General features: G+C 34.3%; 21 protein-coding genes across 31 annotated transcripts; 10 read left to right on the top strand and 11 right to left on the bottom strand.

Moving 5' to 3' along the window:
* The first annotated feature begins 97 nt into the window (after positions 1-97).
* On the top strand, positions 98-3,040 carry LOC133680282 (cysteine proteinase mucunain-like). The gene is made up of 5 exons (XM_062103127.1): positions 98-749; positions 1,345-1,580; positions 1,699-1,839; positions 2,088-2,552; positions 2,646-3,040. The coding sequence occupies exons 1-5, from the start codon at positions 272-274 to the stop codon at positions 2,757-2,759; spliced, it is 1,434 nt and encodes a 477-aa protein (XP_061959111.1). The 5' UTR covers positions 98-271; the 3' UTR covers positions 2,760-3,040.
* Positions 3,041-4,861: 1,821 nt separating this feature from the next.
* Positions 4,862-10,410, top strand: LOC133680306 (phosphatidylinositol 3,4,5-trisphosphate 3-phosphatase and protein-tyrosine-phosphatase PTEN2A-like). Of its 3 annotated transcripts, none has more exons than XM_062103166.1 (13): positions 4,862-4,970; positions 5,617-6,117; positions 6,571-6,672; positions 6,759-6,815; positions 7,502-7,567; positions 7,701-7,877; positions 7,994-8,080; positions 8,188-8,252; positions 8,323-8,399; positions 8,895-8,941; positions 9,115-9,245; positions 9,339-9,408; positions 9,604-10,410. In XM_062103166.1, the coding sequence occupies exons 2-13, from the start codon at positions 5,695-5,697 to the stop codon at positions 10,141-10,143; spliced, it is 1,842 nt and encodes a 613-aa protein (XP_061959150.1). In that variant the 5' UTR covers positions 4,862-4,970; positions 5,617-5,694; the 3' UTR covers positions 10,144-10,410. The 3 variants fall into 3 exon arrangements, with proteins under 3 accessions (XP_061959150.1, XP_061959149.1, XP_061959151.1); XM_062103165.1 differs by having other exon boundaries at positions 4,887-4,970; positions 5,678-6,117; XM_062103167.1 differs by having other exon boundaries at positions 4,966-4,983; positions 5,678-6,117.
* A 2,443-nt stretch (positions 10,411-12,853) lies between these two features.
* Positions 12,854-18,007, top strand: LOC133679554 (uncharacterized). 4 transcript variants are annotated; one of them, XM_062102179.1, is made up of 8 exons: positions 12,854-13,132; positions 13,251-13,355; positions 13,457-13,583; positions 13,701-13,772; positions 14,799-14,844; positions 14,946-15,324; positions 17,443-17,458; positions 17,587-18,007. In XM_062102179.1, the coding sequence occupies exons 1-8, from the start codon at positions 13,090-13,092 to the stop codon at positions 17,639-17,641; spliced, it is 843 nt and encodes a 280-aa protein (XP_061958163.1). In that variant the 5' UTR covers positions 12,854-13,089; the 3' UTR covers positions 17,642-18,007. The 4 variants fall into 4 exon arrangements, with proteins under 4 accessions (XP_061958163.1, XP_061958162.1, XP_061958165.1 ...); XM_062102178.1 differs by lacking the exon at positions 17,443-17,458 and having other exon boundaries at positions 12,855-13,132; XM_062102181.1 differs by lacking the exons at positions 17,443-17,458; positions 17,587-18,007 and adding an exon at positions 17,259-17,427 and having other exon boundaries at positions 12,857-13,132.
* Positions 18,008-23,103: 5,096 nt separating this feature from the next.
* LOC133679420 (cyclin-D3-1-like) lies at positions 23,104-25,064 on the top strand. 2 transcript variants are annotated; one of them, XM_062102016.1, is made up of 4 exons: positions 23,104-23,858; positions 23,956-24,157; positions 24,317-24,447; positions 24,553-24,716. In XM_062102016.1, exons 1-4 carry the CDS (start codon positions 23,331-23,333, stop codon positions 24,580-24,582), a joined length of 891 nt encoding a protein of 296 aa, XP_061958000.1. In that variant the 5' UTR covers positions 23,104-23,330; the 3' UTR covers positions 24,583-24,716. The 2 variants fall into 2 exon arrangements, with proteins under 2 accessions (XP_061958000.1, XP_061957999.1); XM_062102015.1 differs by having other exon boundaries at positions 23,107-23,858; positions 24,573-25,064.
* A 10,468-nt stretch (positions 25,065-35,532) lies between these two features.
* Positions 35,533-38,874, bottom strand: LOC133679218 (DNA-directed RNA polymerases II, IV and V subunit 3-like). Of its 2 annotated transcripts, XM_062101747.1 has the most exons (4): positions 38,339-38,874; positions 37,532-37,769; positions 35,753-36,033; positions 35,533-35,633 (listed from the first exon to the last, which is right to left on the bottom strand). In XM_062101747.1, the coding sequence occupies exons 1-3, from the start codon at positions 38,797-38,799 to the stop codon at positions 35,761-35,763; spliced, it is 972 nt and encodes a 323-aa protein (XP_061957731.1). In that variant the 5' UTR covers positions 38,800-38,874; the 3' UTR covers positions 35,533-35,633; positions 35,753-35,760. The 2 variants fall into 2 exon arrangements, with proteins under 2 accessions (XP_061957731.1, XP_061957730.1); XM_062101746.1 differs by having other exon boundaries at positions 35,533-36,033.
* Positions 38,875-42,101: 3,227 nt separating this feature from the next.
* Positions 42,102-45,034, bottom strand: LOC133680541 (extensin-like). Its single transcript, XM_062103550.1, has 2 exons — positions 43,283-45,034; positions 42,102-43,110 (listed from the first exon to the last, which is right to left on the bottom strand). Exons 1-2 carry the CDS (start codon positions 45,018-45,020, stop codon positions 42,323-42,325), a joined length of 2,526 nt encoding a protein of 841 aa, XP_061959534.1. The 5' UTR covers positions 45,021-45,034; the 3' UTR covers positions 42,102-42,322.
* A 2,211-nt stretch (positions 45,035-47,245) lies between these two features.
* Positions 47,246-49,676, bottom strand: LOC133679652 (cyclase-like protein 2). The gene is made up of 6 exons (XM_062102310.1): positions 49,041-49,676; positions 48,739-48,783; positions 48,381-48,453; positions 47,975-48,072; positions 47,782-47,852; positions 47,246-47,607 (listed from the first exon to the last, which is right to left on the bottom strand). The coding sequence occupies exons 1-6, from the start codon at positions 49,390-49,392 to the stop codon at positions 47,482-47,484; spliced, it is 765 nt and encodes a 254-aa protein (XP_061958294.1). The 5' UTR covers positions 49,393-49,676; the 3' UTR covers positions 47,246-47,481.
* A 2,941-nt stretch (positions 49,677-52,617) lies between these two features.
* LOC133679540 (cyclase-like protein 2) lies at positions 52,618-56,621 on the bottom strand. The gene is made up of 7 exons (XM_062102159.1): positions 56,145-56,621; positions 54,745-54,789; positions 54,501-54,573; positions 53,624-53,721; positions 53,452-53,522; positions 53,113-53,250; positions 52,618-52,858 (listed from the first exon to the last, which is right to left on the bottom strand). The coding sequence occupies exons 1-6, from the start codon at positions 56,557-56,559 to the stop codon at positions 53,125-53,127; spliced, it is 828 nt and encodes a 275-aa protein (XP_061958143.1). The 5' UTR covers positions 56,560-56,621; the 3' UTR covers positions 52,618-52,858; positions 53,113-53,124.
* Positions 56,622-61,568: 4,947 nt separating this feature from the next.
* On the top strand, positions 61,569-63,216 carry LOC133679475 (probable LRR receptor-like serine/threonine-protein kinase IRK). Its single transcript, XM_062102081.1, has one exon. The coding sequence runs from the start codon at positions 61,822-61,824 to the stop codon at positions 62,977-62,979; it is 1,158 nt and encodes a 385-aa protein (XP_061958065.1). The 5' UTR covers positions 61,569-61,821; the 3' UTR covers positions 62,980-63,216.
* Positions 63,217-67,977: 4,761 nt separating this feature from the next.
* On the top strand, positions 67,978-69,790 carry LOC133680557 (uncharacterized). Its single transcript, XM_062103569.1, has 5 exons — positions 67,978-68,204; positions 68,297-68,355; positions 68,460-68,509; positions 69,117-69,262; positions 69,370-69,790. Exons 1-5 carry the CDS (start codon positions 68,191-68,193, stop codon positions 69,572-69,574), a joined length of 474 nt encoding a protein of 157 aa, XP_061959553.1. The 5' UTR covers positions 67,978-68,190; the 3' UTR covers positions 69,575-69,790.
* A 95-nt stretch (positions 69,791-69,885) lies between these two features.
* LOC133680178 (ADP-ribosylation factor 2-like) lies at positions 69,886-74,517 on the bottom strand. The gene is made up of 9 exons (XM_062102993.1): positions 74,306-74,517; positions 74,117-74,221; positions 73,256-73,434; positions 72,570-72,671; positions 71,657-71,822; positions 71,093-71,163; positions 70,874-70,993; positions 70,507-70,625; positions 69,886-70,375 (listed from the first exon to the last, which is right to left on the bottom strand). Exons 1-9 carry the CDS (start codon positions 74,352-74,354, stop codon positions 70,285-70,287), a joined length of 1,002 nt encoding a protein of 333 aa, XP_061958977.1. The 5' UTR covers positions 74,355-74,517; the 3' UTR covers positions 69,886-70,284.
* A 1,475-nt stretch (positions 74,518-75,992) lies between these two features.
* Positions 75,993-81,332, top strand: LOC133680646 (sodium/proton antiporter 1). 2 transcript variants are annotated; one of them, XM_062103680.1, is made up of 10 exons: positions 75,993-76,455; positions 77,042-77,218; positions 77,349-77,477; positions 77,629-77,805; positions 78,156-78,262; positions 79,231-79,351; positions 79,818-79,879; positions 79,991-80,293; positions 80,584-80,878; positions 80,957-81,332. In XM_062103680.1, exons 1-10 carry the CDS (start codon positions 76,180-76,182, stop codon positions 81,074-81,076), a joined length of 1,767 nt encoding a protein of 588 aa, XP_061959664.1. In that variant the 5' UTR covers positions 75,993-76,179; the 3' UTR covers positions 81,077-81,332. The 2 variants fall into 2 exon arrangements, with proteins under 2 accessions (XP_061959664.1, XP_061959665.1); XM_062103681.1 differs by having other exon boundaries at positions 76,318-76,455; positions 77,031-77,218.
* A 439-nt stretch (positions 81,333-81,771) lies between these two features.
* LOC133680377 (D-3-phosphoglycerate dehydrogenase 1, chloroplastic-like) lies at positions 81,772-84,859 on the bottom strand. The gene is made up of 4 exons (XM_062103292.1): positions 84,255-84,859; positions 82,982-83,469; positions 82,802-82,897; positions 81,772-82,685 (listed from the first exon to the last, which is right to left on the bottom strand). Exons 1-4 carry the CDS (start codon positions 84,790-84,792, stop codon positions 82,014-82,016), a joined length of 1,794 nt encoding a protein of 597 aa, XP_061959276.1. The 5' UTR covers positions 84,793-84,859; the 3' UTR covers positions 81,772-82,013.
* Positions 84,860-89,346: 4,487 nt separating this feature from the next.
* Positions 89,347-89,965, bottom strand: LOC133680177 (probable carbohydrate esterase At4g34215). The gene is made up of 2 exons (XM_062102992.1): positions 89,831-89,965; positions 89,347-89,616 (listed from the first exon to the last, which is right to left on the bottom strand). Exons 1-2 carry the CDS (start codon positions 89,963-89,965, stop codon positions 89,347-89,349), a joined length of 405 nt encoding a protein of 134 aa, XP_061958976.1.
* A 2,000-nt stretch (positions 89,966-91,965) lies between these two features.
* LOC133679669 (probable carbohydrate esterase At4g34215) lies at positions 91,966-93,204 on the bottom strand. Its single transcript, XM_062102337.1, has 2 exons — positions 92,466-93,204; positions 91,966-92,350 (listed from the first exon to the last, which is right to left on the bottom strand). Exons 1-2 carry the CDS (start codon positions 93,006-93,008, stop codon positions 92,144-92,146), a joined length of 750 nt encoding a protein of 249 aa, XP_061958321.1. The 5' UTR covers positions 93,009-93,204; the 3' UTR covers positions 91,966-92,143.
* A 2,641-nt stretch (positions 93,205-95,845) lies between these two features.
* On the top strand, positions 95,846-99,354 carry LOC133680053 (protein TIC 21, chloroplastic-like). Its single transcript, XM_062102852.1, has 4 exons — positions 95,846-96,240; positions 96,804-97,061; positions 98,472-98,675; positions 99,036-99,354. The coding sequence occupies exons 1-4, from the start codon at positions 95,935-95,937 to the stop codon at positions 99,147-99,149; spliced, it is 882 nt and encodes a 293-aa protein (XP_061958836.1). The 5' UTR covers positions 95,846-95,934; the 3' UTR covers positions 99,150-99,354.
* Positions 99,355-99,896: 542 nt separating this feature from the next.
* Positions 99,897-102,971, bottom strand: LOC133680054 (reticulon-like protein B11). Its single transcript, XM_062102853.1, has 6 exons — positions 102,811-102,971; positions 102,521-102,701; positions 102,053-102,194; positions 101,874-101,943; positions 101,616-101,785; positions 99,897-100,283 (listed from the first exon to the last, which is right to left on the bottom strand). The coding sequence occupies exons 1-5, from the start codon at positions 102,869-102,871 to the stop codon at positions 101,616-101,618; spliced, it is 624 nt and encodes a 207-aa protein (XP_061958837.1). The 5' UTR covers positions 102,872-102,971; the 3' UTR covers positions 99,897-100,283.
* Positions 102,972-103,488: 517 nt separating this feature from the next.
* Positions 103,489-106,164, bottom strand: LOC133679934 (uncharacterized). Its single transcript, XM_062102674.1, is given in 3 exon segments — positions 103,489-104,071; positions 105,705-105,871; positions 105,874-106,164. Coding segments are annotated over 3 exon segments (504 nt in total). The 5' UTR covers positions 105,959-106,164; the 3' UTR covers positions 103,489-103,819.
* An 11,617-nt stretch (positions 106,165-117,781) lies between these two features.
* On the top strand, positions 117,782-119,079 carry LOC133679665 (transcription factor MYB73-like). The gene has a single exon (XM_062102327.1). It carries the CDS (start codon positions 117,913-117,915, stop codon positions 118,645-118,647), a length of 735 nt encoding a protein of 244 aa, XP_061958311.1. The 5' UTR covers positions 117,782-117,912; the 3' UTR covers positions 118,648-119,079.
* Positions 119,080-122,089: 3,010 nt separating this feature from the next.
* Positions 122,090-127,312, top strand: LOC133679401 (uncharacterized). Of its 3 annotated transcripts, XM_062101986.1 has the most exons (10): positions 122,099-122,644; positions 123,089-123,156; positions 123,467-123,492; positions 123,870-123,960; positions 124,341-124,436; positions 125,067-125,135; positions 125,343-125,401; positions 125,493-125,615; positions 126,634-126,705; positions 126,790-127,312. In XM_062101986.1, exons 1-10 carry the CDS (start codon positions 122,549-122,551, stop codon positions 126,852-126,854), a joined length of 765 nt encoding a protein of 254 aa, XP_061957970.1. In that variant the 5' UTR covers positions 122,099-122,548; the 3' UTR covers positions 126,855-127,312. The 3 variants fall into 3 exon arrangements, with proteins under 3 accessions (XP_061957972.1, XP_061957971.1, XP_061957970.1); XM_062101988.1 differs by lacking the exons at positions 126,634-126,705; positions 126,790-127,312 and adding an exon at positions 126,281-126,627 and having other exon boundaries at positions 122,090-122,644; XM_062101987.1 differs by lacking the exons at positions 126,634-126,705; positions 126,790-127,312 and adding an exon at positions 126,254-126,627 and having other exon boundaries at positions 122,090-122,644.
* A 1,719-nt stretch (positions 127,313-129,031) lies between these two features.
* LOC133680090 (probable cinnamyl alcohol dehydrogenase) lies at positions 129,032-131,324 on the bottom strand. The gene is made up of 5 exons (XM_062102911.1): positions 131,162-131,324; positions 130,919-131,032; positions 130,525-130,752; positions 129,634-130,073; positions 129,032-129,494 (listed from the first exon to the last, which is right to left on the bottom strand). Exons 1-5 carry the CDS (start codon positions 131,248-131,250, stop codon positions 129,292-129,294), a joined length of 1,074 nt encoding a protein of 357 aa, XP_061958895.1. The 5' UTR covers positions 131,251-131,324; the 3' UTR covers positions 129,032-129,291.
* Positions 131,325-137,424: the final 6,100 nt, after the last annotated feature.

Genomic DNA, 137,424 nt, shown 5'->3' with positions numbered 1-137,424 from the left:
AAATAATCCTAATTATAGTAAACAAAAATAAAAGGAGCAGTGGACACCACACACACTCCAAATATAAGGAGGACCCACCTAAGACCCACGAACTTGCGGGATAAGATACATACCCTCCTACTACAACGCAGCTTCCTTCAATCCGTCTCCTGTACCACCACCACTTTCCCGTCCCCTTCAATTTCCTTCCCTACCCTATAAATACCCCCCGTCCCTTGAGACTCACCACAAAACACAGATACAAACACAAACGCCAAGAACCCACAAAACAATGGCTTCTCTTTATCGATCGTTTGCCTTCTTGGCTATGTTTTATTTCCTTTCTGTTTGTCTAGCCATAGACATGTCCATAATTGATTACAACTTAAAGCATGGCCAAGTCCCAGAAAGAACAGAGGCGGAGACATTAAGACTCTACGAGATGTGGCTAGTCAAATACGGGAAAGCATATAATGCTTTGGGTGAAAAAGAAAGAAGATTTGAAATTTTCAAGGATAATCTTAAATTCGTTGACCAGCATAACTCGGTTGGGAACCCAAGTTATAAACTTGGGTTAAACAAGTTTGCGGATTTGAGTAATGAGGAGTACCGGGCGGCTTATTTGGGCACGAGGATGGATGGAAAGAGAAGGTTGTTGGGTGGACCAAAGAGTGCGAGGTATTTGTTTAAGGACGGTGATGATTTGCCGGAGAGTGTTGATTGGAGAGAAAAAGGAGCTGTTGCCCCTGTTAAAGATCAAGGCCAGTGTGGTATGTTTTTGTTTCTTCTTTACCTTTTTTTTTTTTATCAGTTGTTGGACAGCAAATCGAGATTAACCCCCCTTTTTCTTCCTGGGAAATAATTCCCTCCCAGATTCTCCTTGGATTTTAACCTTAATTTTTTTTTATGTTTGTTTTATTTCGGGGGCTTAGATTTGATAGCGAGCGTGGGACCAGGGGCATGTTTTTCTCTAAGGATGTTCTTAGTTGGGATTTTCCTCGTTTGACCGTGATAACTACCGCTATCATTTGATATTGTTATGTGTCTGTTTGTTATTTCTTAGAATAGATGTTTTGTGGGGTATTTTTTCTCTCTGTCAGATTAAAAGGGATTTGGTTAATATGATTAGAAGTTTTTGATGTGATTCTTAGGTTTTAAAATAAGATCAGACAAGAATTGCATAATCCAATTCTGGTCTTTGGTAGCTAAATTTCGTTTATACGGGATTTTTGATGTCCTATACAGGTTAAACTGTTTGGTATATTGTTTTTGTAGCTACAAAGGTTGTGAAGGCATTACAGTGGCTCTAGCTATTTTTTAATGTTAAGTTTTTTTTTTTTTTATATATATATATATATATTAAAGGGAGTTGCTGGGCATTCTCAACTGTTGGTGCTGTGGAGGGGATAAACCAGATTGTGACTGGTAACCTGACATCTCTGTCAGAACAGGAGTTGGTGGATTGCGATAAAGCATATAACCAAGGATGCAATGGAGGTCTCATGGACTATGCCTTTGAATTTATTATGAAGAATGGTGGTATTGATACCGAAGAAGATTACCCCTACAAGGCTGTTGATAGTATTTGTGATCCAAACAGGGTATGTGATGGATCGATTTCCCTCTCAAGTTTCCTATTTTAGAAAATTAATGTTTGTTCTCTGGTCAGATTGGTATATTTCACATCCTTAATGCATTTGATCATTATGTATGCTGTAGAAAAATGCTAGAGTTGTTACAATTGATGGATACGAAGACGTTCCCCAAAATGACGAGAAGTCACTGAGAAAGGCTGTGGCAAATCAACCTGTCAGTGTTGCCATTGAAGCTGGTGGAAGGGCTTTCCAACTCTACCAGTCTGTAAGCATCCTATCTTACTACCTAATTTTACGCTCAGCGTCAAGGTTTCACCATCAGAATTGTGTGTATGGCAATTTGTTTCTAATGCATGATAGGCCGAAAACTTGAACTCATTAACCTTTATAGCCTAGTTACTAAAGTGACACTTGAATTTCTGAATGGTACCACCTCACACAAAATGAATTTTAAGTAGTCTTTGTGCAAATTGATTGATTACACGGTTTCATGTTTCTTTTTTCTTTGTTCAGGGTGTTTTTACTGGTTCATGTGGAACACAGCTAGACCATGGTGTGGTTGCTGTTGGGTATGGTACAGAAAATGGCGCAGATTACTGGATCGTCAGGAACTCATGGGGTCCTGCATGGGGAGAGAATGGGTACATCAGGATGGAGCGTAATGTTGCCAGCACGGAAACTGGCAAGTGTGGAATAGCAATGGAAGCTTCGTATCCCACCAAGAAGGGTGCAAAGCCCCCAAATCCTGGTCCTTCCCCTCCATCTCCAGTGAACCCTTCTCCTCCACCTTCCTCAGAGTGTGATGATTACTACTCATGCCCTGCTGGAAGCACATGCTGCTGCATATATCCGTATGGTGACTATTGCTTTGGATGGGGTTGCTGCCCTCTGGAGTCCGCAACCTGCTGCGATGACCATAACAGCTGCTGTCCTCACGAGTATCCTGTCTGTGACCTTGAAGCTGGAACCTGCCGAATGGTAAGTATTGTCATCTGCTCTTTGAAGTGCAATTTTAGTAAGTTTGTGAAGGCAGCTTCTGAAATTTTAACCTTGTTTGCTGACATGCGACAGAGCAAGAACAATCCATTTGGTGTTAAGGCATTGACTCGAGCGCCTGCTAGAATTGCTCAGTCTCACCAGCTTGGTGGTAAGAGGCCAGCTGGTAGGAGACTTGGCATTGTTTGAGATATTTCGATGTTGTCAAGGGTCTACAGGAGTGGAGATTTCTGTCTTCAAGGAGGAAATGCTTCTCTTTGCCCGAACTCACAAGTGCATGTTTGGCCCTCTTTAGTCCACAAAGAAACTTGTCATCTAGTTTTTCTTCATTTGTAAATACCTTCAATGCCTGCTGCTGAAGCAGGCTAAAAGCTTATGATTCCTCCATTTGTAATTATCATCATCAGCTATTCATTCCCTAAAATTCTGATTTTCGTTTATAATGGATATCTGTGTGCTTGCATTGTTTAGATTTTAGAATACCAGTTCACTTTTCCCATTTCAATTATTTGACGAGATCTTAGGTGCACGATGGGATCCTTTATCTCCTTTTGTTTCCTTAGCGTGATAGTGATGGTGGGCCTATTGAATTTATTTAACATATCAACTCATTAATCATTAGATTCATTTTATGAAAATAACTTTTTTTTTTCCTCACAAGGGCAGGGCAGTGGCATATAAGTAGCCTCTCTTCGGATTTTTTTTGAAAAATAGAATAGTTTGGTAAAAGTTTTGGTATAATAATGTTATAGGTTGAAAATGTATTTAATATATAAATGTGAACATTGTTTTTGTATACAATCTCTATTTAAAATAGTAGTTGTAAGAATGTTTCAAAATATATATATATTTTTTAAAATTATTTAACTTAAACAAAAGTCAACTTGTTTTTTAAGAAAATTCAACAGCTAAAAAATTAGATTCAAAATCTAATAACTAAAAAAATTAATAGGTGATATGATAGGAGAGAAAAATAAAAAAAATAAAATAAAGAATGAATAATTACAGACACTTTTTATTTTTTATATTATTAGAAAGATCTTGACGAGATAATTTTAACTATGTTTTAAAAAAAGTTATAACAATGTATAGTGATTTTTTAAGATATTATTAGAATTATATTATTAATATTTTTTAAACAGTACTTAATGTGTAAAAAATAGAATTTTATTATGTCTCCAATAACTTATTTTTTTATTGGCTATTGAATTTTAAATCTCATTTCTAGACCATTAGATCTTCATGAAATTTTTAATTGATTTTTATGAACATGATTTTAGAACAACTGTTATCCTCAATAACAATTATTTTTAATTGCTATTTTCAATACCTATTATACCTGTTCAAATTATTCTACTTTTTAAAAAATATTTGTTACTTTTCAAAAAAAAATAATGAAACTGTTTTAGAACTCTAAAATACTCTCTTTTCTGTGTTTCTTTTATTGAAATTCCATGTATATATATTTTTTCTTTTTTGATACCGGCTCCAACTGTAGCCAATTTCTTTCTTTTGAAAGAGGTGTTCTTGCCATTGAGTTAAAATTACAAGACTTTGGTGACCGACCAATAAATAGTCGAGGGACCTTGCGATGGTATAAAATTCTTATGAATTTTTACTCTAAATGGACGAGCTATATTCCGTGAGACTTGAGTTCCTCAGAATATATTTCAGAGAAAAATCATACGATACATGCTAAGAAAAAACAAGCATTTGTTGCTAATTTTTCTAAAAATGTACCGACTAATGAAGAATGCAAACTTTTTTCTTAGAAATATGTGTTTTTCCTATTATTTAAAAAACAGAAAAACATCCAGAATTTTTTTCAAACTTTCCACATATAAAACAAAAGAAGACCTTATTTGATTCACCTAATTTTTTATATTTATTTATCTATTGCTTATTACTTTAAACAGAAGCTAAACAATGGGATTTTTATATTCATGCAAGTTGCAAAATTATTTTCTTAAGGTAAACACCCCTTTTTTTCCATTTTAATTTTGCGTTGTAATAGGATTCGTACTTAATTTATTCAAGATCCTAAACATTCTTATCACTAATGAGAAAAAGAAAAAGAAAAAGAAAAAGAAAAGACATTCTTATCGCTAATATTTCGAACGGTACCGTTTTCCCTAGTGCTTGGTCTTCTCATCCATCTCTACCGTTGGATCACAATACAAGACAATCAGCAATCATCATCACGCTTGTTATTTTTGCTAATCCGTTGACCAAACCACTGACGTGAAGTAACGCAGTCAGCAACATGCATCTTCCTTCCCTTCATTAACTAATAATCTCAATCTCCATAAATCCATCCATCCCTCTCTCCCCTCCCCCTCCCCCTCCCCCTCCCCCTCCCCCAAACCCTAATTTATCTTTCACTGATCGAGTCTCAATCAGGTAACAATAACTGGTTAGATCTCAAATCATTGAATTCAATTCCTCTATTGTTATTTTTAATTCAATTGGCCTCTCCTTTACTGTGTAATCACTGCGATTTTCTTTGGAATCTAATTTTTTGTAATCCACTCTTGCGTGGATTAGTTGATTCTTGTTCGTTTGATTATCAAGCAGTTTCAGTGTGTTTCAAGCCTGAATTTAATTCAAATGACTCTCTTTACTCTAAATTGGAGTGGAAGCAGCTAAAATCCATCTGCCATTAATGATTTCTAGTTTCTAATACCGATGATGCAGTGCTCTCTCATATTTTAAATTTTTGTGAAGTATGCTTGCTTGTACAGATAGCATTAGACATTCCGCACCTCCACCGGAAAATGTTGTTTTAGGGCTTTGAGTATTGAGTTGCTGCTATGAGCGTGTCTGCGCGGGAATTAACGTTTCTTTAGTGGAATAGTTGTTCTTTTATTTATGATTCTTATTGTTTGTGATTGGAAAAAAATAACGGGAATACTTTGTTGAGGCGTAGTTATTTGGGCTTTGGTGCTATTTTACGTTGGAATTATTTTTATGGTATATATTTATGATGGCTGTTTTTGTAAGTGGAGTAATTGCTTATGATGTTTGTATGTTAATTTTTGACCTGCAGTAGCTCACTATAGTAACTACCTATGCTGGTTTCTTGAGTATTGCTGTTCAATAATTATCAGGACATTTGGGAACAAGAATGGATTCAGAAACTGCCGATTCATCACTGCCACCTGTTAAATCTCCTGATACACAACCACCTCCTCATGATCCTGTGCCCGGGAATTCTGCAAGTGATTCGACATCAAAACTATCTGCAGCTGGCATAACATCATGGGCCAAAAGTTTGAAAATCCCCCAGCCATTGACTTCCTCGCCAGATGACTCACCTACTGGAAATGCTGGAAAATCAACCTTTGCACGTTTTACTAGTGGGTTTGGACTGCGCATGTCTCCTAAATCCCCTGCAGCAGATGATAGTCCTGAAGGAACTTCATCAACTTCACAACCTGGTATATTTGGAACAATTACTAAGGGGTTAGTTGATACTTCTAAGAATGCAGTGAAGGCAGTACAGGTCAAAGCTCGGCATGCTGTCTCTCAAAACAAGCGAAGATATCAGGTAGGATGATGGCTTCTGTAATTTTGTTTTAGTTTTGTATAACCGGATCATATATTGCTTTCCTTTTGGGTTCATTCTTGTTCTTCCTGTATGTTGGTTAATATTGCTTCCATGATTTCTTCATGGTGGTTCTTCTTTAAACAATTCCACTGCGAAGAGATATTATGTTCTGGAATGACATAAATTGTGCATACTTTTTATTTTTCTGTTGGCTATCTATATTGTTATTTGCATAGCGCATCTTTTTTTCGAGGAAGTCTCTGATTGCACTTTTTTGTACTCAAGATAGTAGTTCCTTATACATGCTCCTCGCATACTTGGATATTTATGATTACAGTAAAGTCATGAGGATAATTCATGTTTATTTTAAATAGTTTATGTTCAATTTAGGATTTTTTTTTATTTCCAACTTCACTTCTAATTATATAACCTTGGCTGTATCTTTCTCTTCAGGAAGGAGGTTTTGATTTGGATATGACATATATCACTGAGAATATAATTGCTATGGGATTTCCTGCTGGTAACATGAGCTCTGGGTTTTTTGGTTATGTGGAGGTAAGCAGATCAATCTGCACCATAAAGTTGCCATGTTGTCTTAACTAAATACTTCAATGTTAAATGCATCTAGCTATCTGATGCAGGGGTTCTATAGAAACCACATGGAAGAAGTTATCAAGTTTTTTGAGACCCATCACAAGGTAGCAACACATTCAGTGATATTGTCTTTCTCTATTTATTTTTTGACTTTCACATGACTTCTATTCCTTTTTTTCTGTATCAAATATTGTAACATGGTGGCTCCATTTGATATTTAGCTTGTTCATTATTGTTAGATTATAGGTCAATCTCAAGTGTATAGTTACATTTAGTCTGTATTTGCTGCTTCGAAGGGAGTGGCTCTTGTCATGGTGGATGCAATGTGCTGTACCTTTCTGCTCCATTTGGAACATGACATTGAATCTTACGCATCACCTAAATTCATGCATGTGCGATTTGGATGGAGCAGCTCTGTGCATGATGTTTGCATTTAGCACTCTATGCATGCAACATGCCTTCTGAGTTTTAGCTACGGTTGCATTCATTGATATTTGTCTTCTTGATAAGAATGCTGAGTTCTGCCTAGTGTGATCTTAATTTGTTGTCTTCCCATTTTTCTCAAAGTTGGCTCCATCTAATGGGTAGTTACAATTTACATCTTTGTGCCTAATGTTGCAAACAGAATTTTTTTGGGGGGCCATGTCTCAGCTCAATATAATAAATAAAAAAGAGACTTCCTGGTTCTGAAGTTAGCTTCTCCATTTGTGAAGCAGTTGAATTTTAATCTTTGTTTTATTGCTGGTATTGGAAGATTCCGTTTTACCTTTGGTTTACTTTCTATGTGCAGGACAAGTATAAAGTGTACAATCTTTGTTCTGAAAGGCTGTATGATGCATCACTGTTTGAAGGAAAGGTGAATATAACATTATCTATGTCGTCATTTCATGTTTAATTTCAATCTTGCTGAGGCTGTTACTGGTATGGACTACGTGGAGGAACACCATATGGTTGATTCTCATATCTGCTATGTCAAACTCTTGCATCAGGTGGCTAGTTTTCCATTTGATGACCACAATTGCCCCCCAACACAGCTGATAATATCATTTTGTCAAAGTGCTTATTTGTGGTTAAAGGAGGATATTGAGAATGTTGTGGTTGTGCACTGTAAGGCTGGAATGGCAAGGACGGGGCTGATGATTTCTAGCCTTCTTCTGTACTTAAAGGTTAGAAATATTAAATGTTCCTAAATGAAGATGAGTTGGAAGGAACATAGAGTGTGACACACTAATGTTTACTGCTGAGATTTTTCACCTTAGACTAATTTTTCATCTTTCTTCAGTTCTTCCCTACTGCGGAGGAGTCTATTGACTATTACAACCAGAAGAGATGTTTTGATGCAAAAGGGCTTGTTCTGCCCAGCCAAATTGTGAGTTACTTATTGCATGTTTATTAAAAAATGCACATTGAGGATACTTCCTCTATTAGCTGAGGTTCTATATATCTTGTCTAAGATTTTTTTTTTCTTTTTTGAAGAGATATGTAAAATATTTTGAGCGTATCTTAACATACTTCAATGGAGAAAACCAGCCAGGGCGTAGGTATACTTCTGGCTCAATGTTTCTTTCAAGCATCTGTGTTTTGTAGCTACTGACATCACCATTTATGCAGGAGCATGCTCAGGGGATTTCGGCTTCACAGGTGCCCATATTGGATCAGGCCATCTATTACCATCTCTGATCATAATGGTGCGTTGTGTTATGCTTGCTGTGCATTTTTTATTTAGCTTGGCGGTCTATTTGACCACAAGAAGGTCAATTTCTGCTTGTTTCATTCCTGTTTTTCTCCCTACCTACTTTATTATTGGTCGTTATCTGGGTCTGCTGTATTTGATGGTTTTATCTGTGTATATATAGCCTATTAATTGATCTGATCGGGTTTTCAGATCGGGTTTTCTTTTTTGTTCACTCTGTAACCTGTCTTTATAATGTTTAGTATGTAGGACTGCATTGCATAGGCTTGTAACAAGCTCAATTTGTTTCTCTATTCATTTATTTCTAAATAATGATCATTGATGCATTGAAAGACAGCTATATTGACTTGACCCTTGCCCAATGAATACACGTGTGTGCCTGCCACTCAAGCATCTAGGTGTATGTGTATGTGTACAAGAGGAGTGCCAGACCGCATTGAGATTGAAAATAAAAATTTTGGATTTTCTCTAATGCTTTCCTCATTCACAGGTGTTCTCTTCTCCTCAAAAAAGCATCCCAGAACCAAGGATTTGCCGGTAGGTCTCATTGGGTGCAAGGCAGCGATTGGTATCATGCCAATACTCTGTTAAAAGTTTTCTTCTGGACCTCTGGTGTCCATCCCAAGATTTTTTTTAATTCTACGTTGAACTCTGCTGGATTCTTTTACCCCTTTTAGTTTTCACAAATGTTTCTTTCTTTGTGCATGCAGCCCGAAGATTATTGGTTTAGTGCTCCCAAGAAAGGAGTTATGGTCTTTACCTTGCCAGGAGAGCCTGGTCTGACAGAGGTGTCTGGAGACTTCAAAGTTCATTTTCATGACCGCCAAGGGGATTTTTACTTGTCTGCTCTCTAGTCTCCTCTCTCATGAATGGATCCCTTTTTAGATTTTAAGAATAGAATAAGTTCCTTACTAATGCTCCTTTGCAATTTCAGTTGGTTGAACACGACATTTATGGAGAATAGACAAATTTTGAACACCAGCGATATTGACGGGTTCATTAAGGTACAGGACCTTGAATATTTTTTTGTTAATTTTTTTTGAATGATTGCCTACCCATGGAGCAGTAATAATCAACTAATCCTGAATAGCTAGATCTTTTATTTATTTATTTATTAACTAGAGTGAGAATGACTGCCTTTGGCAATATCAATTTCAGCCTTCTCTATCTGCATAATAATCTGCCCAGATTTTGTGCAGAGGAAACTGCCTTCCCCAGGATTTCAGGTTGAGGTTGTGCTGGTAGATAATGATGGCTCTGTTTCAAGTGGGTCAAATGCTGAAACTGATGTGAAGAAGTCGGATGAAGGTTCAAGCACTGCTCCTGCATCAGTTGAAGCAGCTACAGCTACAGCTGAACCAAACCAAAAAATAGATCCAGGAAGTAATGATAAAGATGATGTGTTCTCAGATGGTGAGGCAGATGAATCAGTATTTTCCAAACGAAAGCAGGCTCAAGCATCCTCTGCAGGGGGACAAAGTGCTGCCACACCAGCACCTAGTCCTGGAACTGATAGTAAATCAGATGAAGTTGCAAGTTTAACCCAGGCAACTGAACAGTTTTCTCTGGGAAACAGGGGCTCCCAACAATCACAAGCCACTAGTCAGCCGAAAAGTGAAGTTGTAGGTGGAACAGTCTCAAGCCTTGAGGCGAACAACTCCCATAGTGAATTCAAGGCAATGGCTGCTGATGCATCCGTCTTTACCTTTGGAGATGATGAAGACTACGAAAGTGACTGAGCAAGGAGGAGCGTTGATGTCTTCCTGCAAGGATCTGTACATAAATCAGTTTGCTAGGCATACGTGTACCTGTTGGTGATCAATCCATATGTTTTGTCAAGTTCTTTATCTGGCTTATTGTTTTTGTAAGTCGAAAAGCAGGCTGGAGGCGACAATAATTGTGCATCAATTAGTGGAATTGTTTCATTGTTTTTATTGGGAAAAAAAAAGGAAGTACTACTCTGTACATTAATAAATTTAAATTATCTGGAAAGAGTTGTAAGCTCATTTGCTTTTGGTTCCTGCTTTCTTCTTCTTCTCCATTGTTCTTAACAACAATGAAGGTGGGTTCTCCTAGTTGTATTTCAGATTGTAAGTGTACATATCCTGGATCCACTGACGCTGTTTCTTAATTTTAAGAAGACAGAAGCATGCTGGTTTCAACTGTTTCCTTGTTTTTTCGGAAAAAAATATTTTAATATGTAAAAATTTAAAAAATTTGTGCACCTCACAACTCTTGAACACTTCCCGATATTGTTCCACGCGCTAGCCAACTCAACCAAGGTAATGAATTGTACTAACCGATTAAATAATATATTAAAGTTTTTCACTATTCATAATAATATTCAGTTCTTTTAATATATTGGATTGTATCCCTAAATTAGCTGCAAAACCAAACAAGCACCTTCCAAAACTGCCCCTGATCCTTAGAATCACTAATGATAATTAAAACCACAAAAGAGGTCCTCTTAAAGTTAACAAGTTTTGGATTCCTAAATCAGTAAATCTCCATTCTATTTCTTCCCCGCCTTGCAAACATATGACTATTGAAACTCAAACCTCACATCCGACAATGAGAAATAAGAAATGTGTTAGCCAGCTACTAGTTTACATTGGCTCGAGTTAAAAAAATAAATTAAATGTTAAAAAAATATCTAAATCATACAAAAATTATTTGATATTATTATTAAATTTGGTTAAATTTTAAAACTTCTTAACCTAATTCTTTTTTAGCATGGATTTCAAATTAAATTATATGATAATTATTCTAACATGATAGGTCAAAGACATCTTGACCATGGTTGAACTTTAAGAAAATCAATATGATATTTTTTTAATATTGAGATGTTAACATATTAAAATGACCCAGACTTCGCAACTTAACCCGTTAATTTTTTGATCCGGGTGATGGATTCTATTGGGCTCAATAACTTTATTTTTCTTAACTATTTTTTACTTAATTAAACAATAATAAAAATAAACACTTGAAAATTAAATACAAATCAAATATCTTGAATTTTTTGAGATTGTGATGTTTTTATAGAAAATAAACTGAAATAATTTATAAAGATAAATTCAAAATTAAATAAATATTGAATGATAAAATTAATAAAAAAATAAATAATACAAAAAAACCTTCTTCATTCTTTTAAAAAAATGAAAGTACAAAAATTAAAATTAGAATTTAAAATTAAACACGCTTGCAAACGATAATGTTAACGACTAATTAAGAAACTAGAAAGTTTTATCTGTATCATGTGTGGCACGATATTTTATATTGGATGTATCTTCCTGTATGAGAAAAAAAAAATCAATGCTTTTATTTTCTTTTTAAGAAAAGTCATCGCTTCCTTTTCTTTTTTTCTTTTTCTTTGACTTAAAGAAAACATCTCCCTTTGTTAAAACAGATTTTACATCAAAAAATATTCTTAACGAACAATACTCATAATTTTTTTCTAAATTAAAAGATAAAAAGAGACATAAATCAAATTATAAAAATCATATCAATTATAGCATTATACTCACATAAAAAATAAAATCTTTTTATTTTTATTTTGAGCTATTTATTTATTGCGCTACACTGTAGGAAATAACACTCTTTTTCTTAAAAAGTATGCTGGCATTAATGTTTTTTTTACCACCAAGAAATTTTAATTGCAATCTAAAATTTTAATACATCCATTCATTAAAATAAATCAATTATATATTTCAATAAATAATAATAAATTTATTAAAACATATTTTTTACAAACAATACTTATAACTTTTCTCTACATTAAAAGATAAAAGCAACATAGATCAAATTATAAACATTATATCAATTATAACATTTTACTCACACAAGAAGTTATATTTTTTTTGAGCTAGTTTATTTATTAATCCCGATCAAAGATTAAATCACAAAATTAAGATAAAAATATTATTTATTAGATTTGAAATTAGATTACTAAAATTTTTACTAAGTTAAATTAATAAAATTGATTTTTACTTTGTCAAATCAAACATCAACTGAATATCAAAACCTATTTTTAATATTAAAAAAATCTATATAAAATCAACTAAAACATAATATCAAACATAATAACAAGTCAACTTAATAAGAAATTATTAATTTGGAAATAAAAAAAGTTAAGTAACAAATATTTTTTCAAAAAGAAAATAAGAAAAATTAATAAATAATAAGCAAAGAGCAAAAATATCTAATTAAAAAGGATATGAATGAAAAAAAAGTTTGAGGTTGTTGATTATCCATTTAAATAGTGTTTCAATCTCAATTTTTTTATTTTTTTTTGCATGTTTTTCCAACTCTGAATTCATTCTTAAAAAAAAAAAAAAACTGACTTTTAAAAGGCAGGAATTTCGTGGCAAATTACAAGGAGCGTGTTATTTACGAAGGCGCGTAAACCACCGGTTAACGACCCGGAAAGTACCCACAAAATCACCGTAGTTTCTTCTTCAACTCCAAGGACATGGACATCCTTTTTTTTAAAGAAAAAACCCACCAACCATTACCATATAAATACAGCTTTATCGTTTCCAGAAAAAAAGAGAGTAGCGTTTCATTTATCAGCCTCAGGACTTGGTTTTTCCTTTTCGTGATCCGACAAAAACACTATAAAGAAAAGTCTAGACATTTATTAGGTTTCTATTACCAAATCGATAAATATACTGTATCCGTCTTGTACAATGTCAGTTTCTGGTATTCAAGGCCAGCTTCTTGAAGTCACTGGTATTTTTTTTTGTTGTTGCTTAATTCTGTTTTATTTCACGTGATTAAACAAACCCTTTATTTTCTTTTTTGTTTTCTTATGGAATTGATTGTCATCTGAGATTTTTCTTTGATGCAGTTGTTGGGTGTACTAAACTGAAAGACACTGAATGGATATCAAGACAAGATCCTTACGTTTGTGTTGAATATGGTAGCCATAACTGTCGCACAAGAACCTGCACAGGTACATAATCTTCTAGGAGTATTAGTCGATTTTTAGATCGCAATTTGGCTTTGATTTCATGTTTTGTTAAAAACTGATATTCATGTTTTCTTCTTTTTTAGATGGAGGCAAAAACCCTACATTCCAAGAGAAGTTTATGTTTACACTAATTGAAGGGTTAAGAGAGATAAGTGTTGGTGTTTGGAACAGCAATACCTTATCTTTTGATGATTTTATCGGCAACGGAAAGTAATTAGTCTTTAACCTTTTGATCTAGTTATGATTTTTAAAGCTGACTCTTTTGGCTTTTGGCTTTAAATTGAGATTGAAATTTGTTTTTCTTTTTTGCTATGTTACTGTGTATAGGATTCAATTGCACAAAGTTCTTTCGCAGGGCTTTGACGATACAACTTGGCCACTTCAAACTAAAACCGGAAGGTAATTATAACTGCAATTTCCTCCTTTTTTTTGTTTTTTTTTATCGGCGAAGGAGAATTGGTCTAGCTTTTTTTGTTTAGTTCCTTGCATTTAGTAATAATGTCCTGAAATGGTGGTTTCTATTTGAGTAGAATGGAGCCATAAGCTACCATTGAAAATATGTGTTTTGATTTTGATGGTATTTAGAATTAATGATGGACTGGTAAAGTTGGGGCTTGAACACGAGACTTTATGTCTCTCGTTTGCTATACTAATGAGCTAAAAGCCCTTTGGTATATTGTAGTATGGAATTCTTAACAATGAAGGGGCCCGAGGATTTTGGATGTTGAATTGGATGTCGGTTAAGAGAGCATGTACACAGATAAATGTGAAATATTGAACGTGCTGTTTTATGCTTTTATTTTGTGGTAATGTTGTACCATATCAGAAATTAATTGCAAATCATTTTGGTGCTTTCTGCAATTTATACTTCGGTTTATCAACTTTTATATGGTAAACTTCTTCTCACTGGCCCCTACATGGCGTGCAATTAAGTGAGGTTTCTTCATCTGAATGCTTTGAACTTTGTGAGGCAAGGATGGAGAAAAAATTACCACTCAGTTTCAAACATGGGACAAGGATTCTGCCTTCCCTCATTGGGAGAGGACATTGTGTTTCCATTTTGAGGCTGAAAGAATACAATTCTCTGCTTCTCTATAGAGTGATTATTTTGGAGCAGAGATGAATTGGTTCATAGAATAGTTTCTTCCTTAAGAAATGCTCACAATCCCTCCATTCTTCTACCAAATTAGCAAGGTTTATTTCATGCCAACATAAAGGTGCATTGGTGCTCCTGTATTAGATATCAAATATACCAAATATGCTGTGGCGTGGCTTTGATAATATATACACACAGACATATTGTTTTTGTTCCAGAGCATGGTGTGTGATTTATTCACTGGTTACATATGTTTTTACCTGTTTGGTAATAGTCTAACAGTACATCTCTTCTAAAGTGTGCCTTTCGTGTTTTTTCTCCGATCACAGGTATGCTGGAGAAGTAAAATTGATAATGCACTATGCAAATGCCAACGTAAGCTATCTTGTGATTACATATACTTAAAATACCCCTTATGTTTTACCTACGAAGATATTTTGACTGCTGGAAGCTGAATAAACTGTCATTTCTTGCAGAAAGCAGCAACAGGCTATGCTCCTTCAGCACCACCATGTGTATACCCTGGTCCTGGAGTGTCACAATGCTATTTACCGCCACCTGCGCATGGAACTCCTCATGCACAACCACCGAAAACCTACCCAGCTCCATCTCCTTATCCCTCATACCCGCCAGCTCCATCTCCTTATCCCTCATACCCACCTAGTTCAGCGTTTCCACAATTAGCGTATCCCCCACCACAACCTACTCCTTGCCCTCCTGCACCGTACCCAGCATGTTCAGCATATCCCCCACCACAGCCTACTCCTTATCCTCCTGCACCGTACCCAGCATGTTCAGCATATCCTCCACCACCATATCCGCCTCCACCTCAAGCTTCACCCTACTATCCTCCAGGTAACTAAATGGTACATTTTCATATTCTTTCCTATAGATACTGATATTCATCCTGGTAACAATGTTAAAACAATCATTTCACCCTTTTTAGGTCCTTTTTTTGGAACCTATCCTCCTCCACCATACTAAAATGATGCTTCAGAATGTCAAGTGCGAAGAAGCAACACGTAGAATGTGCTGAAAGTAAACTGGATTTCTTTTTTTTATTTAAAATAGAAGAATCAGTTTATCGGTTGATAATCAGTCGACTAGTTGAATTAAATGAGATAGTCGACCAATTCAGAAATAGTAAACTGGTTAAAATGACATAATACGTTTTCTATTCAGATTATGATTTTCTTTAAGTAGTTTAATTTCTTGTTTATCTAGGATTTAAGGTTTATAAATAGACTTGTAATCAGAAGCATGATTAATCTGTAAAGAGGAATACACAAGAGAAAATACTTAATAAGATTGCCTTCTTTTCAAATCTTCTTTTTATTCTTTAGTTTTGTATCTTTGTTTTGTTGATTATAAACTATTACCACACTAGTTTTTTCTTCTAGCAAGTGGTATTAGAGCTTGTTTTTTATTGTTTGACATAACCAATATAAACTTCTCACTTCAATGTCCTCGTTTGACAAAGAACAATTATAAAATTTGGTGTATTCGTGTGAAAGCCTGGCTAGGTTTCTAAGATGTGTGAAAAACAGTTGAAAAGGGCTTTGAAAAGCCTATAAAAGGAGCAAAGTGACTTCAACCTAAAGAGAGGATGTTCAAAAGACTCGAATGAATGATCAACAAGCACTTACAATCATTTACCAATGTCTGGATGATGTCACTTTTAAGATAATGGTTAATGCAACCACTTCTAGGCAAGCATGAGAAGTTTTGAAACAATTAAATCAAGGAGTTGACAATGAAGATGAGACTTGGCTTTGACATGTGAAATTTGAGCACATAAATTTTGATAGCTTAAAGATAATGGCACAAAAGAAGATGTTAAAGGGTTTATTATCAATTATATATCTAAATTAGTTGTGTGAAAGATGTTTAGTGGGTAAACAAATCTGCAATAGCTTTTCAAAGGAGTCTATATCTAGAGCAAGTCAACTTCTACAATAGATACATGCAAACGTATGTGGTTCTATTCAACAATGCTCATTTGATAAAATTCAATATATTTTTTTATTGATGATTATAGTAGAACATGGATATGTTTTTTAAAGAAAAAGTCTAATGTATTTAATTGCTTAAAGAAGTTTAAAGCATTAGTTGAAAAAAAAAATGGTTATTCTATAAAATCACTAAGGACAGATAAGGGGTGAGTTTTGTTCTAATAAGTTTTGTGAAAATCATGGTATAAGAAGACTCCTAATAATGCTTAGATATTGATATTCTTCCCGGTAACGATGTTAAAACAATAATTTCTGGAGTTTTTGGAAATATGGTAGCGGTTGCGGTTCAAAGTGTTTTTTTTCTAAGAATTATATTAAAATAATATTTTTTAATTATTTTTTAAAAATTATGTTTTGACACCAGCACATCAAAACGATATAAAAATATAAAAAAATTAATTTTTTTTTTAAAAAATTAAAATTTTGAGAAACAAGGTTTCAACCGCGTTTTCAAAGACTACTTTTTTTTTTAAATCTATCCTCTACTACCATACTAAAATGATGCTTCAAAATGTCAAGTGTGAAGAAGCAACATGTAAAATGTATTGAAAGTATACTGAATTTTAATTTTTTAAAACAATAAAAAAATCAATTTATCAATTAAATTAAATTAATCAGTTGATCGGTTTAAAAAGGGTTGAACAGTTAAGACAATAAAATATTTTTCCTATTCAGATTACATACGAATGCCTTCCTTTCAAATATTATTCTTATTTCTTTTGCATCTTTGTTTTGCTATCCATAAATTCCTATAACACTAGTTTTTTCTTCTAACAGAAGGAACCGCCCTGTAAAGAACACTAGAATTTAGCGATGCTAGTTTTTCCTCCGCACCGAGGAGTTTTATGTTTTCCATGACTCAAAGTATTCTCAATGAATAATCTCATTTTGCAAGAAAATTTGTATACTCGCTGTATTCTTTATTGGGCTGCTAATAACCTGCTGCCCCGGCATGTGTCAGCAACATCAAGATTTCAGTATGCTTCCGCCTCACAGACTGTTTTAGATATTCCTTGCTGCTATGCTTTACTCGCCCTTAGTTCTAATCAGCTTTATGTTAGCCCTCCCACACACACCAACTCACGGAGATCCTTACCCTCTCCAGGGATCACGCTCTTGGTAAACAGACTTGGTCCAACCTGCCATCATCTACAAAGTAAAGACTTACCGGAGCAAGACTGGTAATCTTTGTTTAGCAGTTCAGATCGTCCAAAGTAGAGAAGGAATAGATCATCTCTGCGCGACGGGAGGATGCCAGTTATGGCCCCTATGGGTTGGACTTTATTTCGAAGCCTTTCGGTATATATTAGCATTGGATCAAGATTTCCCCGTGCATGCTCTACATCTACAAATAAATGGGCATACGATTTTAGCAAGTGCTAAAGAAAATTTAATTACTTGTTATTTTTTCATGATGTTATTCTCCCTCCATTATATATTGTAGATACAGAGATAACTTTATTTAACGTGTTTCTTATATTTTATTTCAATCTTCAAGGTAATAAATTATATTTGGATATTTATAACTTTACTCTTTAAGAATGCAAGTCACGTAAGATGTTGTTTTCTCACGAACTTATGAGTTGATAAACATTGCAAATTTTACGGTGATCTTAAATCCTTGAATGGCAAGGATTATGTATTATAAATCATAAATTATTAATTACTAATAATTTAATATTTATTTTTAAATTAACATGGATGTTTGGATTAGTTTACACGTATCTTAACTAATTTTACAAATTATAAAGTTAACTGTAATCCTCCAATTTCAATTTACCATGAATAAACTTGAACTCATTACCACTAAATGACCTGCTATTAAAGGTTGATGTCAGGAACAAAAAGGTATGATAACACTTGCTGTTTTACAAGTTAGATGCATCAAAATATGTTATTCAAGAAAATATATATTGTAAAGCACCAACTTGTTTGTCCCCTTCAACTCTTCACAGATATTAAGAAACGCAGTTAACATGGTGACAAATCACCTAATATGGCTCCAACCTTCTAATAATATTGTCATTTTTTGTTTGTTTCTTTTGACTTTTCATAGAGATTAATAAATATAGCTTTAATAAGGGGTATAATATTAGACAACCCACATGACGTGACTAGACAAACATTTTGGGACAAATAAACTAGGATACAGAGTACAGAAATTGAACCAATTGAAGATAAAACAACTTTCTTCAAGTGTAGGGTTTTTTTATTTGTATAGTCTATTATTTTCCTGTTATTGTTTTCAAATAAATATAAAAAGGGATTTAAAAAAAAAAATTATTTTACGGACACATTGAGAATAACTGGTTGTACAGTGGGAATAAATTAAACCCCTCCTTTTCCCCTCCTATTTAATATAAATTGATTTTATATATATATATATATATATATATATATATATATATATATATATATATATTTCCAAACACGAGAGAATCCATTCATCAATATCCACGCTGGAAAGCACCTTGAGCTTAGTGCTAAAATTAGAGTGGCAATTATATACCCACAATGACCTTTTTAAATAAGATTTTAACCTGTAAATTTTGAACTGCAAGGAACCTAATGTCACAGGTACTTCTTGTGATACTTGAAATAATCCATCACCTAAAGTGTACAAGCAAGGACTTAATGTTTTTTTTTTTTAAATTATCTAAGAAAAAACCAAAATGTTGACAAATGGACTTGTTTTTTGCTGAAGGATATGTGCTTTTGATAAGGTCAGGATTCGGAGCCATCATCTGCTTGTTAATTAAAGAATATATACAATGGTAATTAAAATATTAATTAAATTATTAGGTGGGTGGTTGCTTTCACTCTTGAATTACAGTACGAGTAGCTGCTTTCTCTATTCATTTACAGTCTAAATTAATCTTTATCGTTAGAACCAATCATTTTTCTCTTTGCGTTGATGAGATAGGTTACCTAGAAGCACTTGGGCTCCCAGATGCATGCATATCGACCTGTCTTCTGGTTAGAATCTCTAGTATTAATCCTGCATACTCTTCCAGCGTTTGATCATAATCATCACACATGAGCTTGATCAATTGAGATCTTACAAAATCATTAATGATGAACATCTGTAAATCATTGGGTTTGCAGTACTGGAATATACAATAATGTCACAATATTCATAATATATCTGATATGCTAGCTGATCGGCCATAATTTGAGAGCACTTTTAGTGGTTACCATGTGAGGCTAGTTAGTTGTGGATGAGGCAAAGGTACCAAGTTCTTCAACTGGTCACTTTATAAGTAGTTGTGATGGACGCAGACATAATTCCTCGGGGGTTAAAGGCAAAGTGAGGCATGATTGGTGAGTTTCAAAGGTTTTGGCTATGGTGGATGACAAATTTACCTCTCTAAAGTCTCAGCTCATGAGTGCTTCAATGTTTTTTTTTTTTTTGAATTTTTAAAGGTGCCAATGAGAATGAAACATGATAAAAAAAAAATCATCCACAGTTGCTAAAAAATGTTGAAGGTGCTTGAAAAGCATGGCAACCTGTTCTTTCTATGTCACTGTAGTTGATTTTAAGTACTGAGGGACCCGACATTTCATTTTCATCGGAGATTTTTTATTTACTTTTAAGAGTTGATTAGTCGCAATAGTGGATTATTATTAGACTGGGTCTTTCATGAATGGCCTGGCTATTCTATGATGTAGACAGCCATGCAACAATGTTTAGGAATTGAAACGTTTTTAAAATATTTTTTTTATTTAGAAATATATTAAATAATTTATATTTTTTTATTTTTTTAAATTTATTTTTAACAGCAATAAATTAAAACAATATAAAAAATACTAATTTAAAAATAATCAATTCTTTTTAAAAATAATTTTAAAACATAAAAAAAAAACATATTTTTGACTCAATAGTTAGTGTTTGTATTTACTGTTTTTTGTTTAAATTTCAAAATTAATTTATCAAATTAATTTTTCAATGAGAAATATAATAAAATTTAATATAATGAATGATGCCCCACCCCTCCTTAATATATAGAGGAATTAGTGTGAGAAAAAATCTGTTTACTGTCATGATCAATTTAATTAAACCACGAAAAACTGAGGAACTATCACGCCACGTCAAAATATGAGGTTATTTTTCAAAGCTAAGTTTCTTTGAAGAGAGACCGGAAGCACTGCCTGTCTTTTTCGTTACTGGAGAAATCATTTGGTGAGTGGGGGAGTGTTGTTTAGGACCAAATCTTAAACAACAAAAAGTAGGGCTAAAGTTTGTTAATTTTGACAATTAATAAAGAAGATGTTACAGCTAATATATAGAAATCTATAATTGCAAAGTGGAGCTCGATTTGCCATTAGTAACAGTGCAGCAATTCTTGTCGAGACGGGCTGCTTGTGTTAGAAATCAACCACATTAATCATGCAGTTAATTAAAGTACTCCTTCATCTCAAAATGACTCTGGTAAAAGAGAATTTACATGGAGTGGGAATTGAGCCATGTTTTTGCATGCAGATGGTTAAAATAGATCCAAAATGCAAACTACCAAAATTAGTCTGGGGAAGAGTACTGATTTTTATCATCATATAAGGGTTGTTGTTTTGGAAGTTAACTTGTGTCTGCGTACGAGAAGAAGAGCTTTTGGAAGCTTCTCGGTGTTAACTTCTGTTAGGTCAATAATCCCTTTTGTCCATCGGGTTATTGTTTAATAATTTTACATGTGTTAGGTACATTAAAAAAGAAGAAGAAATTACTTCCCTAGAAATGGAAATCGAGATGTGAACTGATTGACAAGCAGTCCAAAACATGATCATGCTCTTCGATTCTTAAATTAAGATATGGTGCAGACAGTGGTCAATGCCACTGGTTTGAACTGCTGATAGTTTCTACGATATTCACCCACCGCATGGAAAATTGGAGACGAGAACAATAATGCTGACCTTCACTATGGAGACATGATCCATCTGTTTGATTTGGACACGAGTTAAGATTAAAATCAGAACTTCTGCTTAGCTCAGGAAATTCAATGGAGTTAGCTGAAAGGAGCATGGGGATCGATGAGTTTAATTAATTACAAGTATGATCATTGCATATTCATAGTTAAACTCTTCTAACAATTAACCTCAATATTTCTACAACCCATTAGGATTTTCTTTCTCGCTCCAGGATTATCACCGGAAGCAAGAAAACAGTAGAATATAAATTCTTTTCCTTGATGTAACAGTACTCTTAACAACGCTTACATGATTGCATTGAATTGGGGTGAGATTCTGATTCCAACGACACCCACAAAATCTCTTATGGTACATTTGCAATATTACATGTCTTTACTGTGGTTGCAGAAGGAAAAAAAAATCCATAATTGATGCCAAAAACAAGTCAAAACAAATAAAAATCTGGAGCTGTGAAAAATAGGAAGAGGCCAAGAGAGGGTGAGCTTTTGCGTGCATGCCAGTTGCGAAAGAAGGAAGAGGACCTCCTTATTATCTGGCCGTACCGCAGACGACAAGACACCATCAAATTTAATGACTTTTCTTTTGGATCCATTTTTTATTCTTTCTTTTTTGTTTTTTTTTTTTAAAATGGTGACTAGCTAGAAGTGATCAAGAGTCAGCTGGTGGATGTTCTGTATGTTGTTCGCCACGCGCAGTCAAGGACAGTGAGCCAGCTGACTGGTAAGATAGTTGACTTTATGTGTTGGATTGGGAACGCGTGGAAAAGAATATGTAACTTCGCGTGGATGGAAAGGGCCTTGGCTTGTTCTCTTGCGTGGACTCTGTGGTTTGTCTTTTTGGAAATTTCTTCTTCAGAACAACTAGCAAAATAGAGGATTTTTTTGTTCAAAACCCTCTCGTGATTTCTTTTTCTTTTTGCTCTTGTTTTTGTTTTATTTTATCTAAATTCCTCTTTTAAAAGTGACGGTGACTGGGGTGAGTATAGCCTTGCTTTTGCTGTAAAGATCATTTGATAAAAACATTATCCATGATGAAACTAAAACGTATCATAATCTATGGTTAGATTTGGAATACTTTGTAAAAATAATTAAAATTCCATCTGCGTGATCTTCACTCCAAAAGAAAATCTTCACGACAACGATCTTAATTAAACCAATGTGTAAATCTTCAAGTTACAACAATCAAGCATGCATTGATGAGTTTAATTCTCAATGAGATGATTTTATCTTGATATGTCCGAGGAATTAATTTGCAGTTTAATTGTCATCTATATTCTCTCCAACTCTTAAATGGGTTCGGATCTTTGATCTTTCCCATCCTCGACCCTTTCATTTCTTTTCTCTTAGCGCGTTATTGGTAACTTGACAGAAAAAACAACAATTTCTGTCTTCTGCGATAGCATATCTTAACCCTAAATTGCATAGGGGAAAACTCTTCTTCCCATGCCAAAATCCCTGCGTGTCCCCTCCCATCTTTCTAAATTCCAGAGCAGAATAGAGCACAGTGACTTTAATTAGGTTGCTATAAGAGGTTGTTTTCATGGGCCCGGCTTGGTGTGTGTGCCGCTACGTACATTTTCTGCCCGCCAAACCAGACACACCGAAAGCAAAAAATAAAAAATAAAAAATAAAAAATAAAAAAATCCAACCACAAACTTATTTATATTGCCACTTAAAAAGAAAAAGAAAAAGAAAAACACAAAAAGAGACAAGCGTGAAACCTGCCCTGTTAAAAATCAATCCTTCCCCCTCCTTTTCTTTCTCACTCTCCATCATCCTCTCTTCGCTCCTTAGCTACCACTCTCTCTGTCTTGCACCACCCAGAGAAAAAGAAAGACCCTCTAGGGAAAAAAGAGAGAGGGAGAAAGAGGGACAATGGGTTCCCTTGTGTAATGAATAGTGTGCCAAAACCTCTTCTTCTTGGAAGAAGATGGCAATACCTAAACAACAAGAACTAGGACAAAATGAACTAAGCACACAGCAAGAACAGAACACTTCATTCTTGCTAGATGCACTCTATTGTGAAGAGGGGAAATGGGAAGATGATTCAGAAGAAGAGGTTTTGCAAGAGAGTCCTTCCGTGAACAACCCCTCTGGCGATCTGTTTTCGATTTCATTGCTTGAACAAGATTTGTTCTGGGAAGATGAGGAGCTTCTCTCACTCTTCTCTAAAGAACAAGAACAACAAGCTTCTGTTAGTGTCAATAATGTGGCAAGCGATCCTTTTCTTTCCAGGGCTCGTCAAGAAGCTGTGGAGTGGATGCTTAAGGTCATTGCTCATCATGGATTTTCAGCTCTCACATCAATCTTGGCTATCAATTATCTAGATAGGTTTCTTGTTAGCCCCTGTTATCAAAGAGATAATAGATCATGGATGATCCAGCTTGTGGCTGTCACTTGTCTTTCTTTGGCTGCCAAAGTTGAAGAGACTCATGTTCCTCTTCTGCTAGACCTCCAAGTACGTCAATATAAAACCCTTCATCAATATCATTTAATCATTATCATTTCTAATTCGAAGATTGATATTTAGAGGTTTTCTTTTTGTTCTGTTTTAGGTGGAAGACACGAAATATTTATTCGAGGCCAAAAACATTCAAAGGATGGAGCTACTAGTGCTTTCAACACTGAAATGGAAGATGCACCCAGTGACTCCACTTTCATTTCTTGATCATATCATTAGGAGGCTTGGATTAAAGACCAATGTTCATTGGGAGTTTCTCAGGAGATGTGAGCATCTCCTGCTCTATGTTGTCTCTGGTAAGTATAGGATATAGCTGTCTTCAAAATCCCATTTTGACCCTCATTTAGAATTTTCGATAAGAACAAAGAGTAAAGAAAAGACTCCCTCTTTGGTTTTAGTTTCTCGTCATTTGATTTACGTTGAGTTTCTTATGGGGTTTTCTGTTGTTGATGTAGATTCAAGATCTGGCTGTTATCTTCCTTCTGTGTTGGCCACTGCTACAATGATGCATGTTATAGACCAAGTTGAGACCTTCAATCCCATTGACTACCAGACCCAGCTTCTTGATGTTCTCAAGATAACCAAGGTATCGTTTATCTTGTCATTATTCATTATTTTTGTCTCGTATTTAAGTCCTTAACACAGCCACATTATATACTCATTATTGCGCATGACATTAATGGCTCAACAGCTGCATTTGTTTGTTAACAGGAAAAAGTAAATGGCTGTTATGGTCTGATTCTTGAGCTATCGAGGACTCGAGCCATTGCCAATAACAAGCCTAAAAAGAGAAAGTTCGAGCCAACGCCTCTGCAAGGGTCATCGGTCTCTTCGTCACTAGAAACTCTCTTTAAGAAGGGCAGAACCCAAGACCAATGGGTCTTTGTGGACATTATTGGCAGCCCACGTTAATCTCTCTCTCTCTCTCTATCTCTCTGCGCATCTGCCACATAGTAATAATTCTACTATGTTTTTTAAGGCCTCTTTAAATTGCCTCCTATCTTGACAATTCCAAAGTTCCCCGTTATAGGTATTCTTCATGAGAGGTTGGCCTTTTAAAGAAGAGGGCAAGAGAGTAATCTCCTTTATTAATGCCTTTGGCGCATGCACTTCCTTTTCATGTATAAGTCTCTTTGACAGCATACTTTATATGGACATATTAATATTATATTCATAAAATAAACTCAGAATCATTTTTGTTTATTTGTATTAATGCTCTCTCTTGTTTGCTTCTATTTGCTTGAATCTGAATCAAGTCTTGCTTAGAATTAAAGATGGAAGGAATTAGACTATTCTCCTTTTGAATAATTTAAGATTTTGTTCTGAAAAAATCTTTTCTGAGGGCAGAATGACACGCAGATGTATTTATAAGTTCGTCAGATACAAATCGGTACCTTGCATCAATAAATTAATATTCTACTACTAATTGAATATTTAAACTACTAACACTGGTTGATTAATGATAAATAATAGTAAGTTAGAGATGATGGGATTGTCTGTTTGCATGTGATGGGAGGAGCAGCTTGTCGGTCAGTGGGGTTATGGGGTTTGGTTTTAGGGAGACTTTGATCGAGAGAGTTTTGACCTCGCAAGAAGAGCCAACCTTCTTTTTGTAGTCGAGTGTGACCGTAATTCCCCCCCTCTCTCTCTCCCTCTCAACTCAATAACCTAATCCCAACTTAAAAAACACCATCTATTGCTCTTAGATCTTCTACACTTTTTTGTTCCTCGTACTGTTTGTAGGGTAATGAACTCTTAGAATAGGCCACAGTACACTAACAGGGACTTCTTTCTTTCTCTACTCGCCGGAGCCTGAGCTAGTCCACGAAGGTTGAGTCCGGTTGATGCCAAATATATATTTGACGATGACCATTTGCATAGCATCCATGTCTTCATTTGCCTTCTGATGCAATTGTGCGAATATAAATGGTTTTTTCTTTGATAGCACGGATATCTTTTTGCACTAGTGAATTTCATGAGGTGAAAAAAAATAAGAAATTATTCCTACAAATTAATTCATCTTGTCATCCCAGCATGTAAATGTTGATAAATTGAATCACAAGATCGAAAAATTCTGACCCAGAAAAAAAATAATCAAAATAGCTAGTGCATTTTATTTACACTAAAAATAAATAATTTACGTGTGCACTAAATATAGGAAGAGATCCTTTGAAATACTAACCTTACCTATTCATTTTGATTCTAGAAAATTACTATATACACAGGATTTATAACGACAGTACAATTTTAACACAAGGGGTGGTTGGAATTTAAAACATTAATCACATATATAGGATTTTATTTTATTTTTTCCTTCTAAGAATTGCCATATTCAGACAACCAAATTAGTAAATGCGATGTGAAATATAACAAGTACTATTTTTTTTTTTCAAATTAAACTTGTTGCGTGTGGAATAGCTTACACGTACAACTTATCAAAATTAAGCGTTAAATATGTATTTATTGAATTCTAATTAAAATCTCAAATTAATCTTCTTTTACTATATATTTTTTTATTGAGAGATATACGGGGTCATTTTCTCAAAAATCTAAGCACGCTATACCATCTTTTTATATAACAAAAATTATTACGTACGAGCAAAAAAAACAAGATTGCTGATATATACAGGCAAACGTGGAAACATTACATGCATGATAGGATATATATATATATATATATATATATATATATATATATATATATATATATATATATATATATATATATATATATATATATATATATATCCAAGATATCCCTTGTTAAATCTCTTAAAAAATGAAAATACCAAGGTTTTTTTCGAAACCTGTCACATGCATGTAAAATAACTTACACATACAACTTATTAAAATATTAAATCTCTAATATCTTCTTCTTCCTTGACATGTGTAGCCATACCCCTGTGAATCTAAGCATGCTATATATACCATCTTTTCATATAACGTAAATTATTATGAGGAAAAGGCAAGATTGCTGATATACGTATAGGACAATATGCGTCACTGTCAATGGAAGAAGCCTGTGATATCATGTATTTTCGGGTATTCTTATCGTCCCTCTGTTGCCATATCTGGTTGGCTTGATAATTAATTGCATGACATTCCCTTCCAAGAGTTAGCACAATAAACTCGTTTAAAGAGTAATTTATGAAACAAATAGAGTGGGAATTACTAGCACGCTATAAAAGCATCATTGTTTTTTTATAAAAAAAAAAAAAAGAAAAAAGAAAGAGAGAATTGTGGCGATTCTCTTGTACATGTTGGCTGATTGCGTACGTAGCTGGATGTGCTCTCTCATTTTGAGCTTAAGCTTGGTGATCTTGAGTTCTTGATTGTTTCAATTAAATACTATAACCCTAGCTAGCATCAACAAAACGACAATCAAAAGAATGCTCCCTGGTGCTTTTTCCTCCCCTCTAAACAATTGGTTTGCACTGCATAGCTTTAGCGTAGACTAATCCTTTCTTGATTCTCTCCTTTTGGGCTGTTATTGATGGGATTAGACTGACTTCGATCAACAATTTAATTTAATCATCATAATCTTTATAAGTTTAAGTAGTATATCACAAAAGTTGAGAGTGCCCACTACGCTATAAAGTCCACATATTCTTCTTGGTCAGACTTCCTGAATTGCCACACATATTCATGATGCCCCATTTTAGTGGATTTTAAATACAGGGCATGCTCATCACCCCTTTTGGTACTTCTTTTGCTTTATTTCTTTATTTTTTGCTCCTTGGAGCTTCTCTTCCTTTTTTCACGTGTTGAACACTAACATTATTCATGTTAATCTATATAAGCAGTGCATGCCAGCCACCTGTGTCGAAAGAAATTAAATTAATCTACAAAATATGATGCAAGACTGTCGTCATTAATTGTTATGCTAGTGTGAATCATTGTAACATATATAGTTGAATTAGATTTTTAAGATATGTTTTCTTGCTTCTTTTTCTTCTTCCTAACATTATTCATGTTAATCTATATAAGCAGTGCATGCCAGCCACCTGTGTCGAAAGAAATTAAATTAATCTACAAAATATGATGCAAGACTGTCGTCATTAATTGTTATGCTAGTGTGGATCATTGTAACATATATGGTTGAATTAGATTTTTAAGATATGTTTTCTTGCTTCTTTTTCTTCTTCCTATTTTGACGAAGATGATCATAGAAGGGTGTTCGAGATTGTGGTGGATAGCATTTTTAAAAATAATTTTTTTTTATTTTAAAATATATTAAAATAAATTTTTTAATATCTACACATTAAAATCATCATAAATCACTTAAAAATCATTAATTTAATATATTTTCAAGTCAGTATTATTTCTAAAAAGCAATTAAAAATAGAAGCAAAAACTACGAGAAACACCCCATAATCAAGAAAAGCTCCACACACCGATACTAATCTAGCACTTCTCTAATGTATAAAAATGTACAATCAATGGACATTTGGCATGGTTAATTAACACGCCATACATCTATAAAATACAGAACAATATAAATTCATGTACGAATCACATATATCTGAATAAAATTAGACTTAATTGCCAAAATTCAATAAATATAATAATATCTAGGATTGATCATATGCATATTGTAAGAGTTCGAACGGTAAAAAGTTAAACACCATTTTCTTCATGGGACGAAGGTATTGAAAGTATAATAAAACTACAAGCTTTAATTATACGACTTTTTTATTCATCATAAGGATATATATTTTCTAATAAGTTTGGGTGTTAATTAAAATTAATTTTTTTGAATAATTTAAACAGTGCACCTTCCTCTGATATATTAAAAGGATTAATAAATCATCTCAAATCCAAAATTTAAATTAAAAAAAATACTCAACCACCCGCCAACTGCATGAGATTTAAGGAGCTTTAAGCATTATTTTGCATAAACCCTGTCACAAGCAATGACAATTAAGCGAAGAAAACGACAAGTCTTCCCACAAAAGCAAAACTTAAGAGAGGACAGAAAAAAGGGGTTTTGGTTTGCAGTAGGTGTAGCCAGTTTGACGGAAGAGCCGAAGAGTCACTCATGCTATAAAAAGTAAAAAGGTGAAGGGTGGGAGATTTTGAATCCGGGAGACAATCTTTCATGCTGTGGAGAGATGTCCTGTTTTTTTTTTTTTTATTCTTTTTATTTTTGGTTTCTCTACTTTAAGGTTAGCAGTAGGGGCGTGGATGATTGCTAGCTAGCAAGTAGATGTGCAAATGCCTAGTGCTCGTGATTCTAGAGAGAGAAGGAGGGAGATTGTTGGTTTTTTGAAAGGGAAACAGCTTGCCCTCAAGGTCCAGAGATGGTGAGGTCAGTCTGTCTCTACACCAATAATTGTAGAATAATGTGATCATGGCGAAAGCTTTTTTACCATTTTGATCTTAAGCGTTCTTTTGACCAGGTCTGGTCTCTCCCTGTTATTGTTCCATTAAATAAATCACATTTGGACAAAAAACCATCATGTAATTTTTCTTCTACTCTTTTCTTGGTCACAGCTGTAAAGTTTACAGGACAATAAAAGAGAGATCAGGACCATATATGTGGTCTGGGCCTCTCTTTCCAGCCAGATGGATGTGTTGTTTTTATTTTAAAAAATGCCATGAAATCACGCTGCTCCATTAATGTAAAGAACTGTTTCCGTGACTAAATATCTGTCTAGCTTGCTTCTCTGTCCATTATTTTGTTTGCTCTGTAACCTTAAAATGATCTGATCTTTAAGGGTTTTATATATATATAAAGAACAGTCTGTTAAAAGTTCTGGCACAGTAACAGAGATTGAAAAATCATTAGACAAATAGTACAATTTGAATATAAATTAAATTATTGTTTGCATTTCGTAATATGTTTTTCTATACAACTGTCATTTTAAACAGCAGTTATTTAGCCTTTTTTTCAAATGCATCTTCTTTTTACAAATTAATTAACATAAACAAGAATCAACTTAAATTTTTATAAATATTCAATAATCAAGAGATAAAATTCAAAATATAATAATGAAGAAACAAGATGATAGGACAAAAGAGAAAAACAAATATAGATCGATAAGAACATCTAATAAGATCATGATTAGCCCTATATTAACTCCGAACAAGATATTTAACAAATCACAACTATATTTAATGGTCTTTTAAGATAGGATTAAAATCATTATGTCAATATCTTTCTAGTAGTATTGAGAATGTTAAAAATAAAGTTTCATTGTGTTCATAATGATTTATTTTTTCAAAGTCATTCGATATTCCTAAAATTTCAAGTTGATTTATTTATTTATTAATTAAATCAAAAAAATATATAATTTTTGAAATAACTATTATTCCCAATAATAATTATACATATTCAACCACATTGTGATCGTATTTTTCTAATAATTTAATGACATAAGTTATTTTACCAAAACTGTGTAGAATTCTAAAATAACCGAGTTTTAAATAGTTTGTGATGAAAGTGAGCAGTGTCAGACGTTGAATTTGTAACCTTGGACCAAAACTAAAAAGAATGGTTAGTACAGCCTAAGATAAAACAAATGGACTTTCGCTTGCATTTATGGAGAGTCAAAAGGAGCAGCTTAGTTTTAACATATAGTAGCTGCCAATTACCGTTTGAAAGTTCAAACCAGATAAAACAAACCTAAAACACAGTACTCCTTTTTTTCTACAAGGATCAAGGAGCCTAAAAATACTTGGTTTTTCATAACATTGCTATTTTCTGTAAAAAACCTTGCTAATGGAGAATCCAAGAACTCGAAATACAGCTCACGTTCATGTGGAATATTCACTCAACCATTTGAAGCTGCGTTTTTTCTTTACACACAATTTTCACTACCAGTTCTCTCTTCTTCTTCTTCTTCATGAGTCTAGCTAGCGATAGTATTGGAAGTACATGGAGGTTTTTATTTTTGTCAGAACAATACAAGTACTGTTATCTAAATTTATTCTTGCGGGATTTCATCATAAATATTAATCGATGGTTCTGCGATAACACAAACGATCCCAGTGCAAATTTGAGGAACTGTGGTCCAATATCAAAAGAGTGTGCAGCTGAGGTCTGACATTAGGGCACTATATGACAGGTTTCTGTAATTAAGCTCGGAAACAGGTTTCGAAAATTTTACCAAGAGCTAGAAAAGAAGTTCGAACTACTTTCAGCCTACACTGGCCAAGCCTTGCCATCTTGCCTTTTCTTTTCTTTTCCTCTTTTTTTTTTTTGTTTTTTATTTGGGGCAAGTTGAATGACCTTAACAATACCTAATGAACCTGATATTATTACGCGTGTTTTTTAAAATATAATAATTATTATTTTTTAAAGTATTATTCATTCTAAAATGTATTAAAATAATATTTTTTTATATTTTAAAAAATATTTTTAACATTAATATATCAAAAAATATTATTTTAAAATTAAATTAAATTAAATTAAAAACTTTTTAAAAACATTTATGAAATGCAAAAATAAACAGCCCTGCATCAACTAGTCTTGATCATTAATTGTTCTTCACTCAGTTTATTGGCAACAGAGATCCTTATAGTTGATCCCATCACAAAAAGAATAATTGGATCTTTGATATTTTAGATTTGGAACGATGTTAATTGATACCTCTGCTTCGGATATAATTTTTTCGAGTCAAAATTCTGACTTTGAGAACGATACGTGACATCCATTGATGGGATAATTTTTTTTTATTGTCAATCAAACTTGACTGTTGATCTTTAGTTTTTGTGGAGATTAATAAATAACCTTGTAATAAGTCTAAAATATCAATATTTAATTAACCTTTTTGGAACCACAGGGATTGATGTGATAGAGATAGAGACCATATGAACTTGCCCGTCTAACAAGGTACAAAATCAGCAATCGTAGATTCAGAAAACAAGTAAAAGTATGCAACTACAGTAAACTTCAGGAGAGGTAACATAATTAAAAGGAGTACATTAATTTAGTCCCTTTGTTTCTTATGATTATGTAAGCTAATCGTTTTAATTTTGATAATATAAGCTAGTTCACATCCAAACTTCCCATTCTAAAATAATTCAAATTCTTTTTTTTTTAATTAATATATGTGTCCGGACCAATTTACACATATCTCGATTAATTCCATAAATCTTAAAATTAATTTTAACTTTTTTTTTTTCTTGTAACCGGTGAGATTCATTTTAATGAAAAACAATTATTAGATTGCCATGAAATTTCAAACAAGCATAAGAATACAGGCATTCTAGACGAAGTTTTCTAAATTAAAGATATTAATTAGTTATTCTACTAAAAACCAGTTGGGTTAAATAATAATTTAATGCTCAAAATACAGGTAAGTTCACTGTTTATTCTTCATTTTCACTGATAATACTTATGAGGTAAGACCATGTCTCCCAGCTGGAAAAAACTACCTTCTGAATCATAAAAAACTTGTATACAGAGAGCATTTTTCTTGTGATAGAAGGTTCTGCTACCTCTGTATTGTTTCATCCCATAAGGTAATGGAAAAGGCACCTTAATTATAAATGTGTTTCGAATTATCAAGGACTATATATCCATCACAGTACCGATATGGTCCCAAAAGAACCAGATGGTCTCCTGAGAACTGTGGCCCCTGGAGAGATCAGAAGATAGGCCCCAAAGAAGCAGTGTCAACTGTCTTCCATGGCACATCCATTTCGTGAATCAAGTAATGGTGCTAGCATTTCTTCTTATCGTTCCCTTTTATTAAAGTCTCCCCATTTGGCATCCAATGAGATACAGAGATCATATTTCCGGTGGTCAACATCTCAGGCAATGCCAAAAATTCACTCCATTTGCAATAAACCACTCCCGAACATGTACAGCCTACTTTAATGTCATAAGACAACCTGACATCGATACAGCAAACATTCAATGAAGCTATTCACAAAATAATTAACACCAGTTATGTGGTCCGACCTGTGAATTGATTATCGAACCCAATGTCTTTCACAGTGTTAAGAGGAAACAACTGTTAAATTGTTGTGTTCAATGTTGTGTCCCTTCGATTGCAGCATTGTTGGACTTCATCTAATTTTATTATACGAGAATTACTGAAGTTGGAATCCAAAATAGAAAACGTTGCTCGATATCACCTTGCATTACTCGGTTGAATAGCATCTAGTTTCAGAGCTCTTATGAACCGTTCCATAAACGAACCCATCAAACATACTAGATGAACTGAGCATAATTTGCTCAAAGCCACGGTACTGTTTGTTTTGCCAAGTCTGGAGACAGCTACACCGAATAAGCTCTTTAAAAACTAAACAAGGGGGACCTTCATCGATATATAGCTGAAGGAGAGCATAATTTCCCTCTCCACCACACATGTAACTTTCTTGTATTGAGATGCTACATGGGAAGTAGACAAGTAGCATTCAACAGAGGAGTACTGGTAAGATCAGTGTTATGGGTAGCAGCTGGTCCAATGGTAGGTTAAATGAAAAGATAGATGGGTCCGATAATAACATTCTTTAGGAGGTAAAAAAAATTATTGTCTTAAGCCGTGGAGGTCTTGCTTTTAGGCATCAGGAGTCTCTTCATATGAACAGTAGAAAAAAACAATAGAATTATTTGACGTCTTCAAGGGCCACGCCTTTGTCTCGAATCTGTGGAACTTGGCTGCTGTCCTGCAAGCATGCCTGCTCTTTCAGACAAAGATTTGGGGTATCTTCTGGCAGGCCAGGGGTGACCCAGCTTCTATCATCAGAGTTTTCAAAGGGAGGGAGGGGATTTTAGATGCGCCCAAAAGCCAACTATGAATAAGCCAAACTCCAATGGTCCCTTCTCCCTGTTCCCTTGCCTCTAAACTGTGCATTACTTCTCTCTTGAGTAATTATGCCCACAAATAACTTGACAGCAATACAGGTGGGAGGCTGGGCGCGGGCTTCAAAAACCTCCATTTACACGACGGATAATAACCACCAACCAATATTTTGGTATGTTTAGCAACCAGCAAGTGAAACCATGCAGCTAGTTACCATTGAATTGTGACGTATCCATAGATTTGAATCTTACTAGTGTGAAATTGATCATCTAATTAAAGAATTTGAATCTTACTAGTGTGAAATTGATCATCTAATTAAAGACGCGACTCTAAACAAACTGCATTAATGGTGCTAACCAAACTGGAAAATAGTGTTTGGGGATGATGATATACATATTAGAGGAATCTCCGAGTTGCTCATCCCAACATCCCTGGTTACAGTCCTTTCAGATAGGCTGCTAGTTTAGATATTCTCTTGGTTTGCGGTGGTAACACCTGAATTAACCTTCTTTTTTAACCCTATCTGGCTTCTCCCGTTGTCCGCATCGAATTTATTTTTTAGACATAATTGATAGTACCTTCTCTGCAGAACTATTGAAGATGCAATACTCCGCTCTTCCGTTTCTTGTGATGTAGAGCCCTGCTTGGCCAATATCATCAGGAGCCACCAGTAGCATCTGGTGCTCAACGGTTTTCCCTTCCATGTGACACTGGTATCTACATCCACCTTTCAACAGAGTGACTGTCTATCATGGTTGCTAGCTAATTCAGTACTATGCTAGTACTGAATTAGGTCACTTCCTGCAACTAGATGGGGGGTTAACTGTCCTGTATACATTTCCTTTCAAACCTTCGACCCGTGACTCTACATGGCACACAAGTGTACTATGATTCCTAGCTAAGTCGTCGGGATCGCTGTGATCGCGTGAGACTGGACGACAAAGAAATTATCAAATTACATCAAGACAGTTGGTTTCGGGTCAACTCGAAGACATTTGCAAGGAGTTGTTGAGATGGCAAATGGGTTAATAAGGTTAACGGACCAAAAATAACAAAATTACTGTAATCGATATAGTGTCGGCCTTTATTTCATGGAAGTTCCTCTGGTATATTCGGAGAACACCCCTGCCAACCGTCATGAGGAATCGTCGTGGAAGTCACAAGAGCCAGTCAAAGGAAAATTTGAAGACCTGAAATGTTCCTTGCATGTCCCAGTCGGTGATTTTCAGATGAAAACTACATCGGTACTCTAGGCGCCTTAGGGCACCGACAACAGCATTAGAATTCTATTCAAATGAATCTGTAAACTAAATCAATTTAACTAAAATTTTCATCACCACGCGATAAACTAAACTTCAGCTGGAGGAAATTCTCACGCAGGGTTGGCGGGCTATTTCCATTGCTATACATTTCCTTTCGGTCTCTCTACACATACAGTGTCGCCCAGCTTTAATCTTAATTGTCATCGATCATCCATAGTCTCAACATCCTTGAAATTTCAAAGCCAGGTTCCTACTAGGTATTCCCAGCCCAACGAGGTCATTATATTTGGGTAAACTAAGAAATGATTTGTTGTGGTTACACAAACATAAGCAAGGGATCCACAGATCACAGGATAATTCATGCTAGCACATTGTTGAATATATCCTACGTATGCATGTAGAACATTTTGTAATCCAAGCAAATGAACATCTTAAACTTTTAATCAGAGAGAACAGTGTATGAAACAAAGCAACCTGATCAGGTATGTTGCCTTCTTGCTTCAATTCTATACTATATGAGGCAATACGCATTGATGCATCACCAATAAGCATGCAGATTTTTTTCATACAGCTTACCTGTAATGTTTTAAATGATAAAAATTGTGCAAAGCAAATTGTCATCCAACAATTTGCCTACCGTATACAATTTCAACATGCCAAATAGAAAAACTATATATATGTTAAGAAGGTCCTCTTTTCACTGCAAGTTCCAAAAAAGCTGGTAGATGTTAATGTCTCATCAAGAAGTACATAACCTAGCAGAAAACAGATTATCATCCATTGGTGCATGACAAGCATGCTGTTAGTACAGCAAATAGAATTTCATAAAAGCAAAGGAAGTAAATTGGTAGTCTAGCCATGAGGTGGCATTTACCAGCTCGATCAACCTCCGCGCATGTGAACACCAAGCTCACCAAACTGATCATCAGCTTCAACAGTGTCATCAGAAAGTCGAACAGCATCAAGCTTTTGTTTTAAAATCTCAATAGCATTAAGAACCAACTGAGAAGCCTTGACTGCACCAGTAGATTCCACAGTAAATATGAAACTGTCTTCTTTGGCACGAATATCAATGAGTCCCCGTTTCCCCATAGCTTCTGCTTTCTTAATCACTTCATCATCATAAGTATAGGCCTCAGGATCAACCACTACAACCTAGAAAGGAAATGTTTCAGCAGTAAGCACAACAGTTCGATAGCAGCAGAAAACCAATTCGAATCAACATCAGGTTATCATCATAACTAAAAACAAATAACATATCTGAGTACTTTTAAGTCATCGCTGCTAAAATAACTGCATATTATAGTTGATCAGAGTCAATTTCACAAAAACGCATAATCTCTGTCAAAGCCACATTTAGACTTGATAAGTTATTAGGAAATAAATAATCAGTTGTGATATTTATGAGTTATGATCAAAATGAACTCGAGACTAATTGTGGACAATTGATGAAAGGAAGAGCTGGTCTACAGATGCAATTAATAGCAACTCAACCACCCAATAACTGGCCTTTTCAGCCCAGTGCATGTTGGGAACCTTATGAGCTTGGCTTATAGTTAATCAAGGATATCCTTATCTTTGCATCATAGTTTACTGCATGATATGGGTTGAATAACACCAATTGAAATCTTAGACACAAGAGTATGCTATTTCTACTCTGCACATTTCAGCACCCCTTTGGGCTGGGATAATCTCTTCGCTTGTATCTCAGTTTTTAGTTCGACAGCGCAAGCTCAACAACACACAACAAATACACCATAAGCTTACAGAAAACCAGCAGGGAATCCAAAAAAATGTTGTCAAAGATTGATATCCATCAAGGATTCACATCAATTACATGTTGCAAGCACACATTAGTTGCCATAAGTTTCCACTTAACACTCAAATCTTCCTGAAGATAGTTTTTCAGCATGCACAACCTAGGGCTTCCTATGTAACATATATCAGCCATATGATCTCAGTGGAATCCACCACTTCTGCAAAACTCTCTCACTTCAAAAGTCATAAAATAATAGTATACCATGTACCAGGTTCAAGGATTCTAACAGAATTGGAAGATCAAAATACAGAACAATCATCATACAACAGAAGAATTTTGCAGGGTTCAATCCAAAGTCTGCATCCTTAGGCATACATGAATTGAATAGATTCATAAAGATGGAAGATAAGTATAGACAAACACCCAAAGTCTCAAACTGAAAACCTTGAGCTGAAAAAAGATGTTCGACATTCAAATCCATTTGCTGTGCCAGAAGCTGTTGAACACACAAATTCAAAAACAAGAATATTCATACTTTCTAACAAAAAGCACTTGTAGAACTTCCCTACTACCTACTCCTGTACCAAGGATACCCTTAGCTGAGTCCCGTAGCATGTGCAAGAGGTCAGAAAACAAGGTGAGAAGCATCCGCAGAAACTACCTTTTAACTAAAAGTACTGCGTGCCTTTAAGACACATGCATTTGAAGAGGTTGAGAACTAAAGAAAAAAGAAAGAGGATGGTGTTTTTATGGGTAGGCAAAGATAAGAACAGGAAAAACATTCAAACAATTATTTTAGGTAACAGATAGATTCAAGCCTCAACAATGTCCAAGACACTATAAAAAGTTATTGACAGAGACAAAATATATTAGAACATAAAATCAACAACCAACCTGTTGGGTAACTTCGTCAATATCAAAAACTTTGGTAGGACTGCTTTCAATCCAACTTAATTTTTCCTCAAGTGTCAAAGTCTCCATCAAATCTTCATTGATATGAATCTCAGGTTCATACATGAAAGTTACAGTTGCTGCAGGAGACCATTTCGCATGATCTTTCCCAATCCCTTTCCTAGCTATGGCCCTCAGCCTCAGTTCTTGCCCACGGCGCAACTTCACAATAATAATCCCCCTACATAAACACAACCCAAAACAAATACAACAAACTCAGCTCCATTTTTTACAAAGTCAAACAGCGCATGAAAGTATTAGTTCATTTCATTCGTTTGTAAATTAGACTCAATACTAAATACTTCACTTTAACAGAAAAAAAATTAAAAATCCAGAGTTTTCCTCTCAAATCATCCAGCTTTTAACCATATACAAATTAACTGACAAATAAATAAAATGAACAAGAATCGCATTTCCATTTCAACTTACAGCTAAGGAAACAACCACCCAAAAAAAAAAAAGGCATTCCCTAAACCCTGAAAACACATTAAAACCTAAGAAGTCCTGGCCTTTTTGCCATGCAATAACAAAATTATGAACAACCCATATTTCAATTACAAAGTCAACCAAAAAAAAAAGAACACGGGTTTCTAACAAAACCCTAACGTTAGCATCAGATAACCCCCCATTACTCTTCAAAAACAACAAAAACTGCCTCTTCTCAGTTTAATAATGAAAACCAACAAAACCCCTTAAACCCTAGAATTAAAAAAAATCCCCAAAGTACCAAATAAAAACAACAAAAAATACCTCTGCGTCTCTGTATGATCGAAAGGATCATTAGCGTCAGAAGGATCAGAGAAATCAACAGGAATAACGGCATGATCCGAACTGTACAGATCCTTACTGGTAACATCAAGCGTCTGGTCCGTTATACACTTAGCTCTCAAATGAAACTCAACAGAGCAATACTCACACTGGCCGTCACCATCACAAGCGTCACAGTCACGCGAGAATCGCATCCCCATAGCGCGCTCACTGGTGAGAGGAATGAGGCCGAGTCGGTGAGCAATGAACTCGTCGTTTAAGACCGATGAGTTCACTTCGATTTCAACGAGGTCGATTGCGATTGTTGGAACTTCGGCGATCATGACGCGCCTAAGAGCGTTGGCCATTGACGCGTCGGTTTCACGGAGCTCGAATTTTAAGTAGTCATCTTTCATTTCTCGGATTTTGATTTTTGGGAAGCGTTGGTAGGAGACGCTTTCCATTGTTGTGGGTTTTGGAGTTGCCTGTGTGCGTGCGTGAGAGAGAGAGAGAGAGAGAGAGAGAGAGAGAGCACTAATCAACTGAAGAAGAGCGGGTCTCGGTTTCTTATTTGTCTCGTGGGCTGTTGAATGGGGCTTCAGTTACACTGGGCTTTATTTCTTAGAGAAACTGGGCTTTGGTTTTGGGTTTAATTGGCGAAGGCGGCAAGGCCACTGGGGAGGAGTTACTTGATATTCCAACATCAATCCCAAACGGTATCCTTTAAAAAGAAAATAAGTAAAAAATTATTGTTTTGATTTTTTTAAATTCAATTCTTTTTAAATCAAACTGATTTTTTTTTATCAATTTTAACTAGGTTATATATATATCCGTTTTATCGATGAAATTTGATCAAATTAAATTTCATTTTAATTTAATTTAAAACTTAATTAAAATGAATTTAACATCAATGACCCATTAAATAACATTGATTATCTCAATGTTTCTCTTTCTATTCATTCTCATATTGGTATTATTTTAGGTTATCCAACTTGATAGAAAATAGTCTTTTTAATTCCTATAATTTTTAAATTTAATTAAATAAAATCCTTTTAAATAATTTAACAATATCAAATATCCTAAATAAATAAGAAAATCTAAAAAGATATAGTATACATTATTTATATTTAAAAATATAAGATAAAAAGTGACAATTTATCCTCTTTTTTTCTTACATGGTTTACTTTGAAAACAGAGAAAAAACATAAAATATATTTTGAGAATTAAAAAATATAAATGTTAAATTAATAATACCGAACATTAAACTGAGAAGCCATGAACATAGCTTTTAAACTTTTTAACTATTACAATGGTATAATCATGAACTGATAAAGCAATAATATATTTGATAAAATCAATTGATTGTTCGATTCATTAAACAAAAAATATCAATTTTTTTAATTTTTTAACGAGTTCTGTGATTTAAACTCTCTCTTTATATGAATTTTAGTTGGGTAAATACTTTGCTATTTTTTACGATTTTTATATTTATAATTTTAAATATAAATATACACATGGTATTATTTAGACTAACTAATAAATTATAAATATTTTATATCACTACTTAAAAACTAAAATAAAAAATTGATATTCTTGTAAGAAACAAAAGTTACGTGCACATGAAAATATTTTACCTCTTTTATCCTTTTAACTTTATACCTTCTCTTTTACTTATTTTGAAGGTTAATTATAATTAAGCATGTGTATGTTTCTTTATTCTTATAAATGAACTAAAAAATACAACTTATTTATCTAAAATTTAATATAAAAAATTGAAAATAAATCCTTTGATGTATTACAAAATCACATGAATAATTTAAAATATGAATCAGTACTTAGAAAAAACAAATTATACAATTTAAAAAAATTAGAAAGATGATATTAATTTTATTTGCATAATTTAATGTACTATAATATTTTAAATTTTTTATTTGCACCACGTGTATAAATAGAGTTGAAACTAAAATAAAAACTCAACTAATTCATGTAATATGCAATGATCGGATTTTAAATCATAATTTGATGGCAGCATGGAATTACTAGAAAACAGAAAGGAAGAGGATAATATTTTTTTAAAAAAAAAAGAAGAAAAAGAAAAAATAACAGGTAAACAACCAAACTGAACTGAAATTAAGAAAGGGAATTTTAACTCGATGCCTGTCTGCAAACTCATATTATATAGTTGCTAACTTTGTTTCGGAGAATTTGTTCCGTTGATGGCTACTTTGTTTCGGAGAATTTGTTCCGTGGATGGCTACATTTCTGTCTGACTCTGTTTTGTGCAGGCCGACTTGTCTATGATCCTTGGACTCTATTTTCAACCTCGTGTAGTTTTTGGCATGTCCTTTAACTTGGTTCCGCTCTCATATCAATACAATTTAAGTCCAATGTTGAAGTAATCATGTTCGAGTGTATTGCCACCGAAATTATAAAAAAATAAAAATCAAAGCCCGTTACTTGACCGTCCAGATGTTGGTGCATGTTTCAACGGGATAAGCATAATAGAGCAATCCACCAATAAGCTATCTGTTGCGGTGATTAGTCACCTTGTTGATACTCTGAATTGATATTTACTTGATTTTTTAAGCATAATAGAGCCAATCCAATGAATTTCGGACTTTCTTAACTCCAAGATCTTATGTCAGATTGTCGGATCAATTGAAACAAATGTTGCAGACAGGTAAAAGACGTTCACAAAGCATACAGCGCTATAAATATTCCTTGGACTTGGATGGATCTAATTTACCTGCGTTCTCTGCACCCTCTGAAAAAACGTTGGCCTTTATATATGGTTCTTCTGTATTTTGCAGTCCATGCTTAGTTGGAGGCCATAGAATTTTACGACCCAACATGACCATGAACAGAGACCAAAATCTCGAGCACGAAGGAATGAATGAAGATGACGTTTTTTATGCTGAAATTAGAAAGCAGGTTTTGCTTGTGACAGAAGATGAAGATGAAGATTTCCTCCAAACCAGACATCTAAACTCCACAAGTGCTAACAAGCAAAGATTGAAGAGGTTAACAACCACCGTTACCATTGCAGCACAACCAGGAAGCTACTTTAGTTGCTGGGAAAGCGAGAATAGCAGTTCAGTTCCAAAGTGGCTTGGAAGCTTGTGGAGAAATGACAATGCAGGAACTGGGGTGTTTATACCCCAACTTGTCAATCCTAGAACAACACAAAGATCAGGTATATCCTGCTTAACTCGATGAATGACCAAACTAACTGTCTCGAAGATTTTAATCTTTAAATTGCTCAAGTTTGACAACTGATTTGCAGGTAAGAAGAGAAATGGAAGAAGAACAGTATACAACCAAGTCGAGAGAAAGCAATCATGAATATTTCTCAAGGGGGCTGATTCAGCTGAAGATACGAAAATATTACTTTGTTCAAATACGTTACATGACTATAAATAATACGTTACGAAATGCACCAAATTGTACTTCATTCCATTGTCCATCTTAATACAACTTTTGAGTTTCACTTTATATCCTGCCTCATTAACTCAATTTCAGAAACTTCATGGTGAGTTAAGGCCATCAAAATTTCGAAAATATATTCTATTTCAACATTATTGCTCTGTTTTTGTAAGCCTTGTAACGGGGCTGGCAGCCCTATCAAGTGTTGAGCCATAAAAAAAATTAGAATTATCTCTGCTCGAACTTGCACAACAAATATCTTTCAATGTTCCTATGGAGATATGTAGTTCTAATAAACAGGTAGATTCTAATAGCAAGTCATTCGATGATGAAGACCCTTGAAAAAGACGAAAATCATTACAATTTTTATTGAGATTCAACAGAAGAAAATTCAGTATTAAATTGCCGGAATTTGTTTTTATCAAGACACAATTGATGTCATGAAGCTTTTAAATGTGCAGTACAAGAGGGTTTCTTTTTTATTTTATTTTTATCCCCAGTGATTTTCAACCTTATTCCTTTTATCAATCGTATTAATGCATGCGGCTCATAATTGATTCATAATTAAGCCAATCTCTTGCACACAACTCCTTCACCATCAATCCCACTTGCACATCTCATGCTTGGTAACTCAAGACCCCCCATGTAGCCTGCCCCTTCAAAGCCATTACCACCTCTGAAACGGGCTACAGCACAATCTGGGGTGGATAAGCTTGAAGTCGCAAACTCTTTGTTTCCTCCCATCACAGCCATCTTCGCACCCACATTTACACGACTCACATATCCTGGTCTATATGTTTGGCCCAGCACACCGTCGACTTCGTTACTTAAAGAGTAAAACTTGAAACCAAGATCAAGATGAGCAAAACAATCGTCCTTGGTTATGCCATAATTGTGAATTCTTGAATCCTCTTCAGTTATAGGCACAACCTTTGCTGTGATCTTTAGGAGTCCTTCAACTTCAACTACGACGTTATTGCTGTCACTAATTCTTGTGATGGATACACTTGGCACACTTGTGGATTGCCATTTGGAGCCTTCATTGCCTGGGAAGTTCAGGGGCTCTCCGTCAAAAGCGAGAGAGAGGCGGTCCGCAGAGTCATCCCATGTAGATGCTTTAAGTGCACCAAGGAAGAGTTGGTGTTTGTCGAAGAAGATAGAAATGGACTGGACCCAAGTGAAGTCCCGCGTTAGGTTCTCATTTCGCTTTCCAATGAAATGTGCATTGATGTGGAGGTTCGGGTCAGATACAAGGCAGAAATCATGTTCCTTCTTGCCATGGAAGTAGAAGGTAATGCCATCACCACCAATGAAACGAGGGTCTTGGCACACTGCTCCTGGTCTGTCACACTCTGCCAAACAGAAAAGCAACTATAATTCGATGATACAATGGATCCCTCGAACCATTTATAAACCAAAAACTTGGCTAAAGAAGCATCGTATTTCATCATGTTATGAAATTAAACTAACGGAATTTAAACTTAGATGATTGTGTAAGAATATTAATTGCTTTGAACTACTTACTGCAAACAGGCTTGCAAGTGGCGCAATCAATTTCACATCCACCAGGGCATGCACTGGGACACACATGCTCAGTGTTGTAACATCTGGGGTAGTACTTGTTTTTACACCGGGCTGTCTTGGGTGAGGTAGAAGGAGTCGATGGAGGGGGAGAAGAGGAAGTAGGTGGAGTGGGAGTATGTGGAGATGGAGTAGGAGTTGATGGTGGAGAAGGATTAGATGGTTTTGTAGGAGGTGTTGGAGTAGGTGTAGATGGTGAAGCAGTAGTGTTGGGAGGTGTTGATGAAGATTGAGGTGAAGGCGAAGGTGGAGTGGTAGTAGGAGGTGTTGGAGAAGGTGTGGATTGAGATGGAGGTGAAGGTGAAGAGGGAGTTGTAGTAGGAGGTGTTGCTGAAGGTGAAGATGGAGTCGTGGTAGGAGGTGTTGGAGAAGGTGTGGATTGAGATGGAGGTGAAGGCGAAGTAGGAGTGGTAGTAGGAGGTGTTGGTGAAGGAGTGGATGAAGATGGAGGTGAAGGTGAAGAGGGAGTGGTGGTAGGAGGTGTTGGAGAAGGTGTGGATTGAGATGGAGGTGAAGGTGAAGTAGGAGGTGTTGGTGAAGGTGAAGATGGAGTGGTGGTAGGAGGTGTTGGAGAAGGTGTGGGTTGAGATGGAGGTGAAGGCGAAGTAGGAGTGGTAGTAGGAGGTGTTGGTGAAGGAGTGGATGAAGATGGAGGGGTGGTAGGAGGTGTTGGAGAAGGTGTGGATTGAGATGGAGGTGAAGGCGAAGATGGAGTGATAGTAGGAGGTGATGGTGAAGGAGTGGATGAAGATGGAGGTGAAGGTGAAGAGGGAGTGGTAGTAGGAGGTGTTGGTGAAGGTGAAGATGGAGTGGTGGTAGGAGGTGTTGGAGAAGGTGTGGATTGAGATGGAGGTGAAGGCGAAGTAGGAGTGATAGTAGGAGGTGTTGATGAAGGTGTTGACCATGGCGGTGAAGATGGAGTGGTAGTAGGAGGTGAGTGTGATGATGGCGAAGATGATGGAGTTGAGGGCTGCGTTACATAAATTGGAGGGGTTTGAGATGGTGGATGATCAGAATTTGGTGGTGGAGGCTTTTTGTTAGAACCTTCAGATTCATCATGATTGCTGTCTTCTGGAGGTGAAGGCTTTTTGTTAGATCCATCATCATGATTGCTGTCTTCTGGAGGTGAAGGCTTTTTGTTAGATCCTTCAGATTCACCACCATCATCGCCGCTATGTTCTGGAGGTGATGGCTTTTCATTAGATCCTTCAGATTCACCACCATCATCGCCGCTCTGTTCTGGAGGTGATGGTTTTTCATTAGATCCTTCAGATTTTGGTGGACCTTTGCCATCATTGCCATCAGACTCTGATGGATGAACATTTAGCAACGAACGGGTATGAGATTTTGGGAATTCTAGTGGAAGAAGAGTGAGAGGGTTTGGCAAAGAAATAGAATAGTCTAGGATCGGGCTCGAGTCTCCAACACACATAGGCATGCAAGAGACACATTCGACTATGCAGCCATTATGGCAGAATGAAGGGCAAGTCTGCTCCAGGTTATAGCAATGCCTGTATCTCTTGATCATGCATCTTGCATAACCTGGGGCGCTAGCCATGCCTGATGCATCTGATACAGCGACAAGCATTAGGAGTAAACTTGGCACAAAAAGCTGTTTTGTGAATGGAGTCATTGGTAACTGCAGAACTGTACTCGAGCAAGACCTGAGTTGATTCTTCATAGTTAAAGGCTAGTTTGCTACTTTGGGAATGAAATTGTCATTGATAACAACTCCTTTTATAGTTGCAAAAACGACCATATATGAGGATTGAGCTAATATCACGTATCATAATTCTTGATCAAGTAAATGTTCGCTTGAGAGTTAATCTTTCACATGGTTCTTCAACAAGTTAAAGTCAGCTCCACCTCCTCTCTGTTTAGTTTATTTTTCCTGTGTAGTTATTTCATACACCTCATCAGTTTATTTGAGCTTCTGTTGCGTTTATCATGAACATAAATAGAATCACTTATCCATGAAGAACGTGAGCACACTTTCAGCAGATGCTACTCCTCCTTTTAAGAATTGTTCCTTAATCCTTATCGTCGGGTAGAAGGAAGGCTAAGGTGCTAAACCGCACCCAATCATACATGTACGAGGATCCTAAGAGGAAATATTAAAATGTTATTAATGCTTCCATCTTGAAAAGCAAGATATATGTAGCATGCAAAGAAAGATGCTGTAAGAGCTCCTTTCCTTCTCCCGCTCATTACCTGGGTTTCAACGTCACCAGTTAACCTTTCCAACCATGCACTGTGAGTCCAAAGAAGGCGTTGGAATCACAAATATTCATGAAATTGATTAGATCTCTGTTGCTACATAAATTCTGAGTTACTCCTCACTTTTTCAGTGCGTAAACTGCTATTCAAGTGTAGAGTATTGTTAGCACTTCCATAAGTCAATGACCCATAGACGCTAAAGACTTGATCATGGGATTCTTGTTTATCTGAAAGTTATTAGAATACCTGGGTTTGGATCACGATAATTTGTTGCAGACGAACTTTCTGATCACCTATCCGCCTCACGCATTCTTATGAAACATTTGAATTGAGTTATGGCTGTTGTTTTTACACGTGCTGTTCAATTTCAAGGTTGTTGAACGTGCTTGAACCTCACCATAACGAAACAGATCTTCACAGTGTTCAGTTTTGGCTCAGATCTCCATGTAACTTTGAAGGTGAGTTGCACGTATATGTTATTGATTTACTGAAGAAACTGAGGTTGATATGGTAACTTACCTCGTAACAAGTATTAACCATAACTTTAGACGTTGATCAGATTTTTCACTAAACACTGTTAATTTGCTTTTTAAATTATTTTTTTTGTTTGAAAAAGTATTAAATTAATATTTTTATCTGGAAAAAAATTATATTAAAATTTTTTTTAATGATTTTGATATGTTAATATAAAAAATAAATAATATTATTTTGATATATTTTTTATTGAAAAACATTTTTAAATATCATTTTACACAACAATATTAAACACACACTAAGACATATAATTAATGTGGATTGTACAAAGCCACAATTTTTTTTTCACTCTAAGGTTTTTTTTTTAATTTTATCTTTTCAAATTAGAGGTTGATTTAAGATATCGGATTAGATGGTTAGCTTCATATGGAGTTTTAGCGGTGTTAAAAAAAAAGTCTGACACTCGGTTGGTTGATTGATTCGATAAAATTTTATTTTATTTTATTGACTTAAAACAATTTGAATATTTGAGGATTGAATTTGGAAAAAAAAAAGAAAAAAAGAAAGTTCACGGACTGATTTGAGCAAAAATTAGAAAAGTTGCCGGCCCGCAACGAGCCTGATGTAATGTCCCAGACCGTTCTTGGATTCCCATGTGGGCGTGTTAGGATTTATCTCGAGGGTGATATCAAAGACTCTCCCATTACCGTATGCCTCAGCACTCTCTCTTGTCGCATGAACAAGATCATCAGCTGTTGAAAGGGTTGCTAGAGATAGCACGCCAGTGCAAAGCAGCAGCAGAAGCTCCTAGAATGTTCATTGTCCAAGGGAGGAATTTGGCTACCAGGGTGCAAATTAAAGTGCAGGCAAAGACACATTACACGTATATATATATATATAGATAGGTAGTTGTTTGGACGAATGCACTTACAGTGAAGTCGTGGAGAAGAGCAATTACTGGGCAGACTTCGTCTTCCACCGCAATATCACGTGAGGATCATTATATTATTTTTATTTATGTGATTTTTGTGTTCATTACCCAGGTTACAGACTTAATCTTCTGAACAATTTTTTTATGCTAAAGGACAAGAATGGGAAAGGGATGGAAGTTGCTTTCTTATGAAAGGTCTTGCCTGATAATTTTGCCTTCGGCTTAGATACAGAAATCCAAATCCAAAACCATAGTTATCATAGTTAGCCAGTTATTGAGAAAAGTTTCATAACTGATGCTGCATATCAGAGTTTTTTTCCAGCTGTCGTTCAATATTGATGCATATGAACATTATCCTGACATCAACATACAAATTCAAAGTTTCACAATGAACAAGAGAGATGATTCCCTGGATAATTATTGACTAAAAGATATAATGATACATCACCTTCAAAAATCAAATAACTTACAGCCGTTGAAAAGGATAATTAAATAGCTGACAAGTTACAGAGTTCAAATATCATTTGATAAGAATGCATCTTGCTGGTGATCCATCAGCGCCAAGCATCCTCAGAGGTAAACAATGGACATTATAATGTCCTGGTATAATGTTGTCAAGTTTTAGGCCTTCCACAAGAATGATTTGCTGCAACATTTGTGCACAGTCAATTAGTTTCAGCTTTTGACATAATCTTTAATTTCCATTTTATATCCAGAAAGGAATCCATATTCATGCAAGGCAGTAAGCTGAAAGAGCAGACGGTTATTAAGTGAAAAACAAGTGTTCTCAGAAGTAATTGTAATCAAAATAATTTCTTACTCTTTTTTTCAGAAAAATAAGATGAGGTGGGATTGTATTAACATATGCAGCAGAGGATAAGTAATCAACTCCTGCATTTCATAACAGAAAGACCATCAGTTTTGTTAAATAATGATACAGAGATGTGCAGTATCTTACAATGCAGAAAGAATTTGGATACCATAAGCAAAACAGGGGACTAATCTAATCTTACCAACTAGTTTGATGTCTGTGTTCTCAACCAACCATTTTGCCCCGTCCTCCATGAATGCAACATAACTCGAGTCAAATTCCTTTTTATACATAAGCTTCCTGAAATTCGATTAAATCCAATGTGTAAAGTGTTGTTTCCTTTAGATTTAGCAGCATTTTATGCTACTTGAATCAAACTAATGACAGAAACAAGGGCGGTCCTTAAGTCAAGGTAAGTCTTCTGATACAAGACAGAGTGAAGACAGATCGCACATTAGAATTTCAATTCTAGTTCATCAACGAATTAATTTCTATGTTTCTGCTAAATTAGTATAGAAAAGAATCTGCAGAAAACATTTCTGGATTTCGTTATCAGTATTAAAACTTGAGATGCAGAAACTTAAGACACGAATTAAGTAAAAAATTACCTGTCAGTATTTAAAGTTCTGAATAGCACACGACGCACTCCCCTTGGAATATTCAAGGACTTCATAACCTCCGCTGATGCAAGAAGCTTGACTTATTATAGCATGATGTATTAAAAAACTAGTAAGATATGTCTTATCAGCCATCATCAATGTAAACGGCGAGTGAATTTTCAAGAATTTCTTTTAAGCAATTCCGTAAATTAAAATCGATACATGGGCAAAATCTAACAAGCACTTCGACCTTGTCTAAATAGACATACATAGTGATCTCATTGGCTCTAGAGAAACTAGAATTTTCTAACACACAAACCAATAGTATGGGTTGCAGAGTAGAAATGAGTCCATCTTAAACACATACCAGTTATGTTACTATCCCTTGGAACATCAACCAGCAGTGCAGGGCCTGTTGAAGAAAAAGAAACACAACAATGATCGGTGATCTCCAACATGAAATTGCAGGAACTAAGATTGTAAAACACAATATATTGAGCCATTGAGGGCTTAAACTCCATGTATGAGCTAATCTTCAAGGCAAATTTTATTTTCCTAAAATCATCATATAACGTCCTAAGAATATGCTATCGTCTATTTAAGCAATTAAAGCATACAATCAACAAGCAAAAAACAAAGGAAACAGAAGCACGGAGAAATTTGCATTACCATTAAGCACAGCCAAGTCAAGTGAATTGACGTTATATCCAGCTTCATAGTATTCCTCGTAGACATGTCCAGGTGCATCAACATGCGTGCCTGTGTGTGTGGACAGCTTAAACTGAGAAGAATTAAGTTTGGAACCGTTCTTCATGCTATCAACAAGCCAAATGAACTGGCCCAGACCGTCCTTGGATTCCCATGTGGGCATGTTAGGATTGATCTCGTGGGTGATATCGAAGATTCTCCCATTACCATACACCTCGCGATCTCTGATCTCTCTTCTAGGTTTACGAGGTAGTGAAAGGGTGACTGGAGATAGCAGCAAGCCTAGTAGCATCAGAAGCTGCAATGCCCTCATGGTTTTGTCAAAGGGAGGAATTTTGGCTATCAGAGTTCTTGGTGCTTAGCAAGCAGGTAGATGCACGGGCACATATATATTGACTGTTGGATATTTAGGGCATCATTTTCAAATCAAAATGGTCCATTAATATAGAAACAGATAACGATAACAAGATCTCAAATGGTGAAAGGAAAGATAGGGAAATTGCGGATAAATAATTAAGGTTAAGGGAAATGCTTAACGGGTGTTTTTATTTGACTCTCTCGTCACTCATTGTCTTCTTTGATGGCTCTGGCTACTTTCTTCCTTTTGTGATGTGGCCACAATTATCATTGATTGGGATGATAGTCGTAATATAAAATCAACCAATTTAATAATTTTTTTCAATGTTCGGAATTTCTCAAGCGGGTGAATTACCTAATTCATAAACAAAGTTTTCTTACATGTTCATCTTGACGAGAAACAGTTCCCTCATGGCATTCCGCTACGCATACGGCTTCCATAGATTTAACTTACCAGTGGAAAGTTTTGCAGTGTTGATTACTTTGTTTAATTTGGGAAAATATTTAATTTCCACTCTTAGAGTTCTAATGAAAAATCACTCGTTGGGTTTACAGTGTTATTTACTTGTTGGGTTTCAAACAAGAATTATTGCTAAGTATTATAAAATTAATATTTCAATAAAATTGATGAGTGTCTCTGAAACGTGAAAGTTAAGGCTTCTTAGAAAAAGGCAAAACTAATTCAAAGATATGATTTTATTTTCTTAGAAAAAAAAAAAGATATTGCCGGTTGAAAATTAGTCTCTTAAGATAGAGTTGATTCATCACAAACAGATAAAAAAATATATAATTAAAATATATAGAAAAAGGAGTGTATGATTTCATACATACGTACGGCCTCGCTCCTTATTTCTGATATCGTTATAAAAAAATAATTTTAATGAATACTTAATTTGCCAGCTTCGAACAGGCTGCGGGAAAAAGCCAACTAGGTGTCCGTTGAAGTTTAATTATGAAGACTGGGTCAATTTTCATTCGTTTTCATTGTCAATTCAGTCACGTGCAGCTATGAGAGGTCGCGTTATCTATTTAATTCTCCCATCAAGCACGTGACATTCACATGGTCAAAAAACTGAACTCAAAAACAAAACTAATAATTGAATTCAATTATTATGTTTGTCTTACTCTTGAATCTAGATTAAAGGGGTTGGTTTTTTTATTTATTTTTATAGTATTTTTAAAAAATAAAGTTTATTAGAAATTCAATTCTTAATCCTTTTAAATATAATATTTTATTAAAACTTTTGAATTGAATAAAAGTCAAACAAAATACTGTAGGGAAAAAATAGTAATTGAATAAATCAGCTCTGGGCAGCCAGCCACAGGCCATGATCTTCTGTTTGCTCTAATCTTATTTTACTCCACCAGCCGAAGCCTAGATCACAGTTTATTGCAGGAACTTTAGCAAGTCTGCATATAATGCCTAGATCACAGTTTAGTAGGGAAAAAAGAAGATGCATTTCACTGGAAGCGTCGCATTAATTGTTTATGAGACAGAAGCTGAGGGTCTGGGATTTACGCACAAGAACACCAGACCCAGAACACATTAATACGAGGCACAGCCTATGCTTAAAAAGTAAATGGTCTTGGATTCAAACCGCAAGTGTAAAATCACTCCTCTTTGAGTCCCCGAGTACGATCTGTGAAATTCTCTTATAAATCTAGGTGACGTGGCATAATTTTTTAAAGCCTAGTTTATGCAGGAGTTATTTGAAAAAATAGATATATTTTTTTTATTTTATTTTTTTATTTTATGTTATTAGGTTTTCCTAGTTTCTCTTAGAAAGTGACGTGTTGTTATTAGAAATCTTGGTAATGAAATTCATGATAACATGACCTGTACAAATACATTATACTAGGGATTTACAATGAAACAGCATGCAAAAAAATAATAATGTTAAGGACTCATAATAAAAGTGAACCACACTTAAAAAAATATTCAAGGTGGATCAATGACAGTTTTTTACTAGGGTTTAGTGTGTTTTTAGAAAAATAGATATTTTTTAGTTAATTTTATTTTTTCTTATTCTATATTATTATGTTTTTCTATATATTTTTTTAATAGTTTTCCTGGTCTTTTTTTTCTATTCAATATTATTATGATTTATTATTCTTGCAATAGGAGGATCTCTGACCGGCCCCAACAAGAAAATTTGTTTTGCAGGTGCACATAATTTCCAGCAATTACCAAATCTTCCACATCATTGTTCATCGAGGTTTCGTCAAAATAAATTATGTAACCATGCCAGTGTCACAAATGAAAGTCTGAATTAACCATGCACATTTATAGAAAGTCTTGGACAATTACAGACAAAAACTATGGATAAATACCTTAAGATGTCAGAAACTTATGGTGAAAAATTATCATTTGATGAGAATGCATCTTTAATTTTGGCGATGCTTCAGTGCCAAGCAACCTAATTAGAGGTAAACAATTAATGGACAGAATATATTCCAGGCTGGATGTCATCAAATCTTGAGCCTCCCATAAGGATGATTTCCAGAAACATAATTAGCATTAATAATAATTAACTAATGCTGAAGATTGAGTACTGTTGACACATTTCTTTCCTCAAATCCAAGACCCGTCGTGAATTGAAACTATGATTTTGGTTTTCATTTGAAGGATGTTGAAAATTGAGCTGTAGAACAAAAGGTAGATTAAAAGCTTACCAATTAGCTTATAATGTCAGTGTTTTCTACCAACCATTTGCTCCGTCCAGAGTACATCCCACAAAGCTCGTGTCAAGCTGATTTTTTAACACAAGTTTTCTTCAGATAGTTAAATACTAGCACTGTTCTATTCAGATGTTCAAACCCCAAATGCAAAATCCATTTATAGGCCCATTATAAAGGTGATGTTTAGTGTAATTTTTACAACTTGATTTAAGTTATTTTTTAACTTTTAATTCAAAGAAAAGTAAAAAATAATATATCTGGTTAGAAATAACTTTTAACTCCAATCAAAATGTTATCATAAAATTGAGTCAAAATTTTGTTTTAATTAAAAACTTAAATTCTTAACCACATTCTTTCCTTAAAAAAGTTGTTTTGATTCATTTTTAGTATGCATATTTCAAATTAAAAGTCATTTTAATTCATTTTTAAATATGTTATTGATGAAAACTATTTTTTTGATGATGACTCATCATCGAAAGTTATATATAATTCAAAAATCACGTCAAACGAACTCTATATCAACTACTATTATATATGAAAGGCTATTTGATTACCAGTAGCATTAATAATTAATCACAATCATACATAGAACAGTGTATTCGAAGTATAATATCATCTTTATAGTATCTCTCCCGCAGTCAAGAGTCCAAATAGTAGGGCACAGGGCCAGGTGAATGGTGATCGACTTCTCTTGCACTGTTTTATTCCACTCAGTACCTCCCTGGGGCTGAAATCATTGTTTCCTACAAGAAATCAGGCAGTTTGCATGAACCTAGCAATGAATAAATAAAAAGTAGCAAGTCATTGCATACATTTTACTTCAAAAGGTAGCCATCAATTGTATATCAAAGAAAAAACGAATCGCAGACAAATTAAAATGTTAACATGCAGGTGGCACAATGCCTGGATATATATTTCTTTGCGCGGTATACAGATAATCTGTGACAATTATAATCAAGTTTGAAGTTAGCGCTTAAGATCCAATAAATTAACTTACAATGAAAAGTTGTCATTTGATGAGAATGCATCGGGTTGGCGATCCTTCAGCACCAGGTATCCTTAGGGGCAAGCAGTGGATAGAATAAACTCCAGGTTGGATGTCATCGAGTTTTAGGCCTTCCACAATGATGATTTCCTGAAACGAGCTAGAATATTCAAGGCTGAATGTTGGTGGCCGATGCACTGTTTTCCTTAAATGCAAGAGTCACCGTTTATTGAAACTTATTCTGGGTTCTAGTTGTTGAAGTTAGGAGTGAAATTAGGTCAATTGGCCAGAAAGAAAGGTGCTTTGACATGATCGTCGTCATCTAATCTCTAGACAGTATATCAGTCTCACCCTGCTTTCCAGAAGGACAAGATGGCCTGGAACCACATCACTCCAGGCAGCAACAGCCAAGTAATCGATCCCTACATTGGTCAAGAATACGTGTGCGTATATTTATGTTTGACAAAAAAAATATATATATAGCAAAAGAACCAAGTGTTAAATTAAGGAGGCTAACAGCTACCAATAAGCTTAATGTCAGTGTTCTCCACCAGCCATTTTGCTCCGTCCGTAGTAAATCCGACAAAGCTTGTATCAAACTGATTTTTGAACATTAGTCGCCTGAGATTTTTATTTAAAATATTTTCAGTAAAGAAAATAGCTATGATCGAAATCAGCAGCCAGCCTATCTGTTCCGGTAGTCTGGGCCCCCAACATACGAGATATTCTTACAGCCCATTGGGTCTCACAATGTTGTCCATGGAAAACACACGACTCTAGTTAAAAGTTTTACCTATTACCAGACACGCATTTTAAAACAAAAAGTAATTTTAATTTGAAAATATATTAAACATGTTTTTTTTATTACTAATATTAAGATACCAAAATTATTGAAAAGAATTAAAAAAATATTAATTTAATATTTTTCAAGATAAATATATTTTTAAAATGCATGTAAACACCAATAAAAACAGTGTACTAAGAATTAAAATTTCTGTTGAGGACAAGTACTACAATTTTTGTTTTGTAAAAATTTGAATTTTTTTTCAAGATATATAATTTATTTTATATTTTTAGATTGTTTTAATGTATTAATATTAAAAATAAATTTTAAAAATTAAAAAATATATATTATTTTAATATATTTTCAAGTAAAAATATTTTTAAAAATAAATAATTATTTTTTAAAAATAACTCACAGTAACAAACACTTCACAGTAGCCCGACTTTTAAGGCATTGACACGTAGATTGACGCCCTCACAATTAATAAGTTTTTTATTTTTTTTATTACGGTATTGGATATTTGGATTCAAACACAATATGATATGACCCGATGAAAATAAAGCATCCATCTCGGCCCATTGCGTGTGCGCGTGTGGACACGCAAACGTAGAATTACCTGTCAGTATTTTCTGTTCTGAAAAGAACACGACGAACTCCTTTAGGAATACGCAAGGACTTCATAACCTCAGCTGTATGAAATAAATTAAGTACCGTTGAGTTTATGCAGGAAATAATCCCAAACAAAAACTATAAAATTGAAACCATAAAAGGGCCAAAGGAAAGTACATTAAAAAAAAAAAAAAACATAAACAAGAAATGTGTTTGTAGCTATAAAATTCATAACTAACTGAAATACATACCAGTTATGTTCGTTCCCCTCGGAACATCAATTAATAGCCCAGGACCTATGTATTAAAACAATAGTTAATGTCCAGAAAAACAAAAATAAAATATAGTTTAACAGCGAAAATTTTTTTTTTCCCTGTCTCAGCACTGGCTGTCTAGGACTAAATTGCCCCTGGTTGGGTCTCATATGATCCTTTCAGGTCCAGAAGTTCCACTTAAAAGAAACTACTTTCTCATATATCAATTAAATAAAAAGAAAAGGCAAATAAAAAACCAGAAGCAAATCAACTAAACGCCACAATCTTAGTATTTGCTTGTAAAAGAAATTAAAGAATATAATCATTCCTAATGAAATACTAAAAATCCAAGAAGCTTGTTAACAAGAATTTTGAATTAGATAATTGATTAATTAATTGTTTCTGACAATTTTATTTATTAGTGTAAATGGTTGATAGCTTATACTTGATGTTTAATAGGTTAAGGTGACGTGCGATTGATACCTGCAAAAAATTCTCTTTAGTAAAGGTAAGGATTCTCTAATACTTATATAAATATTTTTTAAAGAGAAAAAATATAATATTATTTTAGAAAAATACTCTAAAAATATATATGCGTTAAAGAATGAAAATTATAAATTTTTATTATGAAAATTTTATTGTGTATTTATAACCTACGAGTCTTGTCTTTTTAGAATTGAAGTATAATTTTATTTTTGTAATATTTAAAATTGTATTGTAAACTATATTCCATTCATTTTATCTAGTTAAAAAATAAAAATATAACAAGTCATGAAAGACTTTAATATACATAACAGTATTAGTAGAATATAAACATTTTTAATTAAATATATTTGTTGAGAAATAAATCCTCTGATAATTTATATAAAAATTTATAAATTTAATTATGTTAAATTATAGCAAATCAGGTCACATCCGGGCTACAATAACAAAAATTATCAAGCTCAACATTTTTAAGAAACACACGCAAGATCCACCTTATTAGCTTAACAGTGCAAGCTATCGGGCTTGGCAACACTTGCCAAATCTCAAGAGCTAGGCCTGGCAGGCACCAAATCTAGATGGTGCTTGGATTTAGCAGGTTCCAAACCTAGATTGTGTTGGGCCTCCTGTATTACCAGACCCGTCCACTGGTCTAACACCATCAATCAAATCCAATAGTACTTGGATCTGAGCATTGCCAAGACCCAACACGTCTAGAATCGAGACATTGCCGAGCCCGATCTTAACTAAGTAACTTTAACTATACCTAAGCGTGTCTATATTGGGGGCATCTTTATGTTGTTGCAGGCCAGCCCAATGCAGCCAATAATTAAAGAAAATTATATTTGTATGTTTTTCTTGATTTGAAATTTTTAATAAAATATATAAAGATAAAATTTTGTTTAGTCAATTACCATTAAGCACTTCAAGGTCAAGAGTGTCCACATCAAACCCAGCATCGAAGTAATGATCATGGTAATGTCCAGGTGCATCAACGTGTGTGCCAGTATGAGTGATCAACTTCATCTCCGATATGTTGGCGGAGGACCCATTCTTCATGCTTTCACGGAGCCACAAGAACTTGCCTAGCCCGTTTTCTTTGGCGAAAGACGGCAGGTCGCTTCTGTACTTGTGAGTAATGTCAAATATTCTCCCATCACCATACACTTCACGTCTGATTGGGATAAGTTTACTGTCTTGTGAAGCTGAGACCGAGGTGTCCGTCGTGCCAGGGATAGTGGGGTAAGCGGCGCTGGAGGATGTGACGGTGGAGAGGGGAGAGAGGAGTAGTAACAAGAGGAGAGATGTCATGGATTTGGTTTTGACCATAGTTACTCAAAATGTGAGTTGAAAAGTACTGTATCTGAGGAAAGATAATGATAAAACTTGTGGTTGTGGTTGCTTGGTCGGTCCGTGGTTGATATTTCAATGGGTATAGAAGCTGCCACACTATAAGAGATTTATTGATTTTTTATATCATAAGATATTTTTATGACGTAGTTTTTCTATTTGTACAGCCTTACTCGTATAAATGAAATGGTTCTATTGCATTCTCACTATTTTTTTTTAAAAAAAAAATACTATTGTGAAAAATGCATTTTAAGTGTCCTCAATTTATTGACAGAGCTCCTGGAAGTCCTCGTATTTCATCCTTTAAGAAAGTTTCAAGAAGCCGTAGTATTATAATAATAAAGAGATTGGGATTCGCATAACAAATTTAGAATTCAAATTAAAATGTGTATCTCTTATAGAAACTTGAAACAGCTAAAATTTTATTTATTTATCTAAACTTATAAAATATGTTTTTAAAAAATAGAATTTTCTCGAATTCAAAAAAAAAATTTATTGACAGTGTGAGAATTATCATGTGATCCTCAAACTATTTCAATTGGAAGGTTTGGGTTGTATATATTGTCAAAACCTCTAACTTGAAACCCTTAATTTAGTCATTAATTATTTTTAATTTTTTTCTAACAAGAATGAAATTTCATTAATGAAAGATATAATGTCCAAATTACTAGCAGAAAGTCTAAAAACAATGACAATTTGTGATGGAAAGGACATGAACTCGTAGTCCATTAAAACCTATAAAGGGCACTATAACAAGTAGTTCATCTAGCCAATCGTGTCAAACGTCAGTAACACAATGGAGAAGACAGGCAATTCATCTGACTAGGAAGAACAGTAGAAGTAGACCCCATCGGTATACTTTATCACCGTTTTCCACCTCCGTCCACCAAAACACTCTCAATATAATCACCTTGGGAGTGGAGGAATCATCCTTACCATACACGTCACAGCCCGGCTAACCAAGAAACATGACCGGCTCTGTGTTCCATTTCGCTACCATAAACGCACGGTTCCAAGAGGATTTCAACCTCCAAAAACACCATCCAATAGCTGAAATCCATCATTTCTCTCGCGGTCAAATACTGACACCAGTAATTCTAGCGCCGCACTCCTCCAAACAGCTTAACAGCCCCCTAGATTTGCCAATAAAAACAGCAAGAGAACTCCAGCCACCACTCTCCATAATAACAACCGCATAGCCTTAAAATTCACATACAAACACAATAATTTCACTTCTCTACTATAAAGCTAGTATACAGTCAGTTTCTCTGAACACTAGATCCATTGATAAGCAAGGAGAAGAGTTACCGAAAGCAAATAAAATAAAAACCATAATCAATCCAAAGTGGCAATTTAAAATATTGGAGACTACTGTGGGAAAACCTTCACCAAGAAAGGAGCCTGGAGGGGTCGGGGAAGGCCATCCCTAGATGGAGGGATCAAACCCTAGACTATGAAAGACCGAAGGCCTTAGAGAATGATTTTCGACCCGTCCCTCAAGGATAAATTGAAAGTGTAAAGAGACTTTTTAAGGACAAAGCTGATGCAATTAGAAGTTTATAAGTAATAGATTAGATACAATTTCTAAAATATAAAGATAAAAAATCATTTTCTCTAAATTTTTTCTGAGGATTTCTCTACCATGCCATAGGTTAAATGGCATGCGACTTTTTTAATTATTTGAGAAGAAAAAAAAAAGACCCAAGTTCGTTTCTATTGCCGATTATCTACCCGCGATTGCTGATTAAAAATCTGAAAATTGAAGAAAATGCTATGCTGAGCAGGGAAAATGGAACTAATGGAAATAGGTTTCTGATCACTACAAGGTTTTTTCGAGGGGAAAATATCGGTGGGACTATCGGACATGACAGCTATTTTCTAGTCGTTTAATATTTGCTGTGCAGTAGCTGTCTAAAATTTTATTAAACAATAACCAACCTTTCTTCAGTCTGCCTTGTAAGAACACTTACTGAGGCATCTTTTGAGCAACAAGTAGACCTCGATGGTCTGGCTAGTATATCCATGTCTTTTTAATTTATACTTAGAGTCGTCAACTTCTATGAATTAGTTAGTTTAGTATTGAGCCACACATATCAAACAATATTCATGCGAAAATGAGAACACTGTCTTCTGATAGTTTGTTCTGTTGTTCTGTGAAATTGTTCCTCTCTCTCTCAGCCTCAGGGAGCGCCCAAGTATTTCTCGTATGCTTTACTTGCAAGAGAGTATCCATGGAATTCTTAAAATCACATTGAATATACTGATAATCTGAAGGTAGCAGCCTTCCTTTTATATTAATCGTATGGGGTTTAAAATTATAAATTATGATTTCCCATACACAATAGCTTCCTTAATTTAATAAAATACAGTTATATTTGGTAGTGTGGTAACGGTTACTTTTTAAATAACTTTTCGTGCTGAAATGCATGTCGATGATTTTTTTTATTTTTTAAAAATTATTTTTGACATCAGCACATCAAAACAATCCAAAAACATACAAATCATATTAAATTTTAGTAAAAATAAATAAATTTTTTAAGAAAACAGTTTTAGATCCATAACTCTAATTTATTTGAAAAATATATAGTTCTATTATTATAAAGTTGAAGACTCAAAATAACATTATCATGGGGATGAAAGGTATGTCATTTGCATTCATCATACATTAATATGCTGCTATGAAATGTCATCATTGTCAATTTTCATGCATCATGGACCATAAGAAATTTTTTTTTTTTTTGGTGCGGATAAAAGTGTGTCGCAATAAATGTTATGATAGAATTTAACTACTAGCTAGTCATAAAACTGCCCTTGCGGGGGTGATCCGCTTATTTAAACATCAGAACTTGCAGAGAAATCCTCGACTTCATCAATTTTCAATTTCTTCCTTCCTGTCCTCTTTCTCTTTTCCTTGAAGTTTTGTACCTTTTTTTATTTTATAGACATTAATCCCTGTGCAAAAATCCTAAAATACTTCATAAATGTTTCAGTTTTTTGTTATTTTTTATACACACAAATAGAATAAATATATATATATATATATATTTATTTATTTATTTATTGCTTTTCTCAAAGTTTCTCTTTTTTTTTCTAAACATCAAAACTTGAACAAAAAATCCTCGAAACTTCTTGAACTTTATTTTTTTTTTTGCTCTTTTCATCCAATTGTTCTGTACTTTTTTTAAAAAAATAAACATTAAAACCTTTTAGATATGTCCATGTAATATATTATATATTCCCGATCCATATTTAATTTAAATAAATATTGTAAAGTTTTATTACATGAATTTATAATTTTATCAGTAAGAAAAATAATTGAGAAACAATAAGGGTGTAAATGACACATAATTTAACTATTACACTATCATAAACTCTTAAATAGTTTAAGGGGCTTTGTCAAGGATTATCTAGCACGACTGTAACTTCCTCGCCTTTTTTTCGTAGTCTTGCTCATGAATAAAAAAAAATTCAATACACTTCTTAAGTTAAAGCTTACAAACGATATTTTAATTTCTTAAAAAAACAATAAAAAAATATGTTATATAAAAAAAATTGATCCAAAGGTTTCGGTTTAAAATTTTATTTTTTCTCTCACTCCTCGAATTTTATTTATTTATATATATACACATGGCAAAAGGGATTTGTCTCGTTTTATAATCTTCATATGTGGCACCATGTGATTAGTGAATAAATGGGTCTCTTGCACATGCAAACCTTGTTCATGTGTTAAAATCAAGATTTTCACCCTAGTGTTTATGATTTATATATCATCGTGTTACTATTATACAAGCCGTTGTCCTGCCAAGGGGGTCCTACCCATATTAATTTTTAAATGATGCTTTGAATATTACAGAGACTTGCATACATAATTTATTAGAACCGTTAATTCATATTTATAGAGACCTTTGTACGTAACTTCAAATATTGCATTGTATTGACTTGACTCCAGAAAAGTTGTATAGTGGATCATTTGCAATATTATATGTATATGAGATATATATTTTATATTCTCGATGCATATTTACTTAAAAATTTTAATTATACTCCACTTTTGAAAAAAGAAATGCTTCAAATTATATCACCCATGATTTGATATTTCTTAAAAAATACTTAATTAAAAAATAATAAGAATGTAAATGAGATACAAATTTACCCTATATATTAAAATAAAGTTTTGAACAACTTACGAGACCTTAAAATGAATTGATCCTATGTTGAAGTCATTTTCCTTGTTCATGTTAAGCAAAAAGCTATACAATATACATTTATAACATGATCTTTTATGTAATCAAACTAAAACTAATTATTAATAAACATGCAGTAAGGAAATTTCATTCAAAGTTTTTATTGTCAAGCAAAAGTTGTGTAGTTTCTTCTTTTTTTTTTCTTTTCATAATTGATGAACGTGGAATTTACATGTTAAAATGTCCTTAGAAAACTAATGCAATGCTTGCCCATTTATTAATATATTAAATATTAAACTATCTATTAGTAGGTGATCTAGTGATTAGAGCTTAGAATTAAGGTGTTTATTTTTCTTGTATCACAGGTTCGAGTCATGTAATTATTAATATGATGGTTATTGAAAACTTACATGATCATTAACTTCAGAGTTCGTGGGATTAGTCGAGGTGTGAGCAAGCTGATCCAGATAGCCATATTAATTAAAAAAAAACTCAAACACTAATAAAACTTAATATATAGAAATAGAAGATAGAAGAAAAAGATCGGTAAGGTGGAGATGGATTTCAAAATATAATTGCTATCGTTTTAAACTAATTGCTGACATAAAGTCCTTTTTTTTTTCTCGAGAATCTGACGTCAAGTTCTTTGAATGACGAAAACTAGGACATGAAACCATGTTTATATGTTTCGAAGTTGTGGGTGTTATCATGGTAACATTAGAAAATGTTAATTGTGTCATTAGAAAACTCGACAATTCCAAATAATTTGTTATGCTCCAAGCCCCAGCAATGCAATTTCTTTGTATTCAATAAGCCCTGAGCTCAACCAACCACAATCACAAATCATGCACTTGGGCATCCTAACAACAGTAAATTCACCCCCACATTATAAATATCTTGATACAAACATGTACCTGTCTGAACATCCACTAACTCCAACTCTTGAAGTGCTCTCCAGCCATACATAAAACTCATCGAAACTCAAATTCCACACGCACAGCCCCCCCAACTTCTCCTCCCTGTCCTCTCGAGTCCTCAAAATCTCCAACCTGCGAAAATGCTGCCTAGCATCCTTCAGCTCCTGCTTACCTTCTCTATTCTTTTCAGCACCAAAAATCTCATAGCTTTGTCTCTCACCTTACCACAAGACATCTCAGCTCTCAAAGCCTTCAAAGCCTCTGTCAAGCCAAGTTCAATCCAACCTTGGTCTTGCCTGGCTTCATGGGACTTCATCGCCGACCCCTGTGCTATCCCTCGTCGAACCCGCTTCACCTGTGGCATCACCTGTTCCCCTGACTCAACTCGAGTCACACAACTCACTCTTGATTCAGCTGGCTACTCAGGGCGACTCACCCCACTCACTTCCCAACTCACCAGCCTCATTGTCCTCGACCTCGCAGATAACAACTTCTTCGGTCCTATCCCCTCCTCCATCTCCTCTCTTATCAACCTCCAAACCCTGACTCTCCGTTCCAACTCGTTCTCTGGCTCGGTCCCTGACTCAATCACAAACCTTAAATCCCTCGAATCTTTAGACCTTTCACATAATTCTTTATCTGGTTATCTCCCAAAAACCATGAATTCAATGTCAAGCTTAAGGAGACTCGACCTTAGTTACAACAAACTAACTGGGTCCTTACCAAAACTACCATATAACTTGCTAGAACTGGCTTTGAAGGCCAATTCTTTGTCTGGATCATTATCAAAATCATCCTTTGACAGCTTAACTCAGTTAGAAGTAGTCGAACTCAGTGAAAACTCGCTCACTGGCACACTAGAATCTTGGTTCTTTCTCTTACCTGCGCTTCAACAAGTTGATTTAGCCAATAACAGCTTGACACGTCTCGAGATCCCAAAGCCTGCTAACAGTGACCTCGTGGCTGTTGATCTTGGGTTCAATAAAATCGAGGGAAACGCCCCCTTGCATTTTGCTGATTATCCACTGCTGTCATCATTGTCACTCAGATACAACAGCTTACGAGGCACGATCCCATTGGAGTATAGTCGAAAGAAGAGTTTGAGAAGGCTGTTTCTCGATGGGAATTTCTTGATTGGAAAGCCACCACCGGCTTTTTTCGCCGCAGACACGTCGGTTTCCGGTAGCATAGGGGATAATTGTCTCCAAGCATGTCCAGGTTCGTCTCAGCTGTGCATGCCTTCGCAGAAGCCAAGTTCTATATGCAAGCAAGCTTACGGTGGAAAACCAAGGTCTTAAGGCGTCAGGTTGTTATTTAATATATATATATATATATATATATATATATATATATATATAGCGAGAGTAATACTAATGTGTACTGAAAGTTTTTAAAACAGTGAATTAGATATAAAGGTGATGATCATATAACTAGTTATTGATTTTGATTTGTAATAGTTGGGATTTTTCAAGTTAGATTTTCGAAGGTTAATGTCAAATTAATTGATAAAAAATTAAAATGTCAAATTAAGTAAAGGCATTTATTACCTGAGCCAATAACTAGACAATGAAATTAGTTAATGATTCTAAAATGTTCCCTTCAATTTCAAGCCAAGGAGTTATAATGTCACATGTGCTTGTCTAAGCAATCTGGCCAGGAAGGGGGGAAACGAAAGGGGTTTTAAATGCAATGCCGACATTGATCACTGTGTTCGTGCTAATTACGTCATGGCATGAATGTAATTCTTTTGGAAATGAGACTCGCTCGGTTCTAGATTGTTTTCAATTGTTTGACCACCTCGGAAATACCCCTTTTCTACCTGGACACTTTGACAGAGAGGCCACCGGCCTCAAAATTAATGGCGCACAGGTTTCTCTCTTTGAAAAGATATTAGGGTCAAGTCTCTCTTGCAAATAGAAAATGAACATGGGTTTTTCAAGTAAACATGGATTATCCAGAGGCACAAATATTCTAATTGAAATTAGCGAAAATGTGAACACGTTTCAGCCGTGTAAAAGGGTATATATTTGGTGGCTGCAGCTTTAAAAGCAGTTCCACCACCTCCATTTTGTTGGATCTATCATCATTACTGGTTTGCAACTGACAAATGTCGGGATAGTTCGGCATATAGCATCAACTACTTTATACTTAACTACCTTTTTTAAATAAATTTATTTAAATATATTTTTATAGTAAAAAAAATAAATTAAAAATTTATAAATATATATTATCAAATAAATTGAGAATTATATATATTAATAAAAGAAAAAAAAAACATAAATAATAACTAAAGTTTGGGTTGTAGACCAGAGAAAAGTCGTCGAATACGGTTGTTCTGTTTTGGAACGGTCTGGCTGAAGCCGTGTGCATCTGTCGGTGGAGCAACCTGTGCATGCACATATACCTTGGATGTGTCTTTTTCATTACAATAAATGATCCTTACCAATTAATTGTGCGCTGATGATATTCGTGTTTAACCATTGCAGCCTGTTATGATTTTGATAAATTGATTTATAATTTTAAAAAGTTATAAATATATTTGATTAAAAATAAATCTTGATTTACATAAAAAAAATATTATAAAATCGACTCAGAATTGTGATTTAATAAAATGTTAATATTTTTTTTTAATTTTTAACTTGTCAAAGGTTTACTACAAAATTGATCGAGATCTTGATTTAATAAAAAAAATAAATTTTTTATTCTTTAACTTTTAAATTTAAATTTATCCTTGTTACAAGTTATTTATAAAAAAAAAAATGTGAGTTTTACCAAACAAAATCTCAAGTTCTTGCGCAAAATCTAAGCACGAGATTCCTACAAAAGCAGCAGGTATTGAATAAGAAAGTTGTTAACCATCTACTAATTGAGTTTTAAACTTTAGTAATCTCCCTTTCCGCCCACCCTTTTCCCAAAACAACACTTACCTCTATGATTAATTAAAAGTTGGTGTGATAAAACGAAAGGAGAGAGGTGGTTACAATGACAGCAAAGATGGTGGATTTACCCTCTGCAACATTGTTCGCAAAAGTCCAGGCACGCCACCGGACCTCTTACGACTCACCTTTTCTAAAACGACAGCGATATCTTAGTTTCAAGCGCTCGGCCAGGCCCCCAGATGCACATCTCCATGAGATGTATTTTCAAGGAAATATTTTTTATGAAAGTAATTTAAATGTGAATAATCTGTTTAAGATTTAATTATATAAAAAAACTACAGTTACATCGTAAAGGGGGGGCGGGGAGCGATTTCCGGGAAGCGTAGAGAGGGGAAAAGAAATTGCAGTGCATTATTACACGATGAGGTTGGGGGCAGTTCATTGTCAACTTTACCAGCCAGTTGTGAATCGCAACAAAAATGCAGGGACCCAACTGTAGGGTCTCCGTTGCTTTTGCAGGTGATAACTTCAGATCTGCTTAAACACTGCTCGGAGGGCTGTTGTTGAAAATGAAAAAAGGCAAAGTACAGGAGCAACCAGGAGAAAAGGAAGAAGAATGATAGGTCATATTCCTGTAGGGGTTGTTGCTTATGATTGATTGTATATAAGATAATATTGCAAATTAATAATTGATTGAAAACTGTGGCTGCTACGCTTATCAGAGTTCATTCTCTTGGATTATTAACAGGAAATCTAAAAGGAGTGGTGTTCTTAATCCAGCAATCCACAATAAAATATTTATTTTACTGTTAAAAAACAAGGAACACAGCTACTTCAATAATTTCTCGGGAGTTTATTTATCATTGTCAAATTTAAAAGTAACAGTTAATCAATTTCACTTATATTTTGCACATTAAGATAACCATTATACTCTTGGATTAAAAGAAATTTAGAGCCAGCATATAAAAGGTTGTTTTGTATTTTTCATATTTTAATCACAATAAAATAACTTAAAAGTATATTTTTCTTAAACTTACATATAGGAACATTTTTATATTTTTATCCTAGTTTCATTTTATTATTGTTAAGTTGGTTGAGAGGTTTTTTTATTATTTAAAAAATATAAATATTATTAAGAAAAATATCATACTTCGTGTCTTCTTTTATTTGGATTGCTTTTTATTTTGTTTGAATTTAATTTCATGGCTGGATTTTTTTTGCAATTTCATCATTTCTTAATTTTTAAAAAATTAAGAAACGCAGGCCTAATTTATTTGCGGGAACATATTGAATATTGAAACGCAGCGTTTTGTTTGGAGGCCTCCATGAAAACGGTATAGATTTAAGTTTTCTGGCACGCAATTTCCAATGTAATGAGAAATACCAGTTTGCGGGATGCTTTGGTCCTAACATTCCACAATGGTTAATCTACCTTAATTAATAAAAAGGCCATGTACAATAGATCATCGAAGTGTTGTTTATGTCGCGTGCATTATAGATAATAATTAGTTATATTGCATGCGTTACGTGGCAGCTTACCTTTTATTTTTATAAAAAAATTAGGTCATAACATTGGCAGAACCCAAGGCTATTTAAAATCTATTTAGGATCTTACACAACCAATAACCTAAACGTCAGATATGTGTTTGGGTGTGTCCATACCACAGGCACCCTAAGCGTTATGTGTACGCAGAAGTGTACCCAGCATTGAGGCAGGAATCCAAGCACTACGTGTGTGCTTGGTCTACCAACACACAAGCAGGCAGTCCAGATGCCACGTGTGCGCCAAGGCTACCCAGAACACAGGCATCTGTCCATGTGTCGCATGTCACCACGTGATTTATCTTTGATAGTAATAACAATTTTTAAAAATTTATTAATAATAATAATAATAATAATAATTTTTAATTTTACCTTTCAAATCAAATCTATGGTTGTTTTTCAATACTAAGAATAATTTTTTTCTAATTTAGTAATTATTTTATTAACAATATTAATTATTATAAAAATAATAATATTTATATCACAAAAGATAATATTTTTAATATTAATACCTTTGATTATAGTAAAAATAATAATATTCATAACACAAATAATACTATTTTTCATTCCAAGAATATTTAGAGCACAAATAATAATAATTTTTTATATTAAAACTTTGAATTATTATAAATAATAATAATAATATAACATAAATAATAATATCTTTTTTATGAATACGTTGAATTATAATAAAAAATAATATTTAGAACAAAAATAATAATATTTTTTATATGAATACTCTGTATTATAAGAAAAATAATAATATTTACAACGCAAATTATAATATTTTTTATATTCATACCTAGAATTTTTGAATATTTTAAATAATACTGCACCGCGGGTTCACTTTTTATTTTTATAAAAAAAAATCATAAAAATCTATAATATAAATAATAATATGTTTTCAATATTAATAATAATAATATTTTCTTTCAAATTTATTAATTATTTTATTAATAATATTAATTATAATAAAAATAATAATATTTATAAAACAAATAATAATATTTAGAATCCCAGAACCCAGGAACCTTAGGTTTAGATGAAATACCTAATAAAACTGAGTCCTTACGCAATACCCATTGATCATGAGTCCCAACACCGGACTCAGACCCTTGGGTCAGGTGCCATGATCCAGGTGCTAGGTGTTCTCAAGTGGGGTGTGGACATGGCTTCCTCCTAGTGCTACCCAAATACCATATATATGCTGGGGTGTCAGCGCCCAGACAGCCAACCCAAGTATTAAAGGTTGGGCAGACCGAGCGCCAGGTGTCTGCAGCTCTAGGAGACATGCCTCCAGCCTGGTGTTTGAGGCCTGCTGGTTGCAGCTTTAAACATGTCCCCACCAAACAGTGTAACCCATAATGAAAATACTCATAATACACAGTATTCACTCTACAGTACAGAAGTAACAAAATAATAAAATTCAAAATAAATTCAATTATAGTAAGCAGTAGTTCTCGCTATAGTTGATCAATTTTGGTTATAGTTAATGAAATACAATTAAGTTGATGCGGCATAAGTGGAAGAGGCTCTGCTCATTTAAGCTAATTTAAGTTTTTGTAGATTCAATAAAAAAATTCGGGAAATATTTCTATTTTAATATATGATAGAACCTTGAGGAATTAGTCATGCGCAATAATCTGGAATACCTTGGTGGAAAAAAAACGGAGCTGGAAATGGCAAAATAATCCGATGAAGGCGTTAAAAATTCCAGAGAGAAATTGGAGTTGCGATCTTGGGTTGAAAGGGCCGACATATCTATCTACCTGATCCATAACTCTTAAAACTAAACCTGATAATCAGCCAAGAAACCTAATGGGCCTTTGATGACCATACAACCCGTATCACGTAATACGGGCGCAATTCTCACGGTGTCTGAGGCTACTAACTTGCCTCATCCTCTCTGGGTTTTAGTTTAGTTTTCTGTCTCAGAGACTCGGCAGCTTGCGTTCCTTAGTTATATTTATCTTCTGCTAAACTGATAAAACCCTAGACACTTTTAATTTGCTTTCAGACATTAATTTTCTCTAGCGTTCTTTATAATATCTTTAACAACTCTCGGATTATAACTTCGAACCTTCAGTCATGGGAAAGTCAAGGTGCGTAATTTCCCTTCTTCTTCTTCTTCTTCTTCTTCTTTTTTATTAATGACTGGTGTTCTTTTGATTTTTTTTATATTTTATGTTTGCAGACAAGATGCTGCGTCTAAAGCGGACCGTAAATTCGAGAAGAAGGTTCAGTTCTATAGCAGTGAGTGTTAATTCTGTTTTTTCCTTTTTAATTAACTAATGGTTCCCATTCGTTTTCCTAGCTCTATCCTCTATTATATTTCTTGTATTCGCTTTTCAATGCAGAGGTCAGAGATACAGTTGCTGTTTTGACTGCTCAAAAATCTATTACTAAGGTAACCGATTGTAGTTTTCACTTTAGTTGTCTCAGAATAGTATAGTTTTTTCCTGGTTATAATGGGATTTACACGGGTCTAGATTGTGCTTCTGATGCTTGCGTATATTGCCGAATTCGTAGAAATTATACTCAGAAGTCTTCTATATAACCACGGTATCTCTATTACATAGTTTCAGATGGCTTATCAGTGGAATGTTTCAGTTGTTTGAGTTCTGAAGAAGATTCTTCATGTGCGTTTTTTTATTAGTTGCAATTATGTCCTTTTGATGTTTTTAAATGATGGGGCTGTCTCTAGATCTCTTATTTTCATCGAGGACTACTACTTATGATAACTTGAGAGGTTTGATAAATGTTTGTACTTGTTTTAATTGGGTTTTTATTCTTGAGCACTGAATGGAATGTATATAACTTGATCTAGTGTTTGCGGCTTTGCAAATTAGTCAGCATTGAAAACCTATGTTTCTGCCAATGTCAACTGGAGTTTTTATATGCTCTTGGTGTCCATGCCTCACTATGGAATGTTCTTCCTTCATTTTTATTGTTGGGATCTTATTAGTTTCTGCCTTATTATACATGAACTAAACAAACAATTCCTGATCATTCAGAAGAAAAAGCTCCGGAGCCGACAAAAGAAATTGAAAGCATATGACCTCTCTACCCTCACAGAATTCCTCCCTGAGTTGAAGTCTTCTCAGCAATCAAAACCCGCTGCCGAGTTTAAATTGAATTCTAAATCAAGGCAAAAACTAATGTGTGTGCTTCATTTCCTTGTTTGTTATCTCATAGAGATGTTCTTCTTTTCCTTTACGTTATCTTTATTGAATCTTAGCTGTGTGATAACTGGTTTTCTCCTATCAGATTGAAGGAAGGGAAACAATTAAGTATGGTTCTTAACCATCCGGCTTTCCAGGCAGACCCCCTCGGATCCATTCATCAACACTTACTGAGCACACAACCTGTTGTGGAGGAGAAGCCAAAGAAAAAGATGAACAAAAATGGAGGGAAGAAAGTAAAGGGGAAAAAGTCGAAATCCTTAACTACACCTCAGTCTATGGATTTCTGATTTTCTATTTTGATGAGTCGTCATGTCCATATCATATCCTGAAAATTCCTTCACTCAAAATTTTTGGTTATCGCTGCCCTTGCATGTTTAATTGCGTTGAAACTTGTAATCAAGTGGTCAGTTCTATAGGATGCTCCCTCTCTGGATTGAACCTCCATTTCTGAACTCATTTAACTTAACAATTTGTAATTTGTGGATGCATTTCCTTTTGTTGTAGCCTTCTGCATTATGCCCTGAATAATTACTTTCCAGCTGGAAGTGCAACGATGACACAAATGCATCCGAGCATTCAGATTTTAATGAAAATTGAATGGTCAAATCATATTCCTCACTGGCTTCCATTTCCATTTTTGGACCTATTACATTCACCATGGTCATATTTAGGGCACCGAGCTAAATACATTCTGTGGGAATACTGCTTCACAGTGGCTCTTTACAGTGATACTACACTAAAACAGAACATGTACAATGTGCACGATAGGTTCTAATGTACTTGATAGATTCTCCTGCCATCTCTTCCTTTTGTAACTGATGAGTCAAAAACAGGAGATTCTGAAATTGCAACTCAAAATAGGTGGGGATGTTACAAGATTCATGTTGAGCGCCCTCTGAACGTGCAATAAGATCTAGCCGATTTGGCAGGGAAGATGATGCTGCAACCTTAAACGTCCCTTCAGTTTTCCTGCAGAAATCGGGAATGATTTCTAATGTTATGCTGCCTTGTTAGAGATATAGTTAGATAGCCAGTCCAGACCTTCGTAGAGTCCACGTCCTGAAGTGGCAGAAGAGCTTTGAATGTACCTGCAGAAAGTAATCCAAATTACCACCTGCAAGCTGAGCAATTGTTGGCACGCATGCTACGACAAAGGAGAAATGAGTGAAATGAGAAAAGGAGACAAGCTCCAATCTAAGAACATGACACATTGACTTGCCAGCGACGCTGTTTAAGAGTAGGTAGTCCAAGCTTATCTGCAACGTCAGAAACAGACATAGCATTCGGAACATCCTGCTTGTTGGCAAAGACAAGCAGGATGGCATCCTTTAGTTCGATCTGCAAAATGAATAGAAAATGTGCACACTCGTTTAGATTGAACGAGATTACACAGCATATGAAGAATCTCATAGAAAAGGAGTTGCATATATAGGAAATGAAAATCATCTGGATTTCTAAGAATCAGGATCTTTAGTTCATTCTTCTCCTTTTATTTTCTCAATTATCCTTTCGTTGCCTCTCAAAATTGGGAGTTTCTAACACCCAAGAAAAGGAACTTTAATTTTTGATAGATGGATATTACTAACATCAGATAAAATGCGATGTAGCTCATTGCGAGCTTCTGAAATTCTCCCCCTATCATTGCTGTCCACAACAAAGATGAGTCCGTGGGAATTCTGAAAGTAGTATCTCCATAGAGGCCGAATCTGTTTTGCAGCAAATCATTCAAAAAAGACTATAGTTGATGCAAAAAAACATTCAGCAAACACTCTTCTTTAATTAATAAAATAGCACTAAGCTTGTACCTTTCGTTGTCCTCCTACATCCCATACGGCGAAACTTGTATTTTTGTACACCACCGTCTCCACATTAAAACCTGTGCCAAAGCAAATCAAGGCAAATAGGTATGCTAAACAAACTAAGCAAACTCAAAAGTGAAAACCATACTATACATCAAGAGAACAGAAAATGAATCATTCTGTCAAACAAAGAAGCAGCTGCTAACAGAAGATCCTCAAAACACTGCTATATTTTGTTGGAAGTCCGAGGAATAAATGAAACATGAGCAGCAGAATAAGTTGTTTTGTAAAGCTGATTAAAGTATTAAACAAAGGGGATACTGTTTTCTAACATGTGCTGTCTATCTAGTATATACTACTATGCTTCCGGCTGCATTACGAGCAGATTATCAACAGTTGGATTTTCTGGCTGGGAGCAAAAGTCTTATGGTCGGCCTAGGCATATGCAGCATTTGAAGGGATAGACAACTGTGAGAGATAGCCAAGAAAGATATTGAATTAAACACCCATTGAAAGATAGATCCAAGCCAGTTTCATCATGGAAAGGGGAGAGTTTATAGGGGTAGATACCAATTGTAGGTACTGTAAGAACAATTTCTCCCAGCTTTAGTTTGTACAGAATGGTTGTTTTCCCAGATGCATCAAGCCCCACCATGAGAATCCTAATTTCAGTCTTCGGAAGGAGTCTTCTTGCAAGTCGGGATATGGTTGCGCCCATACTAAAGTTAGTCAAAACCTAAGAAACACAGATGTATCGAGGTAGAAAAAAGTAGTGCTTAATTGTTGCACCGAGGAAGAGATCTTCCAATGATGATAGAAGATGCATGGAACAGTACATGATGAAATATGAAAAGCACTTATATGGAAGAGTAAAGAATATAGCAGGAGAGATATTTTATGCTTATGTAAATAGCTGGCAAGGGATTTTGCATGAAAAAGGCAAAACGAATTAATTCTAAAGAAGTAAGGAATGGAGTTCATTTGCTTTGTCTCTTCTATCTGTAGCTGCTGCCATTTCATAGGAAATAACCATATGAGATGAGTGGAGGTGGTTCAGATTCTATTTCCTTGTCATCTGGATGCCGAACAGAATATGCCTGAGCTTTATAAAGACATATATTCACATCTGTTTGCAGCGGACAAGAATAGAATAAAAGAGCCTTTGATAAGCATTGGGAACAGCGCTTCTTCAAGTAAAAAACGTTTATTATCATATAATTGTCCTTGTAACTCGGTCAGTCCAAGATATCCCTTGTATGGAAGCTGATCTGATACCATCAAATAATATCCAGCCAGTTTATTTTCAACTTAAAAGTAAAAACAACGTAATATCTCGGATGAAAATGCTTTGAACAAATAAAGATTGACATGACTTCTACATTTTCAAATATTGCAACATTGGAACCAATGAACAAAAAGTGTAACACCAATATCTTCAGAACCACAAGCTTTACAAACACAAAACACAACCTAAGTGTAATCAATTCTCAGAGGCCGATTGGAAGATAAACACAGCTGTCAAAACACCCATCAATCCTGTTACTGCCAAGGCCACCGTAGGCAAGGGGGCTGTGAGTCCAAAATTCTGCAAAAGCAAAATGGACATGGTTTTGATAAGCAATTGTTCACGATTACCAATTATTCCATCAATAATTAAATCACACTTGAATAAATTGGCTCCAAAATTGATAACTGCAATCAGTCATACGTAGCATCAAGCACTTTCTTGGCTCAAGTGCCTAAACCTCTAAGATAAAGCCAAGCTCCATTACATGGGAATCAATTCATAATTACTAGTTGCAGTGTGGAATGTGGTCATCATTGCTGAAGAGTCTGCCAGTGTTTTAACTTAACTTTCATGATCACAAAAGGAAGTTATTTCCTTGGTTTTGAGCAATAGTAGTATTGGATACCATTAGGGAACACTAAATACATTGTATTTCAAAGTTTGATAGTCTAATCAACAAAGTAGAATCATTATCATATAGTATAGGCAATCACAATTTAGTACAAGCTGCATGTCAGAAGTTTTCAAGTCTTACATATTACAGTGTATTAATACTGTGTTGTATAATGAATTATTGACAGGAGGACTGAATGCTTTTTAAAAATGATGGTAAGCCATATGTTTTTCGAGACATTGAAACTCATAATTAATACATGTCATACCTCCAAAAGTCCCTTTCCTGTAGCTATTTCAACACTAACGACCCCAGCAAAGCCAACCATTGCAAGCCGTCCAATCCATACATCCACACCGCTGCCCTCCTGGGTACTTTTCTCACATCTTACAGAAACAAATGTTGCTCTCCCTGCAGCCTTTTTCTGACGAGAAGTTCTTGATATCACTAAAATCGAAATTGAGTGGTACATTCAGCAGTTCGATTAAAAGTTAAAAACTACTCTCGCGGAACGACTTCTTGGCAAAAAAAAAAAAAAAAAACACAACAAGAAAAATGGCAAAAACAGACCACATTACGATTTAAATTCAGACAGCCACTAACTTCGCATCCACCCTTAATAACACAACAAAAACCTCATTGCATCTACTGAGGTTCGTTCAAATTTAAAGCTCAAAGCTCACATCTTGTGGATGTCAGGATAATTTCGCTGACTGGGTGAATTATTTCAGATTATCTTGAACATACAGGTAGAAGCAATACATCAAGAAAGCACCAATTTCTTGACTCGGTCACAAACACAAGACAATGATAACTCTACCTGGCTGTTAATTCCCACAAAGCTGTGAATCTAAACCAACAACACCAAGTGTGCTTCCATAAGTACTCTTTAACTTTCCTTTTTCTTTTTTTTTCAATCTCTTGCCCAATTAAATTTATAACCCATTTTGTACTCACTGCGATGGAAATAAATAAAAATAAAAAAAAAATTGCTGCCTTTTATACTAAATGATGAAGATAGAAGACTGGAACTTTGAACAGACAGCTAGCTAAAATAGGGTGCAAATTAAGGAACAAATGCAAAACAAGTAATTGATGACAAGAGACATGAAACGAATGAAATCCTTACAGAGTGAAGACCCAGTAGCGAAAGCAGTCCCATTTCGTGCAAGACTAGAAGTGGGTAATCGAGAAATGGGAAGGCGGGTTCTTGATGGCCTAACAGCACTAATATCTGCAACATCAACATTTCACAAAGTACATTAAATTTCATACAACATAAAAACTAGAAGACTAGCACAGAGAAAGGAGAGTGTACCGTGAATGGAGAGGGAGAGAGAAGCAGAGACTTGAGCTAGTGCTGCCATGGTGTGGTGATTTTGAGAAGGAGAAAATTTGTGGAGCGCGCCACACTGCCTTACTGTAGTAATCTGCTATCCTACTCTTTAACTTTTAGTGGCGGTTGAAGATGACCAGACATATTTGTGAGACGTGTAACATGGATTGACAAAGTTTGTCGTTGTAGAATTTAACGGCATGTCGTCTTGGTATAGTTCTCATATTCTAGTTACTCATTCTCATGGAAGAATGAGACTGTTTGCCGGTGTAATAGTATATTCTCCCGCTATCAATATTTTTTAAAAAAAATTAAAAAAATATTAGTGACTATTTTAAATTTTTTTAATTCTAATAGTGATGCAGACCTAACAGACTTAGATATAATAGTCATTTTTAGTTAATTTTTTTTCATAAAAAAACATTTTATTTATTCTTGAAGTATCTTTAATAATTGTTTTTATAGTTTTTGTTTATTTTTTTATATATAAAAATTAATTATCTTTAAAGTATCATAAACAAAAATTCTAGTTAATTTTTTTTTATTTTTTAAATTAAAAAAATATTTAAACTATCCTAAACAGAAATCCTAATTAATTTTTTAAAATATTTTTGCTATTTTTTATAAAAAAATTAAATTATCCTTAAAATATCCTAAACATAAATCCTAATTAATTTTTTTTATAAAAAAACATTTAAACTATATCCTAAACAAAAATCTTAATTATTATTATTATTTTTTATAAGCTTTTGGGTTTGGTGACCGTGCCAGACCCAAAGAAACAGATGATAAATGTACATTTTAGTTGTCAGAAGAGAGAACAAAAATAAAAAAAAACACAAACAATCAGTCACTAACATCAATTCAACCATAATATGTTTACACGCGTCGCATTATATAAAAGAGAGCACATTTGCACATCTATCTTGACAATGAATGACCAAATTTCACCATCAAAAAGAGTTTCACACGCCTTTTTAATGGGATGGGTGCCGCCTATTCATTGGGGGCGTGTGGAACACATGCTAATAGCTCTTTGAATAAACAATAGAAAAGACAACATGACAATATTAAAATGCTTCTTATGATCCTCTTAATTATATATCATACCCAAATAAATTTTATTGTTGCAATTCATACTAATTTATGTCTAGAGTTGCAGTGAAAATCCCACACCATTTAGCTTTTTCGAATTTAGGTGTCATTTATTAACACGATCCAAATCTCACTCTATATTGAAATTTTAAACTTTTTATTTTAAAAAATTATTTTTTATATTTTTATATTGTTTTAATATACTATGTCAAAAATAAATTTTAAAAAATAAAAAATATTTTTTGAGATATATTTCAAAGTAAAAAATATTTTAAAAAATAATTATTATCACAATAACAAATATTACGTTATCTGCAAAACTTGTAAAAATTACGTTTTAAGGTGAATATAAAATTTTTAAGCATATCAAACTAGAAAAGAAAAGATAATTTAACAGGAATTCTAATTCAAAGTATATAGAATGGAATTAATATGAATGAGGGAGTTTTTTAAAATAATTATTTTACTTAGGTAAATAAATCCAAACAAGCCCTTTCCTTGTGGACAATAAAATCACTTGCAACGAAAAAAAAAAATCCAAATAACGACAAGTCGTTGTATCAGCATGTCTCTTCATTGGATTTTCCACTCCCGTGATGGAGTCCTGTCAACAAGCCATTTCGTTTCCATATTATCTATAAAAAAAACAGCTCAAAATCTCTCCCCTCGATGTAACGGGCAATCATTAGCTTTGCACTGAACCAAGCAGAACCTCTTCCCTTCTCCAATCGTCAAAATCTTGTTCAAAGTATATAGCTTTAATGGCATCCTTCTCAAATGGGACACACCACTTGCACATAACAAACCGATTCAAGAAACAATCATTCCATTCTCTATCTTCCACCCATCTATCGTCACTACCTTATAAGTCTTGTTTTGGTTCATCTTTGTGTAAATTTAGAGGTTCAAGAACTCTTGGTAATGAACTACTTGCTAGAGCTGAAGACAAGGCTAAAGGGTCGTCATCATCACCTCCACCTTCTTATCCTTCAAATGAGCAACAAGGTCAACAGCTCAACATCGATAAACAGCTTCAGGTTCTTTTTTATGTTTCATTTTCGTTAAAGTGTCAGTTTTTATGAGGGCCCCTTTACTTGTTTTGCTAGCTGGTGGATTGGAATTTTAGGTTTTGGCATATTATGTATGTGAATTTGGTTTTGTGTGAATGAAGTGCTCTCGGATTACTGGAAAACGAAATTTATAATTTTTTTCCGCCCAGGTTTTGTATTTCTTATGAATGTGTTTGTTTAATCTATTAATATGGGACTGCCATTATTACTGGGAAGTGCTATCTTCATATGTTAATGTTGTCGCGTACAATGAGTTTTGCAATGGATAATGAATGGTCTCGTCTTAGCTTATATCTTTAAAGGTAGATGCGGTCTGCAGATTTCTCTTTCTTCGTGGCTAGGCAAGTGGAAAGTTTATTGAAAATGTTCAATGGGCTTTACTTGTACTTGAAATATTGAATGTAGTCTAATTTGTTGCTTTGGATCTATTTTTTTTGTAACACAAGAATCAATATTGTTTTTGTTATTGAAAACGCTGTTATAACTTATCGGTATCTTTTCACATTCAATGCTAACGGTCAGGCTTGTTATTGACCCTTTAGCATGTAATCAGGAGCTGGAACAAATATCTGGATCATGTGACCCTTTGTGCTCACTTGATGAAACAAGCTCCCGAGATTTTGAAGCCAACTACCAGCCAAAAACTGATTTGGTGAAAGCTCTTGCAATTTTTGCTGCAGCTGGAACAGGGGCGGTGGCAATCAACCATTCTTGGGTGGCTGCCAATCAGGTTTATCTTTATCTTGTGTACAGGTTTTTTAATTAAATAAAAAATTATCAACATTTGCATCCAGACATATTATGAAAGGTTATATGAAAATGGTAAGCTAGTAGTTTACTTGATGATTTTGCTGAGACAGGATCTTGCTATGGCATTGCTTTTTGGAATAGGATATGCAGGCATTATCTTTGAAGAGTCTCTAGCCTTCAATAAAAGTGGAGTGGGATTATTGATGGCTGTGAGTTTATGGGTAATAAGAAGCATTGGGGTAAGATTCATACTCTTTGCTTATTTACCCAAACTGATTTTGCTTCTATATTTAAGTTCCTTTTTTAATTAGATTCTATATTTAAGTTCCTTTTTTTTATCTGAAATGGATGCCTTCTTCATTAAATATTTGTAATTATAATCTTGTGCAGGCTCCTTCACCTGATATAGCTGTTTCAGAGCTGACACATGCTTCTGCAGAAGTCAGTGAAATAGTATTTTTCCTGCTTGGTGCAATGACCATTGTAGAGATAGTTGATGCACATCAAGGATTTAAGCTGGTTACAGACAATATAACCACTCGAAAGCCAAGGACTCTTCTTTGGGTGGTTAGTGTTGTATTTCTTCTGTCATGGGCATACTGACAAGTCCTTTGTTTCAAATGTTTGATAGATTAGACATTATTCGATGAGGAGGCAGCTAGTTGCATGATGATTTTTTCTTGTGGTTCAATATCTTACAGTTATATACCAATTCAAAAAATCAATTTTTTTTTCCATTTAAGGCAGCGTCCACTCCTCTGTTATGTAGTTACTCGAAGGACCAATAGTTATGGTCTAAAATGATTAGTATTTAGTTCTAATTATTTTTCTGTTTGAAATTTCTCTATTATCCTCATAATTATTGTGTCATGTTTCCATGTGAATTGTTTGTGACCAGTAATTGTTGGATCTTGCAGGTTGGTTTTGTGACATTTTTCCTTAGTTCAGTCCTCGACAACCTGACATCTACTATTGTCATGGTTTCTTTATTGAGGAAACTAGTACCTCAATCAGAATATCGCAAGTATGTGCTGGAATTCTTACGAACTTATCCTCTTCCTATTGAGAATATTGTAGAATATAGCTTGATATTAGTCTCTCATCCTGACTTAAATTCCTGGTTTCATATAGCTACCATGATTCGTTGAAAATGTTATTAGATTTTTACTGACTTAGGCAACTTCTGGATGTTTCCATGTTTAACACCACCTTAACAAAATTAGGATGTGTTTAGTTGTGGCAATTTTTCCAATTTTATAGGAAATTTTCTGAAGATGAATTAATTATGAAAACATGTTCAATAATTAAAATGAGAACTGTTTTCTTTGGGCATATGTGTTTTTTACTTATCTTTCTACAGAGAAATAATTTAGAATAGAGATGTGATGTGCAGGAAAAAAAAACTAGCACACTATTTTCTGAAAGTACACTCCCTTAAAATCTATTCTATTTAGGATGATTAGGATTCTTGTATGAAAATTTATCAAAAGTTGTAGAAATTTGGATAAGTTTGAACCATTACATTAGATTTAGAATTTGAATAAAGAAGAGATAGACAACCGAGCCTAAATCCCAAACTAGTCGGGGTTGGCTATGTGGATCCTTTTTCCCCTGTGACTAGATGATATTCCAACCGGAAAAGAAAGAGAGTGAAGAAAAGACATGGATGATCCTAGAATGGTGTCGAACCTTGATTTGTCAGAACCTGAATATAGAGTTTCAGCATTTCCAGTAAGAAGAGAAGCCCCTAATGCATCTGCATAATGGCATTGCTTGATAGATTATTGAGATGACATAGTTAAACGAGAAAAGCTGGGATCTTAATGTACTAGTGATCTTCCCATTCCTTTTCTTTCCATAGAGGGGAAAATGTTGTGTTTGCATTCTTACTTCATTGAACTGCCTTTTATTTTTGGGAATTCCTCCTTTTTTTAACTTGGAAAACTTCTTTAGCTCAGTAGAGCTCCATTTACATATATGGGTTGCTTACAGGCTTCTTGGAGCTGTTGTTGTGATTGCAGCAAATGCTGGTGGTGCCTGGACTCCAATTGGTGATGTTACAACCACCATGCTATGGATACATGGGCAGATATCCACATTGCCAACCATGAAGGTCTTTTCATTTTCCGTTGTCCGTCTTCATGATTTGTTTTAATGTATTCCCTAGTATAGAGTTGGATTCAGTGGCAAATAGGCTAAAATGCACCATTGGCAGGGAAATATATCATGCATCAAATGCACACATGATTTACCCTGAAATAGACTGGTTAACTTGGGGGGTCAAATCAAAATGACTGGATAAGTTTCATTCCTTTCTGGTGGACATAATTTTGATACCTCAACAAGGTCTTGTGATGAGAAAAAATGTTTTTCATTTAATCTCATCTTACACTTTTTTTTCTTCCTGAACCAACCTCACATTACATTTTACATATAGATGGAGAAGCGCTTGGAATTTGTGTTACAATTGATAGATTGACATGCATGTTAATTTAAAGCTTGGAAATGGCATGCCTCAGTTCTTTGATAAAATTTAACTAAACAAGATCAATTAAAAAACACTTCACCTTTGCTTGCAGGGCTTGCTTGTACCCTCTGCTGTTTCTCTAGCTGTCCCACTGTCTCTATTGTCCCTGACCAGGTACTATTCTTCCTGACGCATTAGAGAAAAATAAGAATTAGAGCTCTGAAAGATTTAGTTTAACTTCACATATTATGGATGACTGAAATGTGTTTCCCATGTTCCATTCAGTGAAGTAAACGGAAAGGGACAGGACTTGCAGAATGTTTTGGCATCTGAGCAGATGGCTCCTCGAGGACAGCTTGTTTTCTCTGTGGGTATTGGAGCTTTAATTTTTGTTCCTGTGTTCAAGGCCCTGACCGGATTGCCTCCTTTCATGGGTATGCTGCTTGGGCTTGGAGTTCTTTGGATTCTCACAGATGCTATTCATTATGGCGAATCAGAAAGGCAAAGGTTAAAAGTACCACAGGCTTTATCGCGGATTGACACTCAAGGAGCCCTTTTCTTCCTTGGAATCCTTTTATCTGTGAGCAGGTATGCATGCAAACAATGCATGGATTTTCCGGTTCCATGTTTGTACTTTGTGCTTACAATTTGTCCCGCATTAATTTTACTTTGAATTCTGTGTCCTGTCAAGATTTGGGTTTTTGACTGATGTTTCTAAGTTTGATTAGTAACTTGTATTCTTCTTCATTTTGCAAATACAGTGTTCCACCTTTCTATATATTTTCTCATGAAAAATCTTTAGTGCCACTGGAACTCTGGAAGGTAGAAGGTTGTGGTTTTCTTGGTTATAATAATTTTGAATAATATTTTTTTCGCAGTCTGGAGGCAGCAGGGCTTCTTCGTGAACTAGCAAATTACCTTGATGCACATATTCCAAATTTTGAACTGATTGCAAGTGCAATAGGAGTTGGATCAGCAATTATAGACAATGTTCCACTGGTTGCAGCAACAATGGGAATGTACGATCTCTCCTCTTTCCCGCAAGATCATGAATTTTGGCAGTTAATTGCATTTTGTGCTGGAACCGGTGGTTCCATGCTAGTTATTGGCTCCGCCGCTGGAGTTGCTTTTATGGGGATGGAAAAGGTGGACTTCTTTTGGTACCTGCGGAAGGTATGTTCCGGATGAATGGCATTCCTAGTCAACATATTTTTCTTCTTTTGAGTAAAAGAACTCGTTATCTTCTTTCAGGTGAGTGGTTTTGCTTTTGCTGGTTATGCTGCTGGTATTGCTGCCTATTTAGCTGTTCATAACTTCAGCATCTCCCTACCAACAACTCTAGCAGAGCTTCCTTTCCTCTCAGGTTCATAAACTCTAGTACTCGGTCTCTGATGGTTCACTGGCTTTAAAGGGATGTGGCCATCCGCATCAGATTAAACTGGTGATAAACCCGAATGGCAAATGGGTTCCCTGATGTTAAACAGTTCTGAGCACTTGAACGAGCGAATATGAATTAGATACGATTTGTGTTTTCATTAGATACATGTCGTCGACAGATCAATTTATGCTTGCCTTCGACCTGGTAGAAGCCAAAAACATCTTTTGTTCTTTAGAACAATTTCGATTAGATCACACTGAGCATGTGACATCATTTAAATTTCTTTATAAAAAAAACAAGAGTCAAAACAATAGCATTTTGTTAAAAAAATAATAATTAAATTTTAACACATGAATTTTGGATTGATTTTTTTTCCCCGTAGGTTAAACGAGTTGGTCTAATCAATCAAAATAATGTTATTATATTTTAAAAATATATTAAAAAAATATTTTTTTTATTTTTTAAAAAATTATTTTTAATATAAACATATAAAATACAAATAATACCAAGCTAAAATAATATTATAAAAAAATAAAGTTGAAACCATTCTATTGACTGATAATACGACAGATCAGAAATATGGCGGTACCATGCAAGTATTAATTATGGGCCAAACATCGTCGAGGCAAACCGCAAATCTAAAACGAGCAATAAGCGAGACATAAAACGCACAAGAATCGATAAAACATTTAAGAAACTATTTCATCCATGAGGACATTCAAGATGAAAAGAAAGCTGAATTAAGAGGCATGCTTGCCTCCATAAAGTACATTCACAATCTCAGTCTCAAACCTCTGATTATTCTTTCCCCTCCCCTAAGCTGCCTACTAGGTATATACTCATCAAAATCGGCCACTAGAATGAAGTTTTGCTACCCCTTCGAATAGAATTACTATAAAAAAAAAAATGTAGCAAAATCACATAGCCACCTTATAACTTGAGGAAAACAAACTCTTCAACGGCCGGAATATCACCTATCTTTTTCAAAGTTTCTTTGCTGGGTTCCTCATCAACTCCAATTGCCATGACAGCTTGCTTCCGTGGAGCAATCCTTCCGACACTCATGAAGCTGACATTGACATTCTCCTCTCCTAATACGCTTCCCACCTTGCCAATCATACCAGGCTGATCAACTTGTCGGCAGAGTATAATGCTACCTTCCAAGCTCACATCCACCTCAAAAGATCCAACCCTGGTCAAATGGGGAATTCCATCCTTCACTCGTCCCTCAACCTTAATCTCCCCCGTCTCTGATATGGCACTGGCGAATTTTGATTCCACATTGGCGATTTGAACCTGGATAAAGTCAAGTGGACTCTCAGGAGAACCATCTAGAAGAATGCGTTCTTCACTTATTCTTAGTCCCCTCTGTTTAGCACTGAAATCAGCATTAACCAAGTTCACAAAAACACTGGATATGGGCTCAATCAGACCCTTGGTAATCATGGCACGGAGCACCCTGGTGTCAAGGTCATCAGGAGCCCTAGCAGAAGCATAAGTCACTTTCACATCTTTCACACCACTCCCACCTGACACTAGCTGGACAGCCAGTCTCCCAAGTTTCTCAGCAAGCTCAACATATGGTTTCAGCTCAGTCAGAACCTGCAAGGGAGTAAAAGCAATGGCAAGGGAAAAGATTGTGTTCCTTAATTTCTTGTGACAGCTGTATGAATTAAACAGTGAATTGAATTCAAGATGACATAAGCTTGTAATAATACCTCAGCAGGCACCATTGGTGCATTGACTGCAGTGGAAGCAAGCTCCCCTTTCAAGGCTCCGACAACAGCTTCGGCTATTTCAATAGCAACCCCTTCCTGCACATTAAACAGGAATTTTGTTTCATACCATGGTAAAGGAAAAAAGCAACATGTTTGTTATTATATGACCAGTAACCACACCTGAGCTTCCATAGTACTAGCACCAAGATGTGGGGTCACAGTGACCCTCTCATGCTGCACCAACTTGCTGTCTTGTGGTGGGGGCTCCACAGTGAAAACATCAAGCGCTGCCTGAGCAACGATCCCAGCATCCAAAGCCCTTACTAGGGCATCTTCATCAATCACTCCTCCACGAGCAACATTGACAATTCTAACTCCTTTCTTCATCTTCACAAAAGTCTCATCATTGAGGATCTTTGCTGTAGCAGGAGTAAGTGGCATGTGCAAGGAGATGAAATCTGCAGTTGCTAAGGCTTCATCAAAGCTCACAAGCTCCACACCAATTGCACGAGCACGGTCTGCTGGGGCATATGGATCGTGAGCAATTACATGCATGCCAAGCCCCTTGGCACGCCTAGCAACTTCTGATCCAACCTTTCCAAATCCCATGACAGCAAGCGTTTTCCCAACAAGTGACACGCCCACATATTTGTTCCTCTGCCACTTTCCTACATTAATCAAGAAACATTTGAAATAAGTACTTCTAGACAGTATATCAAATCCAATTGTCCCGTTGAAAAAGTTCATACGAATTAACAAAATTTGCACCAGAAACAAATAATAGCATTCATGGAAAAACTCAAAAATTGTAATCTTATGATGTCCATTTAATATATCCACTTAACCATAAACTTGTTATAACCATTACGAAAAGATGTGCAGTCAAAGGACATAGTTTAACCATAACTTTCCTTGACCGATATTTAAAGTTATATAATAAAAAAGAAACAGCTACCTTGACTTATGTCCATGTTTTTATTCGAATCTTCCTTTGAAATTTGTATGACAACAAACAAAATTTACATGTTTCTCTAAAACTCATTATCCTTAAACCCTTCCTAAACCCACCACACCACTATCTTTCCTGGATATGTAAAATAAGCATCTTCAGTTGCGTGCATGTTAAGTATGTTTTGAATCATCAGCTTATTTGATCTTTTAAGAGACTAAAGTATCCATAATAAATCTCTTAAGCATATAAAAAACCACATGCAAACCAGATCTCACCAAGAAAAAAAAGAGGAAAAGGAAAAAACAAAGCATAACAAACCCAGATCCACCCTTAACCGAGAGTACCTAAAAACAGCATCGCTTCAGAAGGAATGTACTTTTACTTATCAAAGTATCCAAAATCCCAGCTTTTTAATCAAAACCCATGTTTTTTAAAACCTTTAACCACTCAACAAACTCAAGCAAACACAAAAAAATAAAGAATATGCAAGCAATTGATTACCAGCTTTAACAGAGGCATCAGCCTGAGCAACATTTCTCGCCATAGCAGCCAACAAAGCAATTCCATGTTCAGCAGCAGCAATAGTATTGGCAGTAGGAGCATTGACAACCAAACATCCATGTTCAGTTGCGGCAGCAAGATCAACATTATCAATACCAACACCAGCTCTACCAACAACCTTTAATCTACCACCAGAAGATTCAAAAACTTCACGACTGACTTTAGTTCCACTACGTACAATAAGGGCATCACAAAGTGAGATCTTGGTGCAAAGTTCATCTGGGCTTAGATTGTAAGAACAGTCAACGTTTGCAAAATCTTTCAAAAGGTTTATGCCCGCTTCTCCTAGTTTTTCTGCTACCAAGACTGTTGGTTTTGAGTTTAGGCTTGCGAAGAGGACTATGAAACGTTGTTTGCGTGAGGATGTATGAAGGGGAGAGAAGGTGGGGAGTTTGTTGGTGGAAATAAGAGAGAGGGAGGAGAGATTTTTCTTGGTGATGAGGAGGTTGGAAGCGGCGGTAGGGGTGGTGGCTGCCATTTTGGTGCAGATTGTATAAAGGGAAAGGGGATCTAAGGTGGGATTTTATAGGTGTGGGATTTGGTGAGGGTTTTTTGGGATGTGAAATGCAAAAGGTAGTGCACGCGCGTGAGTGCTTGTGATTGGGGCGGGAGAGAGCGCGAGTACGCGGTGATTGCTGAGAGGGGTCGGGAATTTCATGGGGTGTCGATGAATAGTTTTTTTAAAAAAACAATTAGCTCTGGTTTAAAAAAAACCTAAAAATGGTAACAAAAAATTAAGGAACTGCTTTGTTATTGTGGGCATGTTTTTTTAAAAAAATTAATTATTTTTTATTTTAAATTAGATTTTTTATGTTTTAAAATATTTTAATATATTAATGTTAAGGAAATATAGATTAAGGGATGATATTAAGATAAGAACGGTTAAATGATCCAATAAAAACAAAATTAAAAGTAAAGGGACCAAATACAACATTAGCGGGTCCTTGCGATGACTGACTAAAAATAAAGAAGTTAGGACCTAACTAGACAACTAATGCAGTAATTAGTTCTTTGTTTCGTCAGCGGTTAATTTTGTGAAAAGGTTTCAAAAACATCGTCGGTGTAATCAAAAGAGAAAAAAACAAATTCTCCTCCTGTTGTGCCGGCATGTTTTTGTTTTAACTATTTTTAGTCGTAAAGAGGGACGAGTGGTGGGTCAAGTGACAAGGAGGCTGCATGTGTGTAAATGAGACGTCACCGTTCAAGATTAACACTGAAATTATTGGAATCCTCGTCCTCGTTGTTTGATGTCTGTGTAGATTTTCTTCTATATTACGAAGAAAATTGGATTACAAACACTGAATTAAATTATATTTGTGCCTATTTTAGTAGGAAATTAAAATTAAAATTAAAATCTAACCAGACTCATTCAATAAAAATAAATATATATTACATTAAAAAATAATATAAAATTATTATCGAAACACATTATATTAAAACTTTATTAACCAACTAGTTATATATTCAAATTTTATTATTTTTATTCTATTTAATAAAAATTAAATAGGTTTGTGTAGGCTCATCTAGATTAATACACTTATAAAAACCCAATTTGATTCTCGTGTTGAATAGAAAAAAGAAAAAAAATTAACAATCAAAATCTGGATTTTATGCATAATTTAGAGTGAATCTAGCTGAATAAAAAAACTCGTATCACAGAGAAGACGAACATGCTCAATGAATGTCATTGAATAATATAAAGTTAATATTAGTAAAGTTTCAAGATCCAGAGAACGAAGGCCTGTATTATACGGTTGAGAATCAAAGACTTTGGAGGATGGTGGGCCCTATTCGCCGTTGGATTTGGGTTGGATTATTAATGACAGTTCTATGGCTTGCTCATAGAAAGGTACATTCCAAAAAAAAAAAAAAAAAAAAAGGCAAGAGGGGAAGCCCTCTTGATTTCGTTTTGACTCCTAGCTCTGCAAAGGCTAGAAAGAGACGTGAGTGAATGTAAGAAATTTTTAAATAAAAAAAACAATGACTGGAAAAGGGCGTAAGTGTATTTTATTGTATATTTATATTTTTAAAAAAATGAGAAGAATAGAAGAACATTTCATAGCTGGCGGTTCCTAATTAGTTAAAATTTATATGTGTTGGAATCTATATATAACACAGGATAAGACCCAATAATACCCCATGATTTTAAATTAAAAAATAATAACGTGCAAATTATTGTGTTTATTTATATAAATTTTAGGGTAATGTTAAATCCCATAACCAAGTGCTCTCAATTATTTCACGATCTATAGTGAGTGACTTTCAAGAAAGGCTCCTGGTCTGGTGATTTCATTTAACATGATTTTTGAACTATAATTTTTAATTTTTAATCATGATTTTAAAATTATTTTCCACGAATAACTTATGAAAAAATTAGTTTAAATAATTTCAAGTTAAGAATATGTTTAATAAAAATAACTCAAAATATTTTTTTATAGAAGTAATATAATATAATCTATAGTCTATATGTTAAAATTTATTTATTTATTTATTTATTTATTATTAAATCAAAACTTTCACTCGAATTTACAATAAACTTGTAATTTAAGTTAAAAGTTATCTCCAACAAACATCCTCATGACTGTTCTTTGAATTAAAATCTTAAAAACAACTTAAATCATTTTAAAAAAAACACATCAAATAAAACCTTAATCATTCATCTTATAAATAAATATATTACAAACTATAGCAAAAAAAAAAAAAACCGACCTCTTCCATACTTGCCAGGTGCCCGAAACCGGACCGGGACAAAACATGACCCGTACTTGAATCGGTTTTAAAAACAGTGCATGGCGCTGGAGCAAAAATCCATGACCTTCCCTAGTGGGGAGACAGGCTTGAATCGACAAATTTAGGCGTGGGCCCATATCCAATGAAGAATCAGAGACGAGCACACAGGTATACAGCCCATAATGGAACCTGGATTGGGGATTTTGGTATGATCTGTTAGGCCAGTCTGTATGGCAACAACGCGACGAGGCATGAAAAATTATTATCTTTTAAGTTATTAATTTTATTTATTATATTTGCCAAACGTGTAAAGAATATATCTTCGAGGTATAATAAATTCTTAAAATTTATTGATAATAACTTGTATAAATTTCTTTAAAAAAATTATTTTATTTTTAATAAATGTATTCATAGATTTTGTACAGATTTTGCAGAGAAAAAATAAGAAGAAAAGAAAATTGTTTTCTAGTTTATTTTTGTCAATAAATAAAATAATATTCTTTCAAAATAATGTATTTGTAAAAATTTAAAAACACACCTCTACAAATAAATATGTATGTAGAATTCAAAAATACAACCTTTTCAAATTAAAAGAATAACATCGTAACAGGTATTATATATAATTAATGAATTAATTTCAAAAATTAATTAATTAAATTAAATATTTTTTTAAAATATTTTTTTTAACATTCAAATCTATTGATTTGGTGTCTCTCACTTTGTAAAGCACAGCAAAACTTTTTTTTTTAATATGAAATAAAAATCTCTTTGTTTTACCTAATATTCAAGCTATCATAGCATGTTGTGCCATGAAAACTCAATTTTTCTGGTGGAATAGAAACCAGTTGAACTTACAATTCAAATTACAACAAGGGGTATAATTAAAGTACAACAAAATTCTTTATTTTTTAAAGTGAGATAGAGATCTTTTTGCTTTACTTAATATTCAAGTTATTATAACATGATTTGCCATCAAAACTCATTATTTTTTGTGGAATAGAAACCGGTTGAACTTACTATACAAATTACGAGGAGGGTGCATGTAATTGCAAAAGAAAAGAGGTGATTCAATATGCGGTTTTTTTTAGTATTTTAACAGTGAATAATCATATATTTGTATCAATATTTCTTTTTTAAAAATTCATGAAATTGATGGAGGGTGATAAAAGACCTAACGTCTATCAATTAATTTTTTTTTGGTGGGATTTAGAAATATTTCAATGATAAAATCAATGATCTTTAATAAAAAAAATTACAATAAATAGGGAATGAGCTTTAAATTTTAAGAACAAAAATATTTTTTTCATGTATGATAAATGTTTTTAGAATAAGAGTATGAATATTTAAAAAACAAAAAAATATTAACTTTTTATATTTGTGGTTCAGAGGGCATATATAATTTTTAAACCTTGTCATGTTGCTTCCATTAAGGGTTAAAATGTTATTTTTTACTATTATTAGTAATGACAAATAAATATCTCTATACAACATTAATGATGAATAAATACAAATAATAAATATTTCTTACACAATATTAATGTTAATAAAAATATAGTAGGTTATTGATAAACTTTTATACACTCAAAGATATAAAGAGATGATTATTTTTTAGTATCAACCTTCTATGTTAAAAGCTATAAAAATAAACAAATAATAATCTTGTGACCCAACATAAGACATATAATGATTGTTAATTTCATATGCATATGAACCCGGAATGATTTCAAATCTATGGGTGATGGGTAAGGCATATTATCAAACTCATACATGTCACGACTCAATACATAGCTGAATTAAAAAATGTTGGATTTGATATTTTATCAAACTCATATATATTTAGATTCAGTATATAGCTGAATTCAAAAATATTATTATTTTAGCTTGACATATACAAAAATAAAGTATACTAGGTTATTACCCTGAATTTGATTCTTTATGATGATCCCTCATAAAAACCATGGATATTAGTTGCACAGCGTAATCATGGCACGTAGATTCGCAAGCAAGGTGGTAACGCAGGTATGCCCCTGAATCACGCATTTTAAAACCAGATACAAACCCAGAGTCGCTGGACGTTAACCAAACCAGGGAAGAGCCTACTCAAAGCAGCCCCACACTAGCCTGATCATCACAAGAAAATAGATTTATAACTAATGGAATTAGACACTCAAGCACGTCGAAATTAAAATATCTACTGAACATAACAGGATTACGCAATCAATATTCATTTGGTTCCAATAAAAATTGCTCCATCAGAGTCCGGCAATCAGCAAAAACCAAAAGGGTAAAAACAACGCAGAAATCAACAGTACAGTACAGTACAGAATCCACTCACGTCAAACACTAGGCAATCAATTCCCTTTATTTTAAGCAAAGAAGATGCAGAATCCTTGAGGTAAGCATCTGCCAATATGTGGCCCAGCTTAACCTGACTTTCAGCTGTTAACTGAAGACGATCCTCTTTAAGATGCAATCCCTTGGCATCAACGCATACCACATTTGGTAGATTAATCCCTGGTCGTGCTTCTCTCACCTTTTCCACGTACTTACCATCTCCTGATATAATTGCTACCTCCAATTTAATCAGAATACACAGATCATCAAAATTTCTAATTACCAAAAACCCCTTGGACGAAAGAAATTCTCGCAATCTATACAAACCAAGTTGATAACTTCATTGCCCCAACTTCTCAGACAGAAAGGACGAGTTGGTGCTACAAGAATTCCAATGAATCCTACTAATAAGACATGATGTAAAGTTAATAATGTAATAAAGCAGTACTTACCATGATAATTGGAAGTGAAGGGAGACCAAGATCCTCTCTAACATCCTCAATAAGCCTCTCCATGTTCCTCTGGTAAACCTCAGCATCATGAATATGCGACGTGTCACTCTCTCCTTGATACCATAAAGTCTGCATGTACCGTTTTTAATTAGTGTTTGATGATCATGCATATGAGTTTGTTTGTTCAACTGCTTTTGTGCACAGTTTTAATTTGCCCGAGGATTTCTTACATTGAAGTTGCTCGAGCATCGTTAACAGAAGTCTTTATTTCCTGTCGTGCATGATTGCTTGTAACAATTGTTTCAGTTGCTGGTCAGGAAGTTCACTAGTCGATATCTAAATAGTGTTGTCTGCAGCAACATGTGATTGGCAATTTGTTGTGGAAAAGGATTTACTCTTGACCTGCTTGTTTATAATTTATCCTTTTTCTTTTTGTGGGGTGGATGATACTTAAAGTTCTGCCTTGTGCTGTTTGCTAAGTTGAAGAAATTAAATTGCCTTTGCAATTTGCTAGGGATGATTTTTGGAAATTCTCCTTTATGGGATATGTTTCGATCAGGGCCACTTGCTTCTTGGACTGGACAGGTTGAAGAAATAGTAATAAGGCCTTGAACTCCAAGCTCATGGATTATGAAGATGTTGGTAATCATTAAAATTATTTTTAAAAATATTTTTTATTTAAAAATATATTAAAATAAATTATTTTTTATATCAGTATATCAAAATAATCTAAAAATATCAAAATATATTAAATTAAAATAAAAAATAAAATTTTTTTTAAATATATTTTTAAAACATAAAAACAAATAATTCCTAAGATTATTCCTGCATCCACACTTTTTAGTGGTTTAATAACTACTCCGTCTGAAAGTTTTTTGAAGAATTTTATTTTCAATCAAATTATTTATACAAAGCCTTTGATCTTCTTGTTCTTGTTCTTCTTCTTTTCCTTGACTTTCTTTTGTTTCATAGCGTTTTTCGAGAAAGTCAATTAAAAATCTTTAATGTTATGAAATCCCAATCATCCAAGCCATCCGACACCAACTGCAATCTTCAATTGGACATGTTTGTGATGAAATATATTTTTTAAAAGTATTTTTTTAATTAAAAAATATATTTTTTTATTTTTAACATTAAAATATTAAACTATAAAAAAAATATTAATTTAATATTTTTTAAAAAAATTACTTTTAAAAATAGATATTTATCCTGCACCACTCCGACGGAGATTCAGAATTGCCAAGTACAATAATGAAATTGTAAAGATATAACAATTAACTTAGGCCCCGTTTGTTTACTGGAAAATAGTTTTTTTTAAAGTAAATTCCAGTAAAGTGAATTATTTTCTGATGTTTGGTAGTGTAATGAAAAATAAATTGGAAAACACTTTCTAATGTTTGGTTATGTCATGGAAAATAAGCTGAAAAATAACTTATTAATGTTTTATTTTTCTTAAGTTTATTAAAATAATGAGAAGCAAATCTTACAAATTAAAAAGTTGAATGAGAATGAAATTAAAAAAATATATAATTTGATAAATTATCTCAAATAAAATAAATAATAATCAAAATAATAGAGATCAAATTTAAAAAATAAAAATAAATAAAAGATGAAGAAATTAAAATAATAATAATTAATATTTCATAAATTATTTTAAATAAAATAAGTAACAACCAAAAAAACGATAACCAAATTTGATAGATAAAAAATTTTAATAAAAAATTGATAAGAGAAAAACAAATAACAATTATAAAAATGAGGATCAAAGTTAATATAAAAATTAAATTTTAAGAGATGAAATTAAAAAATAAATATTCAAAACAAAACATATATAGCAATTAAAAGTTTAAGGATCAAATTTGATATAATTAACAAATAATATGACATTTCTAAATTTTTTACAACTTCCGAAAAGTGTTTTCATTCAAATTTTTTAGAAAAACACTTTTCTGAAAACCATGCTAAATTTTTCCCTGACTAAAAATTGTTTTTTGTTAATCAATTTTTTAAATAATAAACAAATACAAAAAAAATTTGAAAAATAATTTTTCCAAAATAATTTTTCAAGAAACATACATACCCTTAAATTGTTCATTATATTATTGCAATCAAACAAAACAGGACTTAAATCGAAATAAGTCTAAGAAATATAATTTATTTATTACGACTGTAAAATCAGTCGTAGACAAATGAAAGGGAACACACTGATCCCATAGGCATAACTTCAGACAGCATGAACACAACCCAACACACTGGGAATTGATTCGCCTAGTTTCTTAAAGCAAGGAAAGCAAGCACGTGAAGAACACAAGGTTACTGAGATGCTGAAAAATGTTTGAGGTAGGCATCAGCCAACATGTTGCCCAGCTTGACCTGAGATTCGGTTGTTAGGTGAAGATGATCCTCCTTGAGATCCAATCCCTTGGCATCCACACATACCACATTTGGCAGATTGATGTTTAGCTGTGCTTCTCTTACTTTTTCCATGTAGTTATCATCCAATCCTGATGCGATTGCTACCTACATTACAAAACATATTTTGCAACTTAATCACGACAATAAATGACTACTTAATAAGACCCTTTCAGAGAATGATGCCAGAAATTAAGAAAATCATAAGTGCTGTAGACCGAACCTGGATGATAGGAAGGGAAGGCAAGCCGAGATCCTCTCTAACATTCTCAATCAGCTTCTCCATGTTCTCCTGGTACGCGTCAGCTTCAATCTGGGTGGATGTGTCACTCTCTCCTTGGAACCACAATAAACCCTTAATCTCTCCACCATCTTTCACACTCTCCTTCGCTCTCTTCACCATATTCTCATACAATTCCTCTCCTCGTGCCCACTCTTTAATCGCCGTGCCACCCACCGCACACGGCACCAAACCCACAACCCCGGTGATCCGCTCCCTCACAGCGTTGGCGAACGACATGCCTGGCCCCACCCCACAAGCCTTTTTTGTATCAATATCAGCGTGGATTTGTTCACTTGCCGGTTCCCATTTGAGTTTGGCTGATAAACGGAGGATGTTGGGGTGAGGTTGGCATTCTAGAGGTACCACCCTGTCCCAAAGCTTCTGGTTGTTGTGGGAGTCTTTGATGACGCCGCCGCGACCGGACATATTGCTCTGTCCAGCTAATACGAAAATCGTTTTGGTCGATTGGGCCACTTCTTCCATTTCCAGATGACCAGTGCCTTCGTTTTTCTTTATCTGCTTCAAGAATCGGAGTTGGATCTTCTGGGAAAGGAGGATAACGATACTGATATAGAGCAGGACATCATTACATAGAAGGGTGCGGTAATACCGCAGTTACTGTTGTCGTTGAATGTTGTCGATGTCTGGGGTTGCTTGCAGAATCTCAGTGGAAATAAATGCGACGCGCAGGGGAAAAGAGTGGATCTTAATGGGCTAAACAAACTGCTTAGGTCCAGCTGCAAGTCTCGAGTTATGTCAAAATAGTTTGGGCTTGTTTCTGTGTTTGACTATTAAGCCCAACTGACCCCTCTTGACTAGGAAGTAATAACGAGACTGTCCATCCCCGGGAGGACCATGGCCAAGGGTGTATTTCTCTTCTTAATTTCATAGTTACTCGCAATGTTATGTTAAGAATAGGCATTGCTAATAATGGTGTGCTTGCGCGGCATATTTATTTTTTAACGGTCGTTGTTTGTGTTTTCTTTCTTTCTTTCTTTTCTTGAGGTGATCCTGTTTCTGTGTTTAATGATAACTTTTTTTTTTCCTTAAAAAATCAATTCAACCTAGCAATTTAAACTATAATATAAAATCTTAAGATATGATTTATATTGTTCTTTAACACACCCCCTCAAGTGAAAATTATTTGAACTTAAAATTTGCACATGCCCACGTTACCTTGTGCATGATTTCTATCAAATAAATGAGGTGGTGAGATTCGAACTCGTGACCATTTGGTTATTAAGACTTTAATACCCATGTCAAATAATCAATTCAACCCAGTAGTTTAAACTGTTAGATAAGATCCCAATACATAATTTATATTATTTTCTAACATATTCTACTTTAAAGTGCAAGGATCGAGGGGGGAGAAATATACATACACTACATTGAAAAAAAAAATATAAGTAACCAACGTACCGCTCGAGTGTTAGACTTTTGAGTATGCAATTCATCTTAACTAGATATAGCATGGTATTTGTATTTTATAGCTGGTTCGTTTTTGTGTTACATAAGTTTTTTTAAAAATAAATATATTTTATTTTATTTTATTATGTTTATTGATTAATTTTTGATATATTAATATTAAAAATTATTAAAAAAAAAATTACAATCACAACATCATTCTAGCACTTAGAAAAAAAAAGGATGAGAGTACTTTGAATGGAAGGGGATTGCCTCTCTTTAATTTAGAAATGAGTTAAATCAAAGCTCTCGAATCTTTTGCTTTTCTACGCTTCAAATGTATTATAATTCTAAATATAAGCTTTAGTCATTCATCAATATATGTTGTTGTATACATGTAACTCTTGAGCAAATATATAGTAAATTTATAATCAGAACTATTTACATAATTGAAATTAATATTTTTTTTATCAAGTATTTTTTATATTCTCTTTATATTAAACATTTAACTTGTTTAACAAGAACGCATTGCTTCTATGAGTGTCATTGTTTATGTCATGACTAACATAATGATCATATCAAAATAAATATTATAAACTGATTGTTAATTCAATTCTACAAAAAAACTATAATTATATGAAAATAAACCCAAATTGAATCTCATAACTATCTCAATTAATAGATGGTCTCACCTGCTTATGCATTTAAAATGAATTTTCAAAGCTAAGTAGCAAAAAATTATGTTGAATAGGATCATTATATTAAAATTTTAATTTAAAATTTTAATATTGCATATATATATTTTAGAATAGTATTCTGAAACGCAAATAATCATATTCATGTTATTATTGTATATAAACTAAATAAAAATTCACATGTTGAATAGTTTCAAATCAAGATAAAAAAAAATTTATCAATCATTTCCTAAACTAAACAAGAAAAAATAATTTTTTTTTCTAAAAATCCTTCTGCATCATATACTATGAAAATAAACCCAAATTGAATCTCATATCTATCTCAATTAATAGATGGTCTCACCTGCTTATGCATTTAAAATGAATTTTCAAAGCTATCCATGGCTACTCGATTACTTTCTCTGTGTCTCTTTTAGCTTTTTCGTTACAATTAGCTGATATGTTAATTCTACAATTTATCTATAATGTTTTCTATCATCATTCTCTAAATGTCTTTGCGAGGAGATAAAACTCCTAACTTTCCTTTACATAATCACGTCTTGTTACATAACTTTTTTCAACCACAATTATTCAATAAGTAACCGTCGAAATCATTAGGTTTAAATACTATCTAACACGGACGAAAACAAACAAAATGCACACCAAACACAGGTAACAAAAAATTATGTTGAATAGGATCATTATATTAAAATTTTAATATTGTATATATATTTTTTAGAATAGTATTCTGAAACGCAAATAATCAAATTCATGTTATTATTGTATATAAACTAAATAAAAATTCACATGTTGAATAGTTTCAAATCAAGATAAAAAAAATTTATCAATCATTTCCTAGACTAAACAAGAAAAAATAATTTTTTTTTTTCTAAAAATCCTTCTGCATCATATACTATGTACTACACTAACATTTAAATCCCTTGACATGCAATACCGGTTAAATTGATGACGCATAACATTGAAATCATAGGATGTGTTCAAAACATTTTAGAAAAAAAAAAGAAAAAAAAATTAAATATTAAAAATCGCCAACTTCTTATTTATCTACTACTAGAAATTATTTTTTTATCTACATTGATTTTTTTATAATTTATTTTGAAGAAAATCATTTTTTTTTGCCAGCAATCCCACACTGTTTGTTACAATCATGTACGGCACATAGTCACAGGATAAGCTTCTAAACACAGCGCTTATTAAACGACATGCTGTTTATCCAAAAAATCGATTCTTATACACGAGTCTCAAGCAAAGAGGAACTTTCCCGAACTCGTTCCCTCTCACTTTCTTAAAAAAAAAAAATTAACAATAAAATGCAAGCGCTACTCCTGCCGGCGGTTCGCTCTGGCACGGCGTCTTCCGCGGCGGTGGGACCAACCCCTCCTCTCGTACACCGCCTAAGACACCGAGCACTCCCCTCTCCTCCGAATACTCTCTCAACCTCTCACAAATCCATACAACCTCTACCATTATTTTCTTACAGTAGCTCATTATCTAGTTATGATCCTCTCAAGAACAAAACATCAAAACTTTTATCTACCCAAACAAACGCTTCCAATGCAACTGCCCCTGCTTTCAATTCCCAAAACGACGAGGCAGAAAAGGCAAAACTCGCTCAGGTAAAAACCCTCTCTAAATTCTTAGCTTGAAATTTTCTAATTGAAGTTATTCTTGACTTTGAAGTTCTAATTTACTATCTGGATTTGTTATGTGATTACATCTGCATTATTTGGCAACCCATTTGCGTAGTAAGAGAAAAAAGAGCTATCTTTTACATGGGTATTTTTTTCAAAAGTTATTTTTGTTTTAAGCTCTGATTTCTCTTTGCTTAATTAGGGAAGCTTTAAATGGGTTGTTTTGGAAACCCATCTGCGTGTAGAAGAAAAGGGAGCTGATTTTTATATGGGATTTTAATTTTTAAATGTCGGTTTTGTCTTGACCTTTGCATGGTAATTTTTCTGTTTGGCTACTAAGAAAACAAGGGGAATGAAGAGAAATTGATGCAAAACGCAAGTTTCTGATCGTGAGACTCGAGTTCAGAAAAGAGAGGCTGCTTTAAAATGGGTTTCTAAATGTCATTCTAGTTTGCTAATTTTTATGTTTGGTTATTAAGTAAATTTGGGAATTGTTGTTTTGTGAAATGTGAGAATAGAGTGAGATTGTTATTATTGTGCATGTGTAGGTGGCAAAGAGATTAGAGAATACATCAAGGTATTTTAAGCGGCTGGGTAATCTAGGATTCTGGGGGCAGCTAATATGTGCTACAGTGGCAGCTGTGATTCTTTCGTTTTCTGTTGTTGTCACTGGGAAGATCCCATCGCCTCCTACTTTTTATGCTACTCTTGGTGGGATTGCAGCTGCATTCATTTCTGTGTTCTGGTCATTTGGGTACATTCGGCTTTCTGAGAAGCTGCGAAAAACTGCTAATGATCCTTCCAAGGTAGGTGTATATAATGTTTTATAATTTTTATAAGCTGGTGCGGACAGTGTTTTTTTACTGTGTTATTTGTAGTCATAAACAATGTTGTTCTGATCATCCTTAAAAAATGGTTGTTTCCAAGGATTTTGAGCTCAGTCATTGGAAAGGACAGGTTACTCATTCAGCCCTTGTCTTTTGGATGCTGAATGAGGTCTTATGTCAAAGTCTTTTATGGATTGAGTTAGAGAGCAACTTGGATGCTGTTTACTTTATGGAAAATTAGGTGTTAAGAGCAGGCGATTATAAATTTATAATCCCACTAAAGAAAGAGAAGTGGAAATTAAAGTTCTCAAATAAGCGACAATGGTAATTACCTGTCACACTATGTTAGAGCAAAGAAAGGGAACCAGCTGTGTGACACTAAGTCTTTATACGTAGAGTTCTTGCTAAAATTTATCCTAGGATTGCCCGATCAGTTAATTAATTGATTGATTGACATGGATAATCGTGGTCAATATAAGAATTTTATCATGCTCGTTAAACTTGGCCAAAACTACTTTGTTTTATGCTAGTTGCAGTTAGTACAATTTATGCACAATGGAATTGAATGGTTTACATGGTGATCTTATTGTTTATGTATGCCAAAGAATTAATTGGTAATATGGCCTATTCAAGGAAAGGAGCTTTAGGGAAATGGTGAGATTGTCTTCTAATTTCATTTGCAGCAATCTAATGGGAAGTCCGCTCTTGAAGTAAGAACTTAAATGTTTTCACAGTGCCGAGGCATGGGATTTTGTCAAAATGGGCATTCAAATTCAACAAATGTTTTCCCCAATATCTTGTCTCTAAAAGGGAAAGGATGACAGCGGAGCAATTAGAGAATTCAGATCCTTTACATGCTTTACATCTTGAATTGATGTCTGCATATTGTTTCCTTCTTGAATGCATATGACCAGGGAGGTTTATTTTATAAGGAGAGCATATTGTGTGGCATTTTGATGCAGTCTGACTTGGCATTTTCATTTTTCTGTACTTCCCATCTATCCACGTGATTTTTGCCTTTATTGATGTGACTCATTGGATAATATAAGTAAAGATGGACTCTCCATACCGTGAGATGGGATTCTTGAATGCAGGAAGATCATGACACTAGTAAATTGATAATGTTTAGTGTTGTTTACTTCTTCATTCGCACAACTGTTCATGCTCATTAAAAGAAACAAAAAAAAGAGTAGGGAAGCCATGCTAAACGTGGATCCTGGCTAGGAGAACCTCAAAAGGATGATGTGGTCAGGATATGGTGCCAGAATTCGACACATTCTGTTTCTCGAAGGCCCATGTTCACCCACTACACAACCAGATATATTTTGTATGCCTTATTCTATAATATTTGTTCTATGCTTAGTGTTCCTTAATTGTTTGTGGTTTTAGGCACCTCCTCGTGCTGATGTTGTGAAAAGCTTGAAAAATGGTATAGTACTGAACCTGTTGGGAATGGGAGCAGCCATTCTTGGCATGCAAGCCACAGTGGGATTGTTGGTTGCAAAGGCTCTAACTTCCTCTGCAAATCCTTATTACCAGCAAATGACTCCTGGTTACAGTCCAGTTCTTGCGCTGGATGTGTTTTTGGTGCAGGTACTCGTTCAGATCCAATTCCTACTTTCAGATATTAAAGTTCTACTAACTACAAGCTCATGAGTGGAGTTGCATATGGAAATCTAGGTTTATCTTATTATAGAAGCCACCATGGCTTTCTCTGTTTTTAACGCACATGCCATTAAAAAAATGAATTGATAACAATTTAAATGATAGTTCTAATATGTGCCTGTACACACTAGCAAGTAAAAATTTCTTTTTTCCTGTCAAACTATTTGCGATATTCTATTAACCCAACATCCTGTTAATTTCTTAGCTAAATTTAGGACAAGCAACAAGCAGTTTGGTCCAAGTTATTTGATTTTTGTCTATGCTCACCATTCTGTGTCTCATATGCAGGCGTCAGCAAACACCATCCTTTCTCACTTCCTGGGGGTCGTATTCTCCTTGGAACTCTTGCGCTCAGTGACACTACCACCGTCAGAAAGTCTTCCAGTCTTTAAGGTGGCATAAGTTGTACCGTTTCTTGTCCAGCCAGTGTCACGGGCGTGTTTTTGTAGCTACAGTTGGAGATTGTGATGTTAAAAATTCCTGCATAATATTTACTCCAAAACGTGTGCATTTCTAAAGGTGATATTTTGTACCCTACCGTCAATGAAATTTAATTGATTCCAAAGCCCCGGGCACTTGATCTCAGGGTATGGATCAATGCTTTCTACGATTTGAGTATAATAATATCCACCAGAATCAGAGTTACAAAGGAGGCTAACACCTGTTTATATGGTACAGTTGCTAAATAACAGTGAGAATTTTACTCTCTAATGTTTTGGCACTGCCATTTCTTGAAATTTGGACTTGCCTGGGCCTGCCATACTCCAGTTTAACCACAGTCAACCACTAGAAATACGAAGACGAATGAAAGTTGGATGATCTGCACGACGATACTTGCACTAGTAAAATTCTAGTTTCTTGTTGAAGAGCTGAAACTTCAAAATGCAGATTGAATGAAACGAAAACTGTTGTCCAAGCAACAAGAAAGTTGTGTTCGAAGTCAGAAAGATCAAAACACAAAGCAACGCAGTAAAATGACAAGCCAAATCTTTAATTACAGTCTCTCATGTAAGAAATCAGCTCTTCAACTTGTTGCTAAAAGTTCAAGATAAAGAAAGAGCGATTTGCACAGCAATAACATAAAATTCATTTATGCGACAAAAACAAATACAATGTTACGGCAATACATCCTGTGGCAATCAATAACACTTACCAAGAAGCTTTTTAACTCTTCAAAGAAAAGTTAAAAGATAAACTTTCATTAATCAAAGCTAGTTTCCTCCGCCATCGGCGAACATCATCCAGTGGGAATGAAATAGTATAAAATAAAAACAGCAGCAAGGACTGACAAAATTGCAGATCCAGAGGGATACAATGACCTCCTTGCAGAGAAAAAATAATGAAAAATCTAATGTTCTTCATAGAAGGTATTAAGGTCAGTTCTGCTCCTAAAGAGCTACCATGAGTAGCTAATTTTTGTAACTAATATTGACAACATCCCAACCAAAAAGGAAAAAAAAAAAAACCCTCAACAGCTTCATATGCTGAAATCCATCTCTAAGCCACTAGTCACTTTCTGCCGAGCAACTTGAAATCCTGTATCCAAAGAGAGTTTTATCATAATTGTTCAAAGAACAAAAACCAGAGAGATAGAGAACAGAATAGACATCAGTGACCGGATCCAGTATGAATTGAGTTGCCAAAATGGTTTTAATTCTGACTTTGAAAGGAATATACGGATATCCATTGATCAAATAAAAGCTACAAATGAATGACCAAGATGAAGGTTAGCATGTGCTGAAGAAAGGGTAACTTAAGACATTGATCATACTATGACAATTTAAGACATCTGCCTATCGAGGCTGTCCCTGTAGACATATTTACAGGGAGATCATAGATGATGATGCTGGCCAAAAATTAGAATGAGTGACCAAATGGGATGATGGAAAAAATGGAAAACATAATTAATGAAGTAATAATAAATCGGAAAAGGAATATATGCACTACAAGAATCTTAAAAGCTTGTGAATCAACATAAGATGAAAATACAAGCCAGGGACCTTCCAACAGTGGGCGCAAGTTTGGAGAACAATATCTGTAATCATACAAATGTTCAACGGGCTCATAAAAAATATGCCTGAATGCAAGAATCTTAGAGACCCCTGTATTGGAAAATTTCACCGCAGTCATGCCAATATACCTCTTCATTGCACAATTCATGAAAAATCAATTTCTTATGAAAAATGACATGCCAAGGAAGTCCCGAAGAACAAGACAAAAAGAAAAGAAAGAAATACCAAGGCAGTCCGTTAATTGCTTAACATGTTAAATTACAGGCTAATTTCACCATGGTGACAATTTCAAGCAAGTGTGCCAAGTACATAATTTCAAAACCACACAACAATGAAATGCAACTCAGACAGGAGAATGAGCATATGCTTCTCTCCAATAAGAGTATCCAATGTGTCAAAAATGTAAGGTTAATTTTATAAGAAAGCTAATAGATCCTCATCGTATAAACCACATACTCCCAAGGCCCTTGTCATGAAGGGACCTAATTGCAGGTCATTCATGATGAAGACTGCTAACCTTTTAGAGGTATATTATCAAGTTTTTGTAACAAATACTCTTCACGAGCCTTCATCATGTTGCCTAATCAGTCATTCATCTTTCTACAATATCAGCGAAAACATTATGGTCGCAACAATAATGACATTGACATTGCACCAATGACATTATCAAAATGTCAAACAATAATAACTGCCACGGCATGCTTTAGCTCCATATAAAAAACACACCCATAATTTCAGTAGCATGTAAACTATTTAGATATAGATTCATAATGCTTGCCAATAAAACAACTCCAACTTTAGTTCAAAATTGATCAACTTTCTTTATGTAACGAGAGAGACAGAGGTAGACACTTACCTACTGAGTCTTCTTTTCTTTGTTTGAAGGCAGTGGAATCTTCTTCAAGATGGCATCATCAATTTTCATATACTGTGCTTGAATTATTTTATTGGCTAAACATAGCTTTTCATCAATGGGGTGCTGATACTTGTCATACACCAAAGGAACTGAGAGAATGAGAAGAACCCCTGCAAATGTAGTTGAATATAACAAATTAATGATTGCCCTCATATTATGGACTAATTAAGAAAAAAAAGAGAGCAGTAAAGAACTCACCAAGGTAGACAAGAGTGAGGAAGTTGCAGAGACTACCAATATAAGATGCTACCCACAAACCAGAAACAAGCTGCAGAACCACATGTGCATCACACATAAATTCCAACCTCTTGCAAAAAAAGATTTTTTTTTTAAAAAATAGCTATATCTTGCACGGAAAGATACATAAAGCTCCTCACCTGAAGGAAAACTTTCAAATTCTTATCAATCACGATTTGGCGCGCAATCGACAATGCATAATTGGAGTACACATGAATCACACCAGCTGCCTTGGCAACAATCTCCTCAGGAATTTCGAAATTTGGAAGTGGAGGTAATGGCCTAAATCACAACTACTAATCAATATTCATCGTTTTCATAAAATCCAAAACCACATATGCACATCATTTTCGATTTTTTCACCCAAAACAGAAAATCCTGGTAAATACCATTAAAATAAAAAAAAATATCTATGAAATATCTATCTTTGATGTATATGATCCATCGAAAAATTTAAGAAAAATAAAAAACAACATTCATAACTAAAATTACGAAATCCGTTACAATTTCACATAAAAAATCAATTAACAATAAAATAAATAACAAATCAGACGAATAAAATTGAGATAAGTAAAAAAATTAAGTTAGAAAAGGCATAAATTAATTACCGATTGAGAAGGGAAGCAGATTTAGCCCAAAAGAAGAGAATAAAAACAAGAAGGAGCAAGACGTTAGCCACAAACGATAACAAATTGTAACCAGATTTCTCAAATAAGATCCACAGAGTAGTCGCTGACACTAGAACACCAATACTTGCATACCATCTCTTCCATAACAGCACATCGGCCACTACACCAAAAATTAAATTAGGAGTTCATATAGCAAATCTATTTGGAATCAAAATGATCGACGAAGGTATGGTTTTAATGCATGTATAATGCATAAAATATACGGATACCCGTGCCGCCACCGAGAGCTTGATGGACGGAGATGCGAAGAGCGGTTACGGAGTCGCCCATTGTGATTGAAGTTTAGGAGTCGACGTGGCTAATTTGATGAGATGACTAAAGAGAGTGGAGCGAGAGAGGATACAAAAGAAATAACTGACGTGGCCAGCGCAAATTCTTCTACTTCTTAACTAACGTCCAATGAGCACGAAAGTAGAATGGGCCTGGGTCGACTTGGAATCAGCCCATGGATTGGTCCTCCTTTTCTTTTTCAGTTTTAACTTAAAAGATGTTAGACATCATTATGGCAATGACTAAAAATTATGCCAATAAAGTAATTTAATTATTTTAAAATTACGTCAATGACTAGCGAGCCTCTTGACGAAAGTTTAATGTTATCCCTGAGGAGGTATTAGGTGAGAGGTCGGTTCGATTTGGATGTGCCACCACAATAAGAGCACCTACCCGTAGCAGTTACATACTTCGGTTCTGAGTATCGGATTCCATGGCTGTCGACAGAGTAAAAATTAATTGCACTCTGATTTTAGCCAGGAGCATTAGGGCCAGTGCCCAAAGGTGCTTGCTGATTTATGGCATCAACACTGTGTTGCAGAGGTTTCCTAGCACATTCAAAATTATCGTAAACAAGTAAGACAACACCACGCTACTCATTGTAACGTGGTTGGCGATGAAGAAACTCGTTTCGTATGTTTTACTCGGCATTTTGATGAAAGAACACAATCCACATGACAAGGCCATTTGGGTGGTCCTTCAGCAAGTAATATAGCAAATGAATTCAATCAAAATTAACTCTTTCCTAATCTAATTGCATCTCTCTTTGGAGAGGCACTTCACGAGTGACATGCAAGGGAATCTGACTCGAATAAATTATGAAGTCAGAGCACAACTTCAAAGCTAGTTGAGGTCATTTCCCTAGCTCTCTAAAGATTCTGGCAGGAATCAAGCTTGAATCTAACTTCGGACTAAAAAATTTGGGTAAAAAGCTTGTTATTTTTCTGTTTAATTGCCATCATCAGAGTTCGCTTCATCATCTGAAGATTCTTCTTTCCGGTGCTCTTCTCCACCACCATTTGGTTCCGTCTTCTTCTCCTTTTTCCTTTGCCTTCTCAAACGCTTTTTCACTGTGCGTTCCTCTGCAGCTTTCATTCTTTCCTCTCTTCTCATAGTAAATTCAGCCATTTCCTTTCTTCTCTGGTAGTCTGCATCCATCCTTGCAAGCCTGTCCTGCTCTTTCCCTCTCATTTGCCGATACTGTTGAGACCAAACAAAATTAATAAGAACAAAATATTGAGTCACAAATATGCAAATGTATATCCTCACACTCACACACACACACACACACATGTTTTGCAGCTACACAAAATGACATGCTTAAATGTTAAACATAGAGCACATGGAAGATACAAAACAACATGGAATTATTTGATAAGTTTAACCAACATGATTCTTCTTTCAATGATACCAAATACAACTTCCATACCATGCATGCAACAACTGATCCTCTATCAAACTCAGTACCCTTCTGAGAAGAAACAATCACATCTAGTAACAGTAACTTTTAACAACTGAATTCTCATATCAATGACTTCAAATAAAAGCCCCTGAACCACAGAAATCTCCTCTGTGAAAAGAAAGAACCTGATATTTGTAATTATTCCCCGGGTTCTTTTGTGTTTATCCTCGTCTTCACTTCAATAAAAGAAAAGAACGGGAAAAAAGAAGAAGAAACTTTTCTTTTTTATGGTTTTTCGCTATCAAACTTAGTCAGGATGCAAAACCCTTGTTTGCATCCCTTGGAAGGCAATGATATAATTAAAACCCCACAAAGAGCAAAGTAAAGACCCAAACATGGACAGTTACCAACAGCAGCAGCAACACGGATACATGAGACCACCACCACCACAACAGCAGCAGCAGCAAGCGCCACAGTTGGCGGTGGATCCTCTGAAGAAACCCAAGCTCCCTCTTCACTAGAACCAACACCTTAGACATTTCCCATGTGCGCACATAGCACACACTCTAGGATGTCAGTTTATACCATAACACAAAAAAGTAGCCTAACTATTTGCTTAAAAAGTATAGACAGTCAGCATATCAAATCTCTTTCATTTGATGGTTGCATCTTACAGTGAGGCACTAGGCCACAAGACTACAGTGAATAGTATCTTCTATAAACTTCCAAGGTAGACCACCCAAGCAGAAATTCTTCCACCAGCTCAATACCTGGCTCTTCACTTTAATCTTTCATCAATTTAATCCTAAAGAATGCTAGATCATATGCCTTGACTAATACCCCCTTTCACTTTCATTAACACATCATGAAATCACCAACAAATAAATTGTTGTGAGAGATGTCCTGTTCGTTTAAACCTCTGTAGTTCTGCTTTCCTAAATTTATATAAGTGCCAACAAACCATAAATGGCAGGAGAAGACTCCTTTTTAAACAGGAGATTTAAAAAAGGACTTAATACATTACTCGAAGAAAGGCTTTGGACTCGGATCACTACTGCCATTTTGTGACAAGATGTAACCAGTGCTATGGTCATGGTGGAAAAGGTTAGCATGAATCCATGCTAGATGCATTCTGTACCAACCCTGCCACCAACTGCTAACTCGATAATGCTAATATCAAGGTTCCAAATCACATTCAGCTTCTACAAAACATACTCATCTAGAAAAATGCAAATCAATTCAGCATCAATCTCTCCTAGTTTCCCTCAAATAAACCCCCTAATCCCCTAATTTTAATCCTGCATTACAATTATTACTCACTCTATCTATTTTAACACCAACAAGAAACACTTAAAAAAACTGCAAATTGAAAAAAACCAACACTAAACTTTTCGGTTAATAATTTTCTAAATTAAAAAAAGGATAAATTACCTGGTGAAAATCACCGGAACCAGAACCAGCAGAACTACCGGAGGTATTGCTAACTCGAACTGGCACGTTCTCAAGTATTCTTCGAAGCTTCACCTCTAGGTCTTCCTCCTCTTCCTTGAGCACGGGCGCCGTGTACTCCACCAACGCCGTCGATCCCATGCTTGCCCGAGTGGAAGTGGAGGAATCGCCAGTTTTTTCTTCTCCGGCGCAGCTACTGCCTGTAATTCACCGTCCTCGGGCCTGCCAGTCGACATTCTGATCCAAAACCCTAATTCCCTGGTTCAGAATTTCTGTTGTTGTTTGAATATCAGTTTAGATGTTATTTTAATTTTAATTAATAAATAACTATTGTTGAAAAAAAATAGATGGATTTAATTTAGTGGCAGTCGCTTGTATCGGAATTCTCAGTCCTGAATTCGGTTTGATTTCGGAGTAATTTTATGCTGCTCAATCACCAAGCTATAAAAAAAAAACTTTTTTTATTATTTTTTTATATAACGAGTCACGATATAAAATATAGGGCAAGAAAAAAAAATCGAGTATTAATATAGTTTAAAAAAAGTGAGTTAATTTTATTTTTCTCTTGTATATCTACTTATTCATCGTATAAAAGATCAAACAATTATTGACATTTTATTTTGAATACTAGAACTTAAAAAATGTTTAAAACTAGTTTAACAAAAAATGATTAAAATATAAAAAACAATCAAGTTTTATCAAATTATATCTCGATAACATTTACTCCCATACTTTTTCTGGATGAAAAAATTCATAATTTTTTTTTTACTATTGCTATTAATATAAAAAAAATTAAAAAAACTCCTCTAAACAAAAAAAAATCATAAAATTTTTACTCTTGCGTGTATTTTAAATTTTATATTACCATATATAATTAAATATTAAAAATAATAAAATTATATTACAATTCAGCAAACTATTAAATTGAGCTTTTGTTTTTTTAATTAGAGATCCTTAATTATTTTCCTATGTTATCTCTACTTCTCTAGAGGCAAAAAAAAAATATGGTCAAAAAGTAGATAAATTTTCTTATTTATATCTATATCTATAATATTTGTCTTATATATTAAAAAGGATGTCTTTAAAATAAATTAATTTGTAAAAATTATACTACTTATAGCCATGTTAAAATACAGTAGAGCCTTGAATAAATTTTTTGCTCAATGTTATATATATATATATATATATATATATATATATAGAGAGAGAGAGAGAGAGAGAGAGAGAGAGAGAGAGAGAGAGAGAGAGAAATGGATTTTATTCTTCTCTAGTATTTTTATTTATTTTCTTATAATTAATTTTAGCATTTTATAAGAAATTATCAATGCATATGCAAGGCATGTGCTAAATATACTTTAAATAGGTGATGATTCCAGGCCAATTGGAATTTTGTATAACGTGAGACTAAAAGGCCCATAAGACGAGGTCCGTAGATTCAATGCAGAGAGCCGAAGACCATAGACTAAAAGGCCCATAAGACGAGGTCCGTAGATACAATAAAATGCCATGGTGATTAAGGTCTATATGGTGGATTATGGATGGCAATGGGTCGGACAGGGTTCGAGCTTGTCTCCCCAGCTACAGTTTATGTTCTGAACTAGGCTGGGTTGGAATGGACATTGCACAATTTGAAGGGCCAAGTGTCATCTCTGTATATACTTAGGTGCTGTTACGCAAGTATACTCCGGAGTATGGTGATGTATTTATGGTGTTAAAAAACAATAAAGCATGAAAATGTTATTGTATCATATTTATCTCGTTATTAGTATTTTAATTTATTATGTTCCTCCACTGTATTTTCTTGGTTTATCACTATTTTACATGCTCGTGCCACGTTGCAAATATATATATATAAAAGTTATAAAAAACTATTTAATATTATTATTAAACCTGGTCTAATGGACCAATCTTGTAATCTTTTGATCCAACTCATTACCTAGCCTGAAATTAAAACTAAATTAGGTGGAAGTTGACTCGACGTGATTCATTTGACTTGATTAGTTCAAAAACAACTCGCTTAATCAGTAAATAAATACGAGGAAGAAATAAAAAAAATGATGAAATTAACAGGAAAAAAAAACCTCATAACCCAACTTCTCACCTGCCCCAGATTTAAAATTAAATAATGTAAGTTGTCTCGGCGTGATTTAATCAACTTGATTAGTCAAAAGACAACTCGGTCGACTGATAAAAAAATTATAATGATAAAATTAAAAAAAAAAATGAAATTGATAGGAAAAAACCTTGCCATCAAATTACTTGTTCAACTCAAATTTAAAATTAAAGAACATTGTAGTTGTTTCGATATGATTTAATTAACTTGACATATCATAAAATAACTTGAATATTTATTAAAAAAATATTATGATTTTTTCCAAGTTTTATAGTTGTGCTAGCGTAATGTTGGACACAAGGCAATCAATTAAGTTGCCACATTCCAAATTTTGATTTTTTTTTATGTCAAGTAACATAAACTTAAAAGAAATAAAAAACACCAAAATAAATATTTAACCATTATAAAAAATAAAAAGAAATATTTGACCGCATTTTTATTTTTTCTTCAATTTCTTGCTTTTTTATGATAAAAAAATCAAATTTTGACATATAACAAACAAATTAAGATAGTGTTTGGAATCGTAACAATAATTACTTTTTAAAATATTTTTTATAACACATAAAAATATATTTTTTTCATTTTATTTAAGTGCTATTTGATTTACCTATCCTCTTATTGTTTATATCCATTAATTCTATAACAATCCAAGCAAAAGTTATTTCCTTTATATTTAGAAGAGGACAAACCTAAAAAAGTATACTCAAATTACAAAGAATGTCTCAATTTTTCTTTTATGTTAATAGAGAATAAATCTTTTTTTAATGATCTTAAGAACATGCCTTGTACATGAACTTAATTAGTATATTTACAAAAACTTAATAAATATCGTGGATGCTGGTTTAAGAACTTGAACTTAAAATCAACAGCCCCAGTTGCGTGTGGAAATTCCTTTTTATTTCGTACCATAAATAAGTAAATCAACATTGTACCAGAAAACAAAATAAACAATTTTATATTAATTATAATTTTAAAATATCTGATTAATTAATACATATTATAGTTTTGTATGAATTTCATTAAAAAAATCTTTTCTGAAATCTTAGCTAATCAACAGACATCATAGTTTTATACTAGTTTCACCTAAAACTCTCTCGAGACAAGATGCCAGACAGTACCGCTTCTTTTCTATACCGAATAGGTCTTCAAAAACTATTTTTCTGACACCTCGAACTGCGTTTTTTTCCCTTTCCAACAATATCACCCTTAACTTTCCCAGCCACATGAATACAAATTCAAAGTGGAATCAATTAATCACCGGCTTGAGACATTCAAGCATCATCATCACTCTCGATTGCAATCAAGATCATAGCAACATGTGCAATGCTTGGGAAAAGCAAGATCTTTTTTTATTTATTTAACTGGTAGGAAGACATGTTTAATCAGCAAGGGAAACATCCTCTATCGTTCCCTACCATGTAAATATCGTTTTTATAGTTGTTTCCATGTATTATACCCCACTGTCCAACGCACTTTAATTTAAAAAATGAGAACATACCTATCTGCAATTGCTTATATTGTTTATATATGCGAGATGGGTACAGTTTTGTTGACTGCAATGCATGTGTCTTCTATCAAGGGAGCTGATGATTCTGCAAGTTCAATATATATATATATGGCCACGGGTGATCATATATATTTAATTGGTAAAAATAAAAATTGCAAGTTGATATTAATTGCATAGATAAAATCCCCGTCTTGATTCTTTTCCGACAATTTGCAATGAGTGCAGCAACATGTGAGAGCCCAGAGAAAGCAACACCCACCATTTTGTTCTGAGAATGAAACATCCTTGATTATTCGTTTACACGTGCATATTGCTTGTATGATAATCTACTTATATCATTGTCCATAATCCGATGCACTTCGCAATGAAAATACATCTCACTTTATGCAATAAGATCACGATTTCCATCATCGAGCTATGCATCAATCGTCCATTAATTGTCCAGCTCTTCTCCATGTTCATCGGTGCTGCAGCTGGAAATTGTTTGTAGTGGCTGGTGCAATGCTCCTAGGCATTGAATATACAATGCCCTTTATAGCCTCCTCGTGCTTCCTTCCACATTCCGTGACATTAGGATTAATTTACTGTAAATGTCAATGAATTCCACATATAATCGATAGCAAATCAGTTGATTTCATGATAGGGCATGCATTTATAAATATTTCTGCTGACATTTCAAGCAATTTAAACCTGATATACATTTTACGGTGCATGCAGTGACGCGATAACTTGCAATGTTGTTTTTGATTTGTTAACAAAAACAACTATACAAAGCAGAAACTCAGTTTTGCAAAATCTAAACGGTGGTTAATAAATTATGCAATTGCGTGAGAGTTTACCCTTTTCTTTTTTTCTGGGTTAGCTTTTATTATTCCCTGTGCGAGTCTGGACTCGTTAGGTGCAGCCAGGATGGAAAAGGCTGGTATCATTGAGGAGTCCGTTGCGTATAAGGTTATAGAATTCCTTTACTTTGGAATCTTTTTTTTTAACGAAAAAGAATCAAGTAATTAATGTTGTGTTGGATGTGAGCAATTCGACTTTAAAGAAGTGTGGAAAATTCGTAGCTTGCTTGGGAATCTCACCTTCTTGAAGATCACTTCTCACAAACTAACCATGTAGAATCACTCACATATTTACTCAATAACCCATTGTAACAAAGAAGAAGAAGAAGCAATAATAATAATAATCCATTTACCTACGGCCAGTTAGCCGTTGCTTGTAACACAAGATCATCAAATAACAATAACGGATTGCATTACCATGACATAGAATCAATTTCATTTATCCTATTAACCGACCTTTTGAATACTCTTGAGGGATTGAAATAATAGTCAAGGATATATATATATATATATATATATATATATATATATATATATATATATCTATCTATCTGTGTGTGTGTTTTCTTTCTTGATTGTTGGATTTAGATATTCTAGAACCATTATCAATAAATTTTTTTAGATTAATCTGAATATAAACAAATTAATATTAAGGATGCATCCTTACTGTGGTTGGATAAAGAATTTTAGTTTTGATTTACACCAAACTAGCTCAAAGATATATATCTCTTCATATAATATATACCTCTTAATATAAATCATTTAAAAAACTTATAATTAAAATATTATTTGATTTTATACCTCATCACTTAATACAATAATTATCAGATTTAATTTAGGTCACGAATTTATTAGATAAACTATTTTAATATAAAAAATAAGAGTTAACATGTTCGAATTTGATCAGATTAATCTTCAAACAAATTTAAAATAAAAATCAACTCATTATGTTTAAAATTAACAAATAACTAAAAATCAGCTCGTTAAATCCTACATCAAGTAGGTTGATGACTATGCTTACTATTCACATAATAAATGCCATTTTTATGGAGTAAAGCAGTGCTGGTTTAGACTTTTTTTCTGGTTTTAATGTTAGGATTTAGAAGATATGCAAAAAGATTAAGTTTTTTTTAGAAGATGGTTCATATATTTCTGCATTAAAAAAATAGCTTTTGTTTTTAAATATTTTTTAAAATATTAATTCAATACTTTTTATTTTTAATATGTTTATATAAAAAAATAAATATAAAAAATATTTTAATATATTTTTTTTTAAAAAAAACATTTTATAGCAACTTACGAAATAAGCAATTAACCCGACCCACTGTTGGTTTATTACAAATCACGATGGAGGAGTACCAGAAAGTCACAGTATGTTTTGTCCACCAAAGTGCACGTGTAGCATGGCACGGTGATCTTAACAGTGATAATCAGATCTCAATGTTAGTAATTCCGTTAAATAATATTCTGTTGAGTCGGTGACCGCTCGTGTCGGTGACAGGAAGAGCCGTTAGCATGTCCATGATGTGTCAGGTTGGCAGTCTGGACTGTCAATTTGTCAGTAATCATCGCCTCTCCAATTCGTTTTGTCGTTTTATCCACGTCATCACTTCCGTGCACCCTTACTAACTACACAACCAAACAAGACCTAAAAGACAAACAATCAAAATCCCTTACGTAATGCCCTCCAGCCTGTCTAGTCAAACTTATCCTCTTAACCGCCAATATTCGCCCTTTAATTTCTCGTGATATTTTGCACTTTCAACTCCTCTTCTTCTCCCTTCTAGACTAATTTCCATAACTAATCTTTTGCCCCATTTGACGAGTGTATTTTTTCCCTGCAAAATAAAGGCAATTTCATTTTATTTCCTCAATTTTTTTTTTTCAAACTAGACATTCTTTTTCCATATAGGATTACACTTGTTTATATTATTTTTTCTCAAAAAATATCTCTAAGTATATGTATACAAATAAGTTTCCAATATATACCAATTTTATTATTATAAAATGATTGAATTGTCAATTTATTATTCTAAAATTGATTTTTTTTCTAATTAACATAAACATTTATATGTATAATTTATAATCATATTTGACGATGTTCTAAAAAATCAAAGTAGTTTAGGAATATGCTCCTGGGTTGAATATTCGGTTAATCAATTAGTTATAACAATCTCATCAATTATCTATGAGTTGAGATGGTTGAGAGTTTATACTTGGTGATCGGTAGACTAATGTGACTTATGACTATTACATGTAAAAGGTTATCTTTGGTGGAGGTGAAAACTCTCCGATGATAAAGTCATTAACTTTATAGAAAGAGAAAATGCAATAATATTATGAAGAGAGATGATCCGAAAATATGTATGTAGTAAAGAATGTAATATATTGTGAACATTTATTTTGAAGGTCTCATGATATATTTATAGCCCATGAGTCTTGTTCTTTTGTGAAGATGAGGGTCTGAAGTGTAATTTTATCCTTTGAGATATTTTAAGTTATATTCTACTTAAAATAATATATATCGGATCGGTATAAAATACCGAGGGACCTGTATGGGGTCTTGAAAAATTGTCTGGTGAGTGTTGGGCTCGGAAAAAGGTGCTAAAACCCATGAGGGGTTAAAGTGTGTTCGGGCATGCAGTTGAGACCCAAACATGTTGAGCTTTGGTGTGACAACCTGAGTCCACGAGGGGTGAAAGTGGGTTCGAGCATGTTGTCTAGACCCAAACACGTTGGGATTGGACGTAACAACCCGAGTCCATGAAAGGTGAAAGTGGATCCAGGCACGTTGCCTGGATCTAAACATGCTGGGATTAAAAGTGTCAGCCCAGGCCTACGAGGGGTGAAAATGGGTTCAAACGCGCTGGTTGAACCCAAGCATGTCGGGCTCGGGACGCACTCTCGAGCTTGAGCACGTCAGGCTCAAGCGTGAAAACCCTACCCCACAGAGGTGCAGGCCTAACAACAAGGGTGTTGTGCATGTCACACCCACGTTGGGCGTGCGCTGGAGCCCATGACTTATAAGGAGTGGGGCTCGGGCCACCACGCCTGAGCCGAATCTCTTTGGGCTCCACGATGTACTTCAAGCTCAGGATACTAAACTCAAACCTAAGAAATGTTCTTGTGGGGCTTATTTTAGGGGAATTTTTTTGAAAGATTTTTTGAGTTCATTTTATTTGTATCCATCAATATTAAAAATAAAAAGTGTAACAAACAAGGAGGGACAAGAAAAATAGAAGGAACCAGGAGGAAAGAGGTTTCCATACATGGAGAAATAAGGTTTCATGTGATTTTTCTTAAATAATGTTTTTACTTGTCACATATTCTGTGTCGCGGGGTGCGCGACGTCGCGGCGATCGTCCACCCTCGAATGTGTGATGGGGGGTATATATCTAGTAAATATGGTGAGACAAGGAGTTCTTTGTCTCTTAGCAGTAAAAAAAGGTGTGGGAGTCGCCACCTAGTATCTTGGTCACTAGGAACCCTAAATGGTCTCAGAGATCGGGCACGGGGACTGGTTGCGTAAAGGGAAGGTATTAGCACCCCAAATACGCCCTACCTAAGGTAAGCTGCATTGTTTATTTGTCTGATAAAATTCAAGGTCTCGTTGTGTTTCCTAGTTGTTGGGCCGTCCATGGTTCAAGAAAAGTCCTCCTCAATAAGGAGGTCCTTATCTTATCGGGTAAAAACCTAACCGTTCTAATGTCTATGTATGTTGGTCCGTCTATGGTTCAAGAAAAGTCCTCCTCAATAAGGAGGTCCTTATCTTATCGGGTAAAACCTAACCATCCTAATGTCTATGTAAAAAAGCTATATTTTTAATATCAGGAATACATTTTACATATAAATTCTTAATCCCAAATACTAAAAGAAGACAAAAAGATTTTTTTAGAATTTTTGAAATATTGGCCTAGTTCTCATAGCTTGAATAAACTGGTTATTAAAGCCAAAATGCATGCTAATACATATATTGATTTTTGAAATTTCCTTTGTTGTGTGAAAATATGTTGTTATAATATTTATATATATATATTGGAGAGACTAGGCCGTATGCATGAAAACAAAACATTTTTTTTTTGTAATTATGTATTTTTTGATGTTTTGACGCAAATCGGGTATTTTAATACTGGGTTTGTATTCTTACAGTATAAAAATATAACCAAATATTAATCCACTTTGATAAAACAAATGCAGAAAAATCAACAATATTTTTAAAGATATTTTTTAGAAAATTTTTGAAAGCAAAAGACATTTTTTGCTTTGAAAATCTTTGATGTTTTGATGAAAACCGGGTATTTTAAAACTGGATTTTGTATCTTTACGGTATAAAAATACAAACCAACATTAAACCACTTTGATAAAAATATGCAAAAAAATCAACCATATTTTTTTAGATTTTTCCAAATATATATATATTTTTAATTATCATATTTTATATATATATATATATATACATATATACACATAACATATTATAATATATAATATAAAAACAAATCGGGCTGGGACGGACCAAATAAATGGGCCGGACTCAGCCCAACAAAGAAAGGTTGGGCCGATCTCGGCCCAGACTGGGTTGGGCCGATCTCGGCCCAACAGGCCATCATGCTTCTTTTGTGACGGGATACTGTACACAACAGTGACTGAGATACTGTGCACAAATAGTGACCGGGTACTGTGCACAAATAGTGACCGAGGTACTGTGCATAAGCACAGTAACCCGTTAATTAATTAGGTGGCTACTGTGCACCTGCACAGTAACATGTTAATTAATTAGACCTGCATAGTAACCGGGGGAATTAATTAGCCGGTTACTGTGCCCCTGCACAGTAACCAGCTAATTAATTTCTTGCTTGCAGAACGTGCACAGTGCACGTTCTGCATGCAAGAAGATGAACAGGGGAAGAGTTACCTGCGACGATGAGCTTGGGTAGAGGAGCTGACAGTGGTGCTGGTGGTGGTTTTGCTGGTGGTTGCTGACCGAAGGTTGGCTCTTCTTCTTCTCTACTGCTTCTGTGTTATTTCTCCTCTCCTCTCTCTCTTCTTTTTTTTTTTTCCTCCTCCATTTCAGCCTCTCCTTCTCCTGCTTCTTTTTTTTTTCTTGCCTTTTTTCTTCTCCTCTGTTTTTCTTTCCTCTGTTTTTTTTTGTTCTTCTTCCCCTCTGTTTTTTCTTTCTCCCTCTTTCGGGTCCCTTCCCTCTCGGTCCCTTTGGTTCAGCGTCCTTGGCTCCCATTTATAGAGCCAAGGGCATGACTTTTTTACAGCTCACATGGGGGGGCAGCCGGCTGGTCGGCCATGGGCACGGCTGCCGAGGTTCGGCGAGTGGTGCGCGGTGGGTGGTCGGCCATTGTGTTCGGTCGGTGGGCTCCAGGCGAGAGAGAGAGGTGCCGGCCAAAAAAATTCAAAAAAAAAAGCAACATTTTTTCCTTCTTCCCCGCTGCCTGTTCGGGGGGGAAGAAGAAAGATGAACAGTGTCGTTCAAAACGACACCGTTCTGCTCTTTCCCTTTTTTTTTTTTTTTTTGAATGGATGAAACGGCGTCGTTTTGGATAAAACGCGCTGTTTCATTTAAATGTGGCGCCAGAACGCGCCAAAGTCCAAATCAGCCCTCAATCATCTTTTGTCCCTTCAATTGCATCCCTGCCGAATTCGAACCCCGTCTCTATATTTGGCCGCGTTTTTCACTTTGGTCCTTGGCCTCTGAATTATGCAATTGAGCCCTCAATTGACCAAATAACTTCAAATTTCTTCAATTAGGCCCCTGAATCAATTAATTCCAGCCCCTATACTTACGCGTCTTCTTCAATTTGGTCCCTGGTTTCGAATTTCTTCAATTAAGTCCCTAATTGGCCCTTAAACTTCAATATTTATGCAATTAAGCCCCTGATTTGACCCAATAAATTCCTAAAAAATATATTTTGGCCCCCGAACTTAAATTTCTTCTAATTAAAGCCCAAATTGACTTAAAAATCAATTTTTCTTGCAATCAATCCCCTATAAATTCAATTAAAAATCCAATTAAGTCCATAAACCTCCAAATTTGGGCTTTTCTCCTCAAATTTCAAATTTTCCTTCTCAACAGGGCTCTCATCCTTCAAGAATATACTGTCAAAAATCCAATCTTTGTATTTTTAACCTTCTTGACTGATTTTTCTGACCATTTGCTGAGCGCTTCTGCCTCCTGTTATTTTTCTAACCTCCTTTGGCTATTTATTTTATTTCATTTATTTGGGGACCCAAAAATGGGTTACAACATTCTGTATATAACTGGTATATTTCATGCACAATTAATTTAGATTAAAAAAGAAATGAACAAGAAAATAAATAAAAACTCAGTTATGTTATAAAAATAATTAAATTAAAAGTTCACTCTCCAATTAACTCAATTAAGAATACAAACACATATTAAAAGCTCACTTTGCAAACTAAAAACTACAGAATGAAAGTCGAAAATCAGAAATATTATTTTTTAAGTTTATTTTGATTTCTTTCTCTTGTAGTTTTTATATATTTATTATTCTTGATGATTAAATTTGTTCTTCGAAGAGGCATATTAAAAGTTGTAGTTTCTCTCAAAATAAAAAAAGGAGTGCCCTTATAAAAAACATTCTAATTCTTTTTTTACACGAGACACCTCTCGGTGTATTGAATAATTTTCTTTATTTTCAATTGATAATTTTTCTCCCTCTTATGCCTTTGAAATATATAGATAAGAATATTATTTCAAATTCATTAATATCGTATGCACTGGTTTTTCAATACTTGTACAATGAATAGATTTGTCGTTTTTAATTTTTTTTTATCAAAGATCCGAATTTAATTGTTAATTAAATAGATTTATCATTTCCTGAAATTTATCTTCGGAATCACAAATCCAAATCTTATTGTTATTTATGATGATGATTGACAGGAAGAATAAAAATGCCATTTCTTGAAATTTCCTTTCTTTCTTGTTTTTGGAATTTCTCTTTCACGATGATAAAAAAATCTATATTTGTTTGTCATTTACAGTCATTCACATAAAAAATAAAATTATTATTTTTTTAAATATCTCATTTTTTTGAATAAAAATCTCAATTTCAACTATTATTTCACAAAATAAAAATATTTATGAAAACATTTTTATTTTAATCTACAATTTTTTTAATATATTTACTAAAATGAAATATTATTTCATATGCCACTTTTTTTTTGGTTATATAATTCAATTTTAAACTTGATTTTGGTTACCATATTCAAACAAATATTACCATGGAATGAAATAAATGACTAATAGTTTCTTTATTTATTTTATATAAAAAACACTTTAAATGACAAGTATCATAAACACCTTTTAATTTTATTAATGAGATTTAGACAACTACAACTAGCCACGCCGCAAACGCCAATACCAAACAGGAAACAACCCATTAAAAGGAGTAATCAGTTATGGTAACTACCGCGAGAAAATTAAAATCCTTCAAATTCCCAAACCTGCCGAGTTTATCCTGTTAGATTCTCAGTAATCCGAGGACCTACGTGGCAGTTATACAGTTGTATAATTAAAACCGGTAACTGAAAAATTCCAGTATCCGCTTTCTATATATCCACGTATTTCCCTTAACCGGTTTAATCACTTCTCCTAATCCATCCCCTATAAAGTCCCGCTTCCTCCTCCCCCCTCCTGTTCAACACAGAGAACCTCTCTATTTTAAAACCATCGTCTCATCTCCTTCAGGGTTTTTGATGGATAATAATCGGGTTAAGGGACCATGGAGCCCGGAAGAAGATGATCTGCTGAAGCATTTGGTGATAAAACATGGGCCGCGTAACTGGACGATGATAGCAAGAGCAGTACCGGGCCGATCCGGGAAATCCTGCAGGTTACGATGGTGTAATCAGCTGTCACCGGAGGTGGAGCACAGAGCGTTTACACGCGAAGAAGATGAGATCATCATCAATGCTCATGCCAAGTATGGTAATAAATGGGCTACCATAGCAAGACTCCTCGATGGACGTACGGACAACGCAATCAAAAATCATTGGAACTCCACGTTAAAGAGGAAATACGCGGACTTGATTGAGAATGATGGAACGGTTAATGAAGATGGAGTGAAGGAGAAATCTGCTAAAACGGGGTCGTCGTCTTCGGTTCACAAGAGGGCCAGTACTCCTTCGGGATCTGACGTCAGTGATGCTGGGTTGCCGGTGACGTCATCTATGCTGGCAAGCGAAAACATGCCAGTTGTAGAAACTGGAATTAGCAACGACGACGGCGTTTCGACTGAGCTTACGTTGTCCACTCTGGGGATGGAGTCTGGACAGTTGGGGAGAGATGGGGTTGGTACTAAAGAATTGTTAACCGGAGATGTTCAGAAAACGATGACGTTTGCGCCGGAGTTGTTAGCAGTTATGCAAGAGATGATTAGAAAGGAAGTGAGCAACTATATGGTTGGGATTGGGAAGAAAAGTAGTGGCTAATTAGGAATATTAATGGAAATAAGATTAATTATGGGATTAGTTATAATTACAAATGGGTTGTTAAGTGAGAAGATTAGAGATTGGATGGACCGATCATACGTTTGCTGAGAGGTTAGGAAGGTTTGAGGTTTGACAAGAGGGTATGACAGAAGCTGTTTGGTTTCTGGTTTTGTTTCGTCGGGTGTGAGAAAAAAATAATAATCTAGATTTAGGGAAAGAAAGGTTTAGATCACAGCAGTGGTTTTACTCATTTGGTGAAAGGAAAAATTAAATCACTGATGATTTACTGGAAATTTATTTGTTTCTTATTTAGCATCTTCTTTTTTCTGCTTCTGAGCTCGCAATAGTTTTGAATTTCAAAGATGTACAGAAATACTGCCCTTCTGGTATGCTGTTCCTGCTGATTAAGATATCGCTGGTTTTGAATTTAAACTGCTGGATAAAATATATGCCTCAGAAATTTCTCCTAGAAAACTTATAGGAATATATATATATATATATATATATATATATATATATATATATATATATATAAACTGATTGAGAAATTTAAAGTATGTTCGGGGGTATCTTGAAATTAAATTAAAAAAAAAACAGTGATTTTTTAAACGCACCGTTTTCTTTTAATTTTTAATTATGAGAGCAAGCGGTGCATCCTGGGACGTTTGGGTACTATGGCTGTACAATCACTGTTTTTACAGTAATGCTGATTGTCTGGTTAGTGTTGATATGGCGGTTGGTGACATTGTACCAGAAACACAGCTAATTGGCCAGGATAAATTCCTGTTCTTGTCCCGTCAAATGTGCCCAGAATTTTGCTTAGTTCTGCTGCGTGGCTGTAGCAGTATCCCATTTATTGGCCCAAGGCCTTGAATATTTTCAGAGAAAATAGAGAGATAGATTCTTCACAATTTACGGGTCTGCTTGTAAATTGTGAATTTATGAATTCACAATTATGAATTCAATATGAGGGTTGGATATTGATTGTTTCGTGTATATTTTTCCACAAGAACATACATTCATTTTTTCCCCTCGTAGCATAATTATTTTTTATTGTTTGATTGAATACAAAATTATTTAGTGCCAGGTTCACTGGTTAATTGATAAATCAAGACAGTCTTGCAGGATTTTTTTATGTTTTGACTAAATAAAAAAGTCACTAATATTTCTAATGATTATGTATATATTTTGTAAATCTCCTATGAAACAAGAAACATGTTTGTTCATGGTTTTTTTGCTCAATCACTTCAAGATTTAATAGTTTTACCGATAAAATTTTTCTGTTAGTGTAAGACATATATTCCGTCGGTAATTAATTCATCGACGGATATGCTCCATCGGTGAATCTTTCATCGGTATTTTTTTATCTGTCAATAAATCCATTGTTAATAAAAAAATAAAATTACCCGCTTTATTTCGTCGGTATATCTCTCGGTAATAATTTTTTTATTACCAATGGATTTACCGACGGAAATTTCTGTCGGTAATGATTTAAAAACATTTTAAAAATTCATTTTATAAAATTATAAAATAATTAAATTAACATAATTCAACACTGTATAATATATACTCAAAATGCTTGTAAAAAAGAATAAGAAAATCAACTCAAACAAATTTGCAACAAATAAATAAAATGAAAAGATAAATTCAACTAAAAAAATTCATATGAAAAAAATGAAGTTGCAATTGCTAAAAATTTAAAAATCCTATAAATAAATCAACTAAAAATTGATCTCATATGAAAAAAATATATCTCACAACAACATTTATACAATTATTAAGAACAAAAACAATTAAAAATAAAATAAAAAATAAATATAGTGAGAAAAATCATGAAAAAAGAAGAAAAAAAGAAAAATCTTACCTTAATGTAGTTGCAAGTGAAGCTAAGGAGAGAAAAAAAATTCATAAAGCATATTAATTAAAAAAAAAAGAGGATAAAAAAAAAAAGAAGATATACCCGAGCATTGAGAAAAAAAGAAGGAGATGAGGAGAGAAAAGAAGAGAAAGAAATAGATATTGATGTTTTTTACATATAGTGAAGAAGAAGAAGTAGAAGAAGAAGAATAATAAGAAATGAGTCTGTCTCTTGTGATGTTTTTATTGGGGCGTGTTAGCGACGAATTTACCGACGGATAATTAAATATTAATATTTTTTTTAATTTTTTAATTTAAATTTTTAATTTCGTAAAAAGTTTTCAGAAACCGCTAACAATTACAGACGATTTTTCAATCCGCCGGTGATTTCATCTGTAATATTTAAATGAAAATTTTAAATCAATTAAATTTTTTCAAAAAACAGCCAAATAACACCGATGACTTTTCAAATTGTTGGTGATCTTGTCCATAAAGAATAACAATTAACAGTGCAATTGGAAAGTGAACAGTTCTGGAGCTCTCTAGAAAATACTAACGGAAAATTCCGTCGGTGATTCTCTTTGTAATTGACATGATGAACAATGTTCATAGTTTACCAACGAATTTACAGATGAAATTTACTGACGGAATTTATTCCATCGGTAATTTTGTTGGTAAAAATAACACGTCATTATTTTTTTTGCTTTGTTTTAATTTTTTTTCCCACTGTAATTCTTTCGGTATATACCGAGGGAAATATACTGAGGGAATATGTCCCTTGTTATTTTTGTTTATATTTATTGATTTTCTAGTAGTGTGTTGGCAAGAACTAGAATTGATGAGAATTTTGACACCGACTGAATTTTTAGTTTGTTTTTAATGCTAGATGAGAAAATGCTCACAAAAATATCAGTTATCTTATAAGCAGTATGGACTCAGAGGAATGTGATGGAATGAAGCAATGAAATGTCAACAGTTTATCGTGTAATACATGGGGCTCTTGTGTTTTTGGAACCCTAGAGAGCTCAGTTCAAAATCTTTGATCTCTTCAACCTAGCTCGAGTGGTTCAATGAAACAAAGATGGCAGGAGCCTGATACTTAAGCGATATCACAAATGTAATGTGGATATATGTTGAATTGTCAACGAAAACTGGGTTTGTTATCAAAGATCATGAAGGATCTATTAATTACTGGGTGTGGTTGCAGGACAGTAAAGGGCCGGGGCTATAAATAATCTCCAGAAATTGATGATGAAGCTTTAGCATTAAAAGGATGAGTTCTTGAAAGATTACTTGGATTGGATTACACAAATACCATATTGGAACCAGATGCTACATGCTTAGTTAGTTGATGATTACGTGTCTGTTTGTACCAATCAAACAAAGTATAGTCTAGTCGTTAAAGATTGTCGGACTGTACTTGATATGTAATTATTAATTTAAAAATATCACCGATTCTTAAAAATAAATAATCCTCTTGATTATCCCATCCATCTACCAGCTTTTTTCCTCCTAAACATGCTTTCAGAGGTGGTTTCAACTTGTAAAAAATTCAACATATTGTTAGAATAAAAAAATTGATTATAACACGGGAGCGTCTCTCTCCTCCCTCTCCTCCTCCTCCTCCTCCCTCCTCCTCCTCCTCCTCCTCTTTCCGAGAACTATGTATACACAGTGAAGAGGTGGATTTGAATGTCGTATCATAAAACAAAAATCTACCTCAATGGGTAGAAAAGCAAAATAAAAAACCCAAAAGGCCGAAAAAAAGCCACAATCATTTCTCCGAAGCTTAGAGCCAAAGCCCAGTTTAAAAACCGCGTCTAGAGTTAAAGCCTTGGCCCAGTTCCCACTTCCTCCTTTTGGCGAGAGAGAGAGAAGAGTCGTCGTCGTTTTTACTTTTCTTCTTCTCACCATCTCCACAGAAAGCTGTGAGAAGTTCTGCGCAGATCTCCAATCAAGCAGGCAAAAAAAAAAAAAAAAAAAAAAACCTGCCTGAAATCACCAAGAAGAAGCAAATCATCAAACATATTAAACAGTAAAAAAGATGTTGCCTACAACATCGAGAGGGCGTGCATCATCGTCCTCCACTTCTCGAGCTAACTCCTCCACTTTCCGTCAGTACCTCCGTCGAATCATCAAGGTCCTCTCCTCTCCTCTCTCTAGATCTCACTTCCATCTTAACCTTTCTTTTCGCTCGTTTTCATTTTTACTCCATCCATCCATTAACATTTTTAATTTCACCTTTGAATTTATTAATTTCTTTCACAAATTGTAATTTTCCCTGCACTGTGTAATTTCCGGTTGTGATTGAAATCGGATGTAATGACGTTTGCTTCATTCACAAGTCTTAAACCATACTTGGCACTTGTTCTTATGAATTAATTATTTTTCATTTTTTTGAGGGGCAAGTTTTGATTTCTAATTGCGAGTTTAGGAGGATTCATTCTTTAGTTTATGGTGCTCATCAATGTTAGAGAGAAATGCGTGCATCTATCCTAGACTATTGATGTTGCTATTTTCTTCGATGGTGCCTACAATTAAGTGTGGGTTGCTGCGGCATTTACAAACCCTTGTGTTTTTGCAGTGGCAACAAATGGACGTTGAATACACTTTCTGGCAAATGCTTCACTTGTGCACCTCACCAAAAGTCGTGTAAGAATTATTTCACTTGAACATTCCTCGTCATTGTCCTTGCTATTGCTATTATGTTATCTTTTATCGGTGTATAATTGGCAAGATGAGTGTTGCTTGGTAAGAGTTTGCAGCATTGAGACTGTTATACTGCTTCTGTTTTTTTCATTTGCCGCAAAACCCGCATGTAGAAGGGGAAAACTTTACTTACAATGCTGGTTCAGAGTTTGGATCAAGCGTGTATAATTGTTTAGTTTACTTTCTAGTTGGCAAGTTTCTAATTGAGTTTTTTCATTTTGCATGTTGACTTTACATTATACAATGGATGCAGCTATCAGCACACTAAGTATCACAAACGTAAGTTCATCTCCAACTGAAGAATCTTGTATTTTTTCATCCTATGGTTGATGAAGATAAATTGTATCTTGCTGTGCTAAGTGGTTATTTTGAAATCAATAAATCTTATTGATTTTTCTTTAAATGTTTTTATTTTTAGTTCTATTTTAGTTCTTAATTTATAGTCTAAGAGTATATGATCTATGTTTCGATTGAAAACCAGTGTTTGTTTTTTATGCCCCAAATGTTTCAAATGCAATATTGCCAGGCTTGGATTGTATATTTGATCATGTTTATGGTTTGAATTTTACCTATGCACTCATTGGAGGTCTAGAGCTATGAAATTTTCTATAGAAAATCACATGCAAAAACTTTTAATTTGCTTTTATTGGTTTCAGAAACTAAGAATCAATGGGCACGTGACGACCCTGCTTTTGTTGTAATCTGCAGCCTCCTTTTGGTAGTTGCAGCTTTGGCTTATTGTGCCGCGTAAGTTTCCTGCCTTTAACAACCTCTCAAGATTGACTGTCATAGCGATGATAGGAATAATGAATAATTTTCACATTCTTGTCTATTTTTTCATGATAATTGAATGCGTTTAAGGTTTAAACTTTCAGTTGTTAATTACGAGTATGCATGATGAGTCAATGCTTCCAAGTCTAGTAATGTTGCATGTGCATGATTAGGCTGCATTTTGTATGTCTAACTTCTTCAAAGTTAGCTATGTCATGGCCAAACCCTTAAGTGCAATTTGTTTTTTATCCCTTTTTTACTGTCAAGACTATTTTTCTTTCTATTGCTGTATTCAACGAGTTCTTTGAGTGTTCCCTCTAGTTTAAATCTTTGTTGGTCTCTTCTTTTCATTTCAGGTATGACCACAGTGCCGGACATGCTGTTTTTGTAGTTATTTCTGTGTTATTTTTTCATTTTTTAATTTCAGGAGCTGGTCTGGCTACATGTTGTTGGTAAGAACCACTGTCCACATGATAGTAATATGATGCTTATCTTGTTTTTCAGCTCTCCCCTTATTTGAATGCCCCTAATGATGGATTAAATTACCATGTAAATGCAAAATTGGCACTTTAATAAATAGATCTTGTTTATCTTAAAAAAACTCTGCATTTTAATTTTTGCTGCCGATGCCACAAGCCTTGCACATGACATGATATTTAATTCTTGAAAATTATATGCTGCCAATTGACAGGTGAAAGAATGGTATTCACATATTTGTTACTGCAATGGAGAGATTGAGAGATTCTGTACCATTAGTGATTATAAGGGTTTCTGCATAGTTAGATAATTGAAGTACTTGTTCTAACATCTGTTACTTTAAAGTCTTCATTCTCCAAAATATTGTTTTACCATCTGGAGATGACATTACTTGCCTTAGTGCTTTCCCTTTTTGTGAGAATTTAATCCTAAATTAAGAAACTAACTCTGAATTTCTTTCATTGATGCTTCATTTTTCCGTTGTCATTCATAATTAGATCTTTCACCTCTTGATTTCCTTCCAATGCTTGTGTGATTAGAGCTTGCACATATGTGCTGCACTAAGCTGGCATGATAGCAATTCCCTTTTTTTCATTTCCATACAGGTTCCTAACTAATGCATACCTTCGGGAGGAGGCTCCAAATAGTCATGTTGTTGAGCAACGGGTTGAATGGCAAGTATAGAATCTTATGCTCTTGGTTGTTTATAAACTATGTTTTTAACAACTGTATGCATGCAAATTGTTGTTTGGAAATCATTATAGATTCTTGGCCATGTCCGTCTCTGATGTTTCATAGCTGGTCTTTATCGCACTTGCATATTCCTCATTGATAACACTTAGTGCTGACCCTGTTTTTTTTATTCTGCTTTCTGGTTGAAGGCTGTATGCATTTGATGTGCACTGCAATTCTTTCTTCCCAATGTTTGTCATGCTTTACGGTGAGTGCTATGCGAATATGTGTTTCAGCTTTTGATTGTCAACCTCAGTTTATGTCAGAAAAGTTTAACTGATGTCTTGGTTTTGTTGCAGTTATACATTATTTTCTGTCACCTCTTTTGGTTGCCCATGGGTTCATACCTGTATTGCTGTCAAACCTGCTGTTCATGGTGGCAGCCTCGTACTATCATTACCTCAACTTTTTAGGCTATGATGGTGAGCTGATTTTTCATAGTATCTGATCAACTACTTTCATGAGCAGGGTTTTTTTTTTTTTTGGTGTGTGCATGTGTGTGTGTACACTATCCTTGAAAAGGAGATCACTAGTATGTGAATAATTAGAGATAACTCAAAGGCTTGGATGGACTGAGGTCCATGTCGTTACCTCGATTAAGTGTTTTGAGCAGCGTTTTTAGACAGAATGGACTTGAATGTGAAACCTGGTTGCCTTAAAGTGCCATCTTATTTAGGGCATCTACCTATTCTTGATCTAAGCCTGAGTTGGACTGTATTGACATGGTCAGACTGGTTATCAAGGTGGAAACCCTCCTTGTTGATTTCGGGGTTCTACCTTATTGTCTCAAAAATTCATTGTTGCATACTATCTTAGAGCCTTGAACCAAGGCTCGGGGAATTAAAGTACTCAAACACTGCTATTAAACACAATGGCACTGTTGCCAAGAGTGTTCAATGTAATCACATCATGTGTTTTTTTAAGAAATAAATTACACATGAGATATTTTAAGCACTTGCAATAGTATAGTAAATCGCACATATGTTGTGCATGAATGAGAGGAGTTAAAAGATAGAAATTAAAAATTGCAGTTGCTTAACTTTTTTGCATGAAATAACAGGTTTATGTGCACGTGAATGACATTCAGGATATAGGTTTAGTTGAATGAGTTGACACAAAGAGCAGTGGCATGTTTATCCTCCAGTGTAATCCTGGATGAAGTTCTGACACCTCGCCTCTGTTCTTTCTGGTTTATCATTGGGTCAGTTTTTGAAACATTGGATTTAAGTGGGAGGAGCTCCCTGCCAGAAATCCAGCTTTTCCACTTCCAGAGAAAAAGAAAGTTGTTTTGAAGCCTTTCTTTGTCAATGATGAGTAATAGAAGGTTTTGTTTGGATATAGCTCCAAACTTGGGTGGCTATTGAAATGTTTTGCAGTAATGACACAGCTGCTGATCACCTTGATCAATTAAGATACTGATAACATGTTTATTTACTGCAGTGTTACCCTTTCTGGAGAGAACAACATTTTTCCTCTATCCAATTGGTGTTGTCATTGTCCTGTCTCCTATTTGTAAGTTACTAAACACAATTTCTGACTTCACCTTCGTGCCGGGTTGTTTTGTATATCAACCTCTTAGTTCTTTCAACTTTGCAGTGATTTTAAGTGGCTTCAATCCTTCGAGATATTTTATGAATGTGTACTTTAGTCAAAGGGTGTGATTTACTAAGCTAACACTTCGGATGGCCACACATATGAGATGGGGGGAATAGTTCAGAGACCGCATCAACTATGAGATGGCCAAATTTTTTTCACATACATGTAGTAAAACTGGGGAGGATTGCAAAATGAAAATCTTTGTAGCTTTATTGTAGTCTTTTTTCCAATTCAAGTGGAAATCAAACCAATTCAAGTCGGTCAGGCAAGAAGCGTTTTTTATAGTCAATATCATTGTTCCAGTGGATGTGTTTTCCATGGTCTTTTATTTGAAAAAGTGAATATGATAGTCCCTTGTCTCTTTGGAAATTGTATGCATCTTCTTCATTCAAAAAACAGAAGCCGAGTATCTGCGGTGTTATCATCAAAATGGATTCAGTACTGTAAACGCCAATTCTTTTGGTGCTGACATTCTTGATGAATGTTACTGTGATTAGTAGCCATAATTGTTTTCACTTTTAAACCAGTTGCTTTAATTAAAATTTAAATCAACTACAACTAATTATTTTCATCGATAATTATTATAATTACTAGTAATAAAATGACGTTAATAAAGTGGTTGTTTTAATTTGTAGATGATAAATATTATTTAATTTTTTTTAAGAAATTAATGTCATTGGTTACATTACTATTGTTGTTGTATTTTTATCAGTCATTGGTTTAATTATTAAATTTTAAAAAATTAATAAAAAAATATATTAAATCCCAATTCCATTGTATCACTGAACTAAACATGTGCTGTGTGTAAAAAAAAAAGAAAAGATTTTTGCTAAAAGGGCTATTCGTTGAGCTTGATGTTTCGAACATTTTGTGTACAATATTCAAAATTTCAATACCATTTTGAAGCAATTTCATCTCTTACTGCAGAAAAAACCATTTTAGAGCCATTACTTTTACATTTCTTCAAGATATTTGAGTAATTGCCTTAAGTGATCTGCTTTATATCAAGATTTACTCGTGATGTTATCACTCAGGGTTTAAATTTTTTAAAAAAATCATAAAAAATAATTTTTGACCAGTATTCAATTTGGATATTAATAACGTGCTTAAGATTTTATTGGAGAAAATTGGCTTCAAATATCCATGGTGTCAAGGTTAAAAAAAAAGAAAAAAGAGTAGAAATAAAGTTATATGTATATCGGTGGTTTCATCTCTTTTTTCTTACCTAACATAGTCAAGGATAGCAACCAAATGACAGTGACATGGCATAAACAGGCGAACTAGTTAGGCCACCTACCTACGACTTCATTGACAGCTCAATGTGGTTTAGTAAGATGATGTTGTTTGGAAGTTTTATAATAATTATTTTTTAAAATAATTTTAGTTTGAAAATATATTAAAATAATTTATTTTTTATTATTTTAAAATTAATTTTGTATTAGTATGTTAAAATAATCTAAAAATATCAAAAAAAATTAATTTATAATAAAAAAAATAATTTAATTTAATTTTTTTTAAATATTTTTTTGAAAACAAAAAAAACCCATATCCTATAATTCAGATCAATGATTACTCAACTTGGTAACTGGGTTGCTAATTTTACCAGTCCAGCAACCGCCCAAGCTGGGCTTTAAGTATATCATTAGGTTCATTTTCAGTTTTCACCGTCTGCTCCTCCCTTTTCTTGATTCCCCGAGCTTCCTTTCCTCTTCGCTGTTTTCCTTCAGGCTCCTGCCCATCCACCAAAAAACTCAAGGTTCCTTTTCCTTCTAATCAGACTGGCTGGTTGAAAATCAATCAGCATATGAGAAAAAAAAGGAGCATTCTTCTATAAGAGACCATAATGTAGTTGCAACCGGCCTCATCCCTAACTAATACAACTTCATCTCTGGTCCCCACAAGAAAATCAAGTCCGAACCTTATCTTTCTTAATTAAAATTCTCTCAAACTTTTCATTCTCGAGCTGCTTTTTGTTCACGAACGATTAGTGTAGGTGCGGCTGCGATATGTCAGATGCAGACTGCCCCATGTAGTAGTAGTCTTTCTTCTTTGCGAGCTTATATAGTGCATGATTGTTTCTAGTCATTGAAGATGTTTCGATGTCCTTCAAGGATGAGCTTCCAAATTCCTTGAGAATTTGGAAGAATATGATCCGAGGTCTTTAGATCACAAACCACAAATTAGAAAGATTGTCAAATATCCAAATGTTCAACAAATAAGGCTAAACTTATGCGACCAGATGTTTTCAGAAAGTTGGTCATCTTTCATTGCCACAAGAGATTAGTTTATGGGACAGATCACCAGATGCACAGAGCATTCAATTACAAGGTAACGCATACCCATTAATGAAAATAAAAAAAAACAACTCAACTTTTTCTTTATTTTAAAGCAAAGACAGACTGTCACATTTGAACCACAAAACACATCACTCGAAAATAAAGTCACGTCTGAAACAGGTATCAATGTATATCGCGTTTTTTCGAATATGAATAGTATTGTTGTTCAGGGAATAAGCTTGCTACCAGCAACATCGACAACGAATCTATATCTCACATCATTTTTCTCAAGCCTCTCGAATGCTGTGTTGATATAATCCATTTTGATCACTTCAATCATGGAGGCCAATCCCTTTTCCTTGCAGAACTCGAGCATCTCCTCTGTCTCCTTCATGCTCCCTATGAAGCTCCCGGTGATTGACTTTCTCCCTACACAAAATTGCATGAGAAAAAAAGCACCCTCATCAGGGAATGTGGATTATAGCAAAAATTTCCCAGGTTTATACTCAATTGAAAATTAAGTAGAGAATACATAACTAATCTTCAAAGCAAATAGAGGGACACTCACCAAGCATAACCATAGGCGTAACAAACTGCAATGGGGCATTAATAACACCCATCAAGATCAGCTTGCCATCAAGTTTCAATAGAGAAAGGTAAGGCTCGAGAGGGTGAACCACAGGCACAGTATCGATGATATAGTCAAGTTGATCAGCAGCTTTTTGCATGCCTTCCACATCCGAGCTGACCAAGTATTCATCAGCACCAAGATGTTCCATAGCCTCCTCCCGCTTCTTGTCAGAAGAACTAATCACAGTTACATGGTGTCCCATTGCCTTCGCTATCTTCACCCCCATGTGCCCTACTCCTCCAAGTCCTAAAATCCCTCCTCTTAGTCCACTCTGTTTCAGTCCAAAGTGTTTAAGTGGGCTGTAAACTGTCAATCCAGCGCACAGTAGCGGCGCTGCTTGTTCTGGTGACATCCCATCAGGAATTTTCACCACAAACCTAAGGAAAGTATCAAAGTTTATCAAAACAGGCACGAGTTTTGCTTAATCAATTACTTGAGCAAGAAAATGCACGTCAATCGAAAAAGGTTTTCTGTTTTAATTTGGATTAGAAGAGGGTTTTTCTAGTGCGGGAAATAAAATTTTTGGACCTGCAAGACTCAATTACTGCATTCCAATTCACTCTCTAATACATGGCTAATTAAATGCAGAACGAACTAATTGGTTATTTGTGCATAAAAATTCATATAGGTTGAAATAATGCTTCCCCACAGCAAGAAAAAGTTGCAAATTGGATACTTTGACATTGAACCATGTACGAGGAACAGTAAAAATATGAGAAACTTTCGGTCCTGATGAAGTCCAAAATCAAGAAAACTAGATATTACCAGGCTAATAATAAAAGCAAGTAATTACGAACTTAAAAGGGCTTAAAATGTTTTGATGATTACTTTTGATCGACAACCATGGATTCAGCAAAGCCTCCTTGGGTGGGTTTGCCATCAGTGTAGACATCATTGTAAGACCAGATTTTCTTGTTGCAGTATTGCTCAATCTCTGATTTGCATGGATGACAATTCTTGCAGCTTCCAACGATGACTCCAACACCGACAACATCTCCAACTTTGAACTTTGTCACATCTGATCCCACTTCAACAACCTCACCAACCACTTCATGGCTATAGATCACACCAAAATACCAATAAACATCATTAAAGAAAAAGGAAAGCTAAAAAGAAGATAAATAAAAGAAACATGGAGAGCAGTATATAAATATTGTGTGCGTGTTCGTTGTGTTTTTGCCATCTTGGGGAAAACAAAATAGGGTTTTTTTATTTTAAGTACCCAGGGACCATAGGATAGTGTGACATGCCAAGATCATTTTTGATTTGGTGGATATCGGTATGGCAAACTCCACAGCTGATAACCTTGATAAAAACATCTTCTGGCCCCGTATCTCTGCAACCAAGAAAAGAAGAAGAAGAAAGATTAGAGTTTAGAGGCGTTACATTAGTGCTTGTAACTACACATGGAATATACATACTAGAACCGTATGTCAGAGAAAGAGACAGATTCAAGAATATTTACCTGAGACTATAGGTGTAAGGAGCGAGATGCCCAGTTGAGTCTGTTGCTGCCCATCCTACAATTTTTCTCTCTGTTTCAAGGCTACCCATTTTCTTGAAACAATGAGGCTAAGAGAGAGGGATGGAGTTTCTGTGGAGAGTTGAAGAATTAGAAGCCACTATGGATGAGTATATATACAAAAGCACAATAAAGAATGGCAAAGGTTACTTGGCGATAAAAAAGACAAGGACATCTCAGCATATTTTACGGGTGGTGGTAGGTGAAATGTGATGGAGTGGCGCCATCCTCTGCTTCCACAAAGATGGGTCATTTCTTCAAAGTTGAAAATCAAGTGAACATTGTCCACATGATCAAAACATTGGTGGGGCCTCAGCAGCGATGGTCCTGATTAACTCATGGTTCTTGGGAAACAAAAGGGTACATAATCACTAATTAAATATTTCATCATTCATGGAAGGAATATCTTAATTTCCATGGTGGTTACACAGTTGCCTAATTATATTATTTGCTTAATCGATGTAGTTGGTGGTGAGTGGCGACAATATACCCTTGGTATTTACTGCATTGTTGTGCCGTCGACTGAAATTTTTTTAAACATGAAAAAAAAAATCAAGAGAAGATTATATTTTAAAAAATGTAAGAAAAATTTCATGTTTTGATTAAATTTTAATTAATTTAATAATATAATGAAAAAATAAAGTAACAATAATAACAAATAAAAAAATTTATTTTAGGTAAAGCTAGATTAACACGTTAAACTCATGACCTAGACATGAGATATATCTATATTATATATTTATCATGTGTCCTACATCATCGGTTCAGGATAATTCAATAAAAAAAATAAATTTATGATGAGAACAAGATAAAAAAATAAATATAAATTAAGATATTTAATATCGTATACGGTTTATTTTTCCAATTATGTATAATGAATTTGTTTATTAAAATATTTTTATAATAAAAATTAATTCATGTAAAATATTTATTGAATAAAATAAAAGGAAAGGTATTGTATGGTTGCACATAGTAAAAATATTATAAAAAAATAAACATTTTTAATTTTTTAAAATAAGTTTAATATATGTATAAAAAATTATAGATGAATTAAACACACCAAATATAATAATAAAAAATTAATATTTAAAAAATAATAAATAAGCTAGAAAAATCATAGAGAAGAATCTTGTTAGACTAATCAATGACCTCTAAACACCACAAAAAAAAGACCTCAAAACTTGAATCAACTCAAAATCAAAAGTTTTCTCGAGCTCAAATCTATTTAGACGTAAAAATAAAAACACCTAAATTCAAACTCCTTTAAATTCAAATTATTTTTCTAAAAAATATATGCAATTAAGTACTAATTTGAGTTTAAAAGAACTAAATTGTATAAAATAAAGATTTAAGAATCAAATTGATTTTTTTAAAAAAAGTAAACACTCCAATTCATAATTATATGTGGAATGACAAACAATAATAACACTCCAATACAAGCATTAACTCTTTTAGTTTCTTTTAATTAATAAACTATACGCAACAGAAGCAATCGAGCAAGTGGGGCAATAAACTACCACTTGGGATTATACTAGTCCGAGTTGTTTGGGTATTTTTATTTTAAAAAGTCAGAGAAAGAGCGGACATTAAATTTGATGGCCGACGACAACTGGACAACGACAATGAAGAAGATGAAATTATCTATTTATTCATATATTACTTGGAGGATACTATACTACCAAGTACCATCCTCCTCGCATGATCCAAAGAATTTCCTCGCCTCGCCGTTATCAATAAACCGGAGGGTTTATTTAGATTTGTGCTGATCATATATGATTCCCATTATTATATCGTCGCTTGAACTCTGCAGTCCTTTTCACGGGCATGGCGACCTGTTCTTAGGGTTGGAGCCTGTCCGAATACGGAATCTCTTTTTAATAATATCCTCTCGTATTTCATATAATATCAGGGTTGGAGGATTCAAACCTTAATTCCGAGCTTTAATGCCAGAGTTGCAACCTCAAATTGTTTATCATCTCGATTTTTTTTCTGGATAAGGTTGCATTAACGTTCCTGTAAGGCATTTTAGCAGTGACAGACCGTGACTTGATTTGCTGTTGCGTTTCTGCAAGACACCCTAGAAGTCGCTCGAGAAGCTTAATTCATGCATGGTTCACATGGGCATATGTATGCTTTTAACTGACCCGCAATGAGTGGCTCGATCACATGAGCTACGTAATGTCCTGTAATGTTTCCAGTCTTGTACGTAGAATTATTTAGCTAATATGTTTGTGAGATTTGTTAAATTAGGTTTTGAAAATTTCATAATTCATAGTTAAATAATCTAAAATCCTAGTTGATTAACGAAAAATATTTTTTAATTAAAAAAATTAACTTGGTTTTTTAAAAAGTGTTTTCCTAAAAAATTTGGACGGAAAACACTTTTCAGAAATTGTGAAAAATTTAGAAATATTATATCATTTGCTGATTATATCAAATTTGGTTCTCACATTTTTTATTGCTATATATATTTTGTTTTGAATATTTATTTTTCAATTTCATCTCTTAAAATTTAATTTTTACATTAACTTTGGTCCTCATTTTTATAATTGTTATTTGTTTTTCCCTTATTATTTTTTTATTAAAATTTTTTATCTGTCAAAAATTAGATCCTCATTTTTTTTATTGCTACTTATTTTATTTGAAATAATTTATGAAATGTTAATTATTATTATTTTAATTTCTTCATCTTTTAATTTTTTAGATTTAATCTTTATTATTTTGATTATTATTTATTTTACTTGAGATAATTTATGAATTTTTTTTTCAATTTCATTTTTTTTCAATTTTTTAATTTGTAAGATTTATTCCTTATTATTTTAATAAACTCGAGAAAAAAAAAATATTAATAAGTTATTTTCCAACTTATTTTCATTGAAAAGTATTTTTCAATTTATTTTTTATTATATTACCAAACATCAAAAAATAATTTATTTTTTTTAAAATTTACTTTTTAAAAATTATTATTTTTCAACAAACAAACAAAAATTAAATAAGCGTTCTTTCAGTCCAGATTTCTTATTATGTTTGACCTGACAGGGAAGAGAGGGGCATCAAATGTCAGCAGCCCAGCGTCTCGGGCACCGCCTTCTCATACTTGGAATTTCAGGAACACAAATAGGAATGGCTCAACTTCCTTGATTTGCTTCCAATCTTTCTAAAGCAGTGACACCCACCCACTACTCTGACTATTCCTGAAGAAGCAGAGACTTGGTTTGCTTTCGCTTTATTCGGAGACTCTAAAATGCCACCACCTCGGCAGACCATGTTTTGATTTGTTCGTCTCTGCTAATCGACTCATGTTTTGATTTGTTCGTCTTACTGTGCGAAAGGATTAAAAGTCAGAAATGGAAGCTTTCACATGAGAAAATTTATGCTCTAACTTCTAGAGGGAGATATGGTGCACAACCACCGAGGGTCTTGGCATGGCGGCAAGAGAGGTTTGTCTTCTTCTGCTGTTTCTGGGTTCAAGTCTTCACGTGCATGTTTGTCACTCCTGGTGTCTTATATGTCCATTAGGTTTGCAAGATGTTCAGTGGGCCGTGAGATTAGTCGTGGTACACGCAAGCTAGCCGGACACCCATATAAATCTAAAAAAAAAAAGAAATGGTGCACAACAAAGGAGCTACTGTGATCCATCCGTCGACATCTTCAAATTTCTGTGCTCCACATAATTACAATGGGAAACTGGGATAATCTTTTGCTTGAATAAGAGTCCGGTGAAGCTAACTTCCAAAGTGATTCATCGAGCCCCCATCGACTTTCATGCAATGGTCATGATATTTTTAGGCAAATTTTTTACTTGAAGACTGAGAAAGTATACGGTAATTTATTTATATTTAAAATTACTTTTTAAAATGCTTTCAAGATATTAATTTGGCAATTTTTTTTTAAATAATTTTAATGTACCATGAAAACATCAATATATATATACTATAAAAAAATTAAATTTGATATATTTTTTTAATTTTTAATACACCTTTACAAAAATACAAGTATAGTAAATACAAACTAAATTATCTTTATAGAGATATTTTTATATATTAAAATTAGAAAATTTATGAAAATCTTATTTGTTACAGCATGTGAAGAGAGGTGGGAAGGAAAATCTGACTTACCTAACCCATCATATCAAGTATTTCTTTTTTTTTAAAAATCCAAGATTAAATAACAATGAGTGAAAGGAAAGGAGAAGACCATATCAAGAAAAAGATTAAAAAAAAAAAAATCTTTTGTTACATGTCTGCTTGAGAAGCCATCTCTTGCTTGGCTTTTGTGGTTAGTGGGATGTGACATGAAAAATCATAGCCCCCACCATCCATCCTCACCCTCTGTATCTCTTTTCTTTATTTTTATTTTTATCATAATCATAATCATAATCATTGTCTTTGCATGCCTGCCACCAAGCCATCAGCGCCACCTGCTCAAGATGGCTTGGTTAAGGGAGGCCACTACTCCACTATTTCACATCCTCCGTCTAAATCATGATGAGATCATGTCAACTAAACCGAAAAAGACTTTGATATGGTGCTACTTAACGACTTCACTGAGGAGGACCTTGAAAATCAACTCCCCTTGCATATTTTATTTCTCGAACCCGTCTCTACGGCCACCCCATATGTTCATACCCCTGCTTCTCCGATAGAATAACTAATATGCTGGCCAACAAGGAGGCCGAGCATCGCATTTTCTTGTCGTCGGTCCAACCCCGGCTGTGTATATGTCAAACAATTTCCATAATTATTCAGGTCTGTGCTGTTACCGCTACGTCTAGAAAAAGCAAAAATAAAATAAAATTACAGGATTGGTCGAGATAAGGTGATTAAAAAATTGATCAAGCAGCAGCAGCAGCTGCATGCAAGGAAGACAGACGATACCATGAAGATGCAAAATGTCATAATCTAATCAAGTGTACAACCCTTGACATGAAGCAATCCTATTTTATTTGGAGGTTTAGAAAAGTCTTTCATAATTGCATTTGTAAAAGCAACATCTTACAGATGCATGTAAGAACCATCCTGGGATATGATCCAACAAACCATCCTGGTTTAGAGCACCAGTCAGCAAGACAGCAGGTTCCTATTTATATTGCAAGTGGCATTATATTAATGTTGATGTTGATGCTGGGAAAGGACCTTGTCTAGAAGGTTTGGCAACTTAGCACTCATTGGAAAGTTAAACACATGTGCTTCTTCTAACCTCAAGAAAATGCTATCAAACAGCAGATAGATATTACCTTTTCTCTTTAGACAAAAGAAAATTATATTAAGCGTTGAAAAGAATCACAAAAGCTCGATGGAGAATAAGATCTCCCCAAAGAAAAGAGACCAGAAGAAAGAGTCGAGATAAAACAGCCCGATCCTGCCAAATATCTGCCAAGGAAACACGCTTAAAAGCGCACCGAAAGCACGGCTCCGCAAGGAAGAGCAGAAAGTGTTGTACCCCATAACAATGTTTTAAGCGTGCCTAAATTTTGGTTTCTAATATATGCACATAGTCATATAACTGCGCACAAGTAGACGACTTCAGAAAAATTCTTCTGTGATTTAAGCTTCAGAAATTGATAACTTTTATATATATTCTAACAGGTTAATCAGCGCACAAATTGAACTATTTTCCCATTATTAACACTGATAAATCTATAGTTTAAAATCATTCATTTGATGAAACTTATGATGACAGAGAGTCGGTGCCGCCTTTGAACTTGCCAATATTGAAATCTCGAGCAACTGTCTTCGATAGACCCTTCAAAGAACAAATTATCAACATCTAATTCAGCACAAGGAGAAAGAGATGCAAAAAGGTTGTCCCACATGGTGTCGATGCTTTCTTTCAAAAACCTGTTGTTCATGTACACCAAACCTCTCTATGTTCTCCTATTCCTCCCTTTGGTCACAATCGAAATGGGGCTTTCTCCAAGCTTTTAACCCTTAATAGAAACTTCTCTGCCTGCCCGCCCGCCGGGGGCCTCAAGGGATAGGCGTGGAAGAAAAGGACTTTTGTACATGACCAACTGTAAACCTCGTTAGGTTATATGAACTACAACGAGGAACCTTGTATAACAGGAAAGGAAGTTTGTAACATGATTTCAATTGGTGCTTTACAAAACCCTCTTCCTCCCAAAACAGAAAGATTTTCTCTTGAAGAGAAGTACCGTTTCATACACAGCTTGATTCTAAAAATTACAAATATTGCCAGAGGATTAT

This window comes from Populus nigra, chromosome 19, assembly GCF_951802175.1.
Source record: "Populus nigra chromosome 19, ddPopNigr1.1, whole genome shotgun sequence".
Lineage (NCBI taxonomy): Eukaryota > Viridiplantae > Streptophyta > Magnoliopsida > Malpighiales > Salicaceae > Populus > Populus nigra.
Note: the sequence above shows the minus strand (reverse complement) of the source record. Positions and strands in the feature narration are given on the sequence as shown.

Excerpts from the sequence above, each read along its gene's own strand:
- LOC133680282 (XM_062103127.1), top strand. The coding sequence starts at position 272 with ATGGCTTCTCTTTATCGATCGTTTGCCTTCTTGGCTATGTTTTATTTC. Across the intron at positions 1,840-2,087 it reads CTTTCCAACTCTACCAGTCT|GGTGTTTTTACTGGTTCATG; the intron begins GTAAGCATCCTA and ends TTCTTTGTTCAG. Across the intron at positions 2,553-2,645 it reads AAGCTGGAACCTGCCGAATG|AGCAAGAACAATCCATTTGG; the intron begins GTAAGTATTGTC and ends GACATGCGACAG.
- LOC133680306 (XM_062103166.1), top strand. The coding sequence starts at position 5,695 with ATGGATTCAGAAACTGCCGATTCATCACTGCCACCTGTTAAATCTCCT. Across the intron at positions 8,253-8,322 it reads GAAAACCAGCCAGGGCGTAG|GAGCATGCTCAGGGGATTTC; the intron begins GTATACTTCTGG and ends CCATTTATGCAG. Across the intron at positions 9,409-9,603 it reads ATATTGACGGGTTCATTAAG|AGGAAACTGCCTTCCCCAGG; the intron begins GTACAGGACCTT and ends GATTTTGTGCAG.
- LOC133679554 (XM_062102178.1), top strand. The coding sequence starts at position 13,090 with ATGTCAGTTTCTGGTATTCAAGGCCAGCTTCTTGAAGTCACTG. Across the intron at positions 13,773-14,798 it reads CTTCAAACTAAAACCGGAAG|GTATGCTGGAGAAGTAAAAT; the intron begins GTAATTATAACT and ends CTCCGATCACAG. Across the intron at positions 15,325-17,586 it reads TTCACCCTACTATCCTCCAG|GGATCACGCTCTTGGTAAAC; the intron begins GTAACTAAATGG and ends TACCCTCTCCAG.
- LOC133679420 (XM_062102015.1), top strand. The coding sequence starts at position 23,331 with ATGGCAATACCTAAACAACAAGAACTAGGACAAAATGAACTAAGCACA. Across the intron at positions 23,859-23,955 it reads CTCTTCTGCTAGACCTCCAA|GTGGAAGACACGAAATATTT; the intron begins GTACGTCAATAT and ends GTTCTGTTTTAG. Across the intron at positions 24,158-24,316 it reads CCTGCTCTATGTTGTCTCTG|ATTCAAGATCTGGCTGTTAT; the intron begins GTAAGTATAGGA and ends TTGTTGATGTAG.
- LOC133679218 (XM_062101746.1), bottom strand. The coding sequence starts at position 38,799 with ATGGAAAGCGTCTCCTACCAACGCTTCCCAAAAATCAAAATCCGAGAA. Across the intron at positions 37,770-38,338 it reads GATCATACAGAGACGCAGAG|GGGGATTATTATTGTGAAGT; the intron begins GTATTTTTTGTT and ends GTGTTTATGTAG. Across the intron at positions 36,034-37,531 it reads TTGACGAAGTTACCCAACAG|GTTGTAGTGGTTGATCCTGA; the intron begins GTTGGTTGTTGA and ends TTTCCTTTCTAG.
- LOC133680541 (XM_062103550.1), bottom strand. The coding sequence starts at position 45,020 with ATGAAGAATCAACTCAGGTCTTGCTCGAGTACAGTTCTGCAGTTACCA. Across the intron at positions 43,111-43,282 it reads CACTTGCAAGCCTGTTTGCA|AGTGTGACAGACCAGGAGCA; the intron begins GTAAGTAGTTCA and ends TCTGTTTGGCAG.
- LOC133679652 (XM_062102310.1), bottom strand. The coding sequence starts at position 49,392 with ATGAGGGCATTGCAGCTTCTGATGCTACTAGGCTTGCTGCTATCTCCA. Across the intron at positions 48,784-49,040 it reads TGACTTGGCTGTGCTTAATG|GCCCTGCACTGCTGGTTGAT; the intron begins GTAATGCAAATT and ends TTTCTTCAACAG. Across the intron at positions 47,608-47,781 it reads TTATTTTTCTGAAAAAAAGA|CAAATCATTCTTGTGGAAGG; the intron begins GTAAGAAATTAT and ends CAAATGTTGCAG.
- LOC133679540 (XM_062102159.1), bottom strand. The coding sequence starts at position 56,559 with ATGGTCAAAACCAAATCCATGACATCTCTCCTCTTGTTACTACTCCTC. Across the intron at positions 54,574-54,744 it reads GAGGGGAACGAACATAACTG|CTGAGGTTATGAAGTCCTTG; the intron begins GTATGTATTTCA and ends TATTTCATACAG. Across the intron at positions 53,251-53,451 it reads TTGTCCTTCTGGAAAGCAGG|GAAATCATCATTGTGGAAGG; the intron begins GTGAGACTGATA and ends AGCTCGTTTCAG.
- LOC133679475 (XM_062102081.1), top strand. The coding sequence starts at position 61,822 with ATGCTGCCTAGCATCCTTCAGCTCCTGCTTACCTTCTCTATTCTTTTC.
- LOC133680557 (XM_062103569.1), top strand. Across the intron at positions 68,510-69,116 it reads CTCAAAAATCTATTACTAAG|AAGAAAAAGCTCCGGAGCCG; the intron begins GTAACCGATTGT and ends CTGATCATTCAG. Across the intron at positions 69,263-69,369 it reads AAATCAAGGCAAAAACTAAT|ATTGAAGGAAGGGAAACAAT; the intron begins GTGTGTGCTTCA and ends TTCTCCTATCAG.
- LOC133680178 (XM_062102993.1), bottom strand. The coding sequence starts at position 74,354 with ATGGCAGCACTAGCTCAAGTCTCTGCTTCTCTCTCCCTCTCCATTCAC. Across the intron at positions 73,435-74,116 it reads CGCTACTGGGTCTTCACTCT|TGATATCAAGAACTTCTCGT; the intron begins GTAAGGATTTCA and ends TTTCGATTTTAG. Across the intron at positions 71,823-72,569 it reads TCCAATCGGCCTCTGAGAAT|GTTTTGACTAACTTTAGTAT; the intron begins TGATTACACTTA and ends TGTGTTTCTTAG.
- LOC133680646 (XM_062103680.1), top strand. The coding sequence starts at position 76,180 with ATGGCATCCTTCTCAAATGGGACACACCACTTGCACATAACAAACCGA. Across the intron at positions 76,456-77,041 it reads ACATCGATAAACAGCTTCAG|GAGCTGGAACAAATATCTGG; the intron begins GTTCTTTTTTAT and ends GCATGTAATCAG. Across the intron at positions 80,879-80,956 it reads TCTTTTGGTACCTGCGGAAG|GTGAGTGGTTTTGCTTTTGC; the intron begins GTATGTTCCGGA and ends ATCTTCTTTCAG.
- LOC133680377 (XM_062103292.1), bottom strand. The coding sequence starts at position 84,792 with ATGGCAGCCACCACCCCTACCGCCGCTTCCAACCTCCTCATCACCAAG. Across the intron at positions 83,470-84,254 it reads TGATGCCTCTGTTAAAGCTG|GAAAGTGGCAGAGGAACAAA; the intron begins GTAATCAATTGC and ends TGATTAATGTAG. Across the intron at positions 82,686-82,801 it reads CACCAATGGTGCCTGCTGAG|GTTCTGACTGAGCTGAAACC; the intron begins GTATTATTACAA and ends ACTCCCTTGCAG.
- LOC133680177 (XM_062102992.1), bottom strand. The coding sequence starts at position 89,965 with ATGCAGACTTTATGGTATCAAGGAGAGAGTGACACGTCGCATATTCAT. Across the intron at positions 89,617-89,830 it reads CTTCACTTCCAATTATCATG|GTAGCAATTATATCAGGAGA; the intron begins GTAAGTACTGCT and ends ATTAAATTGGAG.
- LOC133679669 (XM_062102337.1), bottom strand. The coding sequence starts at position 93,008 with ATGGAAGAAGTGGCCCAATCGACCAAAACGATTTTCGTATTAGCTGGA. Across the intron at positions 92,351-92,465 it reads CTTCCCTTCCTATCATCCAG|GTAGCAATCGCATCAGGATT; the intron begins GTTCGGTCTACA and ends TTTGTAATGTAG.
- LOC133680053 (XM_062102852.1), top strand. The coding sequence starts at position 95,935 with ATGCAAGCGCTACTCCTGCCGGCGGTTCGCTCTGGCACGGCGTCTTCC. Across the intron at positions 96,241-96,803 it reads AAAAGGCAAAACTCGCTCAG|GTGGCAAAGAGATTAGAGAA; the intron begins GTAAAAACCCTC and ends GTGCATGTGTAG. Across the intron at positions 98,676-99,035 it reads TGGATGTGTTTTTGGTGCAG|GCGTCAGCAAACACCATCCT; the intron begins GTACTCGTTCAG and ends TCTCATATGCAG.
- LOC133680054 (XM_062102853.1), bottom strand. The coding sequence starts at position 102,871 with ATGGGCGACTCCGTAACCGCTCTTCGCATCTCCGTCCATCAAGCTCTC. Across the intron at positions 102,702-102,810 it reads AGCTCTCGGTGGCGGCACGG|TGGCCGATGTGCTGTTATGG; the intron begins GTATCCGTATAT and ends TTTTTGGTGTAG. Across the intron at positions 101,786-101,873 it reads CCTCACTCTTGTCTACCTTG|GGGTTCTTCTCATTCTCTCA; the intron begins GTGAGTTCTTTA and ends CTACATTTGCAG.
- LOC133679665 (XM_062102327.1), top strand. The coding sequence starts at position 117,913 with ATGGATAATAATCGGGTTAAGGGACCATGGAGCCCGGAAGAAGATGAT.
- LOC133679401 (XM_062101986.1), top strand. The coding sequence starts at position 122,549 with ATGTTGCCTACAACATCGAGAGGGCGTGCATCATCGTCCTCCACTTCT. Across the intron at positions 123,157-123,466 it reads TGCACCTCACCAAAAGTCGT|CTATCAGCACACTAAGTATC; the intron begins GTAAGAATTATT and ends CAATGGATGCAG. Across the intron at positions 126,706-126,789 it reads CATTGTCCTGTCTCCTATTT|TGATTTTAAGTGGCTTCAAT; the intron begins GTAAGTTACTAA and ends TCAACTTTGCAG.
- LOC133680090 (XM_062102911.1), bottom strand. The coding sequence starts at position 131,250 with ATGGGTAGCCTTGAAACAGAGAGAAAAATTGTAGGATGGGCAGCAACA. Across the intron at positions 130,753-130,918 it reads CACTATCCTATGGTCCCTGG|CCATGAAGTGGTTGGTGAGG; the intron begins GTACTTAAAATA and ends TGTGATCTATAG. Across the intron at positions 129,495-129,633 it reads TACGCCTATGGTTATGCTTG|GGAGAAAGTCAATCACCGGG; the intron begins GTGAGTGTCCCT and ends AATTTTGTGTAG.